The sequence below is a fragment of the Gymnodraco acuticeps genome, unplaced genomic scaffold, assembly GCF_902827175.1.
Source record: "Gymnodraco acuticeps unplaced genomic scaffold, fGymAcu1.1, whole genome shotgun sequence".
Classification (NCBI taxonomy): Eukaryota; Metazoa; Chordata; class Actinopteri; order Perciformes; family Bathydraconidae; genus Gymnodraco; species Gymnodraco acuticeps.
In genome coordinates this window covers 1,818,470-1,939,039 of record NW_022990772.1, presented here as the reverse complement: position 1 = coordinate 1,939,039, position 120,570 = coordinate 1,818,470, and the positions used below count along the sequence as shown (strand labels likewise).

Here is a 120,570-nt window from a genome sequence, read left to right as displayed (position 1 = left end):
TGTGGCATAATTGCGAAACGTGTATTCCCCCTTTTTTGTGCCAAATCTGAGTTTCACATGATTTGTGGAGCTCCCTCTGGTGTTATGATCATGGTATTCCTTGACCTTTGGGAAGAATTTTGACATGTACATGGGTACCATAGAGGTGTAGTGGATCTTGTAGACCAGGCCCATTGCAAGTAGCTGCACTCTGTCGTCTACTCTAAGGAGGCTTGGATTATGTAAGAGCGTGGTTTCTCGCTCACTTCCTTGACAACGCCAAGCATCAGAATCTTAAAACCCCTTGATGTTTGTATGCAATTGTGCTAAATTCAACACTGGAATCAAGCAAATATGAATATGTTTGCATGACATTAGTTATTTGTATTTTTATATCACTTAATTATACGTTTAATACATTTAAGTCAAGCTAAGGTACATGTGATGGTAGCTAGTTAGTGCTCTTACCTGTGAGGCCTCCTCCAAACAGCATAATAACCAGACTGTATCATTAAAACTAAGTACCAGTTCTAGATCCTTGACTTTAGACAAACAATTCAAAAGACAACATGTATTTAAAGACCAATCTTTATTTGAATGTGCCTCTTAACCTGATATATTAGTTATACAGTAATAGTATTGACAATCTTAAAAAACTGAGCAACTCAACAGTCAACTTTATGTTTCTTATTGTCTAAAGCATTTATTATTTTCATTTCCCCCCTCTCATATTCAGTGTGGACGGATTGAGACAGCATGGTGTCCAGAGAGCTGCAGAGACTTCAGGGAGAAACCTCCGTGTGATGGACGTCCTGTCTGTTGGTGTGGAGAGGACTGAGGGTCTTTCCTCAGCGAGGAGGACCAAGCCTGATGGAGGAGCCCATGCTGGGCAAAGCTGATACCAACTGCACAGGCCTAGTCTGTCACTTTATTTGACTAAATGTGTTTACTTATACATTTAATAGGTTTACACCTTCTGTCCATATGTGCTTTTTATTTAAAACATTTGATTAACTTTTGGTTCACATTTCAATAAATTGTATTTGTATTTGCACTCCTTTTGTCCATTATTCTTACTGAAAATGTTAGATTACACATTCACATCTGACTGAAGATTGGCCCCATTTATTTGTGACGTTGCAAACTCTGCGGTACAAGGCACAAGTGATGTGAAGCTCATAAAGCGAGGCAAATAGAAATAATCAGCTGATGGAGTGTAGATGTGGAAATAGGTGCATTCGATCAGCTGACTGTTTTTACAATAAAAGTAGTTCGGTGTGCAGATATTTTTTTTCACAATAAAAGTAGTTTCTTAGTGAATGTCCTGTACTGGTCTTAAAATCTCATAACATCAGCTTTTAATGTTCCTCTTAGATGTTCTTCTTGACCCTTAGAGAAGGAGAAAATGTCGTGTCTTTCAGGCATGTCCTTTCCTAACAAAAATTACAGGAAACATAAAACTTATTATTGCAGAACAAGTGTGTTATTTATGAAAGTGGTGTGTTTGTGTGTTTAGGGGCTGTAGATATAATTATTTTGTAATTGTAATGTTTTTATTTTTATTTCAACTGAGCTATAAAGACAATCAGATTATGAATGAACAGTATGAAGTTCATCAACATTAAAATATATATTATTATCAAAATAATATTGAACTGTTACAAAACGTAGTGCAACTGTAGAAGCTTGCTCTGTTGTCTCACTGAAAGAATAACTTTTACCGCGTTTTTTACAGACAATATTGAGAGATACATAGTAGCAGTTCTCACTATGTGTTAAATATCTTTGCCTTCAATACATTAAATTAAAAAGCTGACAAAAATCATAGTGCTTGTTAACATCTAAATGTAACTTTTTGCATGGAAAAAACCCTCAACTTAACTGATGTGTAGGTGATCTAGTATTTAGTATTGTTTAATGGAATGTATATCAGTGTATTCAAGTCAATACTTCATTTATTTAAACCAATATCTTTCTTGTATCTTTGTACAGTATGAAAAAAAGAGTCTTTGTACCTGTGCTGAAGTTCACTGCTGTAAGGAGTCCAGTTCTGTCTCTCACTCTCTGGTCCAGCCTGTCTGCATCACCTGGACACCTTAAACAAACAGATATATATATATATATATATTGCTCCCACAATGCAGTTTGGCGAATCGTGACGTCACCCCATTCAAAGTGAATGGGCAGAAGCGTTGAAGCGGCAACGCACGCCGCCGTGTGTAGGGGCCGTTGCCGAAGATGAAGTGCATGACGCTATCGCGTAGAGCTACGTTCTTGCGTAATGCGGAAGTGGGCGTGGTTACATCTAAACTGGGTTGGAAAAACGATAGACGCGGCCCGGCTCACTTTAATGCTGCGCTTCCATTACGGAGCGTCCACACTACAGCTTAAAAAAAAGCTTGGAGCTGGGCGTGTCTGAAGCTTGGGGATGTTATTCAAGCAACACGACCAACAACCAATCACATGAATCTCACGCCCCCGACATACAAAGCAAAAACCCCCGGGGATTTTATGGGAGCAATATATATATAAACTCCCCAAACAGGCGAAAACCTACCAGTTTCACCCACTGTCTCTGCCACCTCCCTCCATGCCTGGTTCCTCCGGTTTGTATCCCGGTAGGTGAAGAGGGTCTGGTCATACAAAACCGGGTGATTCGCTACGGCGATAATTAGTTTCTCCTCCATCCATCCATATATTTTGAAATATAGAAATGAACGGCGGGATATCTCTCCCAGCTTAGACGCGGTTTGATTGGCTACGGCTTGAGCTGTCAGATTTTCCGAAACGGGATTTGATTGGCTGGCGCTGGCTACTCCGGCGTCTCCGGCGTCAGAAGTTGAACAATGTTCAACTTCTGACGCCGGAGACGGACCGCTCTGCTACCCACAATTCAGTTCGGCGAAAAAAAGCGGCAACGTGACTGTCACGATCTGTCTTTGTGGTGTTTTGTCTTGTCTAGATCTGTTTTTGGTTTTCTGTCTGCGTTGTGTTTTGTCTTGTTTGGATCTGTCTGTGGTTCCCTGTCGTTAGTTTCCCTGGTGTGTCTGATTACCCGATTGTGTTCACCTGTGGCCCCTGTGTTTTCTCCTCCCTCCTCACCTGTGTCTTGTTTGTGTGATTAGTCTTGTGTGTATTTAAGTTCTGGTTTTTCTGTCTGTCTTTGTCGGTTCGTCTTTTGTTGTTGACTGTGTTCACCGGTGAGTGTTCTGTCTGTCCAAGTTCTATTTCATTATCCTTGAAATAAAGGTATTATCAGTTTAATCTGCATTTGGGTCCTGCTTCCTTCGCTCTACCGTGACAGAACGAACCGACCACAAAATGGACCCAGCAGATGATCCATGGGAGGTTGAATTACAGCATTTAACTTTCTATCTGGCTTGCTGCTTCGATTGATGGAAGGGAGCGTCCAGTGTTCGGCAGAAGAGGGCCGCTCTGGTAGAGGCGCTCCGGTTGGCAGCAGAGAAACCATGTTTTGTTGAGTTTTTACCTGACTGGATTTTGGACTTCCTTCAAGCATGTGATTCCAGGCATGCTAGCTCCCTGTCTCCCAATTCCCAACCTGGCACCATACGCCTTGGTGGGTTCCGCCTGAAGTCAACCCGTGCTTCTGCCCCAGTTCCTGCTCCTGTCCAGGAGTCGTATTCCGGAACTCGTCAGGCTTATGGAGGTCCACGGAGTATTCAGGAGGCTGCTAAGAGGAGTCGTCGCAAGGCCAGGCTAGCAGCCCGAGCCCCAGCAGCCATGGTTCCGGCTCCAGTACAGGCTCCAGCAGTCATGGTCCCGACTCCAGCACCTCGTCTCCTGCTGGCTCCCCAGCCGACGCCAGCTCCCCGAGTCTTGTCGGCGTACCGGCCGACTCCAGCACCTCGTCTCCTGTTGGCTCTTCAGCCAACACCAGCTCTCCGAGTCTTGTCGGCGTACCGGCCGACTCCAGCACCTCGTCTCCTGCTGGCTCCCCAGCCGACACCAGCTCCCCGAGTCTTGTCGGCGTACCAGCCGACTCCAGCACCTCGTCTCCTGCTGGCTCCCCAGACGACGCCAGCTCCCCATGTCCTGTCGGCGTACCGACCGACACAAGTTCCCTCTCAAGTCCCCTCTCAAGTTCCTACCCGAGTCCCCTCTCCAGTTCCTACCCGAGTCCCCTCTCCAGTTCCCTCTCGGGTCCCCTCTCGAGTCCCCTTTCGAGTCCCCTCTCGAGTCCCCTCTCCAGTTCCCTCTCCAGTCACCTCTCGAGTCCCCTCTCGAGTCCCCTCTCCAGTCTCCTCTCGAGTCCCTTCTCGAGTCCCCTCTCAAGTCCCCTCTCCAGTTCCCTCTCAGGTCCCCTCTCGAGTCCCCTCTCGAGTCCCCTCTCGAGTCCCCTCTCAAGTTCCCTCCTTTAGTCCCCTCTCTAGTCCCTCCTTTAGTCCCCTCTCTAGTCTCTCCTCTAGTTCCCCTTGTGAGTCCCCTCTCGAGTTCCCTTCTCTAGTTCCTCCTCTAGTCCCTCCTCCAGTTCCCCCCTCTAGACCCTCCTTTAGTCCCTCCTCTAGTCCCTCCTTTAGTCCCTCCTCTAGTACCTCTCTAGTCCCTTCCCAAGTCCCTTCTCTAGTCCTTTCTCTAGTCCTTTCTCTAGTCCTTTCTCAAGTCTCTCCTCTAGTCCCATATCTAGTCCCATCTCCAGTCCCTTCTCAAATCCCAACTCTAGTCCCATCTCAAGTTCCCTCTCGAGTCACCTCTCGAGTTCCCTCTCAAATCCCTTCTCGAGTCCCCTCGCCAGTTCCAACTCAAGTCCCTACTGAAGTGCCGTTGGAGGTTCCGCTGGGGCTCCTGCCAACTCCATGTTCTGTCCCGTTGGGGGTCCCGCCGACTACTCTCCTGCCGGGGGTCCTGCCAATCCTATGTCCAGTCCTGTTGGAGGTCCCGCCGACTACTCTCCTGCCGGGGGTCCTGCCAACCCTATGTCCTGTCCCGTTGGGGGTCCCGCCGACTACTCTCCTGCCGGGGGTCCTGCCAACCCCTTGTCCTGTCTCGTTGGAGGTCCCGCCGTCTACTCTCCTGCCGGGGGTCCTGCCAACCCCTTGTCCTGTCCCGTTGGAGGTCTTCGCCCTCGATCCCGGCCCTCTGTGAGCCGTGGTCTTCGCCCTCGAGCCCGGCCCCCTGAGAGCCGCGGTCTTCGCCCTCGATCCCGGCCCTCTGTGAGCCGTGGTCTTCGCCCGCGAGCCCGGCCCCCTGACTCTTCCTGCCGCTGCCCTCGTCCTTGAGCCCGGCCCCCTGACTGTTCCTGCCGCTGCCTTCGCCCTCATGCTCGGCCGCCCGAGTCCCCCACCTTAGACTCTGCCTTGCCCCCGGGCCGTCCGCCCGAATCCCCCTTTTTGAACTCTGCCTTGCCCCCGGGCCGTCCGCCCGAGATCCCTTCCTGGTCCTCTGCTGTGCCTCTGGGCGGTCAGCTCAGTCCCGTCCTCCTGACCCCCTCCACCCACCCTGCTTGAGGTTTTGGACTTTTGTGTTCTTTTTTTGGGACGTCTGGGATCCGTCCCTTGAGGGGGGGGTACTGTCACGATCTGTCTTTGTGGTGTTTTGTCTTGTCTAGATCTGTTTTTGGTTTTCTGTCTGCGTTGTGTTTTGTCTTGTTTGGATCTGTCTGTGGTTCCCTGTCGTTAGTTTCCCTGGTGTGTCTGATTACCCGATTGTGTTCACCTGTGGCCCCTGTGTTTTGTTTGTGTGATTAGTCTTGTGTGTATTTAAGTTCTGGTTTTTCTGTCTGTCTTTGTCGGTTCGTCTTTTGTTGTTGACTGTGTTCACCGGTGAGTGTTCTGTCTGTCCAAGTTCTATTTCATTATCCTTGAAATAAAGGTATTATCAGTTTAATCTGCATTTGGGTCCTGCTTCCTTCGCTCTACCGTGACAGTGACGTCACCCCATTCAAAGTGAATGGGCAGATTGAAGCTGTCGACGCTGCAGACGCTGTAGTGTGGACGGGCCGTTACAGTTTAGGAACTGGGGTAGTAACTATAGTAACGCAGTGTAGGCGGAGCCGTGACGTCATCTTCAATGAGAGCCCCAGAAAAACAACACAGCCGTTAGCTCTTAGCACTCAGAGCTCACAGCTCTTCATATCTGTTCAGAAACTAGACAAAAGTTAAACAAGTACAAACCACAGACTGTCTGTGTCATGGTGAATACAGTCTCTGTTTTATTTATGTCTGTATAGGCCGTTGTTGTGAGTGTGGACGGTCGGAGCATATATATAACGTTAGCTTAGCCAAGCTCCATTTAGAAAACACGCATTTTAAAAGGGTTTTTCGCCTGCCGTCTGTCTGCAGACTTGTCAAAGCATTAATTCATGGTTTTTACTAACCGGTATCAGTATGTTGTTACTTCGGCATCATTTTGAAACGTGTATTACAATTAAATCACGGTCAAATATGTTCATCTTGTTGTTGTTGTAGCCCCCTTGCCAGCGATTCTCTCTCTAGTTTAGCATACTCAGCCCGACTCAGCCTGGTTGTTCCTGGCCCTAGAACCACGATTTAGTCGGGCCAGAAAAAAGGTGAAAAAGTAGCCCCGGGCCAAATCTAGGCCAAGTGGAAACTCAACCAAAAACGGGCCCCGCACGGCTCGGTATGCTTAAAGCGAGCTACCCGCTGCAGTGGAAACGCGCAGTTTAGGAACTGGGGTAGTTACTATAGTAACGCAGTGTAGGCGGAGCCGTGACGTCATCTTCAATGAGAGCCCCAGAAAAACAACACAGCCGTTAGCTCTTAGCACTCAGAGCTTACAGCTCTTCATATCTGTTCAGAAACTAGACAAAATGTAAACAAGTACAAACCACAGACTGCCTGTGTCATGGTGAATACAGTCGCTGGTTTATTTATGTCTGTATAGGCCGTTGTTGTGAGTGTGGTCGGTCGGAGCATATAACGTTAGCTTAGCCAAGCTCCATTTAGAAAACACGCATTTTAAAAGGGTTTTTCGCTTGCCGTCTGTCTGCAGACTTGTCAAAGCCTTAATTCATGGTTTTTACTAACCGGTATCAGTATGTTGTTACTTCGGCATCATTTCGAAACGTGTATTACAATTAAATCACGGTCAAATATGTTCATCTTGTTGTAGTTGTAGCCCCCTTGCCAGCGATTCTCTCTCTAGTTTAGCATACTCAGCCCGACTCAGCCTGGTTGTTCCTGGCCCTAGAACCACAATGTTATGGGGCCAGAAAAACTGTGAATTAGGACCCGCTAGACCAGGCATCCTCAAACTACGGACTCCGGTCCGGATCCGGACCGAACCACCACTGTCTCCGGACTCTGAGCAAATTATACTTTTCATATGTATTATCTCTCTGTATTATATGTGAGACATCGCCACAACGCATTCGCAACGAGTCAAAATTCTCCGCTATGTCCACTGCAAACAGCGCTCTGCATGTCTGACTGTTCCACTGTGTTCCACCTGTGTGTGTCAACGCTTTGGTCCAATCACATTCAGCATCCAGTCAGCGTTTTTTCCCCCCAAACAATCTGCGAATCAGAGGCACAGTAGGGCGGGTCTTCGCGGACTGCGGGTGGGGAAAATGTGTGTGTCTCTTTCAACCTGTCTAAATCAGAGCGAGAAATAAAAAATAAAAAATCAGAGCGAGAGTTAACAGCTCATCTAGTTCCATCTGTACTGTAGCTAGTAGCCTAGTTTCACCTACTGGGGTGGCAACTGACACCCTAAAAATAGGCATTGCCACTCCAGTTGGCAGCTTTGTTTTGAAAGAAAAGTTGTGGCTCATCGGACATTTATGAGAGAAAGTCTCTAATGTCCGAGTGCAAGTGAATGCAGCACAAGATGCACGTCATGTAACCCCTCCCCCGGTCCTGGCGCGAGCGTGGACATACGATTGGCGGCCATTTCATTTTGAACTGGACGGCGCAAAACGAGAAGCATTCGGACCCAAGCGCTGAAGGAATGAGGTATTTGCTGTCTACACTGACAGAGAAGAGACTGTCAGTTTGGCTGTACTCAGCATTGAATCAAAACGCACTGAAGCTGTTGATCTTAATACGTTTGTGAGGCGTTTTGCTGAACAAAATGGTAATCGCCGCATTCAGCTGTAATAGACATGTCAACTTGATGCTCTGCTCACGGATGAGCATACACAACTATTAAGATGATGACCTTACGTGTGTAAATATATTTTTTTCTTTGAGGGGGTCTGCCCCCAAAAAACTTTTAAGTCCTGAGAAAGTCAAATCAGACGGTGTGTAAAACTACACTGCCCAGCCAAAAAAAAGTAACCACTTTGATTTAACTAGGCCAGTAGGTAAGGGCTTTCCACTGGATAATAACTGAAGTATAAAAGAATGCATGACTGAAGTGATGGAGACCATGTTTGAAGGCAAACAAAAAGAGGAAATAACAGGTCAAATCAAGCAAATCCCCTCTCAGATTCCACAGCAACCAGAAGAACAGAAATACTGGCTGGTGATTTGATTCATCAGCTTTGTGATGGAATAAAAAATGCACAGTGCATTTCCTTAGCTGTGGGTGAGTCCACTGACACCACTGACAATGCTCAGTTGCTGGTGTTTGTGAGTTGTTATGATGAGGCAAAGGGGGAGTTTGTTGAAGATGTGTTGGGCCTGACGAACCTCAGTGGACGCACAAGGGGGAATACATTTATAAAGCAATAATGGGAATGCTGAATGAAAGAGGGTGCAGCTGCCTTTATTCATAACTGTGCAGCTCTTACACTGCGACTCTGAGGGGTCAAGCACAGACACAATAACAATGAAAACTGCTGCATTCAGATTATTTTTGTTTTTGCAACCTCGTGTTAAGAATCTTGTTGCAATTGTTTAAAAGTTTGAATGACCGTAATAAACGGACCTTTGTCTTATTGAAACATTTATTTTGGACCTTTAAGATTTGTATTTGAGTACCCCTGCGCTAGACAGTACTAGGCCAAGTGGAAACGCAACCAAAAACGGGCCCCGCTCGGCACGCTTAAAGCGAGCTACCCGCTGCAGTGGAAACGCGCCTAATGGACACCCCGGGCCAGCATAACCGACTTTCCACTTGCCCGCTCGGGCCACTAAAAATATTGCTAAAAATGGTCCTGTGGTATTGGTATTTTGACTAGCAATTTTGTTAAATTGTTTCGTTTATTAACGCTACAATATAGCGTTTCGTGAGTCGGTTGTCGTTGTTGGGTGAAAAGCAAACAGCTGTTTGCTGCGGAGCGCAGCGTGAGCAGGCTCCTGTGAGCGGGAGTGCGCTCCTTCACTACAGGCTATCGCGCCACCTAACCATTCGCCAAAATGTTTTTAATACCAGTGGTAACCGGCCAAGCGCCGGGCAATAAACAATCTTCAAATCAAAGAAAGTCACCGGAGGAGTTAAAGGAGAGTGACAGGGAGCATGAGAAGAAGAGGGAGAGAAAGTTTCAGCCAGCTTGATCGATGGAGTTGGCGTGCAGTGACGCATCCTAAAACCTTTTTATAATTTATCGATTAGATTTATGATTCGAAAATTATAAAAGTAGGGTAGACATGTGGATATTATCCGGCTGAACAAAACGTGCATTTATCAAACAGGTTTGTTTTCCACAGACCTTATTTCCAGCTATTTTCCAAAACACTGTGGAGAAATCCCATTGCTTTTTTGTCGAGGGAACCAGCAACTTCCTGGTTTTAGGATGCGTCACTGGCTGCACCTCTCAATATGATGCCAATATAAACAAGGTCTTCTGTCGGCTCTGTACATCAATGCCGACCTATGCTGACAAGTAAGTGAAGAGTAGAAATATAAAGGTATTGGCTATAGGGAAATGTCCCAGCAGTTTAGAATAATGAAGGTTCTAATCTAATCTATTACATAGCCATTACATTTCTAACTCCTAATGACAGGAAGGCAGAAAGTGCATTATACAAATAATAATACTCATAATAATAGCAGACATTTTTAACAATGACCACAATATAATTATTTTAATAAACCAAATATGAACAATTGAGGGAAATGAGGAAGAACTGATGATTCAAATGTTGTAGCACAAGTAGTAATGTAGTTAGTGCATACATTATTATTGCAACAAATGTGTTGCTCCGGGCCAGTGGTTACAATGATGGGGCCAGTGATAGTCAGTGTTGGGCAAGTTACTTCCAAAATGTAATATATTACATATTACTTAATACTCTCTTTTGAAAGTAATTAGTTACATTACAATATTACTGTCTCTGAAATGTAATGAGTTACACTACTTTAGTTACTTTTGAGTTACTTTCACCAAAATAACCTCAAAAGAATGGCTAGTTATTTTAAATGCTAAAATGTAGTTTAGTGCAGCTCATTATACATCCGGTGAAGGGCGATGTGGTATAGCATAACAACTGTGTAGGCCCTTAAGGCTACTAACAACCAGCGGCGCCGGATTCATTTCAGAAGTGGGGGGGGCAAAAAGTGCGTGTGTATGTGACATAGCCTACTTGCCAACCCTCCCGATTTTCGCGGGAAACTCCCGTTTTCCTCCCGGGGTCATATTTATCCCGCATTTCTCCCGATTTCTGACTAAATCTGATTTGTTTCATTCTAACATAACGCACCAAATGTTACTGTTTCCACTCGGACTTCAATACAGCTACACCATTGTTTGGTTTCCATGGTAACGTGTCTCGTTAGTAGCGTGAGCAAATGAAAGTCTGAGAGGGTCTTCAGGAGGAAGATAGTCAGAGAAAACAGAACAAGAATGGACAACTCGACCCTCTGCTCACTCCTTTCCTGTAAATTAAACTATACAGACCAGCCCGCATATGACAGCGCAGTTGCTCATTCCATCTCTTATTTTTTCCTGCTACGCTCTTGTTTGACAAGCTCAATGTTGACTGGTGTTTGACTGAAGTAAGCTCTGTGAAAAGTTCCAGTTATTAACTCGGTATTTCATAGCCGCGGGAAGTAGGCGTGCTGGGGGTGCTGCAGCACCCCCTGTTGGCGAGTGGTGTACATTTGAAAAACTGAGTGACCACCTAAATAAAAATGATTAAACTACATAAAATAGTTATGATTTTACTTAAAATAAAATTAGCTGTATACAGTAGCATATAATAGTCATAGTATATATTTGTATATATCAGGTGGCTTGAATTTATTTTCCAAATAGGTAAAATCCGAGTCATCTAGGTCGTAGGTCTTGGGAGAGTGACGTAATTGACGCGACACACACACTGCAGAGTGACAACTTTCTAGAATGGAGCAAAAAAGGATTTTGGATTTTTTTTCTCCAACAAACAACCCAATAAAAAGAGTGGACCACCAGCTACTCCTCAGCCCACCACCTCTACAACTAGAGTAATATATATATAAATTATCCATTATCTCATTACATTTGCGCATATTTTAACACATTTCAGGAACCGAAATCTGAACTTTGGATAAAGCCAGGTTCAAAATTGTCGTTTCATTTTGTAGTCATATTAGCATCTACTGTAAGGCTTTCACCGAAGGGATTTTGGATATCTCTCTTTATCACTCCATAAATCATAACATATTGTCAACAGCCCTAAAATATCAATTTTCGCCATGTTTCTAGGTATACAATCTTATATAATTCAGGCTATGAATGATATATGAACAAACCCTTCTGTAAAAGCCTTCATAATATTGATAGGAATATAACTGGAAGGTCTGGTGTATGTAATTGCAACTGAAGTGGACATTTCGGACTCAGAGTAGGAGAAAAAACTCATTTTGAGAAAACGAACTTTAAAGATTGCAGTGAGGCGCTAGCTAAACCCTCTGTTCTTTGGATGACAGCTTGCGCATCGACGCACTCCGTGAAGGTATTTCATGGTCGGGGTCATTTGTGTTTTGTATAACCTTGCTTCGTGCAAGTGACAATTGTTGTTGTCTTCTCTGTGAACGTTTTTTTTCCGCCGTTCTTTTGCCATTTTGAGATTTACATTTCTAGCGGAAAGCTAATCAGGAAGTGTTTTAGCACACCACGTGATGCATCTGAACGAATCACGTTGTCAGAAATTGACACCAGCCAATGAGATTTCGTTTCTTGGTTTAAGACCCTTTTGTGCTTTCACGATTGGTTGCTGATACAAAGGAAATGACCATATTTGGATCCGATGAGATCATTGTGCAGGAGAGACGGAGCTTTTCCAACGATGACATTGTGCAAACAGCGATCGCGGTACTTTATGTTACGTTAGAAATGCTAACTTTTGGTGAATTTAGGAGAAATATACAGATGCAAATAGACAAACTATAGTAAAATGAACACTTAAATGTGTATTTTGTACGTTTTCCTTCCAAAAGCCTGAAAGAAAACATGTTATGGAATCAAAATAGCACAACATCTAAAAATTGACCAGTGCATGAAAAACGATGTTTTTGCCTGCCGTGTCTCGCCTTTAACAAACAATTTATGCGGCTCGTATCGCTGACAGCCGGGCCCGGCCCGGCACCGCCTTTTAAAAAAAAATGTAAACGGCTCCATCCCCACTTTTGGCAGCACCCCCTGAGCAAAATGAGTTCCCGCGGCTATGCGGTATTTACAAAGCTGTCATCTCCACATTTGGAGAAAGTTACAAGCCGTTTGACAGCAGCACATCTGCATATTTCACAGAAGGCTCGTTTAGTGGTTTTGCAAATAATTAACCACTCTCTGTTTTTGTACCATTCTGCATTGAAGTACCTTCTCTTTGCCCAAATAAGCTTTTATTTGCCCGTCACAATGTCCCGACAACAAACCTCCATGCAGTCGGAACCAGCCTGTTTCGGTTCTGTTGCTATGTGTTGGATGGAGAGCTACCTGACTAGGAGAAGGCAGCGAGTGTTTTTCAATGGGAGCTTTTCTGAAAGTAAGGTGTTGCAGTGTGGGGTCCCACAGGGGAGTTCGCTTGGGCCTTTGTTGTACTCTATATTCACAAATGACCTTCCTTACGTATTAAATAAGTCCAGTGTAATAATGTATGCTGATGATTCCACGATGTACAGTACAGCATCAACATGCAGTGAGTTAAACTATCTACTTAAAATAGAGATTAAAGCCATAGCAGACTGGGTCAACAATAACAAACTGGTACTCAACATTGCAAAAACAAAAGCAATGGTGTTCGGATCCAGACACATGTTAAGCAGCAATCCTCAATTAAGCCTGACACTGGCTGGTCAGCCAGTGGAACAGGTAAACGAGACTAAGTTGCTTGGCATTGTTCTTGATTCTGGTTTACGGTGGATAAAGCAAATTGACAGTATCGTAACTAAAATGGGAAGGAGCATAGCTGTGGCGAGAAAATGTACAAAGTATGTAACACCAACCACTTTGAAACAAGTCATTCAGTCTCTGGTTTTGTCATATCTTGAGTACTGTCCGGTCATATGGTCATCAGCAGCAAAAACACATTTACAGAAATTACAAATAGCTCAAAACAAGGCTGCCAGACTAGCTCTACACTGTTCGAAGCGCACTCATATTGGAGTTATGCATAGAAGCCTATCATGGCTTCCAGTTGAGAAACGTCTGCAATCTCGTGTTATCACTTTTTTTTTAAATGTCCAATTTAGCAAAAAACCACTGTATTTTTATGATCAAATAGTTTACACAAGAGACGAGCATGACCATAAGACTAGACAAGCTACATCAGGCCATCTACTGGCACCTAAACCCAGGACACATCTTCTGAAATCTTCTGTGTCTTATAGAGCTATAAAGGAATGGAACTCATTGCCAAACTACCTTACTGAAATAGAGTCCAGAGCCTCTTTCAAGAAGAGATTGAAGGGCCATCTACTAATGACCATGTACCCTTGTGAGCTGTGAACCCTAATTTAATTTGATCGCATGTTGTTGATGATATTGGTGATGTTTTTAATGTTTTTAATGTTATTAATGATGTCAGGACTTATGTCCTAAATGTTGCTGTATTATTGTTGTATTATTGTTGTATTGTTTTAAGTGTCGGACCCCAGGAAGAGTAGCTTTTGTCGAGAGCAAAAGCTAATGGGGATCCTTAATAAACATAAACATAAACATAAACGATGCCGGCGGCTGTGGTTTTGACAGCCTCTGCGGCCGCAGAGCTGCTGCTGGGGTTCATCTGGCTGCGCTGGTTCTATGGTTGAAGGACCAGGCTCCGGAGTTGTGGATGTCAGGGATGTGACATTCAAGTTGTTGAATTTCAGCCGGTTCTTCTGACATGTTTGCAAGTTTATCTATCTACTGTAGGTTAACGGCTGACACACACTGAACAACGTAACGTAAACAACGTAACAAATAAAGTTTAAACACATCTAAGCTTTGTTATTGGTTGTAATGTACATACATACACAAATGACATTCTAATAGCCTCTGACAAGGGACGTGTCTCTATTCTTGTTTTGCTCGATCTCAGTGCTGCATTTGATACTATCGATCATGATATCTTATTGCAAAGACTAGAGCACTTAGTTGGCATACAGGGAACTGCTTTAGGCTGGTTTAGGTCCTATCTATCTGAACGCTCTCAGTTTGTACGTGTCAATGATGAATCTTCCACGCAAACCAAAGTTAGCCATGGAGTGCCACAGGGCTCAGTGCTCGGACCTATTTTGTTCACATTATATATGCTTCCGTTAGGCAATATTATAAGGAATCATTCTGTAAACTTTCATTGTTATGCGGATGATACTCAACTATATTTATCAATCAGGCCTGATGAAATTAATCATCTAAATAAAATTCAAGACTGCCTCAAGGACTTAAAAACGTGGATGACCTTAAACTTTTTGATGTTAAACACGACCAAAACTGAAGTTATTGTACTTGGCCCGAAGAATCTACGAAACAAATTATCTAAGGATATACTAACTATGGATGGCATTAATTTGGCCTCCAGTGAGACTGTAAGGAATCTTGGTGTTATATTTGATCAGGATTTATCCTTTAACGCCCACATAAAATCAATTTCAAGGACCGCCTACTTCCATCTACGTAACATTGCAAAAATCAGGCATATCTTGCCTCAAAACGATGCAGAGAAACTAGTCCATGCATTTGTTACTTCAAGGCTGGATTATTGTAACTCTTTATTATCAGGGTGTACCAAGAAGTCAGTCAAGTCGCTTCAGCTGATTCAAAATGCTGCAGCTCGTGTACTAACCAGAGTTAGGAAAAGGGACCACATTACTCCTGTTCTGGCTGCCTTACACTGGCTCCCTATAGAACACAGGATAGAATTTAAAATTCTTCTTCTCGCCTACAAAGCCCTTAATGGGCAGGCGCCATCTTACCTTAAAGAACTCATTATACCCTACTGTCCTACTAGGGCATTGCGTTCCAAGAATGCAGGGTTGTTGGTTGTTCCTAGAGTCTCTAAAAGTACAATGGGAGCCAGAGCCTTTTCTTATCAAGCTCCACATTTGTGGAATCAGCTTCCAGTTTGTGTTCGGGCGGCAGACACCCTATCCGTTTTTAAGAGTGCGCTTAAGACCTTCCTTTTTGATAAAGCTTATAGTTAGGGCTGATTAGATTCAGCCCCTAGTTTTGCTGATATAGGCTTAGTTTGTCGGGGGACATCTTACTTCTTCCTTCTCTCTGTCTATACCTGTGTACTCTCATGTTCCGATTAACCCAGCTTCCTCAAATTTCTTTCTTTTTGGTGCCTATATACGCTGGGATCCGGAGTCATGGATGATCCTGCGGTCCTGTGTCCTGCATCGCGAGCCCTGGATCTTGAATCGTGGCTGTGGTCCTGGATCATAGGTCCTGGATGGATATCCTCGTGGATTCATCTTCCTATTATACACACATGCATTTCCAAACATTTGGACTATCTATGTTGCAAATGTATTATCTTTTCAATTTACACACGGCATCTATTGCACGTCTGTCCGTCCTGGGAGAGGGATCCCTCCTCTGTTGCTCTCCCTGAGGTTTCTCCCATTTTTCCCTTTAAAACTGTGGGTTTTCTTCGGAAGTTTTTCTTTGTACGATGTGAGGGTCTAAGGACAGAGGGTGTCGTACTGTCATACTGATATTCTGTACAAACTGTGAAGTCCACTGAGACAAATGTAACATTTGTGATATTGGGCTATATAAATAAACATTGATTGATTGACATTTGAATGATGTGACAATGTCCTATTTGATTGGATTAAAATGTACATATTCTTCCTGTTATGTCTGCCTGCTGTATTCTACCTAATGCAAAGTGACCTGCTCCATCGAAATCAGTCGCATTGATCCGAAGACACATTTTGAGTTGTATACACTGTTGGAAAGAGGAGATTCCTAGCTTTCTAATGATATCAGGATTGGTTTTGTACTATATTAAGCAAAATATGTCACATTATATAATGACTGTCACCAAGTCATCATTTTGAGAAAAAGGCCTTTAAAGTTTCCTCTTCTCTGGATCGATCTGATTGATTATTAGTGGAGCAAATGATCAAAGTATAGGGAGGGAAGATATTTTCGTTTGGATTACTGGTCTGGGGGAAACTCGCGAGTGTGTGCGTGTATACATGTGTGTGTTTGTGTATTTTTGCATTTGTTTCCCGGGGAAAACTCTCAGGAGAAACACCGGCTGTTGTTATGCTTGCTGTGACGTCAAGTTACTCCGTTCTCCGCTTGTAATTATGCCGTTAAAAGCTTCAAAGCTGTATTTATCATCTGAATTTGCCGAAACAAGTTTAATATTCTGAAAGCCAAGACTTTGTTTATTTGAAATCAGATGAAATTAAACTGTAACGGACCCTGCGGTGTTATCTGATTACTATGCCTTACATTCATAATGTCAGCGGAGGGAGGGGAAGCGGCGCCTGTGGAAGAGCAGAGTGGCGAGTGAGAGGCGAGCTGTGTTCTTCCCTTTACAAGCTTCAAAAATGCCTGTAGCTAATGAGATTGAATATAACAATCAAAAATAACAAAATATACACAGCTAGATCAGATGGCGTTCTTTTTAGATGCAACTTTAGAGTAGAGGGGAATTATTGAAACGGGATGTGTACAGTGTTCCGCGGCATCCGCTGCTGCGAAAATGTGGGGCAGGGCCGTAAAGTGGGGGGGCCCCCTGGTCCCCCCACTTCCGACGCCCTTGCTAACAACTTGTATTACACGGCTTAGTTGAATACTCGATTCTGATTGTAAATTCTTAACATGTGACACATTGTTAATACAGTACAGACCACTGTCAAGGACTATAATGAAGGTTGCTACAGAGGATCAATAAAGAGAAAGGAAAAGAGGTTAAAAGACGGAGCGCTGGACGTCAGATAAATCCCCAGAAGAAGGCAGAGAGGAAGTAAACAATAACAGGACACGGAATGGGCTCTGTAGTGTGTTTAGTATATGGCCGTGTCCAGGCCCGGTTCCAGAACAACATGACTCAGGGTGCCTCTGAGATTACAGGGGGCGCAGCAGTAGAAGGTTTACATGAGCAATAGTGGCCGGCAACAGCAATGAAAAATAGCATTGATGGTCCCCAATGAACAGATTATGGCATTTGTTATGTTTTGAAACCAAGCAAGTGAGAACATTTCAAGTGAGTTAAGAGTGCAATCCTGAAATATCTCATATAGTCCAAAGTGGACTGTGGCAAAGAAAAGCACAAAAGCTTCAAAGCTGTACTGATAAAAGAAATGAGAACATATTGTAAATCAAGGCAAATATTATTTGAACCAGCTCATGGTTTGAAATGGCAAACATTGAAAAGCAAAAGTATTATTAAAACCATGTACTAAACATCACCTTGGTCCCATCATATACTCTGGGAAGAGAATATTTACTGTGCTTGAAAACTGGTTTCACATCATCATGTGAGGTTGACTTTGTGACCTGGGGGGTATACTACGAATCTGGTTCAACCTATCCTGGATATGTTTTGAGTTATCCGGTTGACTTAATCCAAAACAAAGCCGCTCTCGCTAAACTGTCCTACAACGCTGGCTATCAACTCGTTCGCTCAAGCCAGCCGTGTCCTATCTAGTTAGGTGCGCGTTCACATAAAAGGGGTGGTATCTGGAGCATTCGACCAATCACAAACATGGAGAAGCGTACTGACAGCGCAGCGTCATACTTCCTGAATGAAAAGTCAACTACAATATTAGTCAAATATGAAGAAGTTAAACTTTAATAAACATCCATGACTTACACACTTGATCCAGGATCAAAGCCACAGAGCTGCACCTGCAAGGTGAATACAGCTGGTAAAAGAACAAGTGTTTGAATGCGTACATTAACAGGTTTATGATATCACTGCCCCGTCTAAAACACGATCTGACTTTAATTACATTTGACTCGAGTGTTTCGTCAACTTAAAGGGATAGTGGAAATGGAACCTCAAATAGTTTCGTTTTAACTTATATACAAGCATAATTACGTACCAAAACAATCACACCTGATTAAAAATATATAATAATTGCCTTACGCATGTTAGAAGCACTTTATTGCAGCTTCCCCGAAGTTTTTTAGAAACGAAATGTTTCTCAGCCTAACCGGAAGTGACGAAAACTCAGGAAGACGATACGATAACAAACCATGGCGTCTATGCAGAATGAACGTGGAAGGGCAAATATACCAGACAAAGAAGAAGGATTGTACGAGGTATCCAGTGATGATAGCGATTCAGAAACATCCTCTCGGCTTTCCTACGAAAATGTCGTTTTAGGAACTGAATCTGAATCCGGTTCAGTAAGCGACGATGGTGACAATATTGAGCCAGAAGATGGACCATTACGTCCTTATTTGTTCGAGCCCGAGCCCGAGGTGATGGTTCACGGCATGGGCAATGGCGAGGATGACCAGGACCAGGCGCCAGATGATGCACCCCTACGCACAAATAATCTTGACTGGTAGGTCCCTAAGCATAGCTCAAGCATTTTAAGATCACCTGTAGCCTTTACAAATATTAATCATTGTTAACCAGTTAAGGCCGAAGGTCCCCCCAGTGGACCCCTCCCACCGTTTTTTTTCTCTCACATGTCTCAGGGCTTCTTAACATTTATGAAACTATTAATGTTTCATACCCTTTTAAAGGTAAGAAACTCCGCTAACTGACAATAAGAACAATTGTTAGCTAGAAAAAACACAAGAGTAATACCAAGCCTTTGAATTAGCATTGAGCGAAACAATGCTAACTAATGCTAACGCTTTTTTACACACAACACACGGTAGAAATGCCCTTATTACTATCTTAACTGCACAAACAAGATATACGATTTAAAGCTGAGACTCCACAGATTCCACACATGTAATGTCATCACTGTAAGACCTCGAATTCCTGGAGCTATCAGCCAGAAAAGAGAAAGTAAACAACATCCGGTTCCAAAAATATTACAATAATTACGTCTTACCTTTTTTGATTTGTGATCAAAAGTTGTGTTCAACGGAATAAAAACGCATCTCAAGGTTAATCCAATGTCGTTGTGTCACGTAGAATTGTTCTGTCGCACTACAGCCATACAAAACACATCTATTCACCATAATAAAGGTCGGCTATTCACATGCAAATGCTATTGAATGTCCGCCATTGTTTGTGCCCGTCTTCCTGAGCTCTCGTCATCACCCGAAGATTCCCGACGATTCCCGAAGTATTTCGTTTCATTGAGAGGGCGCAGTAAAATTGAAAATAAAATGAAACTAGGCGGATGAAATTAAAAAAAATTGTTTAATATGCTTCTTTTTAATAAAAATACATAAGTTAAACCCAAAATTCGCGGATTTCCACTATCCCTTTAATGTGTTGCTTAAAATAATACTTCTGCTTACAGTATGTGACACTGTGAGTGTTGCACGGCCAGATACGGCTCAGCTGACTCAGATAAGGAGATATGATACATTATGATGTGATATGAATGATAATGGGACACATTGACGTCTGCACTCACAGTGCCGCGGACTGTAGGCTACGTAATGTTACTTTGATCCGGTTACTTATGTTGTGGCAGATATTTAAGTAAGCTTTCTTAACGCTAATGTTATAATAGTCAGATTGCTCTGAAGATGGGAGGTGATATTCTATTCATTTTCACGTTCACACAGTCGGTGATTTTGGCCGGCCGTCTTTCCTGTATTTCCTCCGCACACTGAGCTCTGATTGGTCAGCAGGCGGTGCTTTCGCTGAGTTGATCTCTTATCCTGGAACCTATCCTGCTTCGGAGCACAGACTAGGTTCCAGGATAAATCACCATGGAGATCTAGCCCGCTAAAAAGTGAACCTGCTTCGTAGTACCGGAAATCCCAGAAGTTATCTTGCTAAACGAAAATCCTGCTTCGTAGTATACCCCCCTGGAGAACATTTCAGCTGCAACATTAGCTTGTTGATAAGCTTGGGATATGAGATCTTTTTGTAGCATTCGTGGTGAAGGCATCTGTGCTATTGTATGCATTATGTTTGACCCAACATTTCTACAGGCAGAATATGGCACGCACTATTTTCACATGCATATTCTAGCCATTGTCTATTTGTATACCACGAGCTACAAAATTACCGCCTAACCCCACTGTACAGGCGAGTACTTGTTTAGATATACTTGGGCAGGCTCTGTTTTGCTGTGGTATCCTGGCACCTGCGGGCCGCCGAGGGGCGGCGTAGTTTCGGGCGACGAAGACTGCTGCTCCGGGGGCGAGGGCGGCGAGTCAGGCAGGAGTAAGCTAGTGTCCACAACGGAGGGTAACGTGATGTCCCCATCTGACCTGTTGCTACTGTCTGCAGTAGATGCAGTGTTGCTGGCGTTTAGTGATGGTTGCTTTAACCATTTTCGTATAAATGATTATCCACAGATGTGTGTCACTGCTGTGTAAGCACTTTGGAAATGATGCACGCGCAGCGGAGCAGGTCACGCGCACCTGACACAATTTGTTGTTTGTATTTTTCGCTCCGTTCTCTTTTTTGAATAGAGGGTGCATACCATTCAACTGCCCCGAAGATCCCGACGCGAAGCCTGAAGGGTAAACACACCAGGTTTACTAATCTACCCGCACAATTTGTCTGGTGTCGGAATGTCTCGCTATGTTACATTCTTAAAAAACAAAACACCATTTAATTTCGGGTTGAAATGTGTTGTAACTGCGTTACTGGGCATTGTAACGGGTAATATATTACCCACATCTAATAAGTAATGCGTTACATTACTTCGTTACAGCAAAAAGTAATATATTACTGTAACTCCGTTACTTTTGTAACGCGTTACACCCAACACTGGTGATAATACAATTCCACCGGCCCGGAGGGCCAGTGGCATTTTACCCTTAATGTCTACCCCTGACGCTCCATCCACAATAAAAGCCACATTCTGAAGGAATTCATTAAAGACAATAACCTGGACTTTCTGTATCTGACCGAAACATGGCAAAAACCCCTGGACTATTTTTCTTTAAATCAAATCACCCCAGCAGGATTCACATACATTGACAAACCTCGCCCACAAGGGTGGGGTGGTGGTATAGCTGCAATTATCAGAAAGGAAATAAAAGCTACCATAATCCCCGTCCCTGATGTTTCTTCATTTGAACACCTGATCTTCAAACTCTCTGGTCCCACTCCCCTGGTCACAGCCATCATATACCGTCCCCCGAAGCCAAACCCCTCCTTTCTCTCCGACCTGACATTCTCACTCAGCTTTCTGCCATATCCCCATCTGTTCTCCTCTTAGGTGATTTTAACATTCATGTTGACGACCCGACCTGAAAATATGCCTCTGAATTTAAGGAAACCCTTCACTGCTGCAACTTCTCTCAACACATCAACTTCCCAACACACAGCCGTGGTCATATCCTGGACTTGGTCTGCTCCACTGGTCTCACCATCCATCATCTGTCCAGCCTCAATCTCCACATCTCTGATCACCTGGCCATCATCATGGACATCAACATCCCCATCCCCGCCTAAAAGCAAAAACGCACAATAACCTACAGAAATCTCAAATCCATCTCACCTTCAGCAATCACTGCCTCCATTACCTGCAAGATGTCTGTCTCCCCCCCCCCCCACTTTCTGAAAACCCATCTGATCTTGTGGACTATTATAACAGCACCCTCTCCTTCTGTCTCAATGAACTGGCCCCCACAAAAACAAAAAATGTCTCTTTCATACACTCCGCCCCCTGGTATACCCCCGAACTCCGCCAAATGAAATCAAGGAAACGTCAACTTGAACGCCAACACAAGAAAACCACACTAACAGTCCATCTTCAAATCTACAAAGACTATCTCCAGCAGTACAGTAATGCACTCAAAGAAGCCCGGTCTAATTACTACTCGCAACTCATTCAGTCTGGCTCCAGCAACCCCAAGCGTCTGTTCTCCACCATCAGCAAACTTCTCAAACCCTGTGACAACGCCACCTCGTCCTTCACCACAGAACAGTGCAACTCCTTCCTCTCGTTTTTCCAAACCAAAATCAGCAACATTTACAGCAATCTGACACCATCATCAACACCCCCCCACCTCCCCTCCTGGCTCCCCCCCTTCACCTCACAGCCCCTGTCCCACTTCTCCCCTGTGACCCCCATGCAACTGTCCGACTTCATGACTGGAATTAACTCCACCTGCACACTTGACCCAATGCCCTCCAAATGTGTTAAAGAGAGCCTCCCTGCCATCTCCCAACTCATCGCCACCATCATTAACTCCTCCCTTAGATCTGGATCAGTTCCCCCCTCTCTCAAACTGGCTGCTGTCACACCCATTCTCAAAAGACCTGGACTCACACCTGACATCATGTCCAACTTCCGGCCCATCTCAAATCTCCCCTTTCTGTAAAAAATACTTGAACGTGTCGTTGCCTCACAACTTAAAGCCCACCTCAGCTCCAATGATCTCTTTGAGCCATTTCAATCCAGTTTCCGATCAAAACACAGCACAGAAACAGCTCTTCTGAAAATCACAAACGACCTCCTCCTCTCCTCTGACTCCGGCAACCTGAACATCCTCATCCTCCTCGACCTCACCGCAGCATTCGACACCATCAACCACACCATCCTGCTGTCCCTCCTCGAATCATCACTCAACATCACTGACACTGCACTCTCCTGGCTGAAATCCTACCTCACCGACAGACATCAGTTTATCAACATCAACAACTGCACCTCCTCCACTGCTCCTCTGTCCCAAGGCGTCCCCCAGGGTTCGGTGCTTGGCCCCCTCCGCTTCATCCTCTACATGCTCCCCCTTGGCAAAATAATTAGTCGACACAACCTTCAATTTCACTGCTACGCCGATGACATCCAACTTTATATCTCAACAAAAACCATCACCCCCACAACACACTTCACTCTCACCAACTGTCTCTCAGAAATAAAAGCATGGATGCAAACAAACTATCTCCAACTGAACAGTGCCAAATCAGACATCATCATCATCGGCCCCCCATCCCGTACCAAAGCCATCCAGAATTTCAACTTCACCATTGACAGCCACACTCTATCCCCCCCCCCTCACATCCGCAACCTCGGAGTCATCTTCGACAGTCAGCTCAAATTCAACCACCACGTCAATCACATCACCAGGACCGCCTTTTTCCACCTCAAAAACATTGCCCGTCTCCGCCCATCACTCTCCTCCTCTGCTGCTGAAACCCTGATTCATCACTTCACGACTCGACTACTGCAATAGCATCCTACGGCATACCATCCAACCTCCTCAATAAACTCCAACATATCCAGAACTCTGCTGCCCGCCTCCTCACCCACACCCGCTCCCGAGACCACATCACTCCCGTCCTCCAGAACCTCCACTGGCTCCCCGTCCGTCAAAGAATTGACTTCAAAGTCCTCCTGATTACTTACAAAGCCCTCAACAATCAGCCCCCCCCCCCCCCTACCTCACAGACCTGCTGCACCACCACACCCCTTTCCGCTGCCTCCGCTCATCAGAAGCCAACCTCCTATCCATCCCCACCCACATCAATCACCGGACCTGGGGGGACAGAGCCTTTTCCGTCGCTGCCCCCTCCCTCTGGAACTCACTCCCACAACCCATTAGAGACTGCACTGACCTCACCACCTTCAAAAAACTTACAAAAACTCACCGCTTCAATCTGGCTTTTAATGTGTGATTGTTTTTGTATTATTTGACTTTAACTTTAACTATATATTTATTTGTTGTCCCTTTATTTTTATTTTATTTTCTCTTCACTATATATGTAAAGCGTCTTTGAGCACCTGTAAAAGCGCTAACAAATTAAATCTATTATTATTATTATTATTATTATTAAATATGCACATATTTTAACACATTTCAGGAATCAAAATCTGAACTTTGGATAAAGCCAGGTTCAAAATTCTTGTTTCATTTTGTAGTCATATTAGTATCTAAGGCTTTTACAGAAGGGATATTGGATATCTCTTTTTATCACTCCATAAATCATAAAATACTGTCAACAGCCCTAAAATATCCATGTTCGCCATGTGTTTAGGTATACAATGTTGTATAATTCAGGCTATGAATGATATATGAACAAACCCTTCTGTAAAAGCCTTCATAATATTGATAGGAATATAACTGGAAGGTTTGGTGTATGTACGTGCTACTGAAGTTGAAATTTCGAACTCAGAGTACGAGAAAAAACTCATTTTGAGAAAACGACCTTTAAAGATTGCAGTGAGGCGCTAGCTAAACCCTCCTGTTCTTTGGATGACAGCTTGCGCATCGACGTACTCCGTGAAGGTATTTCATATGTTCGGGGTCATTTGTTTTTTGTATAACCTTGCTTCATGCAAGTGACAATTGTTGTCGTCTTCTCTGTGAATGTTTTTTTCGCCGTTCTTTTGCCATTTTGAGATTTCAATTTCTAGCGGAAAGCTAACCAGGAAGTGTTTTAGCACACCACGTGACGCATCTGAACGAATCACGTTGTCAGAAATTGACACCAGCCAATGAGATTTCGTTTCTTTTTGTGCTTTCACGATTGGTTGCTGATACAAAGGAAATGACCATATTTGGATCCGATGAGATTGTACAGTTTTCCAACGATATCTCTGTTGACATGGTGCACACAGCGGTCGCGGTACTTTATGTTACGTTAGAATGCTAACTTTTGGTGAATTTAGGAGAAATCTACAGACGCAAATAGACAAACTATAGTCAAATAAACACTTAAATGTGTATTTTGTACGTTTTCCTTCCAAAGGCCTGAAAGAAAACATGTTATAGAATCAAAATAGCTCAACATCTCAAAATGTACCAGTACTTGAAAAAAGATTTTTTTGCCTGCCGTGTCTCGCCTTAAGTATAATTTGATATCAATACTTTGGTCTGTATTTGTAGTACTTCTTCCACATTTGCTTTTAAGTCTTTAAACAGACTTTTTGAAGAGCCCCAACATTTATTATATGTGCGTGCTGGCTGTGGTGTTTGATGCAGATAGATTTGTGATACCTCAATTGATCCTTGGTGACATTTTATTGAGTTTGCTGGCCGAAGGGTGGATAAGAGGTGACTTCCAGGAAGCACGGAGGCTTACATACTGCACAGTACCATGAATAGCAGAGGCATTACTCAATATGTTTAGTGTTTCATGTGACTGGAATCCAACCTGTGGTAATATCAATGTTTCACTGACACCCTTGACCTCAGTTTACTGTAAGAACATGAAGGAATTATTTGAACCATCACTCTGAAACCATCAACTGTTTGTGTTTATCAGGGAAATAGGGCTGTTTCTGACTTGTTCTTCCATATTCATACATCTTCATATCATATTATTTGGCCTCATTTTCTCTCCGCCAGTGTTCAGAGTGAGAGGGGACCTCCCACCTCCGACTATGAGGCACCAGTAAGTGTTGTACACTGACCTCTCCTGTTTTAAAATAGCATTGCACACTTATCATGAGAACCTGACTAGTGTCAGATGGGACATTTCAAAAGGCCAACCCAACTGTATTAAATTATAGACAAAAAAATAGAATTATTAACATCCCAAGGTTAGGAATTGAGATTATTTTAATTGAGATAATCCAGAACTAGAAATTGTTAAAACCTTTTTTTTTTTTAAATGGTTTGATTGCATCCATGATTTCACTACTGTTGTTTTTTATTTTATTTCAACAATACATTTTTTACATTTCCCAGCAATTTCTCAGAATCTATTATATCATGTATTCTTTATTCAACACTCCTAATAATCTTTCACCACATATCAATGAATACAAAAAAAAGTCTACAAAACAACTAAGTGAGCACAAAAGCATTTTTCACATTCTGAATCGGATTTGCTGTTCACAATTCTCACCCTGTGCCGTCAGTGCAATAATGAGCACATTATTATCCAAACTGGTGCTGAGTGAGAAAGGCGACTTTGTAAGTAATTCCAGTGGGAGGGTCACAGAGACTCGGAGTCTTGTATATATCGCAGTAAAAATCATGTTTCCTTCATCCAAGTCAACAGCACGGATATTTTTGCCTCTTTGCGCTGTTTTCACCACACAGTCACCAGCCACTCCTCGTGGGACTGAATACAAGGTAAACAACTTCTATATCTTCTGAATTAAATGACCATCAGCCAGTTAGATTAAAATCTCTGACCTCTGCTTTAATTTCTGTGTATTTGAGTGTGAACTGTAATATGTATCTGTGATGTGTCTTTAATTGCACAGTAGACAGCCATAAATAACACATCAGTGATCATTAACTGAGCTTAACTGGGAAACAGATCAACCCTCTGATCATAAAGCTGCACATCACGTGTGTAGTAGCTGTTATTGAGTTAGGCATGACCCTACTGTTCCTCTGCAAACGGTATCTCAAACCCTGAGATCTGCAGATAGGCAGCCAGAGCTTTAAGTTTCTCAAAGGTACTTTGACCGTACACACAGGCTGCTTTCCCACTCGCCTCCTGTCTGCTGAAGGAGATGCCGAGAGGGATTATGTGAGCTGAAATACCCTGATGGGAGATCAGAAGGTGAAAGCTACCTTTCAAAAAACAAGTGTGCAGCCGGCTATGAATGAAGCTTTGTCCTCCTTCATTAACTCTGGCAGGCAGGCTCACACCTCCAAGTAGTGATGGGGTCACGGCTCCTATTAGATAAGCAGCAAAACTCCAACACAGCCACAGTGATAAGGTGTAACATGTACCTGCATGTAAACACACTTTGAGAACAGTGTGGGATGATGTGCCTCTGCATACTTCTATAATAAAAAACATGTTTTATTGAAAGGTGTCACATCAGATAGCAGGAATGTGGTTATGTAGAGTTGTTCTCAGTTTCGTTGCCACCTTCACCTTCTGTTTGGGAAGGACACAATTCAAAGTCATAGGCGAATGTGAATCTTAAAGTCTTGGATTATCTTGAAGGCACAATCATGAAACAATTATGAAAGCCAAATAATCTCTCACGTATAATACACACAGACACATTTGAAAAATAATTAAGAAAATACAAGACTGGTCCTCTTTAGTTTTCTGTAGAAGATTCCTAATTTCCTATTTGTCCCTCTCTGTCAGATATTTTAAAATGGGTTGAATTATAATTCTTGTTTAGAAATCCAAAAAACTGTTTTTAGAGTCATTTACAAAATAAAAATGGCTTTTTCATTTAAAAAAAAAAGCAGGTCAACACAGGGAATAAAAACAATAAATCAATCTGAGAGGAGTAAATATCTTAGACATGATATTGCTGGCGAGACGAGAACACATTATAAAATAGAAAACTATTTTCTTTTATTGCCAAATTATAAACCAATCTGCATTCCTCATACATTCTAACGGAAGTAATTGTGTAAGTAATTGAAGGTTGTGTAAAGTGCAGTTCTCGAGCAGGGCGTTGCTTTGCGCTTTGAAAACTACAAGCATCAGCAGTATCATATCAGCGGGGTGATAAAGAAGGGCATGTATAACGGAATAATGTGATTTAGGGGAATGACAGGTCCTATTAATGTAATTTTCTCTTCTAAGCACACCTGTGAAGGAAATACACAGAGGACGTGAGTGAATTCAGTCTTCTTTGACCCTAATGAACATTTAGTGGAATCTTAGCAAAACATGTGAGTAAATTCTTCTAATATAATCTTATAATCTTTAACAAATTGCAATATGTCCAAATCTCTATTGTTAATTGGACTTTGCCTTGATGAATAGATCCCTTTGTAACTGTTGCATTAACAACACATTTAGAGGAAATGTGTTATGCTTGAGAAATTTTGTTCTACTGAGGGGCTGACCTGACAATTATTCACTCTAAGGTTCACTGATTTGCCCTTTCTCCCCCACTCCACTCCTCACTCTTTCTTCTTCATTCGCTACAGCATTTAACCTACCTCCCACCTGTCCCTTTCATCAGAATTCCCACATCTTAACATCCAAACCCAAAGAAGCATGGCGTGTGGCTGTGTGAAGTCCTTCTTGGGGAGTCTATCTCGGAGAAAGCCACTGGAGCCAGACGGGGAGCAGTCCACTTTTAACCGATGCCTCACCACTCTGGACCTGGTGGCCCTAGGCGTGGGCAGCACCCTGGGGGCCGGGGTCTACGTCCTGTCTGGAGAGGTGGCCAGAGACACTGCGGGACCCAGCATCATCCTCTCCTTCGGTATTGCCGCCCTGGCATCCATATTTGCTGGACTATGCTACGCAGAGTTTGGGTCTCGGGTTCCCAAAACAGGCTCAGCATACCTCTACAGCTATGTGACGGTTGGAGAGCTGCTGGCTTTCATCACTGGGTGGAATCTGTTACTCTCCTACGTCATAGGCAAGTTTGATACACTGCATAATATTTGAATGCAATACCAAAAATAATAGAATGTTTCATACACTGTAAAAACTAGAAATCTTGCCATATGTCTAATATCTAGTCAGAATATGTCTTTACACTTGATATAAGACCTAATAACTGAAGAGGTAATGCAGTGAGATATAGGGTCTTGTTTTTAGACAAGAAATCTTCAAGACTCTTGAAAACATCTTATTTCGAGTTGTATCTCAAATGAAACAAGTTCTTTAAGCTGCTATGGTTTTTGTAACAGATGGTTAATCTTGTTTTAAAAAATAAATCTTACTTGATTAAAAAAACTATAACAAATTCTTATTGGAAAATCACCAACTAACATCAGAAAACTGAAAACGTTTGAGTATTTCAGGCTTATTTTGTAATAACATTTACTGATCCGGGTAAGATATATATTAGTAAGTTCTCCCAGCTAATTAAGATCTCCTTTATCTAAATATCCCATCTTATTTCAAGAAATCTAACCAAGCAAATCTTCACTTGTTCTATTGGCAGATTTTTTTACTTATTACAAATGAAAACACCTTGTTTTCATTATTCTTTTACTTGATTTTGGAGCAGCATTTTTCCCAGTGTATTTAGTGATGAACGTTTCTTACTGTTATAAGGTTGTTTTGAAAAGAGAGTTGCTGGTATACACCAAAAATGTAGAGAAACAAAAATAATCTATGGATTTAGTCTATGGTTTAGTATTAATCCCCGGCTCAAACTTGTTATTTACACCCTCTAATAACGTATTTTCCACTTATATAACATGTTTCTCACAGTGCGAACATTGAAACTCATCAACATGACACTCTTTAAGACTCTGCAACCTTTTACCTCGTCACAAGACCATTTTTCCACAGCGGAAGTTTACTGTTCTTCAGATAAAAACACAACTTTCATGCCACTTTCAAATTCATTACTTGAGTGATTGTAATTGTCGTAATTTAACCTCATGAACCAGGATTGTTGTTTAAATTAACTAAGTCATAAAGCGTTGAAGACGTAGGAACTATCACCATCAGTATTTTATGTTTATGACTATACTTAAATGGTGACTCAGGCTGATTAATTTATTGCATCTGTCACTCACTATCTGCAGGGACATCTAGTGTTGCTCTGGCATGGAGTGGGACATTTGATGACCTCATCGGCGGCGTCATATCCAAATTCCTTGAAGCAAATGCAGCCATTGGCCTCCCGGGCCTGGCACCTTACCCAGATGTCTTTGCTGCTGGACTAATCATGATACTGTCAGGTAAAATTATGAAAAATATGTCATTTGGACGGTAGTAGCAATGCATTCAAAGAAAGTGACAATTACCATGTTTTCCATCAAGGTATCCTGGCATTTGGAGTGAAAGAGTCAACGTTAATAAACAAGATCTTCACAGTCATCAACATCGTGGTGCTGCTGTTTGTGGTCATCTCTGGATTCATTAAGGGGGACATCTCCAACTGGCAAATCAGTGAAGAAGCTCTGATAAACGCCACAGCAGCATTCAAGTAATGTCAAAGAGCATAATATAGTCTGTGTTTGGGTGTGGGCAGGATCCTTTACAGTAATATTGCTCCCCTGGTTATCTCACAGTAGATAAACACAAAATAATGCTTTCTCCTAAATGCAGCAACTTAAGCTCTACTGCCAATGTGACAAGCATATATGGAGAGGGTGGATTTTTCCCCTATGGCATTGGTGGAACGGTGGCCGGAGCAGCAACATGTTTTTATGCCTTTGTTGGATTCGACTGCATCGCTACAACAGGTAAGAGGACAACGTCTAGTCCAGAGTGATTAGTATACTGTAAGGTTAGATATGGTAAGATACTGTATATACCAGTATAAGATCCTTTACCATAAAAATACGAGACAAAATTGTTCCATTATCTTATGTATTTTTTTAATTATCCATCTGTAGTTGCCTTCATCATGGCAAGGATTTTGCTCACTGGTGTCGAAGATGGTTCAGTTGTTATCATCTGACCTCAGTAAACTGATAACAACTGAATCATCACTGTAACCCTGAGAAAACGCTGTCTGATGAAGGTCATCAGATGTGACTACACACTATAAACATTTTCCTTTAAGTGGAAACAGGAAAAAAATGTGTTTGTCATTCTGCCAATTGTCATATTAATGTGATTGTATTATTTTACTGTCATGTAACCCCAAACAGCTGGAGGAGGAATATAATTTAAGGTTCTTTGTTTATTTCTTCCTAGGCGAGGAGACGAAGAACCCCCAGAAGTCAATCCCTCTGGGCATTGTGGCCTCACTCGTTATCTGTTTTGTCGCCTACTTTGCTGTGTCTGCTGCTCTTACCCTGATGATGCCTTACTACCTGCTCGATGAAAAAAGCCCCCTGCCAGTGGCCTTTGATTACATTCGTTGGGGTCCAGCCAAATATGTTGTGGCTGTGGGGTCGCTGTGTGCCCTGTCCACCAGGTAAAAACGACTGGGTGTAAAGTCTGGGTAACGGGGTCATTGGAGAAAACAATGTAGGTCTATGGAAAACAAGATGTTAAGATAAGATAAGATAGAGCTTTATTGTCTCCCTTAGGAGAAATTTGTCTTGGGCATCGAGATAATACACATGAAACATTCAGGTCAATCAGTCATAGATACAGAACAGAGATCACATATCACATGGCAAAGAAACAAACAAGAAACATACAGGTACAGCACTTTCCCTATTGCATTCATACATAATCAAATATTGCACTTTTCCCTGTTGTATTTATACATAAATCGAATATTGCACTTTCCCCTATTGTATTCATACACAAATCAATATTGCACTTTCCCTATTGCACTTATGCATAGTGTCCGTCAAATTGCACATATCCCTATTGTGTCCATACCTATTTACACATAATGCACTTCCCCTATTTAACCTTCTCAATTGCACAAACTACACTGTAAACATTGCACCTCCCAACAACTCCTAACACAGCATAATCACAATTGTTTCTGACTGTTCAGCAGCTTGATTGACAGTAGAATAAAGGAAAACTTATACCTGTTCAATTTACAGTTTGGTAATCTATATGTATGTATGTATATAAAAACAACTGTTTTTTAGTCGTGCTCCCACAGGGTAATTTGGTCAATCCACCACTTGGCAATCCATTCAACAACAGTCGAATGGATTGCCATTCAATTTAGTGCAGAGATTCATTGTCCTCATAGTGACTCGAGTGATCCCTGACTTTTCCTGTTGAGCCATCACAAGGTCAACCATTATGGTTTTGAGTGAAATGTCTCCATTGACATTTGCAATTGGATAGATCCCCATGAAATGTGATTCAGACATTTATGTTCTCCTCAGGATGATTTGTAGTAACTTCATCAGGTCAACAATTCTCTTCATCTGATACTTGGGTAATGACTTCATACCTACAACACTAATGATATTCCTGATGTTTGCATGCTTATACTTAACCAAGGATGGTAAGGATGGTAAACATTATACCTAATTAACATCAGCATGTTCAGATTCATGTCATTGTGAGCATGTTAGCATGCTGACATAATTATTTGTTGCTTAAATCACCAATACAACTTAACCTCACAGAGTTTCTAGCATGGTGTGTAGACTCATTTTTAGTTTTACTTGTTTTTTCCAGATTAAAACTGATACTAATAATTACTATGTAGCATTATTCTATGCATTTGAAACTGTCCTGGTACTAAAAGCCTTTTGATGAGTGTTGACTGAGCCTGTTTGCATTGTTATCTCCAGCCTGCTGGGTTCGATGTTCCCCATGCCCCGGGTGCTGTTCGCCATGGCAAGAGACGGCCTGCTTTTCCATTTCTTGACCAGAGTCACGGCCAAGGGCAGTCCTGCTTTAGCAACCATATCATCTGGATTTGTTGCAGGTACAGATGTTACAGCTGTACGTTTCTATATGCTAAAGTGTTTGGACTAAAAGTAACTCTGTATTCTCTTATTGTCATCTCCAGCCATCATGGCGCTGCTGTTTGACCTGGAAGCATTGGTAGAAATGATGTCCATCGGCACTCTGTTTGCTTACACACTCGTGGCCATATGCATCTTGATACTGAGGTATATTCATTGTATCTGCTTCTTCTCACCCAGGGCTTTATCTAGAAACTAGGGCTGTCAAACGATTAAAAATTGTAATCAGATTAATCACAGCTTAAAAATGTATTAATCATGATTAATCACCATTCGAACTATGTCCAAAATATGCCATTTCTTTATGTATATTGTTGTGGGAATGGAAAGATAAATGAAAGAAGGCAGATATATCCATTTAACATACAGTATGTTTATTAACATTTTTCTGTGTGTCAAAATGAAAGACAGCCCACACACCTATCAATCATCAAACCGTGGGGTCTTAATTCATTACGTGTTGATTTCTATCAACGGGGGAGTACTTCAGGAAAGTCGACAGGGGGGGGGGGCTAGTGGAGTACTTCTTGACCACAGAGTGTGAAGTTGTGATCAGCTGTTTTAGCGCAGTTCTCCAGTGAAGGGGGGGAGTCTCCCTCCGCAGCCGGTTGGCGTAGTTTTGGCACAATTCCGTTGTACAGAGTAGACCGACGTTAACAGCAGCCCTGTCTGTGCACACGGAGACCGACTCTGTCGTCCGGTGATCTTACCGCCTTCTGGAAAAGCTTCACAAGTAGGCCTACATCGGTATGCAAATGTGACACAAGTGACGGTACGCATTTCAGATTACGCACATAACCTGCGTACCAGTTATGTGCACCCCTGTACTACAGCAAAAGTATTCTCCGTCGGGACTTCCTGCAACAACACCACGCCGTTATCTTGATTCTGATTGGCCAGAAGACATTATCAAATATGTTCTATTGAGAAGACGATCACTACGTGACAAAAGTTTTCAAAACCGTTTCTGGTCTTCGGTATTTCCAGACAAGTGGCTACTGAAATCAATCTTACTAACTGCTGTCTGTGCAATTTACTCGGCGCGAGTTGACGGACTTTATTTTGCTTACTTTAACATCATTTTTCATGGTGGGGCTAAGCCATTTCTTGGTATGGGTGTAGCCCATGATGGATGTATATATGTATAATAAGAACTATAGGTTACTTACGTAACCCCAGTTCTCAGAGTAACATGAAGTGAGATGTCTCACTATGGGATGCGCCTCATCGCGGAGCAAACAGAAGCATCAATCTCATTACGCCAATCCTGATTGGCTGGAGATCTTGACGTCAGCGTCAGGGAAATCACCCCCTATAAGTAGCTTGCACCACAACGCATGCGCCATTCAAAATAAGCACCTCTTCTCGCTTCACCATAGCAAGGAGGGCCGTCTGGTGAGACATCTCACTTCATGTTACTCTGAGAACTGGGGTTACGTAAGTAACCTATAGTTCTCATTCATAACACTCCGTTCGATGTCTCACTATGGGAAATTGTAGCTCCCGTATTGCCAGACGAGCTTATCTCGAAAATCACCAAACCAACCAGAACTTAACAGGTAGAGCTCTGACTCAACCAGGTGCCCAGCACTGCTTGAGTCACACTGGGAGCAGAACGTCCAGCCTGTTAGGAGCAGTGGCGTTTCTAGGTGTACAAAACTGGGGGGGCAGAAAGAGGTCGGGGGAGAGAGAGAGAGAGGGGGGACAGAGAGAGGGGGGGAGGAGAGAGAGAGGGGGAGTGTCAAATTACATACTGAAGACCACAGGAGCAACACTGTGAGCGCATACATTTACGTACACAGCGTGGGGATGTCATAGTAATGCACCTTCATACATGGAGTAAAGGTCACCATCACAAAGTAATTCTTAACAATAACAACAACCGTAATGCTTTAGCATTAAAACACCATAGACTGTAAATATAAGGAAAACACAGACACTCATCATCGAGGTCACAATATCAATCGATCCAGCAGAGGCCAAACACAGAAGATCAACAAAATATATGACATAAATGAACTTACCAAAGCTGAAGGCTCACTTGAAAAGAAAAGCGGCACGGCGGTCCTTCCTCTGACAGAATGTGTCTATCACTTTGGGGATGAAGTCCTGTAGTTGCTGGATCAACTGGCTTTCAATTGAAAGCATGGCCAATGCGTTAAGTCGCGGCTGTCCCATGGTGTTGCGAGTGAAAGTCTTTATCCTTTTGAGGGTGGAAAGGTTCCTCTCTGACTCGGATGTCGTCATCGGAGTTGTCACTATTATTTTGACCAAAATAACAGTCTCAGCAAACGTTTCCTCCAAGTTGTTCTCGTGAATGGATTTCAACAGAGACATGGCAGTGTTTCCAGTGTGAAGCTCACTGTGGCGGTAGAGCGTGGTCAGCTCAGACTTCAACTTCTCCTTGTTTCCCAACGCAGGCCACAGTTTCACGGCGCAGTCAAGCTCAGGTGTAGGAAATGACAGGACATGCTGTGGGAAGAATGAGCTGTCAACAAGCTTTGCAGCGATCAAATGGTCACTCTGTGAGAACCTCTGTTCCACCTGTGAGATGACTGTGTCACAAGCCTCCTTCATCACCGGCGCTGTGCTGCTGACTCGTCGGCCTGGCTCGTCTGTTCCATCATGAGCAGTGGCGGCCAATGCATCAGTTTTCTGCCTCATTTTCTGAACATTTTCCTTGAAACGGCAGAGCGCGCTGTTGATCCCAGGTGCATCGATGCTTCGTTTTTGCAGAGTGTTGTATAGAACATCCACTTCTGGCATAAGCAACGAAAAAAAACTCCAGGAGCTGCATAAATGCTCGGTCCCGCAGTTTCTTTGACAGGCCGTATGCCTCACTTATGGTGACCGCATCCCATCCTGGTTGTGCGCGTATATGCTTCATACACTGAAGTAGTGCATCTCGGGTCTCCCAAACCGCGTTCACAGTTCTGCTTTTAAAGTTCCATCTCACAGCCGGTGGCCGTGGGATGCGTCTCTGTGTTGCCTCTGCAAGAGCTGCAACACGTTTTGGAGCACCGGAGAAAAAAGTGGAAAAAGCAGTTAGATCTGCAAAAAACACCTTCAGGATGCTCATCCTTGCTGAACACAGTTGCTGCAGGGTCAGGTTCAGTTGGTGGGCGTAGCAGTGAACAAACTGAGCGTTTGGGTACGTCTCCTTCATCACCGTCTGTACCCCGCGCACGTTACCGCTCATGACGGCCGCCCCGTCATAGGTCTGAGCGATTAGCTTTTCTTTCAGCTTCAGGGGTTCCAGAACAGCCTTGATGCTGTTAGAGAGACCTACACCAGTTTTGTCCTTTACTTCCACAAACTCCAAAAAACGCTCTGTAACTGTGAGGTCAGGCATAATGTATCGCAGCACAATCACCATTTGCGATTTACAGGAGACATCGGTTGTCTCGTCGGCCTGAACGGCAACAAATGATGTGTTGTCCACTTGCTTGGCTATTTCCTCCCTGTACACATCATACATGCAGTCCAAGAGTTCATTCTGTATGGTGCTTGATGTCCCTTTGAAAACAAGCTGAGCTTCGTAGTGCCGTTGAAGCCTGCAATCACCCTCACACATTGTCTCGAAAATTGACCTGAATATCCCTGGATTCAGAGAGTCCGCCGACTCGTTGTGGCCCCGCAGTGCTGTCTCACATTTCCCACACAGTTTAATACAGGTGATGATCCGACCAAGCACGTACCTGTTTTCTTCCACCTTCCTATTATGAGAATCAATGCCGCGTCTGTAGGCGCTGTCAATCTGAGCTGCAACATTCACCCTTCCAAGTAATCCCAATTTTACGGCATTTTCCAAATGACTGTTGCTGCTCTCATGCTTCATTGTCCTCTCCGAAAGATGCTTTAAGTCCTTGTAACCTGTCCTCGACCAAGTACCCTGATCTTCACCAAAAAGCAGGCAAGGAAAGCAAAAGAGGGAATTCTTCTGGATGCTCGCCGTTAGCCATTTCTTTTTAGCAAACCACTCAGCGTTAAACCCACGTTTAACTTTGCCCGCAGTCTGGACCATTTGGAAATCCGGTGGATGGTGGGCACCGAGGCGCTTTACCTCCAGTTTCTCTCCGAGACTAAGTGTCTCAAATGTGTGCTCCAGTAAATGGTCAACTTCATTCATTTTCTTTCAGTTTTTTACTTCTTTTAATCGCTGGTGATGTTAGCTATATGCTGCTCTCTCGTCTCCTCTTCAAACAACACGTGACGTTTCGCAGCACTGCACACGTGAGTACTTACAGCCAATCAATTCTGAATTATGTGAGATGACGTATGGTGGGGATGGCAGCACTATGCCCCTACGGTCATTATTTTTTTGCCACACACATTAAATAGAAAAATACTCTGAGCATGCGCAGTGTAGTTTTTACAATCACCGTTCACTTAGACTGTGAGAGGGAGGGGCAGGATCGGGTTTTGTCCCACATGGCTCTAAACAGCTCAAAACGGCACTCTAGACACTAATTAGAAGAACACAGACTAAAACAGAAATGTACAGACGAATCAGATTATTAAACATGACCTTAAAATATATTTGATATGTTTTTTTATTTATTTTTTTGTATTTTTTTGTAATCATTATTTGTAATACTTTCTTCTGACACTAGGTGGGGCTGTGCCCCACCTGCCCCTAATGACCCGCCGCCACTGGTTAGGAGGCAGACAAAAGTGAGCGGCGAGGACCAGCTCGCCGCTGCACCAATGTCTTTGATGGGAGACATCCTGGACAGAGTCCAGAATGCAGCCAGACTCTGAGTCGAAAGAGCTCGCGGACCCGAGGGTGCCTGCGAACTCTGACTCGTATGAGCCCCAAAGCAATAGACCTATCGCTAAGCCACGCCCCCTTTGAAAACTCGGACAAACAAAGCCGACCGTGAATGACTGTTGACAATGGCCGCGGGGGAGTTCAAGTCAATGTTAGCAGTGGTGGTCACTACATTAAATCTATAACTATAACTGTCCTTGTTGGTCATCATTTTCACTGTTATGCACCTGGCTGACTGTTACGTTACCTTTTTTTGGTTGAGGGTCTGTGTCTTTTCGGAGCAGCACACACGAGAGCCCGGATGGGATCTGGATATTCCAGAGTTGGCTTCCCATCTCTGAAGTGCTTTGAGGTGAAAAGACAGTTAGCTAAAAACACCAGCTAACTAGCGAGGATGAAAAGTCAGACAGCAAACGTTGATGTTGATAACACTGTAGCTAGTTAGCTGGCTAACAAGTTGGCAGCTAACGTTAGTTAGCTGGGCTGGATATACGCTAGCTAGTTGGCAGTCAAAGTCAATCGTTAGCAAACTAATAGTTTGGTCTACGTTTCTAATACATGCCGTCAAATATTATGTCTTTATGAATTGACCTTATCTTTGAGCAATAATAAGTGTCCTTGGTAATTGTCTTCACATTCAGTTGTGTATGTGCTATGTGGTCGACGACACAGCATAATCCACCGCTTGCATTTGTTGAGTTTTCTTTTGGGCTTCGGAAAAGGTACGAAATATACTCCTCCATCCAGTCTTTTAGGGTACCTGGTGTCCGAATTACAGGTACCCACGCACAGCGTTTCACCATCAGATATTAGCTAGATGATAAACATAGAAACTGAACTCTTCACAGTGGTTTCGATCACAGACGTCTGGTTTTGGTTTGATGCGCCCCACAAACGGCTTTTCTGGTGATGTCCGAGTTTTCTACCAGGAGGGATTTTTGCTGTGATATGATTGGACAAATTCTATTTGGGGCGTGGTTTAGCGATAGGTCTATTGCTTCCACAGACCAGTGGGAGAGCCGTTGCTTAGTAACAGGCTTGCCCTTATAAGGGTTAGCCCAGGACACAAGGGGTTGGTCATTATGACAAAGCACCCTTGATCTGTCCCTGTACGTGCGTGAAGCACGGGCTGGACACGGCAAATCCGGCCGCTGTTCCCCGGAGGAATACAGTGGCGGGGAGGATGCCTTAATGTCAAATGTGGTACCCCGAACCGACCGCCTTAAGATAAAGGCAGGGTCAGGCTTCAACCACACTCTGTTTGCCCTGGGGCAAACTGAGTGCATGAAAACTGTACAGATAGTGCATGAGTGCCACTGGCTCGCTTGGCAGCTGCCAGGGTCAGCGTCATGTCACACTGTATTTAGATTGTACCACTCACGGGCCAGGCCCATAGAGCCAAGCGCTCTGGGTGTGGGTGAAAGATCGCCCCCCCCGCTTGGGACAGTATGTCCCTGCGTAGTGGGAGCTGCCATGGCTGCCCGCACAGCAGCTGATATATCTCCGCTAGCCAGTACATAGCTGGCCAGTGCGGAGCTATCAGGATAAGTGTGTGGCGTTGCTCCCTCACTCTGGCCAGAGTTGGGGGTATCAGAGCCAGGGGTGGGAACGCGTACAGAAGGCCCGGGGGCCAATTGTGCGCGAGTGCATCCACGCCTAACGGTGCATTTAGATCGCGCATCGAAAAGAACAGCTGACACTGAGCGTTGTCTTTCGATGCGAACAGATCCACCGCGGCTCTGCCGTAACGCACCCACAGCTGGCTCACAATCCTTGGATGTAGAGTCCAGTCTGCATAAAGTGGTATACCTCTGGACAGTAGATCTGCCCCGAGGTTCCTCACTCCCGGTACGTGCGTCGCTCTCAGAGAGAGGAGACGCCTACCGCTCCATAGGATAAGTTTGCGCGCCAGTGTGTGTAACTGGAGAGAACGCAAACCCCCTTGGCGGTTAATATACGATATCGTGGTCGTATTGTCTGTCCTCACGAGGACGTGATGTCCCCTGAGGAAAGGCAGAAAGCGTTTTAGGGTGAGAAACACCGCTAAAAGCTCCAGGTAATTTATGTGTGCCCGCTGGAGGTCTCTGCTCCAGAGACCCCTCACCGGGCGACCTTCATAAATACCTCCCCAACCTGTCAGACATGCGTCCGTGGTGACCACTTTCCGTGAAAGGACAGCACCCATAGGCACACCTCGTACTAGAAAAATTGGGTGCAGCCAGTGGCGCAGTGCCATTACGCATTTCACAGTAACCATCACTCCATCCACCCTAAAGACCATGGCGGGGCTGGTTGGTTTAGTTTTAGGGCGGCCACCCAGCGCTGAAACTCCCTCATGTGTAAGCGTCCCAGTCGTACGACCAGGATGGCTGACGCCATGAGCCCCAGCAATCGCAGGCATGATCTGAAGAGAACATGTTTGCGCAGCTGGAAAAGAGCGAGACAAGCTCTGAAAGCTTTCACTCTAGCCGCTGACAAGCGAGCTGAAAAGGGCACCGAGTTCAGGTGTAAACCCAGGAAGAGTATAGTCTGCGCGGGGCACAACATGCTCTTCTCTGTGTTTATTATGAAACCTAGGTTGAGCAGGTGCTTTACGAGGACATTCGTCTGCGTAACAGCCTCCTGCTCCGACTGTGCGAGAAGCAGTCAGTCGTCCAGGTAGGTCGCCAGGCGAATACCCTGTTGTCTTAACGGGGCTATCGCGGCTTCCGTACATCGTACAAACACCCTTGGACTGAGAGACAGACCGAAGGGGAGTACTCTGTATTCATAACAGATCCCCTGAAATGCGAATCTCAGATATTTCCTGTGTGGGTAATATACTGGGATGTGAAAATACGCATCTTTCAGGTCGACTGATGTGAACCAGTCGTCTTGTCGCACGAGCCGCAGCAGAGATGTGTGAGTGAGCATTCTGAACTTATATCTTCTTAGATATTTGTTCAGAGCCCTCAAATCAAGTATTGGCCGAATTCCGTTCCCTCCCCGTTTGGGAACGACGAAGTACTTGGAATAGAAGCCGCCCTGACTCTGCTCGGCGGGTACAATAGATATAGCCCTCTTTCCTAGGAGAGAGATAATCTCTTTCTCCAGAATATGGGCTGACTCTCCTCGGGCCTGCGAATGCAGAATGCCCGAGAAGCGAGGGGGGGTGACAGCGAATTGGAGTCTGTAGCCCCGTGTTACTGTCTTGAAAACCCAGGCAGATGATGTGAGCATCTTCCACTGCATGCTCCTTAGAGCCAGTGGAGATGTCACATCTCTTCCCCTCTGAGTCTCTATTTGTTGTGTTATGGGGCCCTCTAGTGTCTGAACACAGTGGTTCCCCCTTTCGACAATCCCCACCGACACTGCGCATGCGCATGACGGTGGTGCCTTCACAGACCCGCCTGTAATCCGCCTTTTGAGAGATGCCGTAGCTGCTCTCAGAAGGGGAACAGTTGACGGGCTGTTTATTGTTTTTCTTTTCATTTTTCCGAGCTGCGCCCTTGGCTCGAAGCCTGGATGCGTCAGCGGAAAATGATTTGTGACAGAAAAATCAATAAGTGTGTGACATGTGTTTATGCGGACTTGAGGATGGTGTTGGTCTCTCGAGGCGGCGGGAACACATTTAGAGCTGGGGAACCGTAGACTTCCAGCTCTGTCACAGAGGGGAGAAGGAGGGGCTGTCACGCCGCTCGCTTCTTCTTCCTCGACTGCTGGCCGAAATTCTGGGTCGGCTGCGCCTGAGCTGCAGCCGGAACCGGAGATTTTCTAGGCCAGCTCGCCCTCGTCTCCAGCCTGGGCTGGGGACTCGGGGCGGGCTTTTCTTCACGACCCCAGCCGGCACTGCGCATGCGCGTGACGGTGGTGCCTTTACAGCCCCAGCCGGCACTGCGCATGCGCGTGACGGTGGTGCCTTCACAGACCCGTCAATTGTCCGCCCTTTGAGAGAGGCCGTAGCTGCTCTCAGAAGGGGAACAGTTGACGGGCTGTTTATTGTTTTTCTTGTTTTTCTTTTCATTTTCGAGCTGCGCCCTTGGCTGGAAGCCTGGATGCGTCAGCGGAAAATGTTTTATGACAGAATAATCAATAAGTGTGTGACATGTGTTTACGCGGACTTGAGGATGGTGTTGAGGCATCTCTCGAGGCGGCGGGAACACATTTAGAGCTGGGGAACCGTAGACTTCCAGCTCTGTCACAGAGGGGAGAAGGAGGGGCTGTCACGCCGCTCGCTTCTTCTTCCTCGACTGCTGGCCGAAATTCTGGGTTGGCTGCACCTGGGCTGCAGCCGGAACCGGAGATTTTCTAGGCCAGCTCGCCCTCGTCCCCTGCCTGGGCTGGGGACTCGGGGCAGACTGCGACCTCTGCGTTTTCGGTATTTTGAACCGAGCAGGGTTCGGAGCAGCTTGGACGAAGGGCTGCCGCTGCGAAGGCAGCGGCTGGGCCCTTCGAGGGAGGCAGAGGTGGAGGGCCTCGTCCTCCTTCTTTTTCGACTCGCATCTCCTCTGCATGGAGGCAAGAGCGGAGCCGAAAATCCCCTCGGGAACGATGGGCATGTCAAGCACATCCTGAACAAAGTTCAGAGCCCTGGCGGACAACGCTGCGGCTCTGTAGGACCGTTCAGTCATGGTCGACTGGAAACGGTCCACCTTCGCTGGCAGCGTGGGGTTCCTGCTTGGTGACCCATCCTCGGTGGGAGGTGGGCTGCCACCAGCAGTTCCATCGGCGGTATGCGGAGCAGGCCGAGCCTCTGCGGGCGAGACCATGGTGAGGTCTCGCCGGGAGCTCCCGCCTGGTGAGGCGTGGGGCTCCGTTCCCGCGTCTCTTGCCGCCACCGGGTCCCGGCCTGAACGGCGTGGGATCCCGGTTCCGCAGCTGCCGCTGTTAGTGAGCCCCAGACCGACACAGTGAGGGGCTCAGTCTCTGCGGCGGACGCCCCCGTGTCTTGATTGCCAAACGGCGAATCAGTGGACATGAGGGAGTCCTGTTCCAACAAGCTAGCTTGGTGTGCTAGCCGTCGGTGGAGGCTCTTTCGGGTGAAAAGGGCACAATGCCCGCACGAGCCGGGGTTGTCGATAGCCTCCTGGGCGTGTTCCAGCCCGAGGCAGGACGAGCAGACCTGGTGTGAGTCTGCCTGCTATCTTCAACCGAGCCTCCGAGTCCCTGACTCCTCTGGTGTGAGGGGGAGAGGCGTCCATCTTGTTCGCCTCGTGGCGTGGAGAGGACCCGCTCGTAACAGGTACGTCGTTGAGAGAAAAAGTGTTACCAACCCGTCCTTAATCCGGAGAAAAAGGGACGGTGTGGGTCCTTTGTTCTCAAAGAATATTAACTGGTGTGTCAATATACTTCTAATCCTTTTCTCCTCCGTGAGAGAGAAAAAGAAAAGCGTCCTCGCTACCGTGGTGTCGGTAGTAAGGGGAAGCTAGCTAGCAACAGGTGCGTAGCTAGCTTGAGAAAAATCAAAACCTTACCTTACTTTCCGGGGAAAGAACGGCGAGGTTGATTTTAATACTAACTGGCGTTAGTATTACCGTCTTCTTGCGAAGCAGAAGGAGTAGCCGGCGAGCGCCCGTCAACCGAAATGGTTATATTTGGGTTCAGTCTGTGGACCGTTAAGCTTGTCCGGCTACTATAGAGATGTGCTCTGAAGCGAGAAGAGGTGTTTGAATGGCGCATGCGTTGTGGCGCAAGCTACTTATAGGGGGTGATTTCCCTGACGCTGACGTCAAGATCTCCAGCCAATCAGGATTGGCGTAATGAGATTGATGCTTCTGTTTGCTCCGCGATGAGGCGCATCCCATAGTGAGACATCGAACGGAGTGTTATGAATGAGAACTGGATACAGCGTGGGAGGCGGGGCCTCCTTCATTCCTATGAGAGTTGCTCATTAGCGCATGATGATAAAATGGCTCAACTTTTGAGAGAGCGAAACGTCACAGATTACCCGGCATGCCTGAGAAGTACCCGTATGTGCGCTCATAGCGCATGCGCAACTTTAACCAAAATGCTCGTTTACATCAAGCACGTCAATTTGCGTACACGTAACGGCACCGTTTTGATATTAACGAGGCGGCAGTTAGCAGCTAGCTAGTCATTATGCTAATGTAACATCAATCGTTATGTACTTATTTTACGCTGTAACAGGATCTAGTGATATCCAAGCAACAGAGCTTAATTTAGCATGAAAGAATGATTGCACTGTAGCCTATATATATATACTTATAATAATAAGTAATATTAACTTTATTTAATACAACATTTACGGTACAAGATTTAATCATACAGCCCATGTAGTATGATAATGAATTATAGCAAACATGTGCAATATATCCATTATTACAGCTCCGTGGGATGGCAGACACGGCCCGTCTACACTACAGGCATCAACAAATCTTGATGCTGGGCGTGTCTGAAGCTTGGCGATTTTTTGCGAGCAACGCGACCAACAACCAATCACATGAATCTCCCGCCCCCGACATACAAAGCAATAGCAATGTTAAAAAGAAGTAAACTGGATATAAAATCCCCAAACAGGCGAAAACCTACCAGTTTCACCCACTGACTCTGCAACCTCCCTCCATGCCTGGTTCCTCCGGTTTGTATCCCGGTAAATAGTTCTGGTCGTAAAGAACCGGGTGATTTGCTACCGTAATTTCTCGTTTGGAATATGAGGAAATGAACTGCGGTCTGGCTCTCCCAGCTTGCACGCGGTTTGATTGGCTAGCGCTTGTACTGGCGGGATTTGCATAAACAGGATTTGATTGGCTGATGCCAGCTTCGAAAGCATCGGGAGCATCAAAAGTTGAACATTGCTCAACTTTTGATGCTCACGATGCTTGCAAAGCCATGCTCCGCTCCCCACAATGCAGTTCGGCGAAGATTCAAAATCTTCTACGTCACCCCATTCAAATGAATGGGCGAAGCGTTGAAAGCATTTTTCGATGCCTGTAGTGTAGACGGGCCGTAACGATTTTTAAACTTCGCCGAACTGCATTGTGGGGAGCATGGCATGGCTTTGCAAGCATCACGAGCATCGGCATCAAAAGTTGAACAATGTTCAACTTTTGAGGCTCGATGCTTGGCATCAGCCAATCAAATCGCGTTTATGCAATTCCCGCCAGTACAAGCGCTAGCCAATCAAACCGCGTGTATGCTGATACCGCAGGTCTTGACTATTTTCCATATGTCATAAAATGGAGGATAAATTAATCATTGCCGTGGCAAATGTCCCAGTCCTGTATGACTGTACTCTGTTCACCTACCGGGACCTAAACCGGAGGAACTAGGCATGGCGGGAGGTGGCAGAGACAGTTGGTGAAACTGGTAGGTTTTCAACTGTTTGGGGAGTTTATATCCAGTTTACTTCGTTTTAACATTGCTATTGCTTTGCCCACCCTCCCTGTGAGCACAGTGTGCTCTGATTGGTCGGGACACGTAACATGAACGTGCCGGACGGCGCGGTCCCGTGGGTTAGATGCACGTTCATAATGCAAAGGGAAATTACATTACATTGCATTTAGCTGACGCTTTTATCCAAAGCGACTTACAATAAGTGCATTCGACCAACAAAATACAAACTTGAAGAAAATAGAATCATATAAGTACATCAGGTTTCATAGAGCAAAAACATTTCAAGTGCTACACAACTGGCTTTAGATAAGCCAGCCCTTTATTAGTATATAAGTGCTTTGTTAATAGTTCTATCGCTCGAAGTGGAGTCGAAAGAGATGAGTTTTCAGTCTGCGCCGGAAGGTGTGTAAGCTATCTGCTGTCCTGATGTCAATGGGGAGCTCATTCCACCATTTTGGAGCCAGGATAGCAAACCCACGTGTTTTTGCTGATGGGAACTTGGGTCCCCTTCGCAGCGAGGGTGCAGCGAGCCGTTTGGTTGATGCAGAGCGGAGTGCACGTGCTGGGGTATACGGTTTAACCATGTCCTGGATGTAGGAAGGGCCAGATCCATTCGCAGCATGGTACGCAAGTACCATTGTCTTGAAGTGGATTCTAGCAGTTATCGGAAGCCAGTGAAGGGAGCGGAGGAGCGGTGTGGTGTGGGAGAATTTAGGAAGGTTGAAGACCAGGCGAGCAGCTGCATTCTGGATGAGCTGCAGAGGTCGGATGGCACATGCAGGTAGACCAGCCAGGAGGGAGTTGCAGTAGTCTAGGCGTGAGATGACGAGAGCCTGGACCAGAACCTGCGTCGCTTTCTGGGTCAGCTGGGGACGTATCCTCCTGATGTTGTAAAGCATGTATCTGCAGCAGCGGGTTGTAGCAGCGATGTTTGCAGTGAAGGACAGGTTGTTATCTAGGGTCACACCCAGATTCCTTGCAGTCTGAGTCGGGGAAACAACAGAGGTGCCAATGTTGATTGTTAGGAAATAACTCACATTAGCACATTATTACAACTTGAGGAACGAATGTTTTTAATAAGGGCTATACAAGTGTTCATACTGGGTAGTTTATTTAGTTTAAAAAAAATTATCCAACGATTTACAGACCACTCTTTCCCCATGTAAGTCAATGGGAAAAAGTGTTTCCGGGCCTGGCAACCAAACGGAAGTGTAGTACCGCCGTTTGGCCAGCACAAATATTTTCATCTGAGTCCGGCGCACTTCCTGGGGGCTTGGTGTAGCCTACTCTAGCCATACCCTGGCGCTGCCACTGGTGGGATGTATGGGGCGGGCTATTCTGCACATGCGTTAAATGCGTTAAATATTTTAACGCAATTCATTCAAAAAATTAATTACCGCCGTTAACGCGATAATTTTGACAGCATTACTAGAAACACTTAGCCAAACTGAATTTATGGTTCATCTTTATCTTTTTTTTAAATCAAGGTACCAACCAGATCCATCTGAAGACTCAGACCTACAAATCATAGAGACAAACACCAAGTTCAGCCTCTTTAATCCTCCATCAACCCCTAACTCATCCACCTCCAGAAGAGTCACCATCCTGACCATACTGTCTGGTACGAACGGCAAACATGAGTGCCTTTTTATATTTTAGACACTTTCCTTTTCTTTACCCCAAAGTTAATGCTTTTGAAAAGTCTTTGTTCCTCTGCTCCACGAACTGATCACTCTTTTTCATATTTTTTCTCCAGTTGCATGTTTGGTATCACTTTCTGTCATTCTGAGCCAAGCATTGGACGCTCTGGCCAATTTGGAAGTATGGAGTCTGGTGCTTGTATCCATCCTCGCTTTGATTGTGCTGTTTAACACTTTCCTCATCTGGAGACATCCACAAAATAGCTCCAAGGCATCCTTCATGGTGAGAACATTTCAATTGTGTATCCGAGAAACTAGACACATTTTGTGCATACATTCTAGTTAACATTAATTACAAAATATATTCATCTCTTCTATTTTCTGCTCACAGGTGCCTTTACTCCCTGCTTTGCCGTTAGTGAGTACATTCATCAACGTATACCTGATGGTCCAGTTAGGTGGAGAAACCTGGATACGATATGCTATTTGGATGTTAGTGGGTAAGAATATATATCTGCTTGAAAAGTAAAGTTATTCTATTGAGTTAGTCTCTGAACTGTAATGACCCACCTTTCTCTCTCCAGGGTTAGTCATCTATTTTGTCTACGGTATCCGATATAGTGTTCAGAGGAAGCGTCTGATGGGCACCCAGCAAAGGATTGAAACTGTCAGCGGCCAAACAGACATGGACGTCATTAAAGAGGAAAAATTCTAAGCACAGCTGAAGCGGAAATACATTAAGATGTTTCCATGAATAACTGCTTTAAGTGTGAAACAACTGTTAAACAGGCTTATCTGATCCTGCATTGATACATATCTGCAACAGGTGTTCAGTGTTTTGATGCAGAGAAATAGACAGATAGGCCAACTTGTTAACTTTTATTCTTCATTATGATGGAGTTTGTAATTTATCTAAATATTGTCGTTGCCAGCATTGCTTGATGTATTTCTGGATCTGTATAAATTGCCTGTTGTCTTGGAGCATCTTAATCTACTCTCATTACATTACATTGCATTTAGCTGACGCTTTTATCCAAAGCGACTTACAATAAGTACATTCGACCAGGAAGACATAACCTTGAAGAAAACAGAATCATATAAGTACATCAGGTTTCATAGAGCCAAACATTTCAAGTGCTACTCAACTGGCTATAGATAAGCCAGTCCTTTATTAGTATATAAGTGCTCTGTTAGCAGTTCTTTGTTAGTAATTCTATCGCTCGAGGTGGAGTCGAAAGAGATGAGTTTTCAGTCTGCGCCGGAAGATGTGCAGGCTTTCTGCTGTCCTGATGTCAATGGGGAGCTCATTCCACCATTTTGGAGCCAGGATAGCAAACCCACGTGTTTTTGCTGATGGAAACTTGAGTCCCCCTCGCAGCGAGGGTGCAAGGGGGACCCAAGTTCCCATCAGCAAAAACTGACTCAAAGTAGTTTACACCTGTGTTTAAAAACAAAAAGGGCTCACACTATGTTCAGTTGATAATTACTATATTATTACTTTGATGACAAGTTTACATGTTTCATATAAATTGTAAAGTGTAGAGATGTATTGCAATTTTATACAATTCTAATGACTATGAATAGCAAAACAATATTTTTTTATATAAGATACCATCTTGTAAAATGTAATGTCTTTTTTTGCCTGTTTCAAGATGTAATGTATTAAATGTCTGTTGTTTTAAAGTGTATATATGGAAACTGTACATGTATTCTAATTAAATATTTTAAATGTATTCCTTAATTAAAAATAAAGAATCCAGTTTTAAGGCGAATGGAGTTCATTTTCTGCAGGGCTTGTTAATTTAAAAAAAAGTCCAGTTCCCCTTGCAATCTTAGATAAAGATCTGGAGTTCAGTGAGAACAAAAGGACCTTTCATGGAAGCTTACCTGTTCATGTTCAAGACTGTCGCTCAAATGCAGGGTTTACATAGTTCTCACTGGGAACAGCATTCTGTGGTTTTAATCAAACATGCAAAATCTTTTTTCTAGAAACATTTAAATTCATATATTGGTTGTAGTTTATAATAAAATCACGTTTTTTTAACTAAATTGTTCACAACAGAAACACTGCACCAAAACACAGCAATAGTAATACCAAAGATACATTTACTTAAAAAGATAAATCTCAACATAGATGATAAGTTGATCATATTTTTCTGTTAGATTTTTCTGACTCGAAAGCTAGTCAAAGCTTTTTCTTTACCAGTAGAACGACAATCAGTAAGCACAGGACAAAGGGTTTATTGGGCACCAAATGCTTTTATTACCTCACCACAGACTTCATTCAGGCTGCTTCAGAGGGCCAGTCTCATGCTGCTCATACACTTCCAGTCCAGCAGCTAAGCAAACACGGGCCTCTGTCTCTGGACCCTCATTGGTCCGGACAGGCTTGAAAGCCTCCATTGAGCCAGTCAGGAGGAATTTGGGGTACTAATGCCACTCAGGAGGAGGAATTTTTGTGATTCTGGTAAACAGCTGAGCTCTCACTTTGCGAGCTCTGCCCTCCTCCTCTTCTCTCTGGATTCTACAGTACTGTGTTGAACTGCATGAACTAACAAGCCACTTTGATATTATTCCACTTATCAATCATGCCTTTGGAGAACTTGTTTGGATCAAAGGGGAGGCTGGTGCTGAGCACTCTCCTTGTTTGTGCTGTCATCCTCGAGTTAGGTAAGTGATTTGATTCACTTCAGTTCTCTGAACATGTGTTCCTAGAATCACTAAGGAGGGAACATTTCTGTTGCCCTTAGGCATAATGGCCTACTCTAGGAGTTTACATGTTGTAAAAACCATTGATCCACCATGATGCCATTTGGCACATCGAGATAAAACTGTTATCCCTTGATTCGTATAATTAACAATTGCCGGTATCCTTATTGAGCAATTGTGGTATAGTGGTGAGCACATGTTTTCCAAGCAATAAACCAAGGTTTGATTCCCGGTCAATGTAACATTTTCTCGAAATGTCCTTGCTGGGAATCAATTAAGGTATCTAATCTTATTTGTGGACTATTCTTGCTTCATTTACTGTGTATACTGTGTAGCTTATTGTCAAGAAGAGGCCCAACAACAGAAGATTAATCCAGGAAGGAAGCCAAAGCCGAGCATTACCAAACTTGGGAGGTCAACAAACAAATCGCCCAGAGCTGTAACAGCCAAACCAAAGATCAAAACTACAGCCCCGGCACAGACCTTCCTCACACAGGTAGGAAACAGCACGAATGGTGTCCAAGGATCGTTCAGTAAAACACAGATAAATGACTGCATCAGTGTATACAGTAACTATGTGTTTTCATATCTGACACATAAAGGTGCTAAACAGAGGGAAGTTTAAAAAGGTGGTAGACAGTATAAGTGTGCAGTCAGGAGACACCTTGGAGCTGAGGTGCAGGGGCAAACCTGTGCAGTGGAGCGTACCAAAGTACCTGGAGGAGGATGATGAGGGAAGGCTCAGGTCAGCTAAGCAGCAAATACATAATAAATATTAATGCAATTATCCTCCTAAGTCAGTACGTTTTCTGACTGTCCTCTTTTGGCTCTGCAGTATGGTCCAACAGGAGCGATATGGCGTCCTGACGTTGGTTAACACAACAGGTGCAGACACAGGGGAGTTCAGCTGTTATCCGATGTACTGTGAAGACACAGACTGCAGGAAGGAGTATGACAAAGCTGTCAAAGTATTTGTCTTCTTTCCAGGTACAGTGAATTTTAATTGATTCTGACACATACAATTCTCACAACTGCCCCTGCTTTATTTGACTGCTACTCGTCACGTTATCTTGTCTTGAATCGGACATCTTCTCACGGTTCCAATCAGATCCACAAGAACTATTTGTCCCGTCGGCTGACTACTACGAGGCGATCCAGCTGAGAACCAACTGGCCTACTCTCCTCCCCTGCCAGGTGACTTCACCCCAGGCCAAAGTGACTCTGCACCGGGAGTTTCCTCCAGTTGAGGTGGAATTTGATGGGACAGAGATCTCCTTTAACGTCAAGAGGGGCTTCACCATTCATCGCCCCCGGCCTCATCATGCTGGAGCCTTGTTCTGTGTCGCCAGTCTGGGCAACCTGAGGCAGAGCTCCACCAAGTACATGCTCATCTATGTTAACTGTGAGTGCTTCCGCACAGTCCAAAACCTTAACTGTGAATTCATTTGCACCAGAAAGGAAGGCAGGCAAATGTTGTCCAATATATTTGTACATTTAAAGATAATTGCAACCATGAGCTACAGAGAGTCCCAAGTCCATCTAACTTGCCTGATGGGGCAGTAAGTAACAAGCACTAAAATTATGGTCAAATTATTACAAAAGCCATAATCACAAAAATTGATAAACAATGATTTTGATAAACACTTTTTGTAAAGTTTTATAAAGCGAACACCCAAACATATTTGGTTACTCCTATTCTACGGTAAGGAACTGCAACTTTTCTTGTTTTACAGAATGTATGTAATACTCTTTCAATACTTACCCATTTACTCTTTGCACATTGTCTTTTATGTAGCTTGTCTAACTCCGATAACCTCAACTGTTCATACACAAACTATACATTGCCTTTACTTCAGCTGACACTAAAACTAAATAAAATCCTCAGTTCAAACAAGTGAACTGGCATTAATTTCTATTGCGATTTTAATTTCCAGACCATTTTGTTCAAATATACTTCTACTTGTACATGAAACCTCTTTTCTGCAATCTTGTTGTCAGATGATAGGCGACTTCAGTCAGTGCTAATACTTCAATTAACACTTGAACTTTATTCAGCACTTCTATTTTAACTACTCATTCAACATTTTTAAACCTATGTATTTTTTCTTCCTGCCATTTCAGTATTCTATCTTTTAAGAACAACATTTTCAGCAGTACTTCCACAATACATTTTCATTTCTGAGCTAAAAGTAACTATTTGTATGGCACTTGTTGCTGACTGTCTCTTTTTACAAACTTGTAAACTAAGATTTTCTCTAGAAAAACTGATAAAACAGGCAGAACATGCAGGGAGTAATACTCAGTTTCATTAGTCAGCATTTTGTTAATTGTTGTTCGGTTACTTATCACTGATAAAACTTACTTACATTCCACGTTTTGCCATCAGACCCCATGGCTCCCCCTGCTCCAGTGATCCAGGCCTCGTCCAGCTCAGTGACTGCGGGGGAGAATCTGCGTGTCAGCTGCTCTGTGGTGGGGGAGCAGGACGTGGCTGTGGAGTTCACCTGGGATTACCCAGGACAGCAGGTCAGACACTCAGGAAGACAGTCATCATTACAATATTTTTGATTTAAAACGATAGTTACGTCTGTAACTACGGTTCTATGAGTCCCGGTTGACTGCCAGAGGCGGTGCTTTAGCACTGGATATGTCCATCGCGCGCATGCGCCGTACGAGTACCAATAACAACAAAGTCACCTGTGACCCACGTGACACCGGCTATATCAGCTGGTGTCATCAGAGGATCTGTTCCCAGAATCTTCTCGCGAGCACACAAGGATTCTTCATGACAGGAAACTCTGGCGGTCATCCGGGACTCATATAACCGTACTTACAGACGTAACTATCGTTCTATTTCGTCCATACTGACCGCCAGAGGCGGTGCTTTAGCACTGGATGACTTATACCAACCATGTCATGAAGAAACCAAATACTCACCTAGCTGGAAGCAGCGGAGCTTGGCAACAGGACCACGCCCAAAGGATGGGGGGTGACGACATTGACCCGGTAGAACCTGGAGAATGTGCCAGAAGATGCCCAAGACGCCGCGGCGCAGATGGTCTCCAGGGGCACTCCTCTCAGGGCGGCCCAAGACGTTGAGACGCTCCTTGTAGAGTGGCATCTCACCCCTGATGGCAGGGGGCGGCCACTGGCGGAGATGATAGGGCATCCAGCACTAGGGGCAGGTCCCAAGTATAGGTCCCAAGCCGGGGCCCTTGGGGTGCTAGGGGGACGCTGCCGTAGAGCCCCTCTTAGAAAGAGGGACACCAACCTGTGGCGCCCCACTGTGGCGCCATCGACTCCGACATGTCGGGCAGAGATAGTGGAGTGAGAACGTCCACTATCCAGAAGGGACTGCAGGAACTCTAAAACGGTGGCCACGGAGCAATGTCCCGGATTCTCAGCCTTACTCAAACACCAGTGGGAGAAGAGCTTCCATTTGCACTCATACTGTGCTTGAGTGGACGGAGCTCTGGCATTCAGGATAGTTTCCCTGACAGATGCCGTGAAACCGCTCAACAGTGGGTTGGGCCCTGCAGAGGCCAAACCCAGAGCTGAAGGCGGTGAGGGTCGGGATGCCAAATCTGACCCTTGAGCTGTGACAGAAGGTCCTTCCTGTCGGGGAGACACCATGGTGGGCTGCAGCAGAGACTACGCAGCAGTTGGAACCAGACTCTCCCCAGCCAGCGGGGGGCGACCAGAAGGAGCCTGTGCCCCTGAGTAAGGACCCTCTGAAGCGTCTGAAGTATCAGAGGCAGCGGCGGGAAGGCATACAGGAGAGCGTCCGGCCAGTCGTGCGCCTGACCCATCGTGCTGGTCACCTCTGTCCAGGAGAACCAGAGGGGGCAGTGCCTCGACTCTTCCGAGGCAAAGAGGTCCACCTCGGCCCTGCCGAAAAGGCTTCAGATTGTCTCCACCACTTCTGGGTGAAGCCTCCACTCCCCTGGTGGAGGTTTGTGCCGAGAGAGGAAATCTGCCACCTGATTTCGGTCTCCTGGTAGAAAGACTGCTCGCAGGCTGGCCAAGCGGGGAGACGCCCAAGACAAGAGGCTCTGTGAAACCCGGAGCAGCTGTGCGGACCTCGTGGTTGATCGGGGAAACCTCGGACATGTTGTCCGAACGAACAAGCATATGCCTGTCCGTCAGTTGGGGTAAAAAGTGCCTGAGCGCAAGCAGCACAACGCGAAGCTCTAGCACGTTGATGTGATATTGATATGCACCTTCCTGGGCGGACCACAGACCCTGAACAGTCTAGCACATTGATGTGATATGCACCTTCCTGGGCGGACCACAGACCCTGAACAGTCCTGCCCTGCCACACCGCACCCCACCCTGAGAGACATGCATCTACAGTGGGATGGGATGGCGCCCATGGGATGGCGCCCATGGGCACGCCCATCAGAAGATAGGCCCTGTTTCTCCAGCGTGACAGAGAGTGAAGGCACTGGTGCGACACCCTGACCTTCCTGTGCCTATGCCACTTGGCGTCCAAGTGAAGGCTGTTCAGCCACATCTGCAAAGGGCGCAGCGACAGCAGACCTAAGGGCACAACGGCTGAGGCAGCAGTCAGTCTGCCCAAGAGCCGGAGTAACTGCATGTAAGGCACACTCTTGCCCAGCCTGAAGATGGGGAAAAGGTGGGAAATGTCGTCCACGCGACGAGGTGTCAGGTAGGCCCTCATGGCGACCAAATCTAGGACAAACCCCAGGTAAGTGACCCGTTGGGAGGGGACCAGGCAGCTCTTCCCGGTGTTTACTGTCAGGCCCAACCGGGCTACGTGACATAAGAGGTGCGCCGTATCCTGGGCCACTTAGGACCGGGACGGCGCACAAACCAGCCAGTTGTCTAGGTACGGCAGGACCTTCATGCCCTGTGCCTGCAGGGGTGCGAGAGCTTCCGCCACGACCCTGGTAAACACCCTTGGAGAGAGGGAGAGACCGAAGGGAAGTACCCGGAACTGATAATGCTGCTTCAACGCTTCTGCCCATTCACTTTGAATGGGGTGACGTCACGCCTCGCCGAACTGCATTGTGGGAGCAAAGCGTAGCTTTTCTCGCGGTGCTCGCTGCAAAAGTAGAGCAATATTCTACTTTTGATGCTTCGACGGAGGCGTCAGCCAATCGAATCATATGCCAGTACAAGCTCTAGCCAATCAAACCGCGTGTTTGTGTGTCTGGGGCGGGAGATTCATGTGATTGGTTGTTGGTCAAGTTTCAGCCCCCGCCGGCAAGCGACAACGCACGCCGCCGTGTGTAGGGGCCGTTAGGCTGAGCCGCGCTACTGCTACTAGCTAAACAAGAGGACACGACAAAAGCTGGAACTCAAGATGCTAATGATAGCTTGGTGCAACGCCGCGCTATCAGAAAAGTACAGAGAGCGCAACAAGGGCAACTCCTGGGAGAGGGGGCGGAAACGCTGCCGTCACCAGAAAGTTCAAGCCAGGTAGCAACCAAGACAGAAATCAGGACAACCTAGCTGGGAGAGGGAGTGGAAACACTGCCGTCACCGACCAAGCCGACACCAACCTGTCCGTTGAAGTTTTCTGATCCAGCTCCTGGAGGACGGGTAACCCCGCGGCTCCGACTGGATCAGTCGCGAAGCTGCACGCAGCCAGCTGGATGCAGAGAAATCCTTAAATCAAACGTTCCAACTGAACGCTGTAGGCTACAATATTGTAAATTGTAAATTGCGCTGGCCCTGACCAATTTGCCGCCCTAGGCAAGATTTTAGCTGGCAGACACTCACTATGATTCGCGCGTGCACGGTTGTGGCATGACCACCAAAACAGAAAGATATTGACACAAGATGTGTGCAACTGTATTTAGCTTCCTATCCATTTGAACATGATTTAAGTGGAGGGGGACCTCACCTCCTCTAGGGGGGTCCGGGGGCATGCACCCCCGGGAAGACTTTTTTTTTTAATATTGAAGTTAAAAGCATCAATCTGGTGCACTTTGAGAGCAACATTAGGAGATATATGGATACATCTCTCAACACCCATATGAAACAGAACTGTAAGCAGATTTTCTTTTTCTTTATGGATATTTTACAAATCACTCCCCTTTCAAACTGTATTCTTGTTTATTAATAACAACTTTTTTGTACTGTCAGTATTTTATACCTGTTTTTCACCTATTCTCTTTTTTTTATAACTATAATGATCATATAGAGGTGTGCCTTTACCTCACTGAGCTGAGGTTATCAGAGCCTCTCAGTCTTTCAGGAGAGAGCTCTCTAAAGCTCTTACCCCCGCGGCCGCTTACAATGTAAATTCCAATGTTAATAAAAGCACACAGAAGCTGTGTACGTTTTTTGGGAGTTTGATTTATTTTAAATGAATACAAATACAAAATTAAAACCTATAATTGCACACTAAAACCATTATTTCAAAAAAAGAACAATTTCACATAAACCTCTGGTTTTTACTGGTACTGGGGCAGTTCAACTTGATTTGGGGGGGGGGTTGTGCCATAGTTTATGGGCGCTGTACGCAATGCGTAGTTCTGTTAGTATAAGATAATAAGATGTACTTTGTTGATCCAAAATCGGGAAATTGTTACATTTCTAATCTTTTTTATTTATTTTTATTTTCGGCGCCCCCTATGGGTTGATGCCCTTAGCATTCGCCTATACTGCCTATGCCGAGGGCCGGCCCTGGCCACGGTATCCTCGTGCAGCGAGAAGATGAAAGGAACAGATCCTCTGATGACACCAGCTGATATAGCCGGTGTCACGTGGGTCACAGGTGACTTTGTTGTTATTGGTACTCGTACGGCGCATGCGCGCGATGGACATATCCAGTGCTAAAGCACCGCCTCTGGCGGTCAGTAGGGACGAAATAGAACTCTACAATATGGCATACTTGCTATACTATACATTTTAGTTATGTACATCCTATGTCATAATCTTTGTATTTATTGCTTGTCTAGTACTAGTTAAGAGGCCTCTGACCTATGGACTACAGAGCATCCAGCTATCTATTGATCATTTATTAAAAATGTTCTGGTTTATCGTGTTGTTTGCAGATTGGGAGGCCTCTGTACACTCAGGACAGCATCAGTCCAGTGGGTGGAGGAGCGGCCCGACAGCAGTCCCAGTCTGTCCTCCTGGTCGATGAGGTGCGGGACGTGGACCAGGGAACATACACCTGCACCGCCCAGAACCTGCAAGGAGCCAAATCAGTTTCTACTACTGTTAAAGTGGTGCCCAAAGCAAAACCTAAGAAACAAAAACCATAAAAACTAGATGAGACGGTGGAGATCAGGAGCACCATTTTGCTTTGTCAAAAGTACTGAACCGTATTCAATCAGTCACATATCAATATATAAATGCAACAAACATCATATTCTCTTTCTATTGCTGTAAACACACTGAAGCCTACAAATTAAGAGACATTTTGTTGTTTAGATTTAGATGAATGTAAAGCGTTGTGCATTAAGCAGATTGTGTTTTTTAAGTTTTATATACACATTGTTACCTGTCTTTTTCTACTTTTTCTTATTGTGCATAACCCTGCCTTTTTATTCATATAAAATAAAAATAAACATTATTATTATTGAGTTATGAGTATTTTCTGTGTGTGAGAAATGGTATCAATAAACATAGCTTGATTCTAATTTCATAATAGAATAATGTAAAAATGTTCATACACCAAGAAACACTGTCGTTTATCTTGAAAATCTGAAATTATTGGTCAGTTAGTCGTCAAATGGACAAACACATTGTTTGCCATTTTAACAAACAAACATGTTCTCATTCTAGCTTCCTAAATGGGATTTCTTCAGTTTTATATTTTGCACGTTTACTATATTTAGGTTTCTGATTATTGTTCAGGCTTAACAAGACATGTGATGGCACAAGACTTGTGGTGCACATTTTTCAGTAATTGATCATTAAAATAATAGTGAGTGGCAGCCTTGCAGAAACTGTAATGATATTTTCCTCAGAGGAATACTGTAAATAGCAATTAGACAGTTATTACTATTTTAGGGGGCATAGTGGCAACAGTTTGATGTTGGGGCCCTGTTGACCCCCACCATTGACCTTGTGGTAGTGCTCATCGAGTATGTTGCACACAGCACACATAGGGCAGCTTCATTATGTGCTCGGAGACCAACCAGCACTATGAAAGAACATTAAAAAAAAAAGCAATAATTCTACACAGACTGAGGTTATTTGTGTGTCCAAGTTAGTGTGTAATAAACAATATACATCCATATGTACCATGTGAGCATATTTCACAGGCGAAAGCACAACAAAGGGCTGCTTGTTAGCAAATGTGTAGGGGCGCTATAGTTTCAAGTTTCAGTTTCAAGGCTTTATTGTCATTGAAATAAAAAAAAACGTAGGTCACAGGCTCCTCCATCAGTGCAACAGATAGGCTATAGGACATAGAACAAATCTAACAGATAAAATAGTGCAAGAGAATGTTTTATTATGTGCAAGTTAATACAAATAAAATAGAATATAATAGAAATAGTGCAAGAAGAGTCTATGCACAAGTACATGGAATTATTATTAGGCTAGATAAATAATCTAGAAGTGCAAACAGATGAATGTTTATGGATGTTATTAAAAAGGTTCAGGTGTTTAATAGTATAAAGAATCATTTAGCTTGCACCAATTAAGACACCTTAAACAAAAAATTGTTTCACAAGTCCTGAGAAATGTGGAAAAAACCTCCAGGATTTAACATGCTAAGGCTATCAATCAGCATCAAGCAATTTCAATAGGTCCTGCACTATGACTCTGTCAGTTATTGATTGATTGATTGAAAAGTGTATTAACAGCTTGTATATTGGGTACAGTACAGTACAGCTCAAAACATACAATTGTTAAGGGGATGCAGACCAGAGAAAGACTTTCGTCTTGTTTACATCAGGGTCCCCCATTTCCAATTCATCATATCATTTAAGACATATAAGACATATTTGACATGTGGCTTATTTACAATTTACATACAGGTGGTTTTTTACATACAGATTGCTTATTTACAATTTTCATTTTAGATTTCGTTCTAATACATCCTAACCGGACATTTAAGACATACCAAGTCTACAGATATACAGTTAGTAACAGAGTCTAAAATGCGAGTATATACATAGATGGGGGGGGAAGCTGTCCATTGAACGACAGGTTGAGATTTGTACCATTACCGGGGCCAGTTTTGCAATGCTCTCCCCCGAAGGTGCTCTTTAAGAGAGGTTTTGAAGGTAAGTATAGTTTTACTTTCCTTTACAGTTGTGGGAAGAGCGTTCCACCTTGATGTGGCATAATTGCGAAACGTGTATTCCCCCTTTTTTGTGCCAAATCTGGGTTTCACATGATTTGTGGAGCTCCCTCTGGTGTTATGATCATGGTATTCCTTGACCTTTGGGAAGAATTTTGACATGTACATGGGTACCATAGAGGTGTAGTGGATCTTGTAGACCAGGCCCATTGCAAGTAGCTGTACTCTGTCGTCTACTCTAAGCCATCCTAGGTTGTCAAAGTGGGCAGAGGTGAGGTGGGTTCTAGATGAAAGGTCAAGCAATAGTCTGACCAGTTTATTTTTGCGATGTTTGAAGTTTTATTTTTAGCGCCTTGGAGGTGCTATGGTACCATGACGTGCAAGCATAGTCATAGTACCCTTGAATGAGTGCTCCTGCCAGAGTTTTCAGGGTGTTTTTGTTTACCAGAGAGGAGATCCGGTATAGGAATCTAGTTCTTTGATTTACTTTTTTTATTACATTGGATGCCATTTTGTCACAGGAGAGGTTTGCCTCAAGAATAGATCCTAGGTATGTAATTTCCTTCTTTTGTGACAATAATGTCACCCACTGCAACTGAGAAGTCGTCGGATTTGCTGAGATTATGTTTCGAACCGAAGAGAATGGACTCTGTTTTACCCAGGTGTAATGATAATTTATTATCGGCGAGCCAGGTGCAGATTCTGCCGAGCTCGGAGCTGAGGGTTTTTTCAACCTGCAACCTGTTCCTGTCAGAGACCAGCAGGGCTGAGTCGTCCGCGAACAGGAACAAGTTGCAGTCACATGCTGATGACATGTCATTTACATAAATTAGGAACAGTAACGGACCTAATATGCTTCCTTGTGGAACACCACAGCTCACTGGGAGGGGGGGGGGGGGGGGGACAGAGTACCGTTTACCTCCACCATCTGTTCTCTCCCCTCCAGGTAGGATTGCATCCAGCTCACCGATAGTTTATCGGGCCCTAATAATGAAATATATAAGTTGATGTTGCACCACAACTGGTACAATTACCAAACCCCAATGGACAAAATATCAAACCCCAATTGACAGAATATAAAACCCCAATTGACAAATAATGAATGTGGGACTTTTTGTTTATGTGGTTCACCTACATGCCTAATCGCTAGATGGCGGTGTCCCCATCCACAACCCGAAGTGTGTCCGTCCAGCCACAGGGGGGACAGGCACATGCTTCCCCGCCTCTAATGTTTCCTCTCACTCTGTTCAAACCTCTGAGAGGGAAAAGAGACAGTCTGCGCTCCTCTCTCTGCACGCAGGCTGATCGCTGTCTGTTCGCTGTCTGCTGCTCTGAGTCCTGGAAAGTATCCTGCGGAGCCACGTAAACGCCGTTTCCTTACATAAGCAGCGAGAGACCAAACTGCAGCAGAGTTCCCGTGCTGCTCCGAGAGATGTCCTGCGTGCAGAACATGGTGAGCGGCGCCAACTTGTTTCAATATTTCCCTGATCCGCTTTTTCCTGCACATGCAGCGCTGCAGCTAGTGTCAGTGCATGGTTTGTTGTGCATCTTGAAAATGGTTTGTTCAAAACTTTCTGCAGACTAAACCTGAGAAATAAACGTACTACTTTACTTTGTTCACCATGTAAAGTAAAACCCTCTACTGGATCATGACTTTAAATTGTAGGCTATACTTACAATTAGTTTTCACTGGCTACTGACAGAGTGTGTCTATGTATGTGTTTGTGACTGAAGAAAAAGGAGACTGATGGATGAACAGTGATTTTTCTTTGCCATTTATTTCCTGTCACTTCGCAGCTCTGGTGGTCTCCACTGACTGCAGTGTGTTGAGTAGTATTTGGCCTGTACATGTTTGGGTTGAAGCTCAAACTCCAGGGTCTCTTTTGATGCACCGGAGTTTGGGGACAAAAGCTGGTGTGGTGTGTGTGTGTGTGTGTGTGTGTGGTGTGTGTGTGTGTGTGTGTGTTGTGTGTGTGTGTGTGTGGTGTGTGTGTGTGTGTGTGTGTGTGTGTGGTGTGTGTGTGTGTGTGTGTGTGTGTGTGTGTGTGTGTGTGTGTGTGTGTGTGTGTGTGTGTGTGTGTGTGTGTGTGTGTGTGTGTGTGTGTGTGTGTGTGTGTGGGTTGTGTGTGTGTGTGTGTGTGTGTGTGTGTGTTGTGTGTGTGTGTGTGTGTGTGTGTGTGTGTGTGTGTGTGTGTGTGTGTGTGTGTGTGTGTGTGTGTGTGTGTGTGTGTGTGTGTGTGTGTGTGTGTGTGTGTGTGTGTGTGTTGTGTGTGTGTGTGTGTTTGTGTGTGTGTGTTGTGTGTGTGTGTGATACTGACTCAGTCTTTGGGCTGTTGTCGTGGAAACCAGAGGCCACAGGTGACCTCTGACCCGAGGACTCTTGGAGCGTTGCAGGAAGAGTCCTTTGAGTGTGGTGATGGTGGGTGCCTGCTGACGTAAGTGGAGGAGGTAGTCTGACAATAGATGTGTGAGCTGTTGGAGGCTGCGTGGTAACCATCCCTGTAATTTAGGAATCATAGGAGAATTGAAAGAGGTGATGGCGGGTGATATACTGCCAGTGCCGGTGTGACTGATCTCTGCATGGCAATCACGGAGACAGCTTTATTGTTTATTGTTTAGGGTTCAAGTCACTGCACAAAAATGCATTTATCCTTCTCATCCTGCCCACTTCTCTATGACACAGAGGTGACTGAGAGACGAGATGTTGCAATAAGGTCTCCTTCATCCCCAATGCAAAAACAAACCAAACAGATTAAATAGTGCAGTGTTAGCTGGAGGGGTGTAAGGTCAAGATTGACTGCAAGGTTTAAAGTGGCAGTCAACCCAAATCAATCACAAACAAAATAATATTTTCTTCTGTTTCCTTCAGTTTTGTGTGAAGAAGTTTTGAGTTCATTTTTAATGAGACTTCCAGCAACTAAGTAAAATGGGAATAAGAACAATTCATTTCTTCCTGTAACGGCCCGTCCACACAGTGGCGTTGGAAGCTTCTTCCAACTGCTTGTGTGTCAGGGGCAGGAGATTCATGTGATTGGTTGTTGGTGGAGCTTCAGACACGCCCGCCGGAAAGCTTTTTCCAAAGCCGTTGTGTGGACGGGCCGTAAAGAAAGCACAAAAAGTTGATTTTTGACTCAACAGCACAAGTTGTGATGTTGTTGTTTTGAACATTTTTGAGAATTTTGATGTCAACAAATTTCAAACAATTTTTAAAGAATTGAAATTGATTATTGCATCATTATTCGCCTTGGGATATTCAACCAAAAGTACCTGTGATTTAATCAATAAATCCAATCTGTTAGCTAAAAGCTTATTGGATTTCTTTGACAACAACCTATTAGCGCAGTCTGTCTCTGCTGCTCTTCTCTCAACAGAATCAACAAGGCAGCTGATGTGATGTCTTCGTTCAGCTGTTTGAGCTCCCAGGAGGTGTGTGTGTGTGTGTGTGTGTGTGTGGATGGATGTGGGTGAGACTCCTTAAAGGACTGACAGCTGATGAAACACTATTTCTGCTGATCGTTCAGATGTCTGCTGACCATTTGCTTCGTGTTGACTAACCAAGTGGAGGAGGATTTGAACTCCTCTCCATTAAGCACCCATCAAGTTTGAACAAAAGTGCAGCAACTAAATACTTTATAATTCCACCATCACCAATGTGAACTACAGAACAAAACGTCTTTCTAGTTCTGTAGCGTGTAAGTGCATTGCAGGTCAGTCATGCATACGACAGTCTAGCAGATGGCTTAGCAAGGAGAGCGCAGTCATAATGGTTGGTAGAGATTTCCCCTCAGGCCAGCCAGCTAATCAAACACTAATCAGCCCTTTTGAGTTTGGTATGTCTCCCCTCCTCAACACTATTTCCTCCTAATCTTGGGCTTATCCCTATTCTCACCCTCCTGTCTGCACTCATCTCATAGAGTCTTTATAGACAACGCCATGCCTGATCTCTCTGAGGAGAAAGTGTTGTAGTTTTACACTTAGAGCTTTCACTCCTCATTCATCCCTCTGCCAGTGGCTGGTCTGATCCGCTCTGTGGGCCGTCTGTCGCTGCGATTAGGAAAATCACCGTGGGGCTTGGCCGGGCCAGGCGTGTCAGGCCCACTGCCCGGACTCTGCCACTGTTTCACATAAGGCTGTTTAGCTCAAAGCAGGCACAGTAAATGATTAAAGTTTGCATGCAATAATGTAAGTAGAATCAACATGTTTGACCTTGTTTGGAAAATATTGAAGAAATAAAAGTTCCTTTGTATATCTGCAATAGATAAGTTGTGACGACACAAACATGTGGTCATCCTAAGTCTTGTGTGTTATATTATTTATTTTCACACATTTAGTTGCAGGGGCCTTGAATTTTCCAAATGCCAATGCAGAGAACACACCCGAGTTAATCATTATCCCCAAGTGACAGGTGTTCTTCCTTAACGCTGGAGATTGAACTTTGAATTATCTTGACATTCCTGACATTTCCTCATCACCCAGCTGATGTTTTGATTTTTCAGTCTGCAACGTCACAGCTTTATAAAGTCATATTATGTCAGCGTATATGTGTTGTTGACCACAACTTGAAAATACAGGATAAGGAGGAGATTCTCTAATGATCAACCAGAAGAAAAACAACCTATGAAAACATTTCACACCACTACACTCATGGAAAGTGAGGAACATCACAGATCGATGATATGTAAGTATATAAATGTTAGTATGTATTGGTGGATCTGGCATAACGAGAAGCTCACTTGGTGGCCTACATGCTTATTTCTATAAATCAAAATGTCTTCTGTGTGTCCAGCTGAACCTGTTAAGCAATGCCTTCCATTTAAAGTCTACTGTGTCCAGTATTTCTTTTTATTACTGACTTACTGCGTGGTTGTTGGGCCTGCCCCTTGACTGCTGAACAATAGTGTTATCCTCATGGGACAAGCAGGACCCCCTGACCTTCAGAGGGGAGAGGTCTGAGAGTGTAGGAGGACGGACAGAGCCCATACTGTGACCTTTTGTCTATAAATGTCACCAACGCAGAGGGCCCACGGAAATAGCCGTTAACTCTGGAAAAATCTCATTTTAGGACTATTGTCTTGTTAATGAATGTAGCCTCTTTGCCCCATGAGTCAGTCCAGCCTTATCGTTTCCTCATGTTTTTATTGATCGGGCTTATCTCTTAGTGAGGAGAAGAGCCCACACCTGCCGTGTGTGTGTGTGTGTGTGTGTGTGTGTGTGTGTGTGTGTGTGTGTGTGTGTGTGTGTGTGTGTGTGTGTGTGTGTGTGTGTGTGTGTGTGTGTGTGTGTGTGTGTGTGTGTGTGTGTGTGGTGTGTGTGTGTGTGTGTGTGTGTGTGTGTGTGTGTGTGTGTGTGTGTGTGTGTGGTGTGTGTGTGTGTGTGTGTGTGTGTGTGTGTGTGTGTGTGTGTGTGTGTGTGTGTGTGTGTGTGTGTGTGTGTGTGTGTGTGTGTGTGTGTGTGTGTGTGTGTGTGTGTGCACTTAGCCCCTGTCTCTTTTATTTAGTCTGAAGAGTTGTAGCTTTGAGAACAAAAGGCCATGAGTCTAAGCCCTCCTCTGCGAGTGGGCTTTGTTGTTTATTTTTATCTGCGTGTAATGTGGTCGAGGCAGACGCAGCTCATCTTTTCCAACTGCTTTTCAGTTTGCTGTAACATCCTGTTCTTTTATAAGAAATCACACTGTGTATTTAAAGGTTACATTGTTTGGCATGTCTTGCTCAGGTCACACAGGTAGCAAAGTGGAAGTTAAGACTCACCTGCATTGTCATGTTTGGTTTTTAAAGAAACAGTTTGAACAATACAATCTTTATTTTTCTTGTTAAGAGTTCGAGATACCACTTGTATTTGTTTCTTATATATGGATGCTCACCTAGCAGCCAGTTAGCTTATAGCTTAGCACAAGAAACAAGTAGCCTGGCTGTGCCCAAAGGGAACAAAATAACGTTAACTGATTTGGTAAACAAACATTTTAGTTAATGGGATTAAAAGGTGCTGGTAGGTGGATTGTTACCTACAAACCAAAGCCAGGTTAGCTGTTTCAACAAATGTTCAGTCTTTAGCCTAAATTAAGCTAAGCTAAACATTTGCTGGTTCTATATTCATATTACCATACAGACATGAGAGTTGCATCAGGGTTAGTTTCCCAAAATGACAAACTTCCCCTTGAAGAAAAGTCTGTAAATATATTCAAAGAATCTGTCTCTGTAAATAAGGTACTCTATTTTAAATCCTATTTGACTGAATTTCCTATCATGTTTTTCTAAAGTAGAACTCACAGACACACTAAGCTCAGGTGCGTGTCTGATGACCAAGGATAATGTAATTTCTCAAGAGCCAGACATCCAGTGTGCCTCCCATAGCTGCTTCCTGTAATGTTATTGTCCAGAAGAGCTTAGGCAGAGGAAATGAGCCTAGCTCGTGCTGTTGTCTCGTCTTATTGACTGGTCAGACAGGTACAGTAACTGTCAGCAGGCCCCGACTCGTCCCTCTCTTCTTTCTGCCTCACATTCCAATCTACGAACCTCGACATTCCTATTCTCTCTTCGACCTACCCCTCCTGCTGCTGCCTCTTGCCTTTTTATTCACACACACATACATGCACCACCTTCAATACTTCTCGAGGTTCCCAGAGCTTTCTTGTTGGTGCTGCTCTGTCTGCCAGCTGAGAGACTTACAACTGAGAATCTGTGGAATCTGAGACTGGATATGCCTGTGAGGCCCAGAGGTAATGACGGGTACAGCGTCACCTGTTCAAGTGTTAGACCGGGCTGCCTCGCTTTGATGGGGTTATCCCCTCCTTTCATTTTTCAGCTGATTTTTCTCCAAGTTGCTCTCAGCAGGCCAAAGGGCGGCAGAAGAAAAAAAATCACATTATTTCTCTGGAATGCCTTTTAATAGAGTGCCAATTGCTATATTGTGCATCTCTGGTTGTCAAGGTGCTATATAAGCATGGATTCCTGTGTGCCCACCTATTGGTGCCAGCTTTAGGAAGTCCAAATACCTCCTGCCCTCAGCTCTGTCGCCTGCATCACATGGCGAAGAAAGAAGAAAGGGGTCGCTTTCTCCTGGTTAAAAGAGAACAATGTCCTCTCTTTTCTCCCCTCACAAGTGAGCGTCTCCAGTTTGAATTATGTAATTTGATACGACGTAGAACCCGTCCACTAACCATGCCTCAGGAAGGGCGACTTACACTCAGACTATTGTCCAGACGGTCCACGCTGAGACAACCCCCACATGCTCTCATTTTCCACTCATTCCTCATGTATGCTCTCCTATTTGATCTTACCCTCATCCCTCTTTCTCTGTGTTCCTGCTGTCTGTCTTTTAACCCGAGTCTGATCCCTCATATTGTCTTATTACCTGCGAGCAAACAAGATGCATTGTAATGTATTTGTCCAGTGACGCTGGCTCTCCAGTATGTCAATGCAGAGTCCGGATTGACCGCCTCAAGGCCGGTACACATACATGCGGAGCTTTTGTTGGTGAAACTGGGAGAACAAGTCCAACCACACCGGCCCCTGAGAGGCTGAAAGAGCACAAAGAGATAAGCAGGTGAGGAGGAAAAGGAGAGGGTGTAGAGTGAGTAGGAAAGTACCAGATTCTCTCAAGGGAGTCAAAACTGATTTATAGCTGCTACAAAGGTCGACTTTAGTGATTTCAGTTTCTTATATGAAACACAGGTTAATCTTCAGAGATTGTGCTTTCTGTATTGAAACACAACATTTACAATAATCCGACCCAAGTCATTTTGTCATGGCCCTTGGGTCAGCGGTTTGGAATGGGCAGCTCCCTCCCATTCACACCTCCCATCTGCCATCACAGACCGAGAAACAGGAAGTCATTTGCCATCATAATCAGTAGTGCGGGCATGAGGACTGAACTAGAGTGAGCATGGATTCAGGAGCTGCAAAGTGAAGTTTCAGGTGGACAAACAAACAGGTAAACAAGTGACTTTTTTCCATCTTTTCCTTTATCTATTTGTTTTTGTACACACTCCTGTGTCCTGCTGGTCTCCAGATCAGAGCAAGATCTCGGTTACCTGTGTGTTTATTGTATACATTCCTGAACTTGCTTCAGGGAAAGTTTGACCTATTAACATGACAGCAAACAACCTGCTCTGAACTCACTGTGATTTAAGGCTGGATTGTCTGAAGAACGGCTGGAGCTGCAGAGGGAGAGGAAAGCAGCCTAATTGTTAATTACTCACCCCAGGAGGCATGCTTGTTTGCAGTGGAGTTGACTTGGAATTAGCTAACTTTTTAAGTAAAATCTTCTCTCCAGGACGAATGACGTCACACTAAGCGGCAGCCTCAGCCTCCTCATTCACTTCCAGCACTGAACAAATATGCTAATTAACAGTTAATTATTGATTGTACTAAAACGGAGCCACATGGTGCTTAAAGAACCATATATAGGATTACCTGCTCCGCTGAGCTGTGCGCCTTTCCATTTCGTTGTTTTTCTGTGTTTGTTTGGTAATTGGTGATCTGATGTTTCTGGGATTCCCCCTGAGGAGTATTCATGGCTCCATGTTGTACCGCTGGGTAACAAGATTTCATTAGACTGACTTTTATTGTTATTATTGAATTATACGGCTTAAGGCAAAATGTCCTTGCCACACAAGGTGAAATTCTCCTCATGTTGATGTCTTACTTGTTGTATCTTGTTGCTTTGCTGTCATTGTAAACAGTGGAGTTGTGACCCGTGTTGGCTGAACAAGCTGATTTTCACAAGTTCCCACCGTGCTGCTGCTCGGCACCAACAAACAACAAACACTCTTTATTTACAGAGAAACTTCACAGGAGAAAAAAGTGCTGATGGTCTGACTCGGCATCAGCACCAGTGTTTACTACCTGACACGCAGCCTGCTCAGCTCTTCCTCTGGTGTTACACTGCAGAAGAGTTTTATCTTTGCGGTTTATCTCGGACTACATTTTAAAGCCCTAACACTTAAAGCAGTTGTTCCCTGGGAAAATCCATACATGTGTAGTCCTCTCTATCTCAATCAACATTCAGCTGCAGCCCACACCTTTCCCTGTTTGTGTTCCTGTGTGGTCCATCATTGAGGGTGTGTGGATGGATGCATGCATGCACATTCACTGCAGCTGTTAAGTAGAATTGGTTCAGGTGTGGGTCGATGTGGGAACCACTCGATTTCTATCTGTGTAATCACAGAACGGTGACTCTTACATGAACCGCTCCAGGAAACAATGGAGCCACAGAGAGAAAAGAGAAAGAGAGCCCTCCTATCCTCCTCGCTCTAATGAATTTAATAAGTAGCTAGCTCTTAGGCTTTTGTCTTTATAAGCTCAATTTAACTCTGTATGGCTCCCCCGCTCTGATTATGTGGAAGAATTATCAGTCATTAAATGTCTGATATTACCAATTTAGCTCTCATGGGAACTTAAGTGATTTGGATAAAAGGCATTTTATTTTAGTATCCCACAACACTTCAGGGCCCAAAGCAGAGAAGCAGACCCCTGTCTACGGTTATAGTCATATCAGTGCTGTTCGGCCGATGTGAGTGCACATTAATAATTACCTAGAGAGAAATGTAAGGAATGTGATTTTGTTTCCACACATCGTCCTCTCCCTTTACATTCTTCAATCTGAACTTGTGCACTGTGTTGAGCTCACTGTGCTGATAGCAGAAGTTGGCAAACACTGTACAGACTTTGCTTGTTGACAAGGTGAACAGAAACCAAACACAGAATTTGAACTGTATTCAGGATAAGGTGAAATAAATTGCATGCCGCTCTGCTGTTTGCTCTCTCACAAATTCCAATGAACTAAGCAAGAACATATTCCTGTATGCTGCTGTTTTTGCGGTTGTTGACCGTTCCGATGACATCAGGGGAAAACTAGAATTTCAAATGTGTTAATCCAATGTGGTATTGCTGTGGAAAAGGGTAAATAGAGGCTATGGAAAGAACCTGGAGGGAAATTCATCATCACTGTTATATTCTCAATTCAAGTGTTTGTTTTCAATTATATCACTTTTATTTAGCCAAACACTTTATTTCAAATATTAACACCTGAAATAGTGCCATAATCGTAAGAAAAATATACCATGGTGCCAAAGTGTCTCATGTTTCCAAGATTGGTGAAAACTGTACTTGCAGTGTGAAGATTAATGTGTCATTTGTCTAGGGTCCAAGGACACACAGTCATTCTCTTTTTCTAAAGCACCTCAGAAAACTTCCTAAAAGTAACATTAGTAATCTGTCAGCAACCCAAGCCAATGTTTCCTGGTACTGCTAGCCTTTCCTTGTGTTACATAAATAGTAAAACACAGGTGTTCTAAAATATGGCCAAGTAGGCGGCAACCAATCAGGGTTAGTGTTAGTTAGTAGTTAATCATCAAAATAAATCTCTCCTATATCATTAACTGGTTAGGCTGAACATGTGTTGCCTTAGTCTGCACAATAGCATGTTTTTCATGACATCTTTTACAGCATTAGTTAAGAACAGACTGTTCGGTGGCATCGTCTCACTCTGAAGCAGCCTTATGTAACATCAGTTATATTCAGATCAAGGTTCCATGAAACACCAGTACAACCAGTCACCTCAGATAACCCCAACATTACTACTGTAGCAGAGCCAGTAATTGAATTCTGTGCAGAAATACAATAATGTAAAGTCAGCACAGGCAATAAAGGCTAAGGCACACTGTGCAGACCATCATCAATAGGCTAACTGATGCAGAGTGAGGAAACACAGCTCAGCTGGTTCCGCTTCAAGTATCGACAGCTGGTTGCGTGAAGTCAGTTCAGGTCAGGATCAGGACTGTAATACAAATTGTGAATCTGCAAACCCTCTAAGGCAGACATAGTTTTAAGGATTTCTCTTCTGGGTCTGTAATAACGGAGGCTGCTGTGGAAATTATTACTGAGAGTTAGACAGCATTTAGTTCTATCTACCTACTTAACACCGAGAGCATTTGGAGAAGGACGCTGTCATTATAGATATTGAGAAAAAGATAATTAGATGGATGAGAGGCTCCTCTATGGCAATATGCCTTTCTCACAGCATGCATGAAAAGCACAGTTGTTACTTACAACACTAATGATGGCTCTGTTCTAATCACGTATAGATGGACAATGAGCCATCATGCACGACATTGGAAACCTACAATCAAACCAGCTACTGGAATACAACCATTGTTCATTTTATTATTTACACCTGTGCTTTTCCTACCGGCAACATGTATTGCATTAATAAGGACTATTAGTCTGCTAAGGGGTATTTTTGGGATAAGTTGACTAAGATTTCTTAAATGGATTAGTCATGTTTGCTATTTCTCATGCTAAATAAATTATTTCCAGGAAATATATCACGCATCAGCTTATATTTTTGTCAACAAATTTGTATTGGTGTTAGATTAATTTCTTCAGTCATGGTCTGTCTTACATGTTACTTGTGCGCCAACTTATACTAAGTTTTATACATTTGATTTCATAATCATATTTAGAGATAAACATTGAGGTTATCCAAAATCAAGTCAAATCAAGGGCGTTAATCCAATGAAAATGTAACAGATGGAACATGCGTTTGGGAATTGTGTCCTAACACTCATGAGACTGTTTACGAATTACGAATAGCATTAGTATAGGTTTTTCTCAAATACATTAATATAACTGATCATATAGCTAATAGAAAAGTGGCAAAATGTCATCAACTGTCAGTATTGGCTAGGACAGTATTTTAAATGAATCCAATTGTCTTTTCGTCCTATATTACTAAATGTATTGTTTGGCAGAAACTATTGAAATATAAGATTATATGTATGGACAGTAGGGCTGCACGATTTTGGGAAAAAATCTAATTGCGATTTTTCTGACAGATATTGTGATTCATGAAACTTACATGAAACTTCCGTTGGGTTGCTTTGAAGTCAAGCTTCAGTTTAAGATTCACCCTGTAATAGAAACATGTGATGGAGCATTACTAACCTGACTCAGATGGTTTGTTTCACCAAACCATCTAGGAAAGCTCCATTGGAAGCCATTTGGAAAAGTATTTCACAAATACTTTGCAGGTGATTGGATCAATCTGTCTATCACCTTCTATCATGGGCCACTTCTGATTGGTTAACAATGGTTGGTACATGTGGAGCACAGCACTTCTGATTGGTGTGGATGACTGACAAACAAGAAGAACAAAAAAAATGAATGTAAAAAAAAAAGACGTTATAAAAAAATCGCAGGCTTTGCGATTTGATAATCACATCATTTCAAATCGATTAATCGTTCAGCCCTAATGGACAGTTATTTAGCACCTGTAAAATATTGTTTCAACAACTCACAGTGAGCAAAATAGCTGGGCTTATATTTTATTCATACTGATGAGTTCAGAGTGAATACAATGGTATAGTATAGTGTAAAGGCTGGTCCAGTGTTCCCTAAACGTGTCTGCTTTTTCTGTCAGAAATAAAACGTCTGTGTTGCCTCTTAAACGTCTGAGGGCTCAATAGTGCCCTGTATGTTAGGCAATGACCAAATATGACCCGTTGACCTCTGTAAAGACTCAAGTGTTGCTCATCAATGGAGGCCGTGTGAGGCTGAACACTGGGCCTTTAGCTTTAGCACCAGCACGTCTGGCCGCTGCTTAGTTATGTCCCATGTTCCACACAGAGCTGCTCATCATCCTGAGTGTGAGGAATTTAAAGTTGACCTTTTACGCAAAATTCTCTGTGCTCTCTCATTCAGAAAACAGAAGACAACAATCACCTCAAGGCAGTTAAGCTTGAGGCATTTGACCAAATGTCCTTGTCTGTGTGTCTTGTTAGATTTTACAGATACATGAGACTGCTTTAGACGCACAGAAAAAGGAACACTTCACGACTCGCTTTCAAACTTCTTGGCTCCCCTGAAAGGCCTCAGGGTCTGTAGAGAGGATCTCTGTCTGACTGATCGTCTACCATCCATAATGAATAACCTGCTAACAATTAGAGGCTGCTGCCAAACACTGCTCTGCTGTCATGCCCCACAGCCAGAGAAACTCTCATTACACCCAACACGTAATAGTCAATCAGAGAGAGGAGTGCTCCTTTGCTTCACATCCAGGATGGTTCCTTCCTAGTCGGCCTCGGGCACAGCTCATCCTGCTGCTGCTGACAGATTTATAAAGTTGAAACTCTACTGTATCAGTTACAAGTCACACTAGAATGTTCCTTTTTACATGAAATACATGTTGTGATCTCTTAGGTATAAATAAGTCCTTCAGTATGTCCATTTCTCTTTGGGGTAATGTATCCCTGTTTTCTGAACAGTTGCACTGATTTAACATCTTACTGGTTTTGTGGCTGAAGATGATTATTTGTTTTTATTTTCTTGTCATAGACACAAATTACGCAAACTTTGTGGGTTTGCAATTAAAAATAGTTGCAGTGGTCAAACATTTCATAAAAGAATGATCCCGATCAACCACTGGTATCGGATTGTTACTTGGAATCCAGACTGAAAAAAAAACTGAAAACATGCTGATGCATTCCTACATAAAGGTTTCTTACTGAGGTTTTTTATAGTCAACAAGCCAGGAAAATCTAAAATAATCAACATGAAAGTAGGTCCTTAGAAAAATACATATTATGTTGACGTAGAAAGACCAGTATAACAAAAAGTAAGCCTCTTTCTAAATCTAACCGTCCTTGCATAACAAAGTCTGTCCTCTGGAGAGGCATTAAACCTGTCAGTCTGTGGGGGCAGTTGTGTTTTATTTTGGCAACATGTTTGGTAAGAAGAAGAAACTCCTCTGGTTTCTTTGCGTCACAATTCTCAGAAATCATTGGGTATGTAATGTGCATACATTTCCGGGTCTGGCTTTTAAATATGGCAGAAGAGTCTACCTTATCATGATACATCTCTGACACTACAACAAACCAAACTTCATATCCTTGCATGGCAGTGCAGGAGTTAAATACAATACTGCAGCTCTCTGTGGAATAGATTAAATAAGGCCAGTGGCTGATTTGGTAATCGTAGTGTAATGTTTTACACAACTAACAGCTGTGAAAACTTGTGCACAGCTTTAGAAAGGCTTATATAATGTAACAGTGTGGGCGTTTTAGATGTAACCTGCAAAGTTACCCCACAAATGTAAACAAACTTTGATGGTGGATCAGGGGAGGGAGAGCGCTGAGCGAAGAGGGCAGAGAGGATCTGGAGCTGCGAGCCGTGCATTTGCTTTTTTCGGGGCTGTGTTGAGTGACCTGCACACACACAAGTGGGAGTGAGCGCCTGGTGCATCAAACTGACGAGCCTGAGCTTGTGTTGTGTAAAGCATCTTTGGAATTTGGCTTCGCCGTCCTTCTCTTCTCTGTCTCCGTCCCAGTGCTGACCTTTGTCTCTCTGAGGGTTTGAAAATGTCCCCTCTTCACGCTCAAGCATTTAATTGAAAGCTTTGTTTTCCCTGTAGGACACCTGATTACAATATTTTTGGAGAGAGCGTCCTTGAAACTGCATGTTTTCTTTTCTTTGTGGTTATTGTAAAGTGGCAGTTGTATGGTTTTCTAGATGAGTTAGGGTCGCTTCACTGAAAGCTTTTAGACCTGCGCTGCGCTATGTCCCAAGGAATGTACAGCATTGACTTAAATATGAAGAATGTATACCTCTTTTTGTTTGGGAATCGCAGTATTCAGTATCAGCCTTCTCCTGTTTTTAGACAAGCTGTGCAGTCCCATAGGGTATGATTATATTGATGCTCAGCTACATTCCCGCTGTAAAGGTGTGCTTACCAAAAATAGTCAATAAATGTGCTCCATTCCTGGACTAATTTCCCTTTAGAGCTCCAGTTCACAGCATTCACTTTTCAAAGAGGCCACCATTAACATATGCCAGCAGTAAATGCAGGTAAACGTGAACGGCACTGTTTCCTACGCAGCGTTGTGATACACTGATGTTAAACATTTTTACACTTGATCAAAGTTAGCAGCTTTTAAAAAGGCTTGTCACAGCTTTGAAGGAAACATTAATCAAGAACAGAGCACTTTTCAATTAGACCATAGCTGTTCAAGGGTGGTAGAGATCACAGCTTTGATGTGTTTATGTGTGTGTGATTTAAAGATGTGTGTTGCATTTCTGGGCCCCATGGTTACTCGTGGCTGGGCTGTAAATCTCGCTGTGTCTCCTGGTTTACTCGGGGCCCATAAACTAGAAGGCAATTATGGAAAACAACTGGATGCAAGATTTCTTCAGTCCTGCAAGATTTGTGGTTGCAGCCTAAAAGGATTTGTACCCTCCTATCTACCCAAAAGGAATTGCTTGGCCTCAGCCCCCCCCACCTCAGCCCCAGTTTCCCGTCAAACATCGATTGGCCTCTCATGTCTTTGGCAGATACGAGGCACAACGGAGGAAAATACTGTACCTAAAAATACTGTGTCAGACCTTGGCCAGTGGCCATTAGGTTGGCATACTCATGATTTATTCATGTAGTGTCAAACACACACACACAGTCAGCGTGACCGGCACTGACTCATATCCATCATGTTTTACTCTGACTTGAAACAAACAAAGACTTTCTGTAGAACAGCACTAGATAGGTTATCACATTATATTTGATTATATTCATCGTCATTGATATCAGGTTTCTTTCCTCAGCCTGCATTATATAGGCTTATTAGGAGCCGGATGCTTTAGTGGAAAGTTTTACATTGGGAGAGATAGTACCTCATGAATAAAAACATGAGCAGCTTGTGCTGCTTTGATGTGGGCCTGGCTGAGAGGCTGAGAGGAGTAGGCTGGAGCTCAGCTCTCTCTGCCTATTAACCATTTGCATAATTGTTATAACTGTCGAGCCCAGCAGTGCAATGCCCTTAATACATGTTAATGTCATTGGATAAGAAACGAAAGGAGATCCCAGGGTGTCACTGCATGCGTCTCTGCTCATCCATAGTATATTACTGTGTGACAGCAAGATAAACTTGTGTGAAATGTGCGTACTGGGAATCAGGGAGGTTGCATGTTTCCTTCAAAATCATGAATTTTACTGAAAAAAGTTCCCAAGTAAATGTAATGGTTCTTCATAAAATAACTTGCAGTAACCAACCTGAAACTGGTTTATTGGCCGTCCTCCAGGTTGCATCTTGCGACAACAACATACTTTTACTTGAAGAGTCATACTTGGCAGCAATTTCTCAAATATCAGATGTCCTTGAATGCACACAGTTGGCAAATGCATTACCTAAATAAGGTGTTCTCGTGAACACTAAACTGAAGCAAATTTAAGCCTCTCTGTTTATCTTCAAAATATAATACATGTATACAAAGCAACAGTTCTAAGTTAGGAAATTCATTTTAAAGTTGTTTAGTATTGCATATAATGGACTGAAAGAAGCAAAACGTGTGGTATGGCCCTTTAAACCCTACCTGTTCTACCAGTGCCACATCAGCCGGCCCTCGGGCCCTGTTTATAGTTGGAGAGACTGCGGCGTGTTTGTTTTATGGTTTCTGGAATGTTTTACGGCTGCTGGGGGTGTTTATGCATGGGAAGAGAGAGGGTGAAATCAATAGAGAGCCTTAATGAGGTTGTATGAAAGAAGGAACGGCGGGAATATGTGAGTGATTAGACGGAAGATTTACTGCAGCTCAAACTTAAATTGATAAAACAATAGTGCCTCTTATGTAGGTGTTTGAGGTAACTTGGCAACAGGTTTGAAAAAAGTCAAGAGAACATATGAGTCATTGTATTGTTTTGGAGTTTTTTTTCAACTAAATGTTGCATTACTGACAGAAAACTCCAGCTCTGTATGTTATGTATTGAGGCCGTGCTAGTTCTGTGATGCAAAACTGAAAGAATGGTACACTACCAAATGATTTTCATGAAAGACAGGACATTTGCAAACAAAATAAGGTGCAGCCAAACCTGATACACTATCTCTAATGTGAATTGTAACCAAAGCAATTCCGTCTGTTTAAATAAGCCCTGTTTTATTGGTTGGATTATAGTTACTTTGTAGTGTGAAGTGACATATGCTGCCCTGCCTTAGAATTAAACAACATGACCCCACCAGATTAACATGATCCTGTTGTCTTTTGATTTTCCTGTTGGGAAAGAATAACAAGAGCTCTTGAGAGGCAAGAGGGATGTCACAACTACATTATGAAATACATATTTTCAAATTAGTTTGGGATTGGTCTTCTTTGTAAAGACATCAATTTACATCCATTGTTTTCCTTGAAAATGGTTTTCATAAAGGTCAATTTGAGTGTGTGTGTGTTTTTAGTGTTTTTCTTTGCTGTGATGTTGTGGGAAGCTCAGTTGTTCTAGCTGTGCTCTGAAGCAGCTGTCGTTACAGAGAAACACAGCTGATGTAATGTCAGTCAGCCCATGCTATTCTTTCAAAGATCAACATCCAGTAGAGATGAAAGAGGTGGAGTCCATTTTAGCAAAGGAGGATAGACTAAGAGCTTAATCTTTTAGCCACGCTAGCGACTTGATGGCATTGCCGGTCAGTTCTCTACTTTAGGCTAGACTAAAATATCTCAAGTATTGGATGAATATTTATTAAATTCTGTACAAAGATGTATGGTCCCCGGAGGATGAGGCATACGGAATTCGGTGATTACCTGACCTTTCATCTATCACAACCATAAAGTTATTATGTGTTTGAAATACCCTGAAATATCCTAGACTCTCAAATGTGTATATTTTCAGGTCCCTGTGTAGTCCAATGACAGCACAATAAAGGTCTTTGGATTATGGACAAAACAAGACATTTGAAGATGTCATCCTTGGTCATTTATCATTTAATTTGACTTTTTCAACTTAACTGAACAGATCTATAATGCCTAAAAAGCCAAGAATAAACACGTTATTTAAAACACAATTTACCAACAAGTAGGGAATATCTCAACAGAGAACCCATCAGAATGTTTCCATTCATTTCCTTAACTATGAACAGATCTTCTGACTTAATTTCCCTCTTTCTTTTTCACAGAGCACCTTACCCCCCCACCGAGCCCTGTAACCAATGGCAACCTCAGTCCAAACACTTCCTCTGACCCGTGGCCCCAAAAAAACCTTCCGTAACCCGCTGCCCCTCTCGTCCCGTTGCGGCATGGGAAGTGTAGGCAGTCTGGTGGAGAGGCCGGACCTGTCTCCGACTAAAAGCAGCCGTGCAGTTCCACAGGTGAGACCCAAACAGACCAACGGCCTCCTGAAGAAAGGCTTCACCCAGAGAGAGCTGCTCAACTACCTCAACATCACCAGGTGAGTGTTGCTGTTTCACATGAAGGCGAAGTAGTCTGGAAGGTAATGCAAAACGTGCCAGGACTTGACCTAGTGTGTTTCTAAACAGGAGAGAGCCTAAAACAGGCGCTGACGGGAAGAAGGACGTTATCCCTGGCCGTGAGGAGGACAACTTATACGCCAAGGTGTACCATAAAGACGGCACAGAAATAGATTTGACTAAGAACTCCCTGCCAAGTGCAGGCAAGTATGAAAAGGTAAATATTGTTATTCAAAAAAGTATCCTCTAAACTTTAGAGGATACTTTTTTCCAAGGTCGCTTGTGAATTTACTCCAGGTGTAAAGAAAGTATTATTTAAGTGTTGATTATATTTTACATCATTAATCAAAATCTGTATCTAAAGGTACAAAACAAATGTAGTAGTACAAAGTAGCAAAAAAGATTGATATTCAGGTAAAGTACAAGTCCCTCAAAATCTTACTTAAGTACAGTATTTGATTAAATGTACTTACTTTGAACCGTTGGTAAAAAGTATTATATTTTCCTGAAATGTTGGGGAAGCATAAGTACCATAGCAAACAAAAAAACAAGTGAAGTGGTCCTATTTCCAATTCAAAATGTACTTCAATACATGTGTGCGATGAATGTATGACGACATGAATACACCTTACACAGTGTTTCCCACAGATCTGATATATACTTATACTTGTCGCGGTAGGGGGGCGTTGTTAGAGGAATACGCACATCAACGGGGGGGGGTCGGGCACGCTCATTAACTGTTCGCCGGTGCCTCGCAGCGGAGTTATTGCGGAGCGCATAAAGCAGATCCTTCACGCGATACAGAGCGAACAGGTACAGGAGGGGTAGTTAATCGATCGCAGGTGGCGTCGTGCTCGCGGACGTATAAAAAAAGGTTAAACCCAAATGGGTCGCGAAATATACTTTGGCGGACGTTAATATACCTGGGCGGCCCGCCCAAGTAAGGTCTATGTGTGGAAACCCTGTTACATATTGGCTACTAAAGCAAAGGGACCAAGTCACAGATTCAGGCACAGCTTCCCTTTGTGTCTCTTTTTATGAATGATATACAGCCTGCTGAGGCTATGTTAAATTGATCAGTATCACATTTATACATCTCTGCCAGCGTGTTGCAACACCCCCATAGCCTGCTACCAGCATAAATCAACCTCAAACCTCCTCCAGCTCTCCAGCATAGATTCAGAGTCTGCCCTTACTGTGTTACTGGATTTATTGCGGCAATCAAATCTCACTTTTTTGCTTGAATTGATCCACTCTATGAACACAGAGGGTGGGACAGCTTTGCTTTAATAGATCACCTGTGATTTATCGTTCCGCAGCCCAGCCCCATTTGCTCAGAGTATGTTTTTGTTCTTATCTTCTGATCCTTTTAAACTGCCCTGAACTTGTCCACCCCTTGGTTATTTTCCTCCAGGCTCGATTAAGGTCTGCCTTCAAGCCTGTCACACCGAAAAACTTCAGCTCCATGCAAAACCTCTATCCCTCTTCCAAGTCTGAGGATGTGGACCATGGCCTTTCCAATGGGCTGCACAGGTCTTACGCCCATGTCCCCAAAGCTGTCTCCACCTCCTCCTCCTCTTCCTCACCCTCCCGCCATGGAGCACCAACATCCAGTGGTAACAAGGTATTTTGTTTTTTGATCTTTGTGCATTGATTACAGAAGCAAAAACAATAAACTTTTCGTGGACTGAACTGTTATTTGCTCCCTAAATGAATATCTTCTAAACCTATTAATATAACAATGATTAATAACTGTATAATTATGTGTAGGCCATCTCCTCGGTGCGTGGGATTAGCCAGGAGGATGATAATTTGTCAGACTCGGGCCATAACTCCATGAACAGCCTTCCGCCATACCGGCCTCCTTTCCGCCCACACCTGTCTCACATCAGGTTTGCCACTGCTGCATTTCCTTCGCTCTATTTTGTATTCAAAGGAAGTGTTGCTTTGATATATTTTTGTATTCTTAATGACAGTGGGAGGTGATAATGTAAGAGATATTAATGGCCTTTGGGGGTTTCTTCTTTTACTCCAGCGCATCTATGGGACACATCAACACCATCAGCTCCCTGGACCGCACCTCTCTGGGCCAGAAGGGTGTCGGGCCAGGGGGCGTGGCCATAGGAGAGATGGCCTGTCGGAGCATGGCCACCCTGAGCCGTCTGGCTCCATATGGAGGAGAGGCTCCTCCTCCTTATGAATGGACTCTCTCCCTGTCCGTGGAGGAAGTGGTGAGTACTACAGAGAAGGGAGAATGGAGGAGCAGGTCGGAATGATTTACAGATGGCTGATTCCTTAATGTTGCCTTTCCAGGTCCGTGATCTGGAGGAGCGGCTGGTGGAGAAAGAGCACGAGCTGAAACAGATGAAGAGAAACCTAGATGAGAGTGAGGGCGCCATCGCCCAGGTGAGTCTGATGGTGTATTGTTCTTTATCACCAATCTATACATCAACCTGCCTTTCTTTTGAAGTCCGACCCCTATCTGGTGTCTGCATGCAGGTTTTCGAAGGGAAACAGCGTCTGTGGGAGAAGGAGGTGGACGAGCTGAAACACCTGTATGCTGCCAAGCTGCGCCAGGTTTCCCAGCATGCCCAGCGCTCTCAGCGCACCTTGCAGTTGCAGCTGTTTAAGGCCCAGCAGGAGAAGAACCGACTGCAAGAGGAGCTCGACAGCCGGAACAGAGAAAGGAGCCAGGAGGCTGGAGCCATGGTGAAGAGAACCAGTCCCACTCTGGAGGAGACGCAGTGGGAGGTGCGGCCTTGGGAGGACAGGGAAGGGGGGGACACTTTATGGCAGAGAGAAGCACTTAGAAAGTAGTGATTACAGGGGACAGTGGATGTTAAAATGAGTACAAACAGGTTTGAAGAGTCAGTAAAATGTGTATTTCTCACTTATTTTCTCTCAGGTTTGCCAGAAGTCAGGGGAGATCTCCCTGCTGAAGCAGCAGCTGAGGGACTCCCAGGCGGAGGTGACCCAGAAGCTGAGTGAGATCTTCCAGCTGAAGACGCAGCTCAGGGAGACGCGCACAGATCTGCGCAACAAAGAGGGCCAGATGGATGCACTGAAGCTGGTCCTGCAGGGGACGCAGCGTCGCAGGTGCTCCTCTCAGCCTGCACATGAGGACGGAAAAGGAGCAGAGGAGAATCCTTCAGCTGGGGCAACAGGTAGATTTATGATTCTGTCTCTTAGTTGTGTGTCGTATGGCAATGTTTGCACTCTCTTTGATGGTTCGTAGGAATACAACTCACTTGAGTCATAGCACAAGCACAGATAAGAGTTAAGTTAATTTGTTGACAAAGCAAGTCCTCCCAAAAGACTTTACAAAAACACAATTGCATTTTCACAACCTGTCAACCTCAGAAAGAACAAACCTGCTAAAGCCTGCAGATGCCAAGTTGAAGCAAGATAATTATATGTCACGGATGCCTGTTTTATCTCAGCGATTAAGACATTAAAGCTGTGTTTCTTATCAACACAGCTGTAACTTGTCTTGAGTTATTTTAGATTCATGAAATCTACATACTTGGAGCCAAAATCTGGTTATTTGACTAACCAGGTCAGGAGCAGCCCTTTTAAAAGCAGCCCGTGTATTTGTATTATATTCCCCCTACGGCTCTGTTGGCCTGTAGTTGAAGCCATGTGAACCTCTTGCTTGCAGGAGTCTGCGGGGGCCCCACAGAGGAGCGTCTGCGCGCAGAGCTCCTGCTGGAGAGACGCCAGAGCGAGGGCCAGGCCATGGCTTTCGAAGAAGAGAGGCAGACATGGCAGACAGAAAAGGACAAGGTCATCCGCTACCAGAAGGAGCTGCAGGCCAGCTACTTAGAGATGTACTACCGCAACGAAGCGCTGGAGAAGGAGCTGCACCAGCTGAGGGCAGGCAGAGAGCAAGAGGGAGCAGGAGGAGCAGGAGGAGGGAGCAGAAATGGGACACTGGAAAGAGAAGTGCCAGAGCTGAGGAGTGAGAGAGAGGCTGAAAAACAAGACGACAGACCTTCCTCTGGTTTGCCGTGGATAGACAGAATTGAATCATCTGAAATTTGAATGTGCCAGACTAACCGGTCTGGCAGTGTGGTTTCTACCGGAGTCCATGTGCCTGCCAGGAAAAGGGAAAATAAAGAGTTAACCAAATTGTGAGGAAAGTACACCTTTTTTACTCACTAAGCAAACATTTGATGGAATTCATTTTGACAGGCATCTATATGTTTAAAGATTCCTAGTTGGTAAATGATTAGATTTAATAACTAGTTTAAATGCTTTATTCAAATCATTTTTTCAACAAAATGATTCTGTCCAAGCTCAAATTCTTGATTTACTATTTAAAGTATTTCAAAATGTCAATTTGTTGATACATTAACTCAGGTCTAAGATAATAATATATCAAAGGTCTGACTTAATATCTCTCTGACTTTGTTGATGATTTTAAATGTAATCATACATTTATTTTTATATTCTCTTCTTCTTTTCCTGGCAAAAAAGGGCTTCCATAGTTTCCGGTCTGTTGGCCATTCTATGCTTATTAATCCTTGTTGGTTTTAATAAAGCCCTACTCCTGCAAAGACTGAACCAAAAATCTCCAACAGAGCGCACTAAAGCCGGGGGTCGCTGCACAGAAATATTGTAATCTGTCCTAGCAGAGGATTGGTGTCAATGTTGTAAAAAGGACACAGCCTGCTATCCAACAACAAACCTGTAAATGAGCAAATTGATATCCTGTTTGTGTTCATTTGGAAATTACATTTTGGTTTGGACTGCTGTATAGTCTAGTCAGTAACAAAGGGATTTAGTTTGGCCCGGTAACATTTCAGCAGCACATGTTAAGTGGATTCACCTGGGCTCTGTGAGAGAAGCTGCATCTCTGGGTTAAGTATCAAGGATTAAAGTGATCTAGTGGAACGTTGAACTTTTTCTCATTCACCTTCCAGCTCCTGTCAGGTGAGTTCTATATATTTTGTACGTAATGCAATTTGTTTTGGCCTTTTTTCATTGTATTTCCAGCACAATGCTGTCTTAAATGGGCACATTTTCATATCGTCTTTTGATTGCAACGAAAGCGATCAACAGATAAGGAAGCTGAACACGACTGCCCTGCTTGGTGCCATTTGTTGCACATCCCCAGCCAATAACAATTAAATGCATGACACAGGTGACATTGTTCTCTTGTATTGTTTATTATTCACTTATGAACATTCAAAAGCCAGCTGTCAACCGACCTTTCAACATACTGTGACTCTTGTCTATTTACTGGAATTAAAACTGTTCAGTATAAATGTATATGTTTGTTTTTGGATTCATAATAAACATGTATGAAGTGTTAAATGTGGCATTTGTGTAAATTATGGCTACAAAGTGGTTTTCTGTCTACCGTTGTCTAAATGAAACTCTCCAGAAATCGCTTGTCAAAAATGTTAGTGGTGTAAGTGATGGTATTCTCCCGAGGGCTCAGACGCCTGCCTGCTCCGAGGGGCTTAACATCTCCAGAGAGCGTACCAATAAAACCCAAGGACAGGAGCTTTATGACAGAATGAACAACAAAGCGGCGGAGGCTTTTGGGACTAATGTGGCTTTTAGAGGTTGAGCCTTGAATCCTTATCTCAGGCCTCTCCCCTAGGTCCTCCCTGCTCTCCCCCAGCCAGCCCTCACATACCATCTCCTGCAGGACAGACAGCGGAAGGGAGAGAGAGTTAGCAGAGATGGAAATATAGGAGGACCTGTTTGCTTATGAAAATAAGCACTACTATGGAAACTATCAAATGTGCAAACTAGAACAGTGGCCTAAGGATATCTTGGCAGAGATGAAAGCTTAACACTTAAATTCATGTTTATGGCTTTACATAAGTGAGTTTATAAATACAATTATAGGAAAAGTAAGAGATAGCACATGCGAGTCCATAATGCTGGTTGTTTTTTTCACAGGGTCATTATCTGAATAGCTATGAGCTGTGGCTGACTCACAAGGCCCTTACTTTGGCATTTAAATTATTATATAAACTGGGGCTTAATATAACTACACATCTCCGAGTGGTTTACTGAAGTGGGATGATAAAGGATTCTTACCTCATGTTATCACTGTAGGAGGGTTGCAGTGCTGAATGCCATCAGTGCTGTTTATCTGATGAAATCACCTTATTGTGGAACATTAGTGTATCATTTCTGAACGGGAAGATGGTTCCTGGTTGTGAAGCAGGATCAAATGAAAACAACTAGATGTTATAGAATTAAAGGGTTTATAGTCTGAGTGCGGATAATACAGCAAGAGCGCCACCAAGTGGGGATGACCGGAGGGCCGAGCAGCTGTAAAACCATAAAGAAAAATGGTCAGTGAGTCATAGTGTGGGACCATCACCAAATGCCAAAGTCACACACCTCCAAATGTGACTTGGAGTATAAATTTTTATTTTCATTTCAGATGCAAGTATATGAAACATGTTAGAGGATAAATATTTACAATAAAAGTTGCATAACACACGAAAGCAGGAAATGCAAACATTCAACAAAATTAATACGACAGGGGTACGGAGCGCTAGCCGTCTATCTGAAGGAACACTCGAAGAAGCTATGAATGATTGTCAACCAAAGAAAAAAAAGACGAAATTCAGTGAAAGTCCACACAACACGTGCTCTAACCCTTTTGCAAATAAAAACCAAACGCTAAAAGCATTTATATTAAACTCTGAATGAGTGTAATGTTGCGTTGTCAGTGTGAGTTATGCTGGTGCGATGCTAAACTAATTAGCCTCACTTTGATGCGAGTTGACATCACCATTTTTCAAGAGGACACGGGGAACTTGCACTATTAGTATTGATCATCTAAAACAAACTGTATTGTATATCCAAATGCCTTGGACCTCGTGACACACTTCCCCCCCAGCTGAATAATATATACAAACTCCAACATCACCCAAACTATCAGCCCAACCAGTGAAATGTGTCATTTTTGTTCAAGACTCCTTAAATTAATGTACAACTGTAATGCTAACTGCAAGGTGTGGTATGAACTGTTGCAATGAGCCCTGAGGAAATGCATTGATTCTAATGTTTTTGTATTCTGACTCCAGCTGAAATAAAAGCTACGCAGCAGAGGCATTTTCTAAGTATATATTAAACAACAGCCACAATGATCAGAGGACTTCTTCCCCACCCACGAAGAGTAAAGCTGAATCACAAGCCTACAGTCACTGCAAGTCAGACCATACGTCTACCGTCACCATTTTACATCTCTAAATCACATGGCTTGCAAGCTTAGGATACACAATGTGGGGCAGAGTGAGGCGATGGCACAACAGGATGTGAACTGTAGAGTCGCTAGTTCTGAGAGTTACGCAGTAGTGTTGATTATGCATGTTGCGGTTCAGTTTAATTTACATGAGCCGTTGTGGCGGTTGCAATGAAAAATAGAAACAAAACACATTTCACAGTAGTATATATTTTTGTTTCCTTTTTGTCACTGTTTGTTAAATACATACATAGAACAAGACACATGGCTTCTACAATGAGGAAAATCTTGCTGGTGCTGTAAGTCGCAAACAAAAGAAAAAGAAAGCTGTTCCACCTTTGATGAGTTAAATGTTTTACTGATCAAACGGAAACATCAGCTCAAAGTGACTTTGAAGCTAAGTGAGGCCTTTATTACATTATGGAGGATTAATGGGTCACAATCCAGAGTTCCATTCATGAGACCTCCACCAGCAAATAATATCCTTCAACTCGGTTTGTTTTCCTGCCTTTCTTCCTCGTGTATAATAACGTTAATTATCCTTCTGAAATCAGAAACTGCCTATCTATACCATTTACCCACACGTACCCATTCATTATCATTCAACTGCTTCCGTCACAAAAAAGGAGAAAGAAAAAAAGAAGCAGTCATCCAACTCAAACGGTCGATAAAGCTGAAAAACAAACACTATAAAGTATTACATACTTTAAAAAGATAAGCCTATAACTCTGCAGGCATTTGCAAATGAGTTTCAATGAATGAACCTTTTCCAGAGGTGCTTCTTCGTGAGGTCTCATTACTGACAGACTCCTCACTTTACAACCGGTTGTAGACGGACCATCCCCGCTGGACTCTGTATACTACGCAAAGTTGAAGGGTCCGAGGTGGGTTACGGGGGTCCAAGGCTGTCCAGAGGAGCACTGGGATAAAACCTTAATGCTTACAATAACAGGCCGAGAGGCCAGGGACAGAGGAAAAAAGGGCCAGAGCAAATGGTCCTGGAAATGCAAAGAGCTCCAGGGAACGTCATCCTTACTCGTGAAGAAAGTGTGCGCTATCAAAAGTAGATCTGCTTGGCATGTGAAGGGTTCTGCTCCATGGGGCAGTACGGACATTTCAACCTGAGGAAGAGAAACGGGAACCGGATGTTACAGTGTGTGGTTTGTTAAAAAGGATGATACTTCTTGTGTACTCTGATAAACACAAATCTAGTATCTGACCATTTTGGGTAATGAACTATTCGTTTTCTGATTGATAATGTAATTTAAAGAAAGCCATTGGTTTCCATTCATGTCACCACAGTATGTCAGAGCCCCACTGAGTTTACGTTTTAACTGCAAACAAAATACAAGTAATCGTTCATGTTCTCTTTTCAGTTATAATAGGATTTTCAGATATAATAGAAAAATAGCTCTCAATATCAATGCAATATCTACAGCAACAGTGCTGGTATGTTTTCCACTGGTTGATGACTTGAATTTATTCAGCACAAATAAGCATGTCAAATTAGTTAAATGCTTTGTTCAAAGATAATACTGTTCTGTTTTTATGTGAAGTGTCTTTAAGCATTAGGAAAGGCACTATACAAATCTCATGCATTATAATACATCGCACATATCAAACAACCAGGCTGTATTGCTGACTTACTTCCCAGCGTTAGTCAGTTTGTTGAGGGCATCTCTGGAGATGACGTGGCCGCAGATGAGCTTCATGGGGGGGTTGCTTTCTGAGGTCTGCTGCCTGAGGATTGGGCAGGCGAACACAGAGTGGTACCAGCACTTCTTCCCCAGGTCAATTTCAATCTAAGGGAGCAGATAGGCGTGATCAGTTGAAAGGTGAATAAGAATGAAAAGGAGCAATAGATGCTCTTTAGAAATTCAGAGGGACTTACAGGCAGCTCATCTTTGTGCGTCCAGACTCCACTGCACTGTCTCTGCTCTATCACCTGCTTGATGTTCATCAGCACAGGCAAGGCCATACAGCCTGATGCAAAACTGCAGAGAAACAGACATGGCGGAGATTAATAAGTCTGACTGTGGTTGAAATCTTTTAATATCAATTTTGGTGAGTTTGTGTTGTTCATGGTTTTCTGACCTAACACTGAGAGGAGACTCTACAGAGAGGCCCAGTAAAGAGCAGGCATCCCTGGTGAAGATGTTACAGATCTCGGCCCACTGATTGGTCTCCAGCAGGCTGCGGTACGGAGAGTTATCAATGCCATGACGCAGGTACACCAGGCTGCCCATCAGGATCTGTATGTCTGCAGGGACCCAAAGAACATGTGTGATAAACAATCAAATCAAAGTTTAAAAGAGAATTGTGTGATAAGACTCAGAGAAATCATATATATGCCTGAAGGTGAAGATGGGACTCTTCCTAAAAGAGTCAGAGACACAAATCATTTAAATCTTAGAAAAGGGACATATCATCAGAAACACAGTTTTGCATTCAACCCTAAAAACTGTGAAATTAGACAATTGGTTCATTTTTTTGTGAGCGGCTTCTTTTTGAAAAATGTTGGATTAAACAAGCTCAAATTTGGCGCCACTGTCTATGTCACATGCAGGCTCATTACAATATAGCACCCCCCAACTGAATATCTCCAACAGCGGCTTGAGAACTACATTTGCAATTACCCTTGCAAGCAAATCAGAGCAGGTGCAAAAACTTTATTTAAAAACAATTATGAAGTGTTTTTTTTACATTAAAAGCATGTTAACATAATATGTCCCTTTTTACAAAAACTGTGAAATACAAATCAAGTTGAGCATCATTGTACGTTTTTGCCAGGAATGTCACAACGATGATTGAGCAGATCAGCTAAACGAGCAGCATTAGACGCCGAGGCATGCTGTGTACCTCTCTGGTGCTGGGAGGCGAAGGGCTGGAAGTGCCGAGCATACTGCAGGGCCTCCATTTGGTTGCCGATTCCTCCACTGAGCAGGCTGATGAAGTACAGGCGGTGCAGCTTGAACTCTAGACTGCTGTTCAGGTCCAGGAGACGCTGCCGATTTGTCACGGCCCACCTAAAGACGCACAGACATAGGTAAGAACGGTCAACTATGTTAGGTATATATATATAGATATATAGAATGAACAGCTCTTTGAAATGGTGTTCTTGCAATATTATTATAATCATTATATCAGTGTGGTAAAATAGTCTTAAAATGACAACAATATGAATAATCCTATGTATTTATATAGCAATATATTGTGCAACAAAAGTAGGTAACCTGACAGGCCTAGATGACAGAGAACAAAATGAAAAGAAAAAAGAAAACATACTCCAGTGCCGGCCTGAGGTCCTGCATCCTCAGAGCCTCAAGGATTCTGTTCAGCTCCAGGAAAGGCTGCTTCATACTCATATCTATAACTACACCAGACTCCTAGAAACAGACAAGGGTAAATGTGGCTTATCAAGAATTGTTACATTTATTATCCAGCCACAAATCAAAGATTAAAGTACATTTGAAGCCTTGTGGTTTTTCTTAAATTAATTGTATTCAGGCTGTGTTTACATGAAACATGTTGAAGGCACTCGGCACCTACCTGGCAAAGATCCTCTGCTACACTCAGCATCCCTTGTCTGTACAGGTGCTCCACAATCGTCTCACTCAGGTATTTCTGTCTCTCAGGGGTGTCCCACACCGTCTCTGCCACCACAGCACTGATCTCTGCATCAAAATTCTGCAGAGAACAATATCAAAAATTAAGTACATGCTTAAGAAATCAAATAAAACGTTAAAGAAAGTTGCTACCTGTCCTTACCCTGTCAATGGCTTTGCCCACTTTTGACACACTGCCATGGATATCCTTATGTCGCGATGCTAGCATCTGCACTGTTTCTTTGATATTCTTACAACACTGTGCCATAGTCTGAGATAGGACTGATAGGTCTGCATCTTGTACTCCTGCAAAAGAGAAAAAGAAAAAGTCTCAACTCTGCATGTCGATAACAATAGAGCTTGGAAAAAGCCTCACTATTAAAGCACTATTTTCATCCATATATAAAGATATTAAAACAGGTATGAGAATAAGATTACTATGTTACACTTAAATATTAAATGGTATCGCTTTGTGGTGTTCAGTCACCTTGTGCTCATCAGTTTTACATTACATTGCATTTAGCTGACGCTTTTGTCCAAAGCGACTTACAATAAGTACATTCGACCAGGAAGACACAACCTTGAAGAAAACAGAATCATATAAGTACATCAGGTTTCATAGAGCCAAACATTTCAAGTGCTACTCAACTGGCTTTAGGTAAGCCAGTCCTTTATTAGTATAAAAGTGCTTCGTTAATAGTGCTAACGTTTTACTTACCAAAAGCAACTAGTTGTCCTCGTATCTCGCACACGCTGCGCAGGAGCTCGTCTAGCCTCTCCTCCGACTGGTGGCCGTACATCACGAAGCGATGAAGCACTTTCTCCAGCTCCCGCTCCACACACGCACACTGTTCCATAATTCAGACTGGAACACTCACACACACAACGACACCTAGATTTAAAAGAAAAAACAGGTCAATGGCAAAGAACAGGTCAAGCCAGTGGCAAGTACCAGTCCAGATATTAGACCATTTACACACACAAAAAAAAGAAAGAATACTAATTTTGTAAAGCCCAAGTCTAAATAAAAATATTTCTAAAGCATGTTTTTAAAGAATTGTGACCAAGACACCAGGGCGTGACCCTTTAATGATGAGAAACAAACTTGTCAGTCCACAGTTTTGGCAACAATGTTTTTTAAACTAGCTCAACAGACATGACAATGGTGAAAGAATATCCCAGCTGATGTATATGATATTGAATCAATCTTAAAGAAAATCCTGCCAAAAGTTCAATGTAACAAACCAGTTGCCTGTAGTATTTGACAGACCTGATCATACTGACAACACCATGATTTTCTCACAGCTGTCTCTTGACACTAAAAGGTTTTAAATATAAATTCGACAATTGGTAGGCACCAGATATTATTTATTATCAGGAGATAGATGCGAATCGTCCCAATACTGCCCTCATTAAAAGTGTTGCCTGGTATAACTCTGCTAACAACTAGCAAGGCCTTAAAAATGTTAAATACAGGCACACTGTGTACTCTGCGGCCTGGTGTTTACTAACGTCAGTCACTAGCGTCTCAACCACACTAAAGTGTCATTTAATCCTATAAAGACAGTGTTTATCAGCCATTACTTTTGGGAATCTCGTCTGCATTCAGATAGATGTACCTTCCTATTAGAGAAAATCCCCGATAGGTGTAGCTTTGCTGTAGCTCACTGTTTATAAGCTGAATATAGAAAATGTCCACCTAGCAGTTCACGTCATAGAGCTAACCAACATAAACGCAAGTTATATTTCCTATTTTAACACCAACATAACATTTCACATTTGTAATACTCACTAACAATGATTTACGCAAAGTGTCACACGTTTCCAACCAAGTATTTTGATGAGATGCGGTAAATAAGAAAAGAAGGCTGCCGCAGAGCTAACATAAACAAACGGTGGCTGGCTAGCTACAAAAGCTCGCCATTGCTAGCAGCTAAACAGCTAGTTGATGCTAGCCCGCTGCTGACTGACAAGGCCCAACTTATTTCAGGAGAGAATGACAACCCGCTTGTCTACAACATTGTGTACTATCCGATCTCTTAAAACATCTACCGCCTTTGAACAAAATGATATGATGTGTCTGAATAAAAGCCACTCACCTATCCTGCTAATTAGTTAGCAAACATTAGCGTTAGCCACTTGCCTGTTATGGCAACACTTCACCAGCAGTTGTAATGCGGATCTTCCTGTGTCGCATTCTGCATAAACTGGACATTTCACAATAAAAGTCCTTTTCTCTGCGACATCAAGCAAACAGTAGCGTACAAAAATAAGTTTCACTATATGACTTTCCTCATGCACATCAAGCTGTCACAACTAATACTTTCAAGGTCTGCAGAGAAAGGAGTTTATGCATCATCACGTAACGTATTTAATTTGAATGTTATAGCTGGTCAAAGTAGCTCTAATTTGAAATATGAGTTAATGGTAGCAATGCATTATATTTTTCAATCATATTATGTTATGTATCTAAAATCTTCATCCACAAAAATAACTTGTAAGCCGTATCTGATGTTATTTGATTATATCTGATAGTATACCACGAGTACTTAGTGCTTATCACGAATGTGATAAAATGTAAACATCCTTTTTTTCATTATAGATTAATCTGCTCCTCGTTTTTTTCCGATCAATTATGTACAAAGTGAGAAATTCCCTTACAGTTGGTGTCACCCTCAAATATATTATTATGTGTCCAAATCTCATAATTATCCATGTAGCTTATCATATTAGATAGGAAGTCAAATCAAGTGTCATACCACCACTGAATATTAGCGGCTTGTATAGAGCTTGACTAACTAGGTCAGTTTAAAAAAGACAGATTTGAAATGTGATTTTGTGTTTACATTCTTACTGTCATTGATATAGCACCTACATTATAATAATCATGAGACTGAACCTTTGTTTGTTTAGTATCATATCACACAACCGGGAAAAGTAGCATGAATGAATTTAGAAATTAAGTCAGTTGTATTTATCTTTCGACAGGATTTGCTGTACCAGACTGCATTTGAGATTTGCTCAATATGTGGATTAACATCAACCTCTCCCCAGCCAATCCCCCTTCATTTAGAAGCTTCTTGTAAGATTGCTTATAGATACCCACACATCATATTGTTTACGCATTGCTTAACAGTGTGTTGCATTGCTGAGGGTGGGTAAGGTCTTTGGACTTGAGTGGGCTGGTGTGACTAATCTATCAGTGATGTATAGACTAAAGCTCCCATAACTCAGGTGCTCATCATTCTTTCCCTCTGAGTCCTCCTGCTGTCTACAGTGCTGCCATAACCTCAGAGTTTCAATTATATCAACACTTCAATGCACTCTAGATCACACTATCTCACTCCACACTCACATGTTGCATGGTGTCCTGTCTAACCTTTAAAAACGTTATTGTTCTGAACGATCAAGTTTTACACATTCACTCTGTGTCATTCCAGTATTATCTGTTTTTGTATGACGCATAATGAAATAGTGTACGTCAGTTTACTGTATGAGATGTAGATCCAACCTCTTTTTAGTGCATGTGAAGAGTTCAGAGGGATCATGATTCATGTTTGTCATGCCATTAGAGCCTCTAATGAAATATGAAATAATTTACAGGATATACCTGTAAGGTAATCTAGAGTCTATAAACATTAGTCTATTAAAAATAATAGAGTTAATACAAAATGAATGATGCAAAAAAAGATATATCGGTTGAAAAGCTCTATGAGTAGAGTACACTCCACCAAGGTCAGGGACTCAGTGATTAGTTTGGCTATAGGAACATTAATAATGTGTACAAAATATATAATGGACCCTCATTCTAAGTTTTATGCAATATTTAGTCAGGGAGGATGTAATTAAAGGTTTTCCATTGGCTTGCCCTGAATGACTTAATGACTGAGAATGAATGGTATAATCTCATGATGAATTAGGTTAGGGACAGAAGGCTTATCGAAACTCCCTACAGACACCCAGACCCAGACACACAGACACCCAGACTGTTGCTAAGAAGGTATGGCTTCTGTAGCAATGAGTACAGTAGAATAACATGATCCCCTTTGATCAAATATTTGGTAGTGAGTGACAGAAAAGCTTTACAGTGAGCCTGAAACTTACATTTTAATTGGCTGAAGTGATTCCTGGAACATAGAAATCCAGATATGAAAAGGAAAAACATGAACTACATCATTGTGAGAGTACCTTAACAAGTGTTGTTGCACAGGAGTTCTGCATGTGAGCTGTCAAAGTTGGGTGGTCTATGTTAACCTTTGACCTGTCCTGTTGTATCCCAGCTACACATTACAGTACTATTCACACACACACATGCACACACAGAGACACACAAAAACATAAAACATTAAAAACACCTTCAATTTTAAGCATAATCTCATAAGCAGAGGTTATGTGGACATTGTGTGGGCTGTACTTCGAGGTTTGTTTTCCCCCTTTCTTTCCCCTCCAGCATTCCCAGGCTGAAGCTATGGCTATCTGGCCCTGATAGTATGGGTTTATATATAGAGGAGCCCTGTGACTGATCTGGCTGTAAGTGTCAGATTCCAGGCACACTCATCCGTCCTGGCTGGATCAGCACCTGCTGCTAACTATAAACCCACCCACCCCCAGCGCCGCCCCCTAGCCCAGGTCACACAGGAAAGCCAATGTCCAACCAAACCCCAGCTTGGAAAAGAAAAGAGATCCAGGTTGGACACTATAAAAAATGTCCCCGATGTCGGCTAAGAGGGGACAGGGGAGGGGCAGAAATAGAGATGGAAGCATTAGAGGATGGGTCTGAGCGAGATGCCCCTCTTTGCTTTTTCTATTCAAGTCTGATGGCAGTGTCTTTTACATTCTGAGCTTGTCTAGCCAGACTGGCTCTGCCAGACTGGACTGTACGAGCCGCTCTGTCCTGGATTCACCATGCACACAGTGGTCTCGTAAACGTGGAATGTGCTTTTGATTTTGAGAAAGGGTTTTGTGGATGAGGGGCAGATATTGCAACACAGAGGAACTCCATGCCCTCGGGAAAGCCTCATCACTGGCCAAGGTACAGTACCAATCATTTCGTCTTTCTCCCCTTGCATGCGGAGCAGTCAGTCCTACACAAAGCCATGTGAAGAGTTTAGAGAAAGGGCATGTATTTGGCAGAGCTAATTTTCCACTTACTGTATGTGGAAAAATGTAATTCAAAAAAAGTTTCACATCAAATATAATGTATTGATGAAATCTTGTTAATGTTTAACCACATGTAAAGATACACATACTTTCTGGTATTAACTGAATGTTTTGGAAAACTTAAAGCGAGTTTTTGTATTGTGTTGTTGTGATCATTTCAATAGTGCTTTTAAGGGCATCATGACAGTGTTATATTTTTGTCCTGATCCCTTTTGAAAGTTTGAAATGCTAATATTCTCAGAACATTTATTTATTAATTATTTAATCTAAATGTGCTGTTTGCAAGGTAACAAACAGGAGAAATGCACAGTTTAGTCTCTATATTTCCTATAAATAGGCTTTTGCCACTCATTGATTTTCAACAGTGTAACTGGTGATATAAATGAATGAGCTACACACCCTCCAGGTTACCATATCTTATTTCCAGTCCAGGAACAGAGCCCAGAGCAGGCAAGAGGAGCAAACTGGACTGGCCGCAGTGAGAATTTGGAGTTTGTGGACGAGCAATGGACAGCTGGACTCTAAAGGGGGATAGCTACTCCTTCCTGCGCAGTGCACCCCATCGTAACTTTTCCCTGTGTCATCGTGACGGCACCCCAAACCACGTTGAAATCTTTGACATCATCAACGTCCCTCAGCGCAGTGCCATTTCAGAGACAACCTGCCTTTGTGACATATTTGGAGACGACTGTGAGTCAGCCTCCCTCTCAAGCAGCCCTGCTGCAGGAGCTTTTATCATTTCCCAAAGGGAGGTGGACGGGACAGCTGCTGCATCACCTCTGGTGGATGATCTGAACGACTCAGGCTCCTACCACACTGCACCGGGCTCTAGTGAAGGAGAGGAGGGCTTTGAAGATTCAAGAGAAAGGTTTAACAGCCCCTTGTTGCAGGGCGAGTCTTCAGAGAGCAGCCGGTTCGAGGGTCAGAAAATAAGCTCAGGACATTCAGACGTTTCGGAGAAAAGTGGCCCAAATTTAGAAACAGAAAGCAAATCTCCAGCACTTCAGTTTAGTACAGATTGCCCATTACCTGAAGTCCTAAATAGTGGTGAGAGGACCCCCTCTTCTGGACAAAACAGCCCCTATACCCTCAGTACAGAAGGACGAGCATTATCCTTGTCTTCTTCCCCAGTTGAAAAGAGATGTTCACCCTCCTCCCCTGGTGCTAGAGAATCTGAACCAAGGACAACCACTCCAACTGTCAAAGATAGACATAACAGTCCCTCCTCTGAACCTCTGAACTGTGTCAGCTCTTCCCCCTCTGAATCAGTGAGCACACAACCGTTAACTGGGTTGAGAGCAGCACAAGGCTCTCCAGAGTCAAGGAATATTTACTATAATCAACACAGCAGTCCCTCACCTGAGCCTACATCCAAAGATTTTTTTCAAGATTTGACAGAATCTGCTTTTGAAACTCGAGCCACGCTTTCATCTCCTTTACATTCATCCAGTAGTAGAGAGTTATTATCCCAGTCTAGAGAAACACTGGCCTCTCCTGAGCTGAATAATAGACCTTACTCCCCTGAGACTCAAGCCTCATCACCTTTTTCTGAGCTAAGAGGGAGGGTATCCCTACCTGATCTCCTCAGCAGAGGCTCCACACCCGATATTGAAGAATCTCCCTACACCCCTGAGCTGATCTCAGATCCTTCTCCTCCAGAAAGAGACACTGTGACTACTCCTGAGAGCCAAGATACAAAGTTTACTCCTGAAATTGTAAGTACTGTGTCTTCACCTGGCCCACAATACACACCGCCATCACCTGTAATTTCAATATCAACATCTCCTGAAATTGTGGAGAACAGTGTCTCACCTGAATTAAGACACATAGCTCCCTCTCCTGGACTGCTCAGTGTAGCTTCTTCTGGGACAAGAACTCCGTCTCCCAGCCTCTCACATAAAATAGAGCACATTTCAAGACATTCTGAAAGCAGTACCCAGGTGTCTTCACCTGTGGTAAGTCATAGTTTATCTCCATCACCGGAAGTTAAAAGCAACAACTCTCCCATTGAGCACAGAGACACTGCTCCTTCACCTGAAATCAGGATTACAGCATCCTCACCTGAGGTCAGTAGGAGAGAGTGGCCTTCTGAGGCGGAGACAACATTTACGTCTCCTTTCCTAGAGCTTCACCCTGACTCTGCCTCACCAACAAGTGGCACTTCGTCCCCTCATATCACAGGGATTTCTTACTCTGTTGTCCAGCCAGAGGACAGGGACACTTCCCCATTTGCTGAACTCTTTGGCCTCTCCACCCCTGAGCCTGATAGGACACTTGAGTACCCTGAAGTAAAGAGCCCTACCCCAAGCAGAAACAGTATTCAGAGCAGTATAGCAGAGTCCACTGGTACACCAAGAGGCTCCCCTCACAAATTGGCCCTCACAAACTCTGTCCTGCAGCCTGAAAAAACGTTGTCAAACCAACCCAGGTATCTAACACCTTCACCTCAGCCAAAACATCACACTCCCTCCCCTGAGCCAAGATATCCTACTGCTTCATCGGACAAGTCTCAAAGTTCCTCATCTCAGCATAGAAGTAGAGATCCATCACCTGCTGTCCTATCTCCTGAGCATTCACCAGCAACCCTCTCCACTGGGGGTAGCCCTCACTGCACACTACCTACTCCTCCTCTAAGAAATAAACCTGAGGTTGAGGAGAATACCACATCGGTTGATATTATAACACAATATCCCACACATTTGGAAAACAAGAGTGTGTCACCCTTATTTGAATTAGAAAGGGGAGACATATCAGTTGTAGCTGAAATCAAAAGCAGTTCGCCAGTGCAGTCAACTTTATCCCCTTCACCTTTCTTAGCTGAGGAAAAGGTAGATAGTTCACTGAAAAAACAAAGCACTGAGAGAGAGGCAACACCAAAAGAAGATAACCTTCAGGAAAACTCAGGTTTAGCTTCTTTTCCTGAGGAAAAACGAACCATTAGCCCCAGCTTAGTTCAGAAAGAAGTCACTTTTATCAATCCCCCCACTGAAATCAAGTGTCCCTCCCCTAATCTTCTAGTCTCTAAAACTGGGAGTCCAAGTATTCCCCTTGTCTACAGGGCTTCATCCAACTCACCTGTACAGAGACTGGAAAACTCACAGCCTCAATTCAATACTTATTCCCCAACTTCTGAAAGCAGCTGCTCAATAAAATCATCTTGTACACCTGAGGCTGCGAGAAGAGGGCTGTCAACCAAAGTTGGACGTGAAAACAGAGAGAGGATAACAGAAGACATGGCCCACCATATAAACAGAAGGCGGACTCCATCTCCGCCAATTACCAGGTTTACACCTGTCCATATTATAGCCCCTGAGAAACCATACAGACAGTGGCAGAACAGAAGCCATAGCCCCTCTCAGGCTGTAGCATCTTCACCAAGTGGTAATTTAAAGAAAGCGGTGACAAATAGGGAAAGCCCCAATACTGCCCATGTTGACAATAATAGCCAGGCTCACTGGGTCAGCCAAGGAAGGCAATTGGAGATGGAGAGGGAGAGGGAAATGCAGCTGGAGGACGATAGGGAGTTAGAAAGGGAGAGGCAAATGGATAGAGAGATGGAAAGAGAGAGGAAAAAGAGGGAGGAGCTGGTTCCTGAAATGGGGAAGGGTTGGCAGGGGGACGCCAGTTACAGAGGGGAACAGGTTGAGCTGTCATTCAATGCCAGGAATAGAAAAGGGCCTGCGAGTCGCAGCGCAGCTCCCACAAGCAGAGAGACTCGTCAGGGACTGCCAACAGTGCATTCCTATTCAGAGAGCTTGCTTGCAACCAGACAGCTACAGCAACAACAGAGTCTGCTCAGACTTTCCTCCCAACAAGACACCAGGGGTGGTGGTGCCAGCAGACGCCTTCAACCTTCAGCACCCCACAACAAGAACAGTGTTCCAGGACGCAGGGCTGCAAACAGGCCCGGATGTAGTTCCAGCTCCAGTATGGGAAGTGAGCTTGATGATGCAGACGATGAGGTGAAGTGGATTTCAGACTTGGCTTTCAGCAGCCTGTCAAGCTCTGAGATGGATTACCTTGACATGTACAACTCTAGCCACCGTTCATCCACCAACATTTCTCAACCGTCCACACAGGAGAGCCCAGCTGGGGTCAATTCCTCCTGGCCGGCATATGCTGACTTCAGGGGTTCTGCTCCCAAGCTGGACAACGAAGAACTCTTTCTGCAACAACCATCTGCATACTACACAGAGGGCCTCAATCAGTCAAGGCACTCTGAGATCGGTAACTATGAGTGTGTAGATGTGGCCGTGGAAAGACAGGACTCCAGGAGGGTGAGAAGGGGAGTGCCAAAGAGACAGATCCAGCTGAAGAAAAGGAATAATGCAGAAGGGAAGCAGGATGAGAGCAGTGCAAATAGCAGTCCTGTGTTACCAGGGATGGTGGAAAGCCCCTCTCTAGAGGGTCATTCCAGAGAGACATTCATTAGACAACACAGTACACCAGCAGCAATGCAAGAATGCTACCCTTCTGAGCCAAGCCCTGAGCCCACTCAACAAAATGACAGAAGATCCAAACTCAAGAAATCTGCGTCTCTGGATGAAACATTCACCAAAACCAAGATAGCCACTTGTCTTATCAAAAGTGTGTTATCCAAGAAGATGCAGAGTGTTTCTGATGAGCAGGCAGGAGAAGAAGAAAGCCCTGCTTTTGAGGTAAATAACCCAGCAACAGAATGTGCAGTGGCACCACTCAAAGAGTCCCCAAAACCTAATCTGAGTTCCAGTCTTCAATCAGAGTATATATCTGAGGGTCCTCCTGTGAGAAGAGAACCAAACACAGAGGATAGAGCTAAACCAACACAAAACTTTGGAGGGAGATCGAGTAACAGGCCAAGTTCATCCAGCAGCAGTCGAAGTGTTAACTTTTCACATTCTGAGAGTGAAGATGCTGATTCTCAAAGCAGGAATCCAACCTCACTGAAATCTGAAATAAGATCAGAATTGAAAGTGCCATTGCAGTCAAGAACTGGAGTGAGACGAGCCGATGAAAGTAAAACATGGGACGGGACGGAGGATGGTGAAACAGTAGCTCATTCTGCCACTGGAGCCAGCAGCACGCAGGCCAGGGTGACAAACAGAGACCAGGAATGTATAAACAAAGAGGACCATACACAACTTCAACAGGCTGCCAAGAGCTCCTACATGTCACAAACACAGGAGATTACACTCAAAGCCGTGGAAAAAAAGAAAACCTCCCTTAATGTCTGTCTCACACCTGAGGCAGACATCAGACCTTGGGCTTCTTCCCCAGATATAAAAGAGGGTAGTCTAGACACTAGTGTAGATAAGAAATCAGAAGAGGAAGAAGACAATGGGATTAATAAAGTTAAGGTCCCCATTCACAAAGTTAGAGATGTGAGGCGGCTTGTAAAAAATACATATAACCTTTCCTTCAAGGCAACTAGTGCTGTATTGCCATCACATGGGGATGAGGAAAGGATGGACATTTTAAATGAGGAAAGAAAGGAACAAATTAAAGAGGACAGGAGGGAAGCGATAGTTACACAGAGAGAGAGAGAGGCAAGAGAGGAGATAAATACGGGGAAGAGGACGGAGGAACAGAAAGAGGACGCAAAAGATCTAAAGCTGCCAACCTTATCTCCACCTCTTCAGAGGAAAGGAAGCCCTCTCGCTCGTCCACAGCCGATGCAAATACAATACAAAGCTGTTTGCTGGAAAGAAGGCAGACATAAAATACCATGTGGCAAGGACGACTCAGAGAATCAATGTGACAAACCAGATGCTTCTCAAGAGCTCATCACAAAGGTAAGCAGACAATCCCCTTCGAATGCTAACACAACAATGTACACCACAGAAAATAAAGTAATTGCAAAGCCATGTCAACATGGTCCAAACATGGCAGAAGAAACACAAGAGACTATGACACAAATCCATAAAGTGGAAGGGGATGAGAACAAACCTGCGATGGTTAGAACAGACAGGAAACCTCCCATGCTCAGGAGCCTCCCCAAAATGGCCAGTAAGGAGAGAGAGGTTTCCACTGCTGTAGTATTAATAAGGGATGGATCCAGCCAAACCAAAACATCTGCATCTCCAGCTGGGGAAGAGAAGCCCACGCTGCTCCAAGCCCCAGCTGCTTCACTTTCACCTGGGCCCGCTAACACAGGTAGCAGTGGGCACTCAGTTTCCATGTTATTAAAGGAAAAAGGCTTCCATGCTGACATTGGAGCAGTGGTGGGTGACAACCAGAATGCACCTGGAGATAAAGGGGTTCCGTGTAAGCATGTGAACAGCCTAGAGGTCCCTCTTCAGACCACCTCTCCTTCAGATGGTGGTCGGATCGAGTCTCATAGAGAGAGGACGTTCTCCTCCTCATCAACCACATCTGGGCCCTCAGTAGAATCTGACAACACAGACACAATTACAAGAACCAGAGAAAATGAGATAATAAGCAGTAAGCCTATAGTGAAAGACACTGCAAAGCAAAATACTGCACCTTCATTGAGGAATATGCAGGAGCAAACATCTCCCGCCAAAGCAAAGGAACATGGAGATTTTGAAGCAGTGAAAAGACAAGATCCAACTTTCCCCCCAAGGTCACCTGGAGTAAGAAGATTTAGACCGCAACCAATTGAGGTTAAGTCCCTGTCTAAAGAAACACAGAAACAAGAGACGCCCACAAACTCTACAGGAAACAGCAGGCCTCAAGCCATTGAAGTTAAATCTATAGCTAAAAAATCTCAAAAGCCAGTGGTGCCTCCAAAACCAAGCTGCAAGTTTATACCTGCAGATTTAGGAGCAATGCCAAATCAAGCACAGAGACCATCAGTAACAACCTCTACTGTCAACCCATATGGCGAGGAGAGGCCTCAAATAATTGTTGTGTCCTCACCAACAATCTATAGAAAGATATCCAATGACTCAACATCAACATCAAACTATTCGAGAAAACTTGCTGTGTCTACAGTTTCCAGTCTCAAACCTCCACCTTGCAAAGCAACAGCAACCACCATCTCCAATCCCTCAACCCCGTCAACAACCATATCCGAGACAGAGGCATCCAACGTCAAAGGTCAGCAGCAAAAGCCAGGGGTATTGCCTCAGAACTCTAGATATACGCAAAGAGCGACAACATTTGCTACAGCTCCAATATCAGCCACAGGGCCAGTTTTAACCTCAGGTCCAGGTCCAGTGTCTGACCCACAAGTTAACCCTGTCAATGTCCGTGACTCAGCTGGAGCCAACCAGCCAACACAGCCAGCTGTTATGGAGCCAGAAAGCCAACCCCAGTATCCCAGGACGGCATACTCTAATGAACAATCTATGCCAGTAACTTCAAACAATACAAAATATCCCGCTGCTGGTTCAACACAAGTGCCAGGATACATGCACCAGCCGTACCGCAGATCGCTGTCCAGAGAGCGCTCCCAATGGACAGATGACCTGCGTTTTTATGCCTCAGATGACCCGCCAAGCTACGATGAAAGAGAGAGCTTCAGTCCCCTCTTGCTTCCAGATCTGACAGCAAAGAAGTCAAATCGCTATCAGCCCGCCTCCCGCCCCCCTCCCTGCTCCTGCACAGCTGGCTGCCCTTCCCACCCTGGTCTCACCTCTTCTCACCATCACCACAGCCCCCATACCCACACTCCTCCAGCTGCTCCACACTCTCCAGGCCAGGCACTACCTTACCAAGTGGCTCAGCCTCCGCCCCGTCCCCATCAGTGCAGACCTGACCCTCAGCAGATGAGCTACCAGCGCGGCTCTCCTAAAGCAAGTTCCTTTGGTCCAAGCCAGCCCCCCACCATGTACCAGCCTCTCCTCCAGCCTCCTCCTTGCCCACCCCATCCATCACTTATGCAGACCTGCCCTGCTGTGCCCACCCAGCATATTGACCCTCGAAGACCCCCTGTACACAGATCCCCTCAGCAACAGCCACCTGGCATGGCTGGGGCTCCTTACAGTGATCCTGGCCACAACCACTCTCCTGGCCTTCCTCCAATGGATCCCCAGTACATGTGTGGCAATCAAAGTCTGGGGCCATATGGGTCTGAATATGGGGGTGACAGCTCCAGTTTATACTCAGAGAGTAGCTATGGACAGACCCCTCGAAGAGTGCTCCTAGATCCTGAGACAGGGAAGTATTTTTACATTGAAGTGCCTGTACAGCCGCTAAGGAAAATGTTGTTTGACCCTGAGACTGGCCAATATGTGGAAGTGCTCATCCCGCAGCAAGCAATGTCACATTCAGGCTTGTACCCCCCTTCAGCAGCCCCCTACACATCTATCCACAACCCCAACATGTATGCTCCTGCTCCGCAGTACATGCCCTATGCAGCTCCTCCTCCCCAAGCCCACCCCCAGACACAGCCTCAGCCTCCCCGATATCCTGAAGCTGCATCAACAATGCACCCAGGGGGGCTTGGGGTCAGCTACAGAAATCCCTCCGGCCAGGGGCCCAAGCCAGAGCCCCAGAACAATCCACCACTAGACCAGAGCTACCTGGAGAGTATGTATTATGTCCCCACAGGGATGAATGCAAGTCCCAATACCACCCCACCAGACTATTACCACAAACATCCCCCCAACCTACCCCCAACAGGAGGGAAAAGGTCCTGAAATAGAGGACAGAGGCCGCCTTCCTGGAGCCTGTTGGTTTTAAATACACAGTGTATAAAGGGGGGTGTCTAATGTTAGCCTGTAATGTTATTTGAGTTTTCACATTGCAACTGAAGATATTAATTATTTTGTTGTTGTGTATTTGCTGCTGCTTGTTCTGTGCTAGGCTGTTTGAATTGCACAATATATATCATTCTTGAGTTTATAGTTTTGAAAACAAGAAAGTTAGCCTTTTCTATGAGGTGTTCTCAAGATTATTACCTACATTTAAAATGATATTTACACTTTTTGTCACTTTTGATACATAACATCACTGGTAATGCAATGGCACTACACATCATTTTGTTAACTGATGTACCGTTATCTTTAACAGAAACATCTAAAAAAACTGTTTTAAAAGAACCTAATATTTATGTTGTTATTATGTTTTTTGGATGATTGAGTTTGTGCACCTGATGTCTGCAATGAAAATGCCAATAAATGTTGTCACATAAGAAATGCTATGACACTTTTTTATTGATTTCTTTCTATTCCTTCATACACTAATACACTAATATGTAATACTACAAATGTAAATGTACATTTATGTAGCTTTCATGGTACAGTTTTACTGTCTTAAAATATGTAATCAAACTCACAAACTTTATTAGAGAGTTCATTGTTTTTCAGATAAACAATCTTCAGTGAGGGAGATGGCTAAATTGCAAATATGTGACTCTTAATGAGAATAGTGTCTCATGGGCTATGTGGACAGACACCATTCAATACACTAAAATGACACATCTGCAATATGAAAAAGGCAACAATGTGGGGTTTCTATACTGTATATGAGTTCAACAAGCTATTCATATACTTCAAACTAGACCAAAAGATACAGAGACTTTAGTGATAAAGGAGAAAGTCATTGCTTAATATTTACACAATAATGTATCAAATGTTAGCCAGTTGCTGCTTTGAAACCAGCTTTGCAAAAAATTACCTTTTTTAGCTGCATCCGTTAGATGTTTCGCCCTTGGCCTTTAGAGGGTGCTGTAACTTTAAACATTGTACAATAGCAAAAATTAACATTTAAAAAAAAAAAAACGTTATATTAATCAGTGATTTTTGTACTGATCCATTATAATTTTGTCGCCGGTTTTGAAATCTTGTTAATTCTCCATAAGACAGAGAAAACATAAATTTTGCTCATAAAAGATGTCTGCTGTGAATTTGTAGCAGCACATTGTACTATAAACCACTGGAGGGTGCCACAGACCGCCAGAGCAGCAGAGGAAGTCCTATCCTGAATGTAAATCTAAATCTGCTCACCTCTCGTGAGAAGAGCAAGTCACTGTAAACACAGTTTAATGATTTCCTAATCAAAACCCGAGCCTGGTAACTGAAACCAGAACCCAATTTGTTCGTCCAGAGGTACAAAAGTGTTCTCCCCTTTCCTTGATGTGGATGGCAGTAACATTAATGAGAGGTCTAACCAGTAGCTACGAGGGGCTTTACTGTGGCTGTGCATGTGCCTGATTGAACAAAATGCTGTTTCATCTTTAAGAGGCAGCTCAAAGACCTAAAGCAGCACATCTGGAGGGGATATAACACTAAGAACACCTGGCTAAATGTCTGGTGTTTGTTTGTGGCTTATTTTTAGCCCTGAACACCTTGCCAGTCTTTATTATTAGGAATGCCTTTTGAAGTATAATAGAGATGCTGATGTGTGATGCTGATAAGAATGTTACTGGTTTCCCACACAACAGTCAACTTGTTACTAAGCAGGACACTGAACACGTGTTTTTATGGCAAGTCATATTATTGAGAAGAAAGGTGGCCGCTAAGTTTATCAGTTCAAACGTAGTAATTGCACAGCAACAGCAAGTCAAGTTTATTTACTGTATTCTCACACAACCTGGATAAAGATTAGAGACACACCTTTCACACACTGATCTGTACTGGCACACCTAATCACTTCCAGGCAAATACACACACTTCCACACATAATGGGCAGTTTCAAAAAGGCAGCTTTATGAAGTCAAATTTGTCACAGTGATGATGATCCTTTATGTATCCCCATGGGGATGTTCACTCAGTACAATACACACACATTCACCTATACACAGTATATCTCAATATTCAGTAGGTGTACATATAGGTGGGTGACCTATGTACATCATACAAATACATAGATACATACAGTATACAAACACATGCACGGAGTGAACAGGCTGCCAGTTTGTCCGGCGGTTCGGTGCCTTGCTCAAGGGCACCCCGGCAGAGGTGAACTGGGACCTCTCCAGCAATCAGAAATTGGTCCACACTCTATTATTTTTGGTCCGATCGGGACGTGAACCGGCGACCGATCGGTTCCAAGGTCTACAGGCTGCAGGCCTATAGGCTGAGCCACTCATTTAGTCGTATGCTTACTTCGGGAGAAATAGCATTTCAACTAAAACCTCACTTTTTAAACGTTTTGGGACTCAAACTCGCTGTTGTTAAAAGCGGCCTTTATTCACTTCCATTCATCAAGAATTTGTTCAATTGTTTTGTTGTGCATGTTTCTAAAGTTTATTTTATGAATTCAAGGTAACATGGAGTGCATAATTGATGTATAAATAGAGATTTCTGGGTGAAAAAAATACAACACATGTTTCTGCTTTAAATGAGATAAATATATTAAACACATTTAAAAATGTACCTTTTTCCTATTGATAATTGACCATTGATTAACATTTTCCAGACACATCCTCCCCATCGTGTGGGACTATGGTGAATTCCTATCACACGAACACACTAAACAGACTCCATGACATCATTTGGAGGGCTCTTTCCAGTACGTCTGTTATTGTTATGGTTCTGTGACCTTTTCTACCCCACAATGTGAGGACACACACTCTGTGGGGTTCCTATCATCTCTACCGCACCCAAGTGAGTAGGTGGGTTTGACTCAGGAACCACGTTTGAAGTTTATACCCATTGGGGGGCTGATTGGTTGATGGAAAAGTCCTCTCTACATTGTCTTTATAGTGTCAGGATCATAGAAAAAAGCGGGTGGCATGGGCCAGGCTGCTAGATAATGGGAAGAGTTTAAACTGATGATAAGTAGGTTGTGTGGAATAAAATACACAAAGTGCTTCCTGACATTTTCCAGCGAGCGACCTCTGATTGTGCAGTCAGCGATAGATTTCAATTTTTTGAGTGAACATTTTAACTAATGATGACTGTATCTCCGACTCAGAGAGGAATAAAGGAGCACTTTGTTTTTCAGTCAGTCCGTCCATGACTGCCTGTATGTGATGTATCGATCACAGGGAGAAACCAGATCATGAAGTGAATGTCTGATCCCTGGCAGACATTGATATTAGTAACTTCTGTCTGGCTGTAAAGCTTTATTATGAGCATAGATTGGTGAGACTGAAAGATCACAGACACAGATACGATCATATTTTACAAATTACTTGATTTATAATACCTGTGTCTACTTGTGTCACTTATTGTGTGAATTTAAATGGTGAGCATACTTGAGGGCAATTTTTACAACTCTTGTTTTTAATTTGAATATTTGTAACTGACCAAAACATTTACAAATGTGCAGCATTCAACTACAGAAAAGGTAAAGGAAAAGTCAGAAAGGATTGAAGCACCTTGCCCATCCTTTATTGGATGGACCCTATTCCCAGTTTGGAAACCATTACCTTACACACTTTTTTTTATATGCAACTGACTTACTGACTTTTACCCTAAAGAAAAATGTGCTGAAATACGTATCCCTAAAAATATTTTAATAAAACATTACAGCAGGTAATTTGTTATTGTTGTTTTTGTGTCATGTGTCTTTTTGGATGTTTTTGTGTTGGGTTTGGTATATTCTTCTCGTATATATTTGTACCCTGAGATGATAGCTTAAGTTAATGTGCTGTCTGATACATTTGGGGAAATATTTAAATAAAGTGTTTTAAAAAAGCACGAGTGTACGGTTTTCCTCCCCCTATTAAATGTCAACCATTATCAACAGTTTCGCCTTAGCTCTAAATACCTTTATTGCCTGATGTCACTTTGACCATTTTAACAAGGCCATTAAAGGGAGACACTTTAAGAAACGCTGATATACAAGAGAGTGCAAATACATTCACTCACCTTTATCTCAAAGGTTGCCTTACCTGCGAGCGAGCTCAGGAACATGCCCATATAAGGGCTTTTTCCTCCAGGCGGAGGGGGTTACTACCAGCGAGTGTGCGGATTGTGAAAGCGAATGAATGAAGCAAGAAGAGCGGCAATACGAAAAGGGGGGCCAGCCAAACTTGAGACGCCGGTGAACATTTTAAACCGAGACTTCCGGCATTCCGCTTGTTATGTAGCAACCACGGAGCATAATAATGACTCCGCGTGTGTCACAGAAGGCCTTCTCTCCACCAGGTGGGGTGCCTACCTGTCTGACTGCAGATTTCACGTCATCTCCTGTGATTGCTTCAGCCCAATCTCCAGTAATAAAACAAATCAGCAAGAGATTACACTTTGCATGACTCAACTGTACAATATAGGCCTACGTCTCAAATAATGATTTTTGGCAGACCCAGACAAGCTCAACATTATATGTTTGGTATTACATTAACATTAAGAAAATAATTTACATCAATAAACTCCTGTCCCCTGTCCTCACCTCAACTCTTTAGAGATAATTAACAAAAAATAAAAATAATCATATATGAAGATAACATATTAATAATTGAAATCCTAATTTTAATAAGAGAAATCGTACAAATAAATTACTTATTGGTGTGTTTATCAATCTTAATCTATAATTGCAGCCTGGTCACTTTCCAGGAATTGCATAAAAGTATCCCATACTTCTTTAAATGTAGGCGTTTTGCCACTAACCACATTCATTTCTCCAAAGCCATTTCCTGTAACACATTGCAGGTGTAGGGCCGTCCGTCTGCTTTTTCTGTTGATATGAGCTACAATGTAAACGGACAAAAATGTATCTGTAAAGAGATGTTTTCAGTTATAGTGGAATTTGTTAGTCTAGACGAGTCTATTCCCTCTGGTGTCTCAGGACCCCTCATAGGAAGGAATTTGTTAGTTAAAGTATGAGTCTAGCCGTGTGTTCAGGACTAGACTACTAGACTAGAGCCCACACACACGAACACACACACACACACACACACACACACACACACACACACACACACACACACACACACACACACACACACACTCTCGCTGAGGATGAGGTAGCCAGAAGATGTCATAGCCTGATCACTTTACCCGTCCTCTTCTTCTTCCTCCTCTTCCTCCCAGGGCCTGCATGGCAGATCAATGAGGAATGGAAGGAATGAGCAGAGAGAGACCGAGTGCATGTGTGTGTAAGTGGCTGCTGAGAGAGAGAGAGGTGAGTTATTGACAGACAGGAACAAGCTGTTCGCTGCGCCGTCCTGAATCACTCAGAGCTGATGACATGTCTAAATTCTTATTGATACCATGCCATGTCAGCCTCTCGCTACACTGTTTCTCAAAGCTGTACATATTGAGTTGGACGGTGACCGTAACACACATGGACTGCAGCCAACTGCAGATACTAACATGAGGGAATCTCCTGGGAATCGGCCTTTGGTCTCGTTTGGCGGGCAGGTTATTGAGTAGTGTGTGTGTGGGTCACTGGATTTCTATGGAGGACGGAACATGACTTAAGTATAAATAAATAAATGTATGAAGAAATACAGGAATAAATAAATAAATACGTAAATAAATAAATAAATACAGGAATAAATAAAGACGAAATAAATACAGAAATAAATAAATGTTGAAATGAATACACAAATAAATAAATAAAAGAATAAATGCATAAATAAATGCATAAATAAATATATAAAAGTCGAAAATAAAACAGAACACACGTTATTATATATCTTTCATTTATTTCTACATTTACGCGACATACATTTATTTATTTATGTATTTATGTGTCCGTATGCTAATGAGGTGGGCGGTCCTAACCTCAGTCTGAAGCAGGATTGGTTACAGGAGTGTGTGATCATTTCTGGCAGAGGGCTCTACTACTAACGCCTGGATAACCGCGCTGATTCGAATGCAGGAGCTTTACTGTTTAGCCCTTATCTTTATACATCCATGGTTTTCCAACAGTTGTAAGGTTTATTTATGGATATTGATTTAAGAGCCATTGGAGATCATTTACGATCATTAGCGGACCATTTAGAGAACGGAGAACCAAAAGACTATGTCCAGTTTCGTGTGGAACGATGTATAGAGGACTTGGCTCAGCTCGACATGATGTGACTTGCCACAAATCTATTGCTTCTGCCTGGCTCCAACAATTGGCGAATCCTGCTTCAGACTGAGGTTAGGACCGCCCACCTCATTAGCATACGGACACATAAATACATAAATAAATAAATGTATGTCGCGTAAATGTAGAAATAAATGAAAGATATATAATAATGTGTGTTCTGTTTTATTTTCGACTTTTATTTATTTATTTATACATTGATGTATTTATTTCCATATTTATTTATGCATTTATTTATGCATTTATTCTTTTATTTATTTATTTGTGTATTCATTTCAACATTTATTTATTTCTGTATTTATTTCGTAATTTATTTATTCCTGTATTTATTTATTCCTGTATTTATTTATTTATTTACGTATTTATTTATTTATTCCTGTATTTCTTCATACATTTATTTATTTATACTTAAGTCATGTTCCGTCCTCCATAGATTCCTAGTGCATGAGGTAAAAGTAATGAGTCATACAAGGGTGGCCCCGGCCTTACCAACCGTAGACATCAGTCGAGCAGACACTAATAATAGTAATGCATAATTCTCACATTTTTTGAGGAAACAGTAATATTTATGTTTCCCTTCTCTCACTTAAGAAACTCCATATAATTCTTTAGAGGACTTAAGATCCTGCGGCAGAACAATATGCATGAAATGCAGCGTTACCACAGGTCAACCCCAAATTACAGGGAAGAGCAAAGACGTGGAGGTCATACTTTGTGCTATCAATCAAGTTTGATATTAATTTATTAAGTCAGTAAAAGCTGCTAAGTCCCATTTAATTAAATATCACAGTTCTAAAAATAACCAGGGCAACCAGCACAGAAGAAGTATCCATATCAGTGTGGTCTAGGGTGCTCTGAATATTGAACATTAACTGCCCTGTTGTATACGACATTCAGTTAAACACACACATTTGGTAGTATATAAATCTTCATTTGTAGGTGTGTTTGTTGCAAACAGACATTTGAGTTCAATACTCACATTAGATGTTTTGGACTCAACTACTGGGAAAAATGTATGCCACTTCAACTTAATCATCAGTCACCAGCTAGACGGTTAATTTGTCTGTCTGCTGTTTGGTGTACATAGTGTTCATCAGAGCTTGATCATTTAAAAAAATATATATATCTAAAAAAGGAATCGTGTGGCAGCGCCGGTGAGAGTGGACCTTGTTGGCGGTCAACCCAGATAAGAATTAGCTGAATACACTAAAAGCTCTGTAGAACTGATACAATGCATTAAAGTGGACTTATCATGCTATATTTTAATAATATATTGTAGGGCCATACCTATGTAAAACATGTCTGCGAAGTTTTTTTTTCAAAATACCAAACAGATCATACCTTTTAGCCATGCCTCATTTCGCTCTATTTGCTCTTTTTTAGCCCTGGTTTTGCAAGGGCTGAATCTGTGAGAAGTCTTCTTCGCTGCTTTTGTGGCAGACTACAGTGCCACTTACAGGCCTGGCATATGTACTACAGTGTCTCCAGCGCTTTCGAACGTCTCCTCCTGATAGGTGGAGAGTTGGCCATATAGGCGGAGCACCCCGTTTCTGACGTCAGAGATCTTTCAAATCTGGATCAGTCTGTATCAGATCGGTTGCAGCCCCGTTTTTAGAGATTTGGGTATGGAGGAAAAGAGAGAGGGTTGTGTTTTCTGACACTTGGTGAGTTCCCTGACACACCGGGGACACATATTCATGTATAAAAGACGTACAAAAGTGCATTTTGCATGATAGGTCCCCTTTAAGTAACTTCTGCACATAAATGACAGGAGAGGGCTCTTTTAAATTGAATCTAATAACCAGTCTGAGCCTGTCAGTCAGTAACTATGGGATTTCCAAAACAAACCTGAATGAGCTCAACTTAATAGTTTTGTTGACCTGATTATATGTCATGCAGGTCTTGGCCCCCGGATTGTTTTTGATAATTACTGGAAAGGTGTCATACCTGAGACAGAGGGATGTTTTTTTTCCGGCCGCAGGCCACATATAAACAATAGTAAAACAAAGTAATGTTTATGTTGTAACGTACAATCTCCTATTCGAGAAATGTGGTAAACCAACAAGATAGGAAGAAGAAACTCTTCTATCAGGGCTTGAAGTCAGCTTTGTGTCAAGACTGTTTTTGCGTTGATGGGTGGAGGCACAGTGTGATAACAGATTAATGAGCTCTCGGTCATACCTTCCCTTCAGCACTAAGCGGCTAATGCTTAGCTTTTTTTAATACATGACATTGACAAGACATCCAGACTGGATGTCTTGTCAATGGTTGGTACATTGGTACTGGATGATCCAGTACCAACCAAGGCAAGATAAATATCAGTCAAAAGGGTATGTTTTGGAAAAAGCTCTGCAGGTTCATATGTTTTCCTTGCTGAAGTAACATGTCCAATTTTCCTAATAACAAGTTGAATGTCAACACAGTCTTTGTGGAGTTTTTCTCACGCCACAAGAAGTACCTACTACATTCCAGACATGTGCATCGTGAATTAATGTCTTTGTACATTAAACAGATACTAAGCCCTGATCTTCAATGCACTATTATTATGCAAAGCCTGCACTTATTGATTGTTATATTGCTGCAAGACATAATTTAAGACATCAACATTTCATAATCATGTTATGTAGCCTTTAGGAGCTCAACGTGGATGTTAATAATATGGTATATTTAAAAAATGTAGGCTTGGTATTTGATTCATGCATTGTTTCATAGCATGTGACATCAAGGATATCAAGATGCTTTTTGTAAGGTAACACTGAATGTAAAAGCGTTTATTTGTTATTGTATAATCCACAGGGCACCTTTTTGAAATGCTAATTCTCCAGTGTGGCATACTAAAAGGCAAATATATCATTTCTACATAAGCTGTTGGGATGAGGGAATGATTGCAACCAGATGTTAACAGCTGTGTATATAGTCAAATGTTGGCTATTCTTTCTAATGCATTAGTCGTCATAGGGGAAAAACCGGCGAAATGTTTGGGTGTAGCGCTCGGAGTCAGCAGTGTGAGAGCAGGCGGAGAAGGCCTTCTATTGTTGTGGACAGAATGGAAACTCTCACACAGCCAGATTCCATCCTACCAGCGCGGTCATGGTGGCTGCACTCTGATAAGCTACGTCTTCTCAAAGACTCTGTTGTCCTGTTCAGCCAGATTAAAATTATTTTGTCAGTTTGAATACCTCCTTGGCCTATTTCTAGACAACAGCTCACAGTTTTGATGGTGGCACAGTGCCTTGTGAATGCCTACATCGATGCCCCTTTATCTCATAAAGAAGATCTGTTTCTTGTGAAAGTGCCATTGTTCCTATTTCTGTATCGACGGTATGCAGCAGGTGTGTCTGTTTACTGCTGTTTAGTGCAATCACACCTGAATGAACTCTCAGTGCCACACTCGCATCATTGCCTCTCCACTTGCGTCACTCACTATGGTCACTGCTGGCTGGCTGGCAACTTCCCCACCCACAGCATCCATTCCTCAGTATCAGTGCATTTGAGCACAAAATAGCAGTTTGGATGGAAACCATGGCAATGACTTGTTACCACCGCAGTGACTCGCCGACACAGTCACCGCAGCACTGGGCAAAGATTTAGTACACAGTTGCAGAACCACAGTGTTTTCCTCCACTGGTCTCTAAAAAAATGTACCACTCAATGTTTACTAGACTTCAAAAATTGTGCAATGTTTAGACCACTGTGTTTGCTATATTACAAAATGGATTGCTCTGTCTTTTTCTATGTGTGATATACGCTACAGCCTCTCTAAACAACACTTGAGAATTAAATCTGGAAGTATTTATTTTGGATATATATTTAGCTTGTGACCACTGGCCTGGGTCATGCCAACCATGCTAACTAGCTGGGGCAGGGCTATATTTACAGAGGGTTGGGCATCCATCATCGCAATGCAGCAGCACAGACAGGCAGAGAGCGAGGAAGGGAAAGTGTGGCCCATCAGTCACCACAGTCCAATCCCAGGGCTTGCCTATTTAAAACACCTCACAGCTTGACCACAACAGTGCTACAGGTCACGCTGTCCTACTGGACCTACAGCGCAGCACCACACATCTGCATGCCCTCTAATGTGTCGAAGTGCATACCTTTTAAGCATTTTATGTTTTTACGAGTGTACGTGCACGCATCCCCAGGAGACCCAGACTGCAAGGTGTCAGATGACAGAAAAAAAGGGCGTGCGGGGATGAAAAAGCAGATGGTGAAACCTGGGCTTTCTGACTTGGCACACTGCACCTGAATGACATCACTCAGACACACAGACAGAATAACACATCAACTGTCAAATACTGTGGATAGACTGTCTGATACTGCAAATAGATGGCCAGACAGACAGCCTGTAATGACAGATAGTATTAAAGCAGACAGACAGTCAGACGGACAGACACAAGGTCAGAGAATGAAATGCAGACAGACAGACACACAGACCGACCAACATGCTGTGTCACGGCTCAATATCCTTGATTACGTTTTTGCTACAAAGCACGACTATAACTACTTTGAAGAGAGATTGTAAGGATGCATTTTTTTAACTTATTTTTTATTTAATTTTTGCACAAATTAGAAAACATGCCTGTTGAATAGTAAAAAAATCCAGAAAATAAGTCAAATTAAAACAAAATAAATACAATATATAGAAAGAAGGAAAACATATATTTTGTATTCCAAACTATTTAAATCAACTGCAGTTTTTTTTGTGCATATATTTTTTTTATATGCATTGTTGTTTTGCCTAAACTTAGAAAAATAAAAGCTGACTATGCAAGTCCTCATGGGAATTTCTGGAAGCTGCCCTTTGCAACCGCACTATTCTGCTGCTGACCACTGAACACTCCCAGAGGAGACTGGGCTTTTGTTTACCACGAAAAGCATTGTTGGGGTAGATGACAGTGGTTGTCAACGATCCCCCACAGATTTTCCAGGACCCTCAGAGGATTTGAATAACATTAAAACTAAACCTGTCAAAAGTGTTCTCGATTACATTCAACTCCTGCACTGAGAGCAGCTGTGTGTGGATGTGCACTTGTGCTCTGCTCATGCAACAGATCGTATAGATTGCACCTATGGCCTGCAGCATGGGGTCCGACGGGCTGGCATTTTAAGCGAGGGACCAAGTCGTTAGCACATCGGAGTGGCGAAGAAACCCGCCATGTAGGGAAATTTGTCTGTGAGCTCAGAAACACTGAAACCAAAGAAGCCTCTCAAATCCCCCCGAACTGACTGACTCTGGGGTATTAATAACACACACCCATATACACACTCTCGTCAAACTACAGATAAAAACAATGACCCCAACTACATTTTTATATTCCGATGAGTCCGGAAAAAAGCTACCAATGCAGGCCGAATACCCGGATAGAGAAAGTTACAAAAACAGCATATTTTCAACCTTTCCCTGCTGCATGCATACTGTGCACACCTTTAACACAGTGCATGGGGTTCATTTTAATGTTGGGGTCAAGTCTGGGGTGTGTAAGGGTTTGTACGTGTCCAGTTTAATGACATCATGTAGATTAACACGCCTGCTACCCGCAGACCCCTGACCATGTGAATGCACAAGCCTCCTGGATGGTGAGGTCATGATGGTCTGTAGATCCTTGTCATGGAGGTGGGGGTCGGCTGCTAAATACAGAGTAAGATCGAGGGGAATGCTGTCTATGCTCACCCAGTATGCTATGTTTGGGTACCCCACTGTCACCTTTCACTCCCACTTACAACACCTACTGTTTTCACTATTATGTAGATGTTGATTGCTAAACTGCTTTGCATTTTGAGTGTTTTTTGTGGGATGCAATGGGGTAAAACTGTACCTTTTTAAAATCCAACATTGTCCTGGCAATAAACCTGAGCAACAGCTGTTGAATGGTACTGTGTTTTACGACCTTTGAGCTGTGAGCAGAGACTACAGTGGCTCAGATACATAAGTGCTATAAATCATCATGCTGTTATCTGTAACGTGTGTGTTTGTGTGGCATGAGTGGTCTCACAGAAACACAAGGAGAAAACAAAACTGTGGGGAAGAAGAAACACAGGGAAGAGTAAAAGTTTAGTTATTGGCAAAGTGTTTCATAGAAAGTGTATTGTTGAACTGTGTTGTTAAACCTCTTGTCTTTGGAAAACTACTCCAGATGTGCTTTGGAAAAGTACCAAAGACAGGCTCCTGGAGGACAGGGAAGCCTGCGCTAAATTCCTGTGTCGTGAGAGGAGTAATCACTCAGTGTGATGTCATGACAGGTTGATAGGTTGTGCTCGCATACATGTCCAAACAGAGCACCCATGTCAACACCTCACCACACACCTTCACCAGTTTATTTCCTCTACACTCACTGCCAGTGGTCTGATTATAACATTGTTTCTCAAGATACATTACGACAACACACATGATTCATTTGGATGGCCTACATCAAACAGCTGTGTAGCTATGAATCAGAAACACTTCCTGAGTTTTTATTGAGTTTTTGAGGATACGTTTTTTCCAGTTTGGTTTGTTTGTCAGTCATTGTTTACAAATCAATAAGAAATTAGAAGCGAGACTGGAGTTCAAGTTGAGAGATTACTTTTATGAAGGGATTGTTTATCAAGAAGCCAATTTACAAGATACTCAGGATGACTTGGTGATGAATTTACTTTTTTTCTCCCATGATCATCAGGTCAAACTTGAAATGTATCAAATACTATTCCCATCCTCCTAAATTAAACTTTATAATTAAAAAGCACATGTGTTAAAAATGTAAGCATTGTCCTTTGGAGCATTTTAGTATCATTAAATTAGCATTAAGCTCAAAGTTCACTTGCATCAGCATGTTAGCATTGTCATGATAAGCAAATTAGCATGCTGAGGTTAGCATTTAGCTCTCAGGGCACAGCTACAGAACAGAGCTAATTCTATAGCTGTAGAGGTGCTCCTATATATTGATAGTTGCTGCAGGTTTTCGAAATGATCAAATTAGTAAAAATGGTTGTAAGGTGTGGGTAACTGTGTAATATGGGTGTTAGAAAAATGTCAAACCCATAAAATGTCCAATCTGGAGTGACAAATACAAGCGCTGATGTGATTACAAATAAACACTGTTTCTTCACTTCATCACAGCGGTCAGCTCCTGTGTGTCAGCTAAGTCAGACTGTCTGTCTGTTTGGATTGGTTTTTATTTCCAGTATACTTCACGTCAAACTGAATTTGTCCGACTCCCACACATCCTCTGCATATTTCACATAATCCACAAGGCGCTGAGACCGCCGCCATATTCCCTCCCTGCAGGATGTGAGTGTGGTCCATGTTAGAAAAACAAACCAGGATTTTCATTATGGGAGGCATCACCAGGTCAAGGAAACCCCAGGCAGACAGACTTGTCTTACTCGTGACAAACGTTTTTTCTCTCCCTTTTCTCTCCAAATCAACACATTTCTGTTCCATATATCAATTTTATGCTGGCGTGTGAAAAAGAAAAATAAACCACATTGTATAGAAAAAGAGTGTGCAGTGTGTAAGAGCACGCTTTTGTTGGCAAAATGCACCATTTCATTTCTGGGCTTGCAAAGAACACTTTTTGTCTCCGGGATTCCCCTCTCATAGTCCTACTATGCACAGCACACACACTCATAGTAACTGCCTGGCTCGTGTGCAGAGACATTTAGTCTTTCAAAAGCAGCATTGTGTGAAGGTCAGGAGAGTCTGATCTATCGTTGGGACATTTTCCATTCTTTGAGAAAGGCAGGACAGCCAGCTCCTATTACATAGGCACCAGAGAAGAGCAGGATAAAAAGCAAGGAGTGTATTAGCGTTGTTGCATGTGTGTGTGCATATGTGTGAGTGTGTGCGTACCGAAGCCAGAGAACATTAGATGACATTGAGTTTCTGATCTTATTATGACTGTCTGCCTTTCAGACAGATCAGAGATGAGTGAGTAAGACCGAGGTATTAGTGACTTCTTCCTTCAAAAAGGACCACACGCTCCATTAGCAAAACCCTTTACAGATCCTTGTATATTAAATATTAAAGGTCTCCTATTACAACCCAGTCTCATAGCATTTCGTGTTCACCAACATGATTTTTAATCTATTGATTCGTGTTCACCAACACGATTTTCCCCTTTTTTTCGTGTTGCACAGTACGATTTTAAAAGCAATGTATTTCTACTGGTAATGACGCTCATGGAAGCACGGCATTCGTTTATGTCGGCTGCCCTTAAAGGCAATGTGAGCGTCCATTCTCATTGGATAACGGAGAATTGTACAACCCGAAGTAAGTATTCCCCTTACTGTCGATTGATTTTACAGTGATATCTGCACTACTCATCGACTAAAAAACACCAGATTATCCTTGTTAATTACACAACATTGATTGGTTTAAATTGTGTGCAATGCTTTTGTATTTTTCCCCTTCGATTCGGAGAAACAAATATTTTTTCGGAGTAAAGGATGGCAGAAGACACTACACTACCCAGAATCCCCAGCTATCGTTTGGACTACACCATGTGCTCTGTTTTCACCATTCATTCCAATGGCTGGCGTCTATGTCACGTGATCTTCACATTTCTCCCTGCAGAAAAAAAAAACATGGCCGAACTTCGTTTTATTCTCGGTGAGAAATGCCTATTTTAAAGTTAGTTTGGCCATTAAAATGCGTTTTGATGTCATTTGATGCGAGAAATATGAGTTGTTATTTCAGATTATGTGTGCAGTGGATGTACATGATCTTTATTTTGCTAGTTATTACGAAGATTACTTCAGGAAGTTTTCATTGTTACCAAGGTGGTAGGGACGCCACTATCGATATTATTTCTGTTATGTTGTTTAACTGTTTAATGGTGTTATCTTTATTGCTACCCCCTTCCCCGTCAATGTATAGTGTTGGTCCACAGCACAAACATATTAGTTTAACAAAATCCGCATCTAAAGATAGCCTACGTTATTTTCCCCTGTGCAATTCCAGTCTCACATCTCACAGCACATCGTCATTAACAAATACCGGAAACAGACCGAAAACATTTTTTTAAAATAAAATAATACTTAATCCGAGTGTTCTTGCTTTTCTCTTTGAAAGTCATCACATAACGGCATTGTAATACACGGTTCGGCTGCATTAAATATTACATATCTGCCGTAGTTCTGTATTTATAGAGCCCTGATGAGAAGACTTCTAGACAAACATGAGGAACTGAAAACGTGACGTGGATCATAAATATATCAGCCATTAAACAACATCTTACATTTATTTTTCACACAATACGTCTCCTTGCAGTATCAACACTAATTCGGCTGACTTTTATATTTGATCCAATTGGTAGATAGGCTGTATTTACACCATAACCGTGCAGAGCTGATAGAAAGGGACACCTAGTGGTTAAAGCATGTTATTGAATTTCATTATTTTTATTATTAGATATGAATAGGATCCCTATAAAGTATATTCATTACTCGTTATTCTCTACTAATAGTTAATTAAAGACTGTATATAATGACTATTTTGCACATCCCTTTCAAGATTTCAAGATTTTCTATGGTGTAGTTATGCATTGAATGAAAAACTTGGGTCGCAGGTTCCTCAATAGTGCATTACAAGACATCTATCAATATTTGTGCATACCTCCAGCAATGTTAACTATGTTGAAGCACTTATTTTAACTGATATTATACATAATGTATTATACTCTTATAAGATGTATGTAGATATTTCATCTCCGGCCTTGTCAGGTATTGAACAATCAATAAATAAAGAACACAGAATTGTTCAATATAAAACACAGAATTTGTGTGATTATACTAAATGGGGGAGGGGGGAGACGCGGTGGACCCGTTCAAATCCAGTTTTGGACAGTCTGCCGTGGTTCCATCCCATTTCAAGTACTGTTCGAGGCTCGGCGTGACGGCGTAACCCTCGGAGCACACTCTCCAATCACAGAGCTTGAGGACTCTCACGGGATTTGTCAAACAGAGCACATGGTGTAGTCCTAAACGATAGCTGGGGATTCTGGGTAGTGTAGTGTCTTCTGCTATCCTTTACTCCGAAAAAATATTTGTTTCTCCGAATCGAAGGGGGAAAATACAAAAGCATTGCACACAATTTAAACCAATCAATGTTGTGTAATTAACAAGGATAATCTGGTGTTTTTTAGTCGATGAGAAGTGCAGATATCACTGTAAAATCAATCGACAGTAAGGGGAATACTTACTTCCGGGTGTACAATTCTCCGTTATCCAATGAGAATGGACGCTCACATTGCCTTTAAGGGCAGCCGACACAAACGAATGCCGTGCTTCCATGAGAGTCATTACCAGTAGAAATACATTGCTTTTAAAATCGTGCTGTGCGACACGAAAAAAAGGGGAAAATCGTGTTGGTGAACACGAATCAATAGATTAAAAATCGTGTTGGTGAACACGAAATGCCATGAGACTGGGTTGTCTATTATACTATTTTTCATCAATATATTATAGTTCTCAGTTATATACAAAACATGTCTCCGAAGTGTTTTGCTCAAAATACCAAACAGATAATTAATTGTAGCATCCCATAATCCCCTCTGTTTCAGCCCTGTTTCAAAAGTGCTGATACTCTGTCTGTTACTTTAGATGAAAATAAGGAGCCCCTCCCCCACGCTCCTCTGAGAGAGGTTTGGTTAAAAAGAATACAATGGTGCTCTAGGAGGAGATTCAGGTGATAAGGGGGGGGGGGGTTACCTTGGTTGGTTTTGGCGAATGGTTACACAAGCCAAAAAAACATTATGACATCACAGAGTGGCCAAAATCAGCTCATTTTCAGACAGGTTTTTATATAAATGGGTCAGGACAAAAAGAGAGGGGGTATTTTTTCCTGAAACGTTCAGAATCTCTTTACACATAGGGGACACATGTTTATGTAGAACAGACATGAAAAAGTGGATTTTGCATAATAGGTGACCTTTAAAGGAAAGTGGGGTAGGTTACGGTTTCTCTGTTTCTAAATTACTTAACCACTTCAGTGAATTAAGCACATGAGAACGCTGCAAAGTCCAGCTTTGAACTGCTGCAACGGGACAATGTACATAGGTCAGTGTTTGAGATATTCTTGTGGTTAATTTCATAATGGGGGCCCTTTGAACTTTGAAGACAAGGTTCAAAGGTTTGATTTAAAATGTTGACTAAACCACTAGGTGTGACAACATTGTTTGTCATATGGGTTTAAAAAGAAGAGAAAGATCTGTTGACCAAACCCTCAATGTGTGGTGCCTTGAGAAAGATGATAATGAAAGATCTTTTTCAAGAAATGAAACCAAAGTGAGGGCAAGGGTACAAATATGTTGCAAAGGGAGTCAAAGGAGAACCAAAACCTGCACTTTTCACTTTTAATTTCCTCTGTACCTTCCTCTTTTGTATCTCTATCCCCAGATTGCTTTCCACTCCTTTCCTTTATAGATCTTTCGTCACACTGCATTTTCTGCTAAATGACCCTCTGTCTGTTTCCAGGTTGGCGGCAGGTTAACTGTAAATATTTGCAGAGGGCTGCCCTCAGGAATGATTTACAGGAATGGCAACTAAGAGCTGACAAGCGACGAGTATCGATATCTGTCAGCTGCAGTTAGGCTTTCCTTTTCAGTATGACTACTAAGAGTTCACTAGAAAATAAAACGTTTTATATTTCTGACCACTGCATTTTGTGCTTTCTTTATTTTACAAATAATTTCATTTGTTTCCATGTGTCCTGTCATTGATGATTATCCCAATAAAAAAAAAGTCTAAGATGAGTTTTGCAACTCTGGAATAGTGTTGGTTACACAGGCCGCGTCCTTCCTGCAGGCGTGTCCGGATCCATTCAGTCTACCTGAATCACTGGGTCGTCCTGCTCGGCCTCACCCAACCCTAAGCTGTATACTGACACATTGTTAGAGCCCAGACCGGTATGTTGAACTCCACATAAACATTCTTCATTCACAACTTTGACTAAAGGTATTATATTATGAAGGACTAAAGCTGCCATTATAATACATAAATAAGGATATATTAAAGAAAGAAATGTAGAAATAAAAACCTAAATCATCAACGTCATTATGAAAGAATGTGCCCATGAGAATAAAAATGAAAAATAAAATGAAGTCATTGAGCTTTGGGAAAGCGTCTTTGAGCACTAGGAAAAGCGCTACACAAATCCCATGTATTATTATTATTATTATTTATTTGACACATCGTTTATTTTTGTATTCATTTATTCTCAGAAAGAATTATATCCAAATGTATACTTCTCTGTTGCCAATTATATCCCTATTTGTGTATGAGTGACACTGCTTTGTGACTGGTCAGAGCGCATCATTTAAAAACAACTTTCAAATGGAAATTTAGAGTGATGAAAAACTACCAGAACCAGCTTTACAGTAACTGGTTCTCTGTCTGGCAATTATTGCTGTTCCTTTCATCATGCTACCTAGTAGTAGGTGAAAAGGTAAAAACATGGGAGTGAAAATATAATTATCCTGAGTGCTTACTAATACTACTGACTATAATAGGTCTCGTTTGAACTGCTTACAATGCTGTGTCTCCACCTCTGTGTCCCGGCAGTGCAATATCTGGGTGAGTTGTGCCACATGTCACTTTCTCAATGTCATTGCATTGCATCACATCCCTCTCCTGATTTGATGCAATGACAGTGAGTCAGCGCCACCAGGTTCAGGTTTATCCAGCGCCCCATGGTAGTTTCAGTGCTGTGGTTGTAGCAGATGTCAAACATACTTGACATACATTCACAATGCCTGAGACAAACAAGTAATGGAAACTATTTAGATAACCAATGCGCTAAGTATTTAGAGGAATGCTGTGAACCTTAAAACTATTCCATCCTCATTCAAGACATTCATGAGCATCTGTGAGCATGTGAACATCTTGTTTTACCATATTGGTGTGTCAGTACAAGATCATAAACTTCAATAAAGCTCTACATGACCACAACAGGCTCCTCAGCTGGTCTTTGTCACCCTGGGGAGCATGAGCACACAGAGGTGTATAAAGAGCGTTCAAAGGATTCACTGCTGATTCGCTTTCATGTTAAACAAAAGCTATTAAACACAGCCTCTGACTGAAAGCTGCTGAAAGCATTTCTGTGGCAGTGGAACATTCCTGGATTGAAATGTGATATGTTGGTTGCAAAAGGATCTTTGAAGTTACCTGAGTGCTGCTGCCTCGTCATACACTTACTCAGGTTTCTACAGCTGGCTCTTTGGCCCACACATACTGGGCCAAAGAGAGAGAGGACAACAAAACAGCTGGGTGAAACAGTGTGATCTTTGTGAGTCAGTC

The 120,570-nt window shown here is 43.2% G+C and overlaps 5 protein-coding genes across 11 annotated transcripts; 4 read left to right on the top strand and 1 right to left on the bottom strand.

The window, feature by feature from the left end:
* Positions 1-26,334: 26,334 nt before the first annotated feature.
* On the top strand, positions 26,335-47,388 carry LOC117556927 (cationic amino acid transporter 2-like). The gene is made up of 13 exons (XM_034232530.1): positions 26,335-26,386; positions 27,819-27,907; positions 28,204-28,608; positions 29,732-29,887; positions 29,970-30,135; positions 30,258-30,394; positions 30,852-31,074; positions 32,372-32,508; positions 32,593-32,695; positions 46,139-46,272; positions 46,408-46,574; positions 46,683-46,791; positions 46,876-47,388. The coding sequence occupies exons 3-13, from the start codon at positions 28,239-28,241 to the stop codon at positions 47,004-47,006; spliced, it is 1,833 nt and encodes a 610-aa protein (XP_034088421.1). The 5' UTR covers positions 26,335-26,386; positions 27,819-27,907; positions 28,204-28,238; the 3' UTR covers positions 47,007-47,388.
* A 1,358-nt stretch (positions 47,389-48,746) lies between these two features.
* LOC117556928 (platelet-derived growth factor receptor-like protein) lies at positions 48,747-56,527 on the top strand. The gene is made up of 7 exons (XM_034232531.1): positions 48,747-48,961; positions 49,336-49,496; positions 49,603-49,745; positions 49,836-49,987; positions 50,109-50,402; positions 51,387-51,526; positions 56,026-56,527. Exons 1-7 carry the CDS (start codon positions 48,880-48,882, stop codon positions 56,236-56,238), a joined length of 1,185 nt encoding a protein of 394 aa, XP_034088422.1. The 5' UTR covers positions 48,747-48,879; the 3' UTR covers positions 56,239-56,527.
* A 2,960-nt stretch (positions 56,528-59,487) lies between these two features.
* On the top strand, positions 59,488-81,779 carry n4bp3 (NEDD4 binding protein 3). 3 transcript variants are annotated; one of them, XM_034232628.1, is made up of 10 exons: positions 59,488-59,682; positions 76,156-76,427; positions 76,516-76,663; positions 77,861-78,070; positions 78,217-78,338; positions 78,482-78,677; positions 78,760-78,852; positions 78,946-79,197; positions 79,352-79,610; positions 80,105-81,779. In XM_034232628.1, the coding sequence occupies exons 2-10, from the start codon at positions 76,189-76,191 to the stop codon at positions 80,485-80,487; spliced, it is 1,902 nt and encodes a 633-aa protein (XP_034088519.1). In that variant the 5' UTR covers positions 59,488-59,682; positions 76,156-76,188; the 3' UTR covers positions 80,488-81,779. The 3 variants fall into 3 exon arrangements, with proteins under 3 accessions (XP_034088519.1, XP_034088521.1, XP_034088520.1); XM_034232630.1 differs by lacking the exon at positions 59,488-59,682 and adding an exon at positions 62,230-62,907; XM_034232629.1 differs by lacking the exon at positions 59,488-59,682 and adding an exon at positions 64,268-66,158.
* A 1,039-nt stretch (positions 81,780-82,818) lies between these two features.
* On the bottom strand, positions 82,819-89,508 carry rmnd5b (required for meiotic nuclear division 5 homolog B). Of its 4 annotated transcripts, none has more exons than XM_034232637.1 (11): positions 89,408-89,508; positions 87,983-88,156; positions 87,428-87,570; positions 87,209-87,346; positions 86,945-87,045; positions 86,519-86,685; positions 86,012-86,035; positions 85,754-85,919; positions 85,551-85,653; positions 85,307-85,461; positions 82,819-84,780 (listed from the first exon to the last, which is right to left on the bottom strand). In XM_034232637.1, exons 2-11 carry the CDS (start codon positions 88,119-88,121, stop codon positions 84,717-84,719), a joined length of 1,200 nt encoding a protein of 399 aa, XP_034088528.1. In that variant the 5' UTR covers positions 88,122-88,156; positions 89,408-89,508; the 3' UTR covers positions 82,819-84,716. The 4 variants fall into 4 exon arrangements, with proteins under 4 accessions (XP_034088528.1, XP_034088527.1, XP_034088530.1 ...); XM_034232636.1 differs by having other exon boundaries at positions 89,364-89,457; XM_034232639.1 differs by lacking the exon at positions 89,408-89,508 and adding an exon at positions 89,057-89,247.
* A 2,429-nt stretch (positions 89,509-91,937) lies between these two features.
* On the top strand, positions 91,938-101,509 carry si:ch73-43g23.1. 2 transcript variants are annotated; one of them, XM_034232676.1, is made up of 2 exons: positions 91,938-92,296; positions 92,857-101,509. In XM_034232676.1, exon 2 carries the CDS (start codon positions 92,931-92,933, stop codon positions 101,004-101,006), a length of 8,076 nt encoding a protein of 2,691 aa, XP_034088567.1. In that variant the 5' UTR covers positions 91,938-92,296; positions 92,857-92,930; the 3' UTR covers positions 101,007-101,509. The 2 variants fall into 2 exon arrangements, with proteins under 2 accessions (XP_034088567.1, XP_034088566.1); XM_034232675.1 differs by having other exon boundaries at positions 92,852-101,509.
* Positions 101,510-120,570: the final 19,061 nt, after the last annotated feature.

Bases quoted from the DNA above. Each gene is read 5' to 3' on its own strand.
- LOC117556927 (XM_034232530.1), top strand. From the start codon at position 28,239: ATGGCGTGTGGCTGTGTGAAGTCCTTCTTGGGGAGTCTATCTCGGAGA. The intron at 30,395-30,851 runs GTAAGAGGACAA...ATTTCTTCCTAG, and splicing joins CGACTGCATCGCTACAACAG to GCGAGGAGACGAAGAACCCC. The intron at 46,273-46,407 runs GTACGAACGGCA...TTTTTTCTCCAG, and splicing joins CATCCTGACCATACTGTCTG to TTGCATGTTTGGTATCACTT.
- LOC117556928 (XM_034232531.1), top strand. From the start codon at position 48,880: ATGCCTTTGGAGAACTTGTTTGGATCAAAGGGGAGGCTGGTGCTGAGC. The intron at 49,988-50,108 runs GTACAGTGAATT...GGTTCCAATCAG, and splicing joins AGTATTTGTCTTCTTTCCAG to ATCCACAAGAACTATTTGTC. The intron at 51,527-56,025 runs GTCAGACACTCA...TGTTGTTTGCAG, and splicing joins GGGATTACCCAGGACAGCAG to ATTGGGAGGCCTCTGTACAC.
- n4bp3 (XM_034232628.1), top strand. From the start codon at position 76,189: ATGGCAACCTCAGTCCAAACACTTCCTCTGACCCGTGGCCCCAAAAAA. The intron at 78,678-78,759 runs GTGAGTACTACA...TTGCCTTTCCAG, and splicing joins CCCTGTCCGTGGAGGAAGTG to GTCCGTGATCTGGAGGAGCG. The intron at 78,853-78,945 runs GTGAGTCTGATG...GTCTGCATGCAG, and splicing joins GTGAGGGCGCCATCGCCCAG to GTTTTCGAAGGGAAACAGCG.
- rmnd5b (XM_034232637.1), bottom strand. From the start codon at position 88,121: ATGGAACAGTGTGCGTGTGTGGAGCGGGAGCTGGAGAAAGTGCTTCAT. The intron at 87,347-87,427 runs GTAAGGACAGGT...TGTTCTCTGCAG, and splicing joins TGGGCAAAGCCATTGACAGG to AATTTTGATGCAGAGATCAG. The intron at 84,781-85,306 runs GTAAGTCAGCAA...TCTCTTCCTCAG, and splicing joins AAACTGACTAACGCTGGGAA to GTTGAAATGTCCGTACTGCC.
- si:ch73-43g23.1 (XM_034232676.1), top strand. From the start codon at position 92,931: ATGGACAGCTGGACTCTAAAGGGGGATAGCTACTCCTTCCTGCGCAGT.